Source organism: Abramis brama, assembly GCF_963993115.1.
Source record: "Abramis brama genome assembly, chromosome: 4".
NCBI lineage: Eukaryota > Metazoa > Chordata > Actinopteri > Cypriniformes > Leuciscidae > Abramis > Abramis brama.
In genome coordinates this window covers 2,442,044-2,586,222 of record NC_139966.1, presented here as the reverse complement: position 1 = coordinate 2,586,222, position 144,179 = coordinate 2,442,044, and the positions used below count along the sequence as shown (strand labels likewise).

At 38.8% G+C, this 144,179-nt stretch overlaps 4 protein-coding genes and 1 long non-coding RNA gene across 6 annotated transcripts; all 5 read left to right on the top strand.

The window, feature by feature from the left end:
* Nucleotides 1-26,676: 26,676 nt before the first annotated feature.
* On the top strand, nt 26,677-123,624 carry LOC311081541 (protein NLRC3-like). The gene is made up of 9 exons (XM_084112087.1): nt 26,677-27,109; nt 71,797-73,588; nt 76,895-77,068; nt 77,172-77,345; nt 77,448-77,621; nt 79,706-79,879; nt 98,094-98,258; nt 110,201-110,247; nt 122,499-123,624. The coding sequence occupies exons 2-9, from the start codon at nt 72,060-72,062 to the stop codon at nt 123,032-123,034; spliced, it is 2,973 nt and encodes a 990-aa protein (XP_083968213.1). The 5' UTR covers nt 26,677-27,109; nt 71,797-72,059; the 3' UTR covers nt 123,035-123,624.
* Nucleotides 49,006-51,642, top strand: LOC311081554 (piggyBac transposable element-derived protein 4-like). 2 transcript variants are annotated; one of them, XM_084112107.1, is made up of 3 exons: nt 49,006-49,583; nt 49,922-50,879; nt 50,988-51,536. In XM_084112107.1, the coding sequence occupies exons 1-3, from the start codon at nt 49,340-49,342 to the stop codon at nt 51,013-51,015; spliced, it is 1,230 nt and encodes a 409-aa protein (XP_083968233.1). In that variant the 5' UTR covers nt 49,006-49,339; the 3' UTR covers nt 51,016-51,536. The 2 variants fall into 2 exon arrangements, with proteins under 2 accessions (XP_083968233.1, XP_083968232.1); XM_084112106.1 differs by having other exon boundaries at nt 49,922-51,642.
* Nucleotides 62,626-67,933, top strand: LOC311081548 (piggyBac transposable element-derived protein 4-like). Its single transcript, XM_084112099.1, has 3 exons — nt 62,626-62,688; nt 62,973-63,041; nt 63,259-67,933. Exon 3 carries the CDS (start codon nt 63,344-63,346, stop codon nt 64,838-64,840), a length of 1,497 nt encoding a protein of 498 aa, XP_083968225.1. The 5' UTR covers nt 62,626-62,688; nt 62,973-63,041; nt 63,259-63,343; the 3' UTR covers nt 64,841-67,933.
* LOC311081565 (piggyBac transposable element-derived protein 4-like) lies at nt 82,080-86,582 on the top strand. Its single transcript, XM_084112120.1, has 4 exons — nt 82,080-82,142; nt 82,344-82,409; nt 83,995-84,084; nt 84,276-86,582. The coding sequence occupies exon 4, from the start codon at nt 84,388-84,390 to the stop codon at nt 85,072-85,074; it is 687 nt and encodes a 228-aa protein (XP_083968246.1). The 5' UTR covers nt 82,080-82,142; nt 82,344-82,409; nt 83,995-84,084; nt 84,276-84,387; the 3' UTR covers nt 85,075-86,582.
* A 12,589-nt stretch (nt 123,625-136,213) lies between the features above and the next one.
* On the top strand, nt 136,214-137,995 carry LOC311081570. The gene is made up of 4 exons (XR_014605918.1): nt 136,214-136,594; nt 137,052-137,139; nt 137,612-137,656; nt 137,845-137,995. It is a non-coding gene; the product is annotated as an uncharacterized lncRNA (long non-coding RNA).
* Nucleotides 137,996-144,179: the final 6,184 nt, after the last annotated feature.

Here is a 144,179-nt window from a genome sequence, read left to right as displayed (position 1 = left end):
CGGAGCGAGCGGGAAAACCTGGAGCGGATTAGCGGAATCAGCGGAATGCTTTGAGCGGAGCGGTGGGGGTGGGGAAGAGGGGCACCTCAGTCGATGAGGGCAGAGGGGCAGTGGCTCTAGCCACCGGGCCACCCCCCTGTGCACGGCCCTGAACAGAAGTGTGTGTTGGTGAAAAAAATCACAGAAAGCTGATATTGCTGTACTGTGAAATCACTGTTTCGGTGTTCATTAGTGAGATTTCTCAAACAGTGTTTCTTAAAATGCCTTCTAATCTCTTAAAGGGTGCGTGAAATGCTCATTTTCACCCAATCTCCTGTTAATCTTGAGTACCTATAGAGTAGTATTGCATCCTTCATATCTCCAAAAAGTCTTTAGTTTTATTATATTTATAAAAGAAAGATAGGCTGTACCGAGTCTTTCCGGAAAAAAACGAGCGTCTGGAGGCGTGCCGTGTGGGCGGTGTGCTAAAGCTGTGCTAACCGAGCTAACAACACACAGAGACATTTGAAGCAGTTTTACTCACCGCCTGCGACCGCGAACCTTTTATCATTGTGACTGCTCGATCCTTAAGCATTAGACGATCTGCAAATCCGTCGATCTGGGCTTTGTTTATAAAACAATCATCGTTGAAACTCCATCCACTGGTCCCTTAGCGCTGGGTTTTTTAGGAATCTGTGCAGGGTTGTCTTGCCCTGGCAACCAAAAAAACAATTCTTTGGTGACATTGACTTCCAAAAGCTGAGCAGAGCGCTTTGATGAGGTAACGTACTGCTTTCGCTCTCTTCTCTCTCTGTCTGGTCTACGAGTGCGTGCGCGCCCGCGGAGAAGTGCCCTTAGGACCCATATATGGAAATTCCACCCCATCTTACGTGACACAGACCCATACTCGAAAAAAACTTTCCGAAACTTGTGACAAACCGGAAGGACAATTTTTGGCACAGAAATACTCCTTCAAACGTACAATTTAATTTTTGAAACTTTGTCCATGTTTAGCATGGGAATCCAACTCTTTAACAGTGTAAAAAAACTCAGTATGCATGAAATAGCATTTCACCCCCCCTTTAAAGCAGAAACTATCACTCAACAGCTTCACGTCCTTTACAGACAGTTAAATACTGCCACCTCCTGTCTATATGATGAACTCTTTAACAAGAGTCATTCAGTGAAACCAGCAGCACTTAAATTAACTGTAAGTGTTGAACACAAGGGAGTTGTAGAAATATAGAAGTACCTCTCAAATATCATTGCGAAAATAAAGCAACATAAATACATACAATCTGTTTGCTTTTGAATGCAAAATGTGTGATTGGAAATGTATAGCACAAAATGAAAGTTTTATGTAACAAAGTTCCGGGAGGAGCATGTTCAGGTAATCATCCAATCAGCACAAGAAGAAGCCAGTATAAATAAAGCCTTCCCTTACCTCCTGTCTCATGACAAATTTCTCAGCATTTGACTCCGCCCTTGTGCCGTCATGTCTGAGTTAGAGCTCTTCCCCTCTGACGATGATTCTCTCGTCACGGACGAGACTCTATCGCAATCCGCGGATCCAAAGATCGTTCCATCTCCAGCCTCCTCAAACCGTGGACGCCAGCTTTTTCAATCCGCTCCACGCACGCCAAGACGCCGAGGACTCCCCTCACCACCGCCGGCGAGGAATTCACCACCTTCCTCCGCGTCTTCACATTCTTCGGCCCACCCAAACATCCCTCCCATAGGGAAGTGGACCGTTAAAGGGCTAAGACAAGCCCTAATTAACTCCGATGTCAACTTTTCTCGCAGATTGAACAAAGCAGATTTATTTAATCTATATGTATCTTTACAATCTACTCACCCTTCTGTTTCAGCTCCCATTTCATCAGGTCGAACGAGCAAGGCCCGCCGGACCCCGATCCCTCGCCCCCCAGCATCTTCACCTTCCTCACAAACAGTGCCGGGCCCCGCCCATGCGCCACGTCGCCGCAGACCTTCTGCCAGCCTGGGCCGCGCCCCAGAGCCAGTAGCGGAAGGGCTTCAACCTCTTCCAGGTCAACTCTTCTCCTCAGCCCCTCCTACCGCGGCACCGTACGCTCCAGATCTCTGCAACACAGACTACATATCAGATCCTTAAAAGTTCCCTCTCCCTCCTAACGTTACCTCTTTCAATTTTCCCTCTTTTCAAGCACCAGGTGCTCACCCTAGCGTGAGGATGCCTCCGTTAGCCGGACAAGCGCCGACGCAATTTCTTCCCCTTCCTCACTACCCTCTGTTCTTTCCTCCACATGTACCGGGAGCTGACTTTTGCGTGAGGATGCCTCCGCAAACTGCTTTAGCACCGGCCCTCCCCCCTATCAACCCTCTCCTCGCTCGTTCTCCATTCTCTCTCTTTTCAGCTACTCCTCAACCAGCCCTTTCAAACGCCGTCGCCGCAGAACCTCCGCCAGTGACGAACAACATAAGAGCTCAAATTCTCGCAGGTGCGGACGTAGACTTGGGCTCTCTCCTGTCAATGTTCCCCATGTCAGAATCCAATCGCCAGGTGGACTGCGGCGACATGTTATTATTAAAAAATAATACTCAAGTTTCATCACGTACACTGTCGTTGGCCGAATTTTGTATCGCTTTCAACCGCTATACCGAAGTAATATGCTCTGCTTTTCCCTATAGACGGCGCGAGCTGAACGATTACCTTTCCATCATAGCGGAGCTCGAGCTGTCTTATGGAGGTAGTCATTTTTACACTTACCATAAGTTATTTTCTGCTAAATGCGCCGTCCGGATTTCCCAATGGAATCAGTGTCCTTATTGGGGAGCGTTGGACTCTGATCTCCATAACCGAGTTTTTCTAGGGTGCCGAAACATCTCTTGCGCAATTTGCAGATCCGTAAACCATGCCACCACGGCATGCCCGCAAATTAATCCCTCGATTCCTCCCGGCCCAGAGCAGAAACCTATCAAATCCACAGGTTATGTTCCGCGTCCTGCAAGAGAGGATCACTCTGCCGGTAAAGATTTTTCGAACAGAGCGCCATACGTCGCTTCCAACAGGCAAGTTTGCAATAATTTCAACGAGGGAAAATGCCTAAGACAACGCTGTCGCTATCTCTATGTCTGCAATTATTGCCTGCGTGGTATGTCCTGTACAAAAGGCTGTAAATAAAAGCGAAAAAAATTATCTCTCGACTCCTGTGAATGTTTCCCGTCTGGCTGAGGAATGATCCCATCACCCTGATGTCAATTTTACGAATTACCTGCTGACGAATTACCACCAAATGGTCTTGAACAAGGTTTTAAACCCGGCGTAGAATGTCAGCCCACGCAAAACATCATCTACGATAATCTTCAGTCCTCTCTAGCAGAGCCAGAAGTAGTAGACGAGCTATTAAAAAAGGAAATTAAATCAGGTTTCATGATCGGCCCCTTCGAGGCCCCCCCGTTCGACAATATTCGCATCAGCCCCATAGGCGAGGGTACTGGAAAATTTTCAGGGAAAAAGCACATGATAATAGATCTCTCAGCCCTTCACAAATCTCATATTCCAAGAATTAACAGTCTTATCCCCCTCGAAGAATATTCTCTTAATTACCACGACATCGAACAAGCCATAACTATGATTAAAATAGCTGGTTGCGGCGCATGGTTGGCAAAAGTTGCGGCGCACTTAATCGGCGTGAACTGGCGGAAAAAGTTTCATTTCGCGGTGCGTTTGACATTCGGTTGCAAAAGCAGCCCCAAAATCTTCGACACTCTATCAGAAGCCATATGTTGGATCCTTTCCAACAATTACGCAATTCCTTACCTTCTCCATCTGCTCGATGATTTTTTTAATCATTTCACCTCATGACGCCATCCCCGCGGCACAACTCCTCACGGTGCAAAAAGTTTTCGCCGAGCTAGGGATTCCATTAGCCCAGGAGGCCGCCCTTTCATCGCGCATCTCCTCGCCCTTTCGTCTTCCGTTCATGCGCTGGAAGACCGAATTACCCTTTCTTGCGAGTGCAAAAATGAGCTACAATTATGGATAACTTTCCTCAACCAGTGGAACGGCTTAACTTTTTTTTACGACGACTTCATTTCTCTCCCCCTCGATATCAAATTGTTCACGGACGCTGGTTCGCGTCTCCCTGGCCCCCCCAGCTACTAGACACTCCCCAGTTTTCAGCCTCCTCGGCCCTTTTTGAGCTCTACCCGATTGTCGTAGCAGCTTCCCTATGGGGGAAAGAGTGGTCATCCAAAAGTATTCAAGTCCATTGCGACAACGAAGCAACTGTACACTGCATTAACAAAGGTCGTTCTCGCTCACCTGCGTTAATGCCACTCCTCAGACGCCTCATCTGGATCTCCGCCTGCGATCAGTTCATAATTAATGCAAAACACGTCCCAGGTGCTCAAAACCAAATCGCTGACTCTCTCTCCCGTTTCTCTTTTCAGAAATTCAGGATGCTGGCACCAGAAGCGGACCCCATTCCAACCCCAGTACCTCATTATTCTCAACTAATCTTCCCATAAACCATCCGCTAAAATCTCTTCTGGACACGTCCATCGATTCCATCCTCCAAGCAGTTTCGCCCAGAACCCTTCAAACATATTACACCGCGTGGAAATCTTTTAAATAATTTCATCTCTCTCACAACCTGCCGTTTCCCGAATTCTCTCTTCTAACCGTTACTTCATTCATATCCCACCTCAATACAGTTAAAGGTCTCCAAGCCGGATCCATTAAAAGCTATTTAAGCGGTATTCAATTCTTTCACAAATTAGTTTACGGTAGGCCCGCCCCTGCCATAAATAACTCCCAAATGTCCCTTCTTATTAAAGGAATTCAAAGATCTCATCCCACTCGCCCGGATACCAGACAACCCATTACAATCGACATACTCACCAAATGCATTTCATCACTCCGTCTCGGATACCACTCCACCAACACCGCCCCCACATTAGAAGCAATGTTCATTCTAGCTTTCTTCGGTTTTCTCCGCTGCTCCGAATTGACCATCACATCCAATTTCAACTCAAAAATTCACCCTACAATTTCAGATTTACAGATATCTTTTTTCATCAAACAAAGTAAAACAGATCGAGCTAAAAAAGGTCACTTCGTTTATATTTTCAATCTGCCAACTCCCATTCAACCGTACCATTCCCTGCTAAATTTTCTGCAGTAGGGGAGAGCGGGGCACAACCTAACGCTTTTTGACTTTCTCAGTTTGTGTAAATCTACTTATGGTTCAGAGTATTTATTTTTTCCCACATTAATTTCCCACATGTCTAGTACAATTATGTGTTTTTGTTTTATTAATATAGTATATACTTTTTTCTTGATATACCCCGAAAGAATGGAAGTGAAATGTGACAACATGCCCCATAGGTGGGGTACATTGTAACATGACATATGGCAGCTTAAAATGTTATCTGATCTAATAAAAAAAATATACAAAACAAACTAAAATATTTTCTAAATAAAATACAATTAGAAAACTTTTTCATATAAAATAATGGCAATTTTTAATAATTAAATAGAAACTCATTTTTGAGTTTTGACTACGAACACATGAAAACACAGCTATACAACATAGTTCAAAACAAATAAATAATTAGTAATTTCTGGACATTGACTCTCAGTCTTTATTCACCTTTTTCTCACGTTTTCTCAATAAAATTAATAAAAGTATAGAATATAATAGCATATTTCTAATAGGGGCAAATTGTAACGCAGTGTTACAACATGCCCTCGCCTGCACATCTGGGATTTAAACCCTGCTAGTGTCTTCTGCTAGTTAGCGAAGCATTAAAGAACTATCTCAACTGTTAAATAACATCTTGGAGATTAAAATAATATCAGATTTGTCTTATTTTAAATAAACACAAAAAATAGAGATGAAAAATTAACTTAAGAAATTTACTTTTGCTATGGTTTAATAAATGTCTATGGATATCTTCCAAAAAAAATTATTTTGGCGGATTTTTTTTTATATATATAGTGTTGATATGGCAACTAGTAAATAAACAAAGTTCCGTCATCCAAGCATGTGCGGAAGTATTTAAAACAAGCGTGTTACAACTAACCCCGCGTTAGGTTGTGCCCCGCGCTCCCCTATAAACGTTCTACGCTCAAATCCCATCTTGATCCACTCTTCACAGACGACTCCAATCATCCAGCCACGAGATTCTGGTTTCAAAAACATCTCAAAGCAGTCCTCATCAAATCCGGCATCACGGCAAACAAATTTTCTAGCCATTCCTTTCGCGTCGGAGCAGCAACCACAGCCGCGCAAAAAGGTCTTTCCCAACAACAAATTCAAACCCTCGGTCGCTGGTCATCTGAAGCTTTCAAAACCTACATTAGATCCAGCCGCTTCCACATCAGAAACGCTCACCAAGCCCTAACTAATTAGATCATTCATTTCTATCACATGCGGCGCCACATCCTTCGTCATTTTCCGCACCAGTACCGGTACAAACCCACTTTCCGAGTTTATTTTTGCTCGACACATTTACACTCGTAAAAAAAAAAAATGTAAAATTTTTTTTTTTTTAAAAATCGATAATATAGCATTTTTTACAAACATCACAGGCTCCCCCGTTCGCACGCAGCGACGGCTCCCGGTTCATAGGCCGGGCTCAGCCCCCTTCCGAAACGCCGGTCGAGCCCTCCCGTTCGAATTGCAGTGAGAGCCTGCCTGTCTTAGTCATCGTCGGACGGCCGCGCTCGTGTCGCCGTGCGGGCTCCCCGTTTGTCGGTCGCAAGGGGTCTATTCCTGTGTCCCAGCCCCCTTCGAAGCGCCGGTCGAGCCCCCCGACCGAGTTTCAGCGGGCGCCCTCCGTTCGACTGCTGGCGGGGCTAACCCGTCCGATGCCGCGAGCATCCATTCTCCCGTCGGATGCTGTGAGAGCCCTCCCGGTCGAACGGCTTAACTCGTTCCTAAATCACGCTCGTACAAATCTCGCGTCGTACTAGAGCTGACAATTCAACTGCTGGCGGGGCTTACCCGTCCGATGCCACGAGCATCCATTCTCCCGTCGGATGCTGCGAGAGCCCTACCGGTCGAACGGTCAAACTCGTTTTGCAGATACCTTCTTGTGCCCTTCACTTTTTGGGGGGATTAATTCTACGCTCGCTGTCCTGCGTTCATCTGGCTTTTTTGGGGGGAGTACTCTGGGGTCGGGCCGAATTCTGAGCTCGGAGCCCTCCCCCCGGACAGCAAGCCCAATACGCATTATAATTTTATATCAGATTTCATTAACATGTGAACTCGTGAAATGAAGTTTTATGTAACAAAGTTCGGGAGGAGCATGTTCAGGTAATCATCCAATCAGCACAAGAAGAAGCCAGTATAAATAAAGCCTTCCCTTACCTCCTGTCTCATGACAAATTTCTCAGCATGCCCCCACCACCCCATCACCTCACATTTGGCTGGGTCTACTCATAGATACCTATGATCCATACATTCATAGGGGGGAGTACTCTGGGGTCGGGCCGAATTCCGGGCTCGGAGCCCTCCCCCCGGACAGCAAGCCAAATACGCATTATAATTTTATATCAGATTTCATTAACATGTGAACTCGTGAAAAAGCATAATCTGTGTTTTTACACATGTGCTGAAAACCTGTGCAGTTTAGAGGCATTTATCTGAACTTAAACTAAAACTGACACTTAAAAGATAAATCAACTACTTTGATAAAGAAAAAAAAAGCGTGTGAACTTTCTCAATGCCTAATAAACAATACTCTGCCATCTTAAAGGGATAGTTCACCCAAAAAAGGAAAAGTTGCTGTTTATTTACCCAGCCTCAGCTCATCCAAGATGTAGGAAGGGTTGCCAACTTCAGAAAAGGAAAATAAGGGACAATCGTGACACTTTGAACACTCAAATTATTTGTACTATACCACACAGTGTATGTCATTTCAGTGTCTGCATTTACTGTAAGTGTGTGTACAAAAGATTTGTTTTGCTAACCTATTTATGGACACTTTAATTCTAATAATAATTTTAATGTCATTAAAAAAAAGTCACATTACACACAAACCATCCTTAAAAACAGCATTTAGAAAGCTGAAATAGAAAGCTTTTGTATCATTTTTTTAAGTAAGTAATACTTTTATTACGAAAAGTGGCAGTAAAGACATTTATAACTTATAAAAAGATAAATCTGTTTTGAGCTTTCTATTCATCAAAGAATGGTGAAAAAAAAAAACATTGATTTTCAACATTGGTAATAACCAGAAATGTTTCTTGAGCAGCAAAACACATGAGCATATTATTCCCTCAGGTAGACTGCATGTTTTCTTGAGTGGCTGGATGTTGGACTCATGAACAATAAAGGGTTTAAACTGGCTGAGACTGACACGGTAATGAGACACAGGTGGATGCAGTCAGGGATGATGAGACCCAGCAGCGGCCTACAGAAAATATTGGATAAAAAATGTTTTTTGTCAACTTGTTTTCTTACAATTACAACTGATTTTGTATTTCTTTTTCAAACTGATTAATCACAGGCCTCATTGATCTGAGCTTATGCACCTCAGTTTTATTTGTAAATAAATTTGCAAATATTAATTAAAATCTGGGGGTAAAAATACACAGTTTATCACACTAATCTACGTTATTGTTTAATCAGGAAGTTTGAATTGAAATTCTTCTGTTTTGCTTGTGGTCAAAAATTGTTGACCACAAGAAAAGTTTTCAGGAGCATGTCCATCATGTTCACTTTACATATGTACATGTGTGAATGCAAACATACAGCCCTTGGTCCTGTGCATGTGTGGATACACATTCCGCTCTGTTATAAGTTGCTCCATAAACTCTTTATGGGACAAGTTACCATGTAGCTCTTTGTGCACAATGAAAGAGTTGGTGGAAGCAATGTCCAAGAAGTGTAGAAAGATCTTTCTGTAGCACTTCATGGTTTTGTGCTGTGTTGTGTAGTACTGTAACAGCTGATCAGACAGATCAACACCCCCCATGTGTTTGTTGTATGCAGTCACAGGTGCAGGACATGGAAATGTCTTTGTCCTCCATGTATCTTGTGTTTTCACCCCCCTCTGTGCAGTGTCTCCTGTATAAGCAGGATGGATGGTTTTTGTCATTTCACACAAGAATAGGTAGGCTACTTTTATATTATGATGATGTAAACACAATTAGGCGCCGTTCACATATCGCGCCTAAAACGCGTAGGAAACGCTAGGCGTGCCGCGTTCTCCTTTTTCCAAAACGCTAGGGCAGTTGCGCTCCGGAGGTGTCTGTCGTTGCTAAGCAACCATCAAGCTCCAAGCCTATGCGTCTCCATGCATTATTTCTCTTATTTGAGTCAAAATAATGAGGGCTTGACAAGTCATAAAGTTCAGGAAATCCTTGGACCGCAATGATGAGCTGCTCCTCCATTTTTCTGCTGAGGTTTCAAAGTAACAGAAAAGGTGAGGAAACTGATTGGTTGGTTCTTGTCACATGACCTACGGTGCGCTTGCGGCATTCTGAAAAGTTGAGATGTTTTTATCTTGATGCGGCGCGGACGCGCTTGGAAAAAACGAGCGTGTCGCACCGCGACCGTGTCGCTTCCATTATTCCTACATTTGAAATAACGAACTTGAGCGCGCAAAAGACGCGATATGTGAACAGGCCCTTAGGCTACATTTCATCTGTAAAATATTACGTCTATGCACTTTACTCAGTATAATTCTCGATCGCACTGAGAACTGAAGGACACCTGCGTGCCCCTCTGCGGTGCTGGAGAAGGAGAGCTTGATGAAAACTGTTAGCATACATTATTCACAGTAAACTGATGAGCAATTGATGGTTATGGACGCACAATGTATGTATCTGTTGATGGGCCATAGGACGGAGAAATATCTATTGATGGGCCGTAGACCGCGTCACCGCGAGTATCTGTTGATGGGCCATATAGACTGCACGCATTTAGTGACATGCAATGAACCTGTATTCACAAACATCTGTACATAAGGCAGTATTGACGCATAAGCACTGTCATAGGCTAACCAAATCCGAACATATAAAAATATAATGTATTTAAGTCAAGTCAAGTTTATTTATATAGCGCTTTTCACAATACAGATTGTATCAAAGCAGCTTCACAGAATTAAATTAAAATACATCAATGTTTGTTTCTAGTGGAAAACGTCCACGTTTGGTAATGCTGATCAATAGTATTGTTGATTGATTAATTAAATTAAATATCCTCAAATATCCCCAACTGAGCAAGCCAAAGGCAACAGTGGCAAGGAACCGAAAAACTCCATCAGGTGACCTAATGGAGAAAAAAAAACCTTGGGAGAACCCAGGCTCAGTCGGGGGCCAGTTCTCCTCTGGCGTTTATGAACTAGAGGCCGGATTTAACTGTAAGATTAAAAGTATTATATAAATGCCTGGCTGAAGAGATGCGTCTTTAATCTAGTTTTGAACTGGGAGAGCGAGTCTGAGCAACAAACAGTATCAGGAAGACTATTCCAGAGTTTTGGAGCTAAATGTGAAAATGCTCTCCCTCCTTTGGTGGATCTAGATATCCTAGGTATGATCAAAAGCCTTGAATTTAGTGATCTTAAAGAGCGCGATGGATTATAGGGCGATAGAAGATCGGTTAAATAGACTGGAGCTAAGCCGTTTAGGGCTTTATAAGTCAGTAGCAATACCTTGTAATTAATACAGAACTTTATAGGTAACCAATGCAGTGATGATAAAATTGGTGTTATATGATCATATTTTCTTGATCTAGTTAGAACTCTAGCGGCGGCATTTTGGACTAACTGTAGCTTGTTTATTGAGGATGCAGGACAACCGGCTAATAAAGCATTACAGTAATCTATTCTCGAGGTCATGAATGCATGAACTAACTTTTCTGCATCAGAAACTGATAGCATGTTACGTAGCTTAGCAATGTTTCTAAGGTGGAAAAAGGCAGTTCTTGTAACATATGAAATATGATTTTCAAAAGACAGGTTGCAGTCTAGTATAACACCCAGGTCTTTTACTGTAGAGGATAAAGTAACAGGACATCCTACAGATGGTGGACAACCAGAATGAGACTTTTACCTTACTTTGGGATGTGTATTTGCTGCCTTTTACCGCTGAGTGGCGCTGTAATCACAGACTTTGAAAAGTGTCAGTTTATTCTCTTTATGACGTAATCTGCCGCGGCAGTAATCTGAGCTGAGGTCACAGATAAATTCAAGATAAATATTGTGGTTAAACGAATTCAAATTCATTAAATTTAAACAAAGTAGACACACGTTAACATTGTGTGCCCAGTTTTTCTATAATTTAGAAAGGCTATGTCAATAGGTTACTTGTCATTTACTTCGTGTTATTTTAATGTGTTTGTAGATTTATTAACTGAAACATAACAGTGAACTAAATTAAAATAATTTACCGTAAAATTAAAGTCCACATGAAATCAAAACTGACCATATTTACTTTGTTTGCCTAAATTGATCGTTTTGTGGTGAACAATTCATCCATGCAAGTCAATCCACACAAAAAAATGTTTTGGCTTCGTAATCTTTAATCAAAATCTGAAAATGCCCCTCCCCTCTGCATTGGAGGACCTTCTCTGATGACGTAGGTTTGAGGAATTGGTTTGGGAAACGCTTAACCACTCCCCTCAAACCGTTAGTCTGTTATGAGCAGAGATGGAGAGGAGAAGCGCTAGAGTAAAACCCTGCCCTCTGTTCAATATTCCCTTTCACTGGGAAATACGTCACAACACTGGAGAAAAGTCGTTTGCAACTTCCGGTTCACGTGGACTTTAAAACATTTTCAGGACTTGCAGTTACTAACCGATGTTAGTCGGTTTAAGCATTCTTTGTTATATTCAGAATTAAATAGGCTTACATGTTGTTATTATTATCAATTGAATTCTTTAATAAATAATCAACCACAATGCCTATTACTGCCGCAGCTAAAATAAACCAGTCGAATTTCAAAGTCGTTCGCGAAATGACTAGGCTATACCGGGTGGCGCAAGTGACAGGGCAAAACAGCATCAACTGCGGCATTTTAAAAGGTAAGTTTCCTATCTGTTTATTTAACCCTCTGATGGTCTTTATTTATGTCTACACTCTAGGTTTTTGGGGTCTCTAGAGACCCCAGACAATAACATTTAATTTTGTAACAAGATAATAGTTATTTTTTTTTACAAATGTAATTTTATTCTGTTTGTTAATGTTTTTACTCAACATTTGTGCAGTTTTTGGAGAATTTATGATATTTTTTAAATTTCTATAAATAAATAAATAAATAAATATTTAAATAGCCTTTTTACAAAAAAACAGCATTTGATGTAAAATTCACTTTATAAAAGACCCAGATTTCTAACTTTCATTCATGGGGATAACATGGATAATTTTAAATGGTTTAATGTAACATTTTTGCCCATTTTTTGGAAAATGCAGTTTTAAAATAAAAAATAATAATTTCAACCACTAGATGGCTATAGAGCTCCAGTATATGCTATTTGCTATTAGACTACCTGAAAGATATCTTTTCACAAGTTGGATTCATATCTAAATATTATAAAATCACAATTATAACAAAAATAAAATATTTTTGTCAAAGTTTAGCATTTTTTTTTACCAAAAAAACCCAGTTTTTCAATAATGTTACATTATGATTAGAACCAAACCTGAACAAAATGTTACAAAGAGAAATGTTGGAGTCTTAAGATTTTATCATTTATTTCAATCATTTATTTTTAATCTAATTCTAGATTCTAGACACACACAATTGTGTGTGTGTGTGTGTGTGTGTCTGAGAGATAAAGAGAGAGAGAGAGTGTGTGAGTACACATTGTCGATGTGCCAGTGTCACCACACCACTTTATATTTGTAGTGGTTCTGCATTTTGGATGATTTTATTTGACAAATTATAGCCTTACAAATGTTCCTGTGTGTGTATGCGTGTATGTGTGTGTGTGTGTGTGTGTGTGTGTGTTTACATTTTCAATGTGTCAGTGTCACCAATTTATTTTTGTGGTGGTACTGCATTTTGGATAATTTTATTTGACAAATTATAGCCTTACAAATGTTCCTGTGTGTGTGTGTGTGTGTGTGCGTGCGCGTGTGTGTGTGTGAGAGAGAGAGTGTGTGAGTACACATTGTCGGTGTCAGTGTCACCACTTTATATTTGTGTTGGATCTGCATTTTGGATGATTTTATTTGACAAATTATAGCCTTACAAATGTGTGTGTGTGTGTGTGTGTGTGTGCACATTTTCAATGTGTCAGTGTCACCAATTTATTTTTGTGGTGGTACTGCATTTTGGATGATTTTATTTTACAAATGATAAGAGAACAGTTTTTATAGTCTCAAAAATGTATTCCTCTATATGTGTGTGTGTGTGTGTGTGTGTGTGTACACGCGTGTTGTGAGCAATATAATTTAGCATTGTGGATGTTTTTTGCATTGGTGGAAGTGTGCCACTTTATTTGTGCCATTTCTGTCGATGTGTTCTGCGTTGTTTCTGATTTTGATGATGAATTTTGTCTATTTTGATTGCGGGGTCTCCAGAGACCCCGAAGACCACGAGTGTCACAATTTTTGTCACGCTAACATAAAAACAGATATCATTCCACTTTATTTATTTTTTTGTAGATCTAGAAAGTGTTGAGAGCCGTAGAAGGTTTCATACCATTTGGACAAAGGGAACCTTTTTTTTAATTTGAGTAAAAGTCATTTGGGGTCCCAAAAGACCCCGTAAACCATCAGAGGGTAAAAAACATGGCGCAAGATCTTGTAAAAAAAACAAAAACTTTTTTCATTATTTGAACAAAAATGAGACTGATTGAATATGTAAAAATATAAACAAACAAAGCAGAGAATAAAACAAACTTTTAGGGAAAAAATATAGGCCTATTATGCTACAACAGAATTGGTTAACATTAACGAAAGCAAAATATGTAAAAATACATTTCAAACTAAATAAAACAAAACAAATTTGTGGCCGAGTGGTAGGCTATAACTTACGTTTCAATAATTCAGATGACACGGGTTAAAATCCCAAACAAACATGGGCTACTTTTTTATTATTAATGCAGAGAGATTTGATAGTTCTAAAATATTGCTACACCATATTGTTTTTTTCTCCTATAGCCTATATTAAATATTTTTTATTTACAAAATAAAATTACCATTCATTTCCATTTCACATTAGGGACAATATTTATCCAACAGAATGGCTGAATTAACATCTGCATAATAATAATAATAATAAGAATAAGAATAAGAATAAAAATAAATAAAAAAATAAACAGCACAAGGTCTTGTAAAAACACTTTTTTTTATTTTTTTCGACACATAATTTCGAGACAGTAAATTGCCAATGTTAAAAAAAAATAAAAATAAAAATAAAAAAGAATATAACAAACTTTTAAAGACAAGCACTGTGGTCAATGCATTAACAATAGCCTCTCGGAGATTCAAACGATCTGAGATCGAATCTCAGTGTAGCCGGCAGTGTTTATGTTTTTCCGTTCTTGATGCTTAAATATGCATCTGTTTATTAAAGTCAATCATCTTGTTTAATTATCAATTGTACATTACAACATAAATTTGCTACATTCCAGTTGAGCCGCTGCAAAGACGACACATCTGATGAAGGAAGACTGTCAGCCGATTGCACCAGAAAATGAAGATGATGAAGCTCGTCTTTAATCTGCTAAATTATTTTTTTTGTGTGTGTGAATCATTCACGAGATTGAGATGACTGACAGTGATACCCGGCCATAGCAACGGAAGACATTTTTCAAAACAGATCGAACAAATCAGAAAAATACTTTCAATACAGTATTGTATATGTCGCTGTGTGTCATCCACACAAATCACGAAAGAAAAAACTGTAACAAATAGCTTTTGTTCCTTCAAAGATACAACATGCCTTGCTGAATTCACCTTACAATAAAACGAGGTGGGTCGCGAATTAAAGAGCTCTGTATCTGCTAAATTGAAATTGTGTGTGGAAAATCTTTAAATACAATAAATAAAAGTACAATATATAATTTAATAAGATATAGGGCCTACGCTATGGACTTTTGGAGATTTTGAGATTAATCCTTAAAAGAATTTTGCCTTTGCCTGCTCATCAGGCTGGCTCCGACACTCTCCATATGAAAGACGGAACATTAACACCTCTGTCCTGCACCCCCACGATAAAGCAACTATTGCCTTCTCCAAACCCCCCACAGGCTAGCTGAGTTTGCAAAACAAAACAAAGAGTTTGCCACTCGTCGTGGTGTGCCAAAACACTTAATTATAAACTTCAATATTTCATTCAAAACAATCTCAAAACGCTTTGTGACATTTTGAAAAGCCGTGGATGCATTACTGCCACTGGAACCATGAACGCAACAGAATACTGGTTCTGATTTTATTGTTTGTCGTTTAAACGTCATATATATATATATAATTTTTTTTAACAGAACTGCTTTTGAAATTACGATTGGAATTATTATAGGCTACAGAAGTAAAGTCATTGTATAATATTTGTTCCTTAGTGTAAAATGGAAATGCATGGTGATTTTATTTTGTAAATAGGCTATAAGCAAAAAACTATGTTTTAGAACTAGACAAATCTCTCTGCATCAACAATAGACTATAAAATGCATTAATAGGCTAATATAAAAATATCAGTAGTCCAAGTTAGTTCGGGATTCGAACCCGTGTCATCTAAATGATCGTAACGTAAGTTCAACCACTTGGCCACGATTCACTCGTTGCGACATGGCCTAACGTTCCAGTGTGTGTTCGCTCACATGAGCGAGAAGCGCTCTTCATTCAAATGAACGCGGCGCCGCGTTTGTCGAACACTAATTCAACATGCCAGAATAAAACCTGGCTTTAGAACAATGCATAGCGCCACTCGTCGTGATGTGCCAAAAAATGTACAATAATTTAGTTTCATTTATTTCAGTGTTAATGTTTGAGTTAAAAAAATCCTCTACAAATTAAATTAACACAAAGTCGGCTATAAGAGTCCTTTATAGGCTACGTTAAAAAGCAAAGGGCTTACAGTCTTAACATTTAGGCTACTTTGCTTAAATTCGATACATTTATTTTCAGTAGGGCCTAATAAATTTGTAGGGATGTAATTTCAGTATGCTTTACCAACGCTATGTATTCAATTAAAGTTCCAAGAGGTCTGGTCTCTATATTTCCTTCCCAGCTGACACTAATGCTGCGTTCCAGGCAGGTTTTTGAGCACGTAAATCACGACTTCAAACCACGACTCACGACTTTGTAGCGTTCCAGGCAACCTGTAACCCGTGTTTTTCCAACCTTATACCCGTGAAAGTGCACTGGAACGGCAGTCAAACCCGTGACTTACCACCCGTGAACTCGTACTAGATCGATGTACTCCCAGTTACGAGTTGGAAAAACACGGGTTACAGGTTGCCTGGAACGCGGCATAATATGCAAGTGCACAGCAAAAATCACAACTTGTGCTTGCTGCGAACTCAAGTTATTTAAGGTGTCTCAACTGTACACAGTCTACCCTACAGTGTGAATTCGTTACAAGGTTTCATTTAATTAAATTAATGTGCAGCAATTTGTACAAATAGAGTCTATAGGCCTACTATACTGTTGTAGTCATTAAATAATCTCATTTAGTATCATATTTGTTAAAATATTATAATGTTATTTTTTTCCATCTATGTTGAATATGAAAAGTGAACAGCACGAGTAAGATAGGATGCATTATATCGAGAGATGGATATGGAGTGGGTCAGACATGATTTTGACCACTTCATTAAGTTTTGTTTAGTAGAAAACCTTTCTTTAAAGTGAATTTCGTTTTCTATAAATTGTATCTTAATTTTAATCAATTTTTCATCAACCAATTGCCTGGATTTAATAAGTAAGAGAAGCAAATATAACACACTAATCATGGAGGCGCCCGCGCGGTCACTTGCATTGCACGTCAGCTGGAGCGCATCTCATCCTCCTAACTTAACGAAACTGCAGCGTATGCCTCACACAGACATGATAAATACATCAAATACGCAAAGCTTGAAATGTCTTCAAACGAAATAATTTAAAACGAAAAGAAAAAGGCTACTCTCTGATTATGTCTTTATGTGCATTTCTCTCTAGGTGCGTTCACTACAAATATGGCGATCGTCAACTTCATCTTTGCAGTTGACACTGTCAGAAAACACTAGTTTATTGATAAAAATCAATGCACGCACACCAGATTTACAAATACACATCTTGCTTGTTGCACGCACACATATTATGTCGAAAAAACGAAATATTATGTTGAAATAACATTATTATTAATAATACATCTTTTAGAATATTTGATTAAATGCTGATTGTTGCGCTTGTTCAATTTAATAAAATTAAAACTTTAATTGTGATAATTAAAATAATTGAAAATTAAATATTTAGTGGCCAAGTTTTGCTAATTTATTATATAGGCTATTATATGCCTATTGCCTATATTAAGTAGGTCATATTAAGACAAGGCATATATTAAGTTATTTTAGCTGTTATGAGAAAAATAAATCTAACGAAATCTAAAATCTAAATCTAATAAATCTAAAAAAAAAATTCTAACGCCAATTCAACATGCCAGAATAAAACCTGATTTTTGAACAATGCGTAACGCCACTCGGCCTGGTGTGCCAAAACACTACATTTTAAACTTCAATGTTTAATTCAAAACAATCTCAAAACGCGTTGTGACATTTTTTTAAAGCAGTAGCCTAGCCTATATACATTAAGGGCATTGAAACCAGGATCTTAACTAAAACGCGTTCCGCGTAATCTCTCAAAAATTATGCCACACTACTCCATGTATTTTTTTTTTTAAGGACTGCTTTTGAAATCACTATAAATTACTATGCAATTGTATCGCTCACGAGAGCTCTTCATTTATCTAATTCCTCAATAGAATAGTAAAAATATTCAGCGTCATTGCTCCTAATATCGTCTCTATTTTTAACTTTTGATTCTATTTTTTCAGTTCTAAAATTGATTCTATCTTTGTTTCTATTCTGTTGTAGCCTAATAGGCCTATTTATATATATGAAAAATATGCCTATTAGGTTTAGGGTTTTATATTTAACCCACTTACATTTTAAAATACGGCAATTGCTGCCTATTTGCACAATGTCCCTTTGCGCCACCTGGCGGTCATTTCGGGAACGACTTTGAAATGTGGCTGGTTTATTTTCGCCGCGGCGGCTGGCGCGGCGGTAATAGGCATTCTGGTTGTCCACCATCTGTACTATGTTAAAGTTGTAGTGTGAGAGGTTTTGTGGGTGGTTTTTTGAACCGATGATTAGTACCTCTGTCTGGATTTAATAAAAGAAAATTGCGTGTCATCCAATCTTTTATATCTTTAACACACTCTGTCAATTTGGATAATTTAGCGTTTTCATCTGGCCCTGATGAAATATAGATTTGAGTGTCATCAGCATAACAATGGAAACTAATTGCATGTTTCCTTATATTATTTTCAAGTGGCAGCATATATATTGAGAATAACAGAGGGCCTAACACAGATCCCTGCGGCACTCCATTGTTTACTGGAGTTATAATCGATTTTTCTCCATTTAAATAGACAAAATGGTAGCGGTCAGATAAGTATGATCTGAACCAGCTTAATGCTTGTCCTTGAACACCAGTATAATTTTGTAGTCGATCTAAGAGTATTGTGTGATCTATAGTATCGAACGCAGCACTAAGATCAAGTAAAACTAGTATTGAGATACAGCCTTGGTCAGAAGCTAAGAGTAAATCATTTGTGATTTTAACAAGCGCAGTTTCAGTGCTGTGATGCGGTCTGAATCCAGACTGAAACTTTTCATAGATGTCATTTTCTTGCAAGAAAGAGCCCAGTTGGGCGGACACAACTTTTTCTAGTATTTTAGTATAGTCTAGTATAGTATAATAGTATATGTCTATTTTAGACATAAAAGGAAGATTTGAAATGGGTCTATAATTTGCTATATTATGTGGGTCTAATTGTGGTTTCTTAATGAGAGGTTTTATAACTGCCAATTTAAATAATAATAATTCGTTACATTTATATAGCGCTTTATCTGAGACCTCAAAGCGCTTTACATAGATGGGGGAATCTCCTCAACCACCACCGATGTGCAGCATCCACTTGGATGAAGCGACGGCAGCCATATTGCGCCAGAACGCCCACCACACACCAGCTTACTGGTGGAGAGGAGACAGTGATGAAGCCAATCAGTATACGGGGATGATTAGGAGGCCATGATGGACAGAGGCCAAGGAGAACATTTGGCCAGGATGCTGGGGTTACACCCCTACTCTTTTTCGAAGGACATCCTGGGATTTTTAATGACCACAGAGAGTCAGGACCTCGGTTTAACGTCTCATCCGAAGGACGGTGCTCTTTTGGCAGTATAGTGTCCCCGTCACTATACTGGGGCATTAGGACCCACACAGACCACAGGGTGAGCACCCCCTGCTGGCCTCACTAACACCTCTACCAGCAGCAACCTGGCTTTTCTCAGGAGGTCTCCCATCCAGGTACTAACCAGGCTCAGCCCTGCTTAGCTTCAGTGGGCAACCAGTCTTAGGCTACAGGGTGATATGGCTGCTGATTGGAATGTTCTTGGAACATGACCTAAAGATAAAGATGAGTTAATAATATTGAGGAGAGGCTCTTCCACTATAGGTAACACTTCTTTCAGTAGTTTAGTGGGTATAGGATCTAATAAACATGTTGTTGTTTTAGATGAAGTGATAAGTTTATTTAACTATTTTTGTTCTATAGTTGTAAAGCACTGTAATTGTTCTTGCGGGGTGATAATTGAGGCTTGAACGTTTACAATTGTGGTTCTGATGTTTTCTATTTTCTCAGTGAAGTAGTTCATGAAATCATTACTACTAAACTGTAACGGAATATTTTGTTCAGGTGACATCTGTTTATTTGTTAGTCTAGCCACGGTGTTAAATAAAAACCTAGGATTGTTTTGGTTGTTTTCTATTAGTTTGCGGAGATGCTCAGCCCTGGCTGCTTTTAGGGCCTTTTTATAACGTGACATACTGTCTTTCCATGCGATTCTAAAGACCTCTAAATTAGTTTGTTTCCATTTACGCTCTAAATTACGGGTTTCTCTCTTTAGAACATGCGTAGTATTGTTATACAATGGTGCTTTACTTTTCTCTCTAACCTTTTTTAATCTAATGGGTGCAACAATATCCAATTTTCCTGAGAGAATGGTGCTCATAGTGCTAGTTAATTCCTCTAGTTCATCTGTTTGTTTGGGTTCACTGAGCAGCTATTTAGACAGTATCACATATTTTACCGGAGGCTGAAATATATTTGCACTAAATCACATTATATAACTTATGCGTAATGTAGCTTGTTTGCGAATATCAGCTTAAGTATTTTAGCATTATAATCAGTGTCATAAGTTAATCAAAACTGAGTGAAATATATTTTCATATATTTTATTTCTGTTTGTGGGACAAGAGGAAGACTTCGGTGAAGAGTAGTCAGTTAGGGGACGTTTAGGCACTCCGTGGACGAATTGATGAAGAATAGGCAGTTAGGGGGACAAATAGGCTGTTCGTGGGATGAGAGGAAGACTCCGGTGAAGAGTAGTCAGTTAGGGGACGTTTAGGCACTCCGTGGACGAATTGATGAAGAATAGGCAGTTAGGGGGACGAATAGGCTGTTCGTGGGACAAGAGGAAGACTACGATGAAGAGTAGTAGGTTTGGGGACGTTTAGGCGCCCTGTGGACGAATTGATGAAGAATAGGCAGTTAGGGGGACAAATAGGCTGTTCGTGGGATGAGAGGAAGACTACGGTGAAGAGTAGTCAGTTAGGGGACGTTTAGGCACTCCGTGGACGAATTGATGAAGAATAGGCAGTTAGGAGGACGAATAGGCTGTTCGTGGGACGAGAGGATGACTACGATGAAGAGTAGTCAGATAGGGGGACATTTAGGCACTTCATAGGCCCCCCCTCAGCACAGCTCAAGCGCGCCCCCAGAGGTGTCCCCACAGGGCCTATTGCGCAATTTGGTGTCGTAAATGTTGTTAGGCAAAAACATCCAATTCGGCTGCTAAATAAGTGGGAATATGGATCAAACTGAGCTTACAATCCCTTGTACAGCCTATGTGTCATATGGCAACTTATTTGAACTGGCAAGTGTCAACGAAATGCCTACGAGTCCTACCTATATATACAGTGCTATGCATAAGTTTAGACACCCATGCTAAAGTTGACTAAAAAGAGGAATAAAAAATCATCTTTTGGAAATTGAACTTAATGCCTTAATTAAAAAAATTAGGAAAAATCCAACCTTTAAGGACACCAATTTTCTTTGTGAATGAATAATGTATCGTAAATAAATAAATGTTCTTCCTTAAAATACAGGGTGCATAAGTTTGGACACCCCTATGTTAAATTCCCATAGAGGCAGGCAGATTTTTATTTTTAAAGGCCAGTTACTTCATGGATCCAGGATACTATGCATCCTGATAAAGTTCCCTTGGCCTTTGGAATTAAAATAGTCCCACATCATCACATAGCCTTCACCATTACCTAGAGATTGGCATGGAGTAGTTTCCATAAGATCATCTCTCAATGCAAATCAAACCAGCTATTAGGCTAACTGAAATAAAACCATGCCAATCTCTAGGTATGGTGAAGGCTATGTGATGATGTGGGGCTATTTTAATTCCAAAGGCCAATTGAACTTGATCAGGATGCATAGTATCCTGGATCCATGAAGTAACTGGCCTTTAAAAATAAAAATCTGCCTGCCTCTATGGGAATTTAACATAGGGGTGTCCAAACTTATGCACCCTGTATTTTAAGGAAGAACATTTATTTATTTACGATACATTATTCATTCACAAAGAAAATTGGTGTCCTTAAAGGTTGGATTTTTCCTAATTTTTTTAATTAAGGCATTAAGTTCAATTTCCAAAAGATGATTTTTTATTCCTCTTTTTAGTCAACTTTAGCATGGGTGTCTAAACTTATGCATAGCACTGTATATATAGGTAGGACTCGTAGGCATTTCGTTGACACTTGCCAGTTCAAATAAGTTATTTTAAAAAAGTAATTTTAGCAGATTTAATTAACACAGCTTTCTGATGCCTCATACTGTATGTCTCTCAAATCAGACAGTATCTCATTTCTCTCTTCAGAAATACACACATTCATCTCAGAACCTTTATTTTAAATAATTTAGATCATGTGAGAGTATATTATTCATAATTCAGTCTGTCCACAGAAACATTCTGTGTCAAACCTCTGCTTGCACATCTGATCACCTCACTTTGAGCCGCGCGTCTGCCTGTTTTTGTGTGTCAGTGTTTGTGTGACTCTTGTGTGAGGAACCGCCGACTTTTTAAAGAGCTCATATTATGCCTTTATATGTTCAGCTTTATTTAATGTTTATTTAATGATTCGATGTTGTGGAAGTGTTGGCAAGCACTGAGCGACAACGAGAGAAGATCCAAGTGAAGTTTTATTGGTAGCATAATCTAAATTCGTAGTCCATTAAACATGCAGAAGATCAGCACACAGTAAATCAGTCCAATCAAACAAACAATTCCAGAGGGCAGGACAGGAACGGGAAAACCAGGACACGAGCAGTTTTCAAAAACCAGGAACACAGAAACAGGGAAAATGCTCAGAAATGCTGTGAACCAGCTGGAGTTATTCTCTATATCCGTGTTCACTGTTTCTGAACTCCCTTAAACCTCATTACATCCTCATTTAAATAATTCCCACCCAAGAAAGCGTGAGCAGAGTCCAAGAAATGCTCTTTCTCAGATCTAATCTAATGATATATATGTGATTTCATTCCCAGCTGATTATGTTCAGAGACATAACCAATTGGTGAACTTTGTGTATTTGCGCTCAGAAAACCATATATCAGAAGCTTAAATTGGCAAGGCTTTTTAAACAAAGGCAAAGAACAAACATATCATAATGACCTCGACAGAGATGATAATCAAAACCAAACAGATGATTTATTTATTGCTGGCAGAGTATCTGAGGCACGAGCTGTAAAGGCTCTGCCCACTTCTGGAAAAGGGGATGGGGAGCAGCAGCTCATTTGTATTTAAGGAGACACACACACAAAAACATCATGTCTTTGCTTCCACTCAAAAGTGGGCATTTACAGAATAGCATAATAGTTGAGCTGTGGGGTATTTCGAGCTGAAACTTCACAGAACCAGTCTATGGGACGCCTGAGACTCATATTATCTTGTGTTATTATATTATCTTGTAAAAAGGAACATTATAGGACTTCTTCAACAGAGGAGTTTGTATTAGTTCAATGAGAGTCCAGATCCGATCACAGCTTCATTTCATAATCCAAATAACATTTGAGTGCTCAGGTCCAAATGTTAGGAGTGAAACTACTTCAGATCTTTTTCTTTTTGTCCTGCAGCTCTCAATCGGTGAAGGACGATGGCGTCTGTTAAAGAGCTGCTTCTGAACTCACTGATGGAACTGAAAGAAGCTGAACTGAGTCGGTTTCAGTGGTGCTTACAGAATGATCATGAGCGTATAACAACGTCTGAAATGGAGAATGCAGATAGGTTGAAAACTGTGGATAAGATGGTGGAGTGTTTTCGGCCAGAAGAAGCTGTGAAGATCACGGTGGAGATCCTGAGGAAGATGAACCAGAATAATCTGGCTGAGCAGCTGGAGAACAAACACAAGCAAGGTATGTTTAATTCACTCTGACTGTAACGTAATTGACGGGCAATATGAAGACATCTGTCGCTGTTGGAGCTCAGTGTCTATTATCATTATCAATAAATTATCAAAATTATCAGTGTCTAATAAATTATTAACTGCATGTAATGTTGTCATTGTAAGAAAACCACAATACAATATAAGCTAAATAAAATCGTATTAGACAAAAAGTTTGATGCGCGTGCAATAAGTGCAGACGCACAGTGGGAGAACACAAAGCTTTTGACTGTTTATTATAATATAGCATAAACTGCCTCACAAGTATATTATCTCTTCAAATAAGTTGTTGAGAAGACATCGCTGCGCAAGAGGATTATGCTGTATGTAAGAAATGTGATTCTTTGTTGACTTGGAAGAATAAACAGTGAAAAGGAACTATATGGATTTCGAGTGTGAATACAAGACAAGAAGATACGCGTCAAAACTTGTGGAATAAATAAAAGACATTCTCATGTCCCGTACAACATGAGTGCAAAGCGTATCATTATTTGATGTGCTTGCTTTGTAAACACACTTACAGTGCTGTTGTTGTTCAGATTTAAAGATGTCTGCGTGTCCATGCAAAAAGACAAAGTGCAACAATAAGTTAGCCTAAAAATATATCAGTATCTAATGCTGAAGCAAACATCAGTCATGTAACAATAGATCTTGCGTGATGAATTTTGGTAAATGCACTTTAAAATAATGTTCATAATAATAAGATGACATGTCTTAAATTCAGGGTTCGTACGGTCATGAAAAACTTGGAAAGGTCATGGAATTAAAAAAAAAAAAAAGCAATTTCCAGGCCTGGAATATTGGTTAAACAAACTACAAATATGTAATGTTTATTCAGTCCATCTGACGGCAAAATTCCGTCAGATTTCATTTTGCAGCGTTGAGCATTTTAACCAATCATCTGCTTCTGTTGAATGTGATCGGCCAATCAGAGGCATTCAGATTGGTCATCGCTGAAACGAAGAGTTTTGTTCAGTGCACACTCTCCGTCTGAAACTCATGAATTCTCCCGTCATAAACAACAAAGTGCAGATTCGATGTAAGAGATTCATGTCGCAGTGTCGTCAGCTTCAGTGATTTGAGTGTTTGTGAGAGTGCTTAAACTAGCGCTAGATCGGTCACATTCTCTGCTCTCTTTCTGGATACAGTTAATGCTAATATCATTTATTCATCATGCTGATAACCCGTCCGCCATTCGGCCCATTGTTTTGCCCTTCAGGCCACCACACAGGTCACATGACTTAAAACTATGAATCGACTTAATGGGCGCTTAGTAGATGAAAGAAGAAAATACATTAAAAAAGTCGTTCTGAGTGACACGAAGAAAAGGAGAAATTTTGTGTCTGTGAACACAAATCAATAAACTATTTATTTCGTACTCACACACACACACAAATATAAGTAAACACTTTGCGACATTTTTCGCTCGCACCCGCGCCTCCCTCTCTCTCTCTCTCTCTCTCTCTCTCTCTCTCTCTCTCTCTCTCTCTCTCTCTCTCTCTCTCTCTCTCTCTCTCTCTCTCTCTCTCTCTCTCTCTCTCTCTCTCACACACACACTACATATTTCAGCATTGCAATCTTTACATCGCAGCCTGCTTCAGAGCTAAGGCAGGTGTCCATAAAGAACCCGCGTATCTAACAGTAGGTTTGCATTACATTAATTAATTTATACGCGAGTTTTATTTATTTTTATACCGTGTATTCTCCGTGTAAATTTATGCACCGAACCGTGACGCTCGTACCGTTTCGGTTCAGTACGAATACATGTACCGTTCCACCCCTAATGAATATACAAGGTTAACATGCGAAAATTTCATTTGCAAATGTAGACGACAGCAACCCCCCGAATTCTGGGTTGAGAAAACTGGCAAAACCAGTGAATCTTAAACTACACTGAATGCCTTGTGAATGAAAGGTGAGAAAAGGTTGACTTTCACAGCGTAAATATCAACGTTATAAAATTAAGTAAAATTACTCAACTTTTCTGATACTGGTGTTCCCATCATGCACTGGGCCTTGAATAATTAAAGAGGTTGATTTTTCACTGTTTTCCAGCTGTATTTCCACTGTTATATCATTGATTTTGTTGTTAGGATTAGTAAATTGCCATTTTGTGACATTTGGATATTTTCTATTCAAAATGACACATTCAAACACAAAAGGGGTCCATCAAATGTTATCATCATTGTGTATTGTCTACCAAGTATTGAGATCTCTGCGTTCACATCATGTGTAACTTCTGATATGTAGATATGGTGTCTCACACATTATCAACTGTATTAATTACTTAGATGTTTCTAAGTAAAGCATACACTTTAAACGTGTGGTTTAATCAAATGTTATATAGTCTGAGTGAAATGTATTGCAAAGGAAACTTCAACTAAATAGATATTGCTCAACCTTTTACTAGCCAAGTTAAAATTACTTATTTTCTTTGTTACTTTCACTTAATTTAGTTAAGTAGAGTTTGCTTAATTCCATAATATGTGAAATTTACTTAAAAAATATGCGTATGAAATTTACTTAAAAAATATTTGTGCAAAAACTTGCCAAAGAAAAATTAAGTAAATTTGACTTATAGTTTTTTTTCAGTGCAGGTTTCAGTATTTGCAACAAATACATAATATATTATGCAACAAATACATAAATAAGCTGTATAAAATTCTTCCAGTTGTGGTGAAGAATCAGGGTGGACACACTGGAATGTTAGCCTGACTTCGTCATATTCATATTCTAGTCAGAATGTGAGTCTGATACCACTCCATTGAGATTTGATTATGGGGCGTGTTTCAACCGAACCAGGAAGGAAAATGCCTCTGCACTCAATTGGATAGACCTACAACCAATCAGAGCAACAGAGTAAGTGACATGTTTTTCATTCATGTTTCTGATCGACAAATGCCTTGATCGCGGTTCTCTCTTCCTCTTTTAAAATGAATGCGCTGTCGATATCTTTGGATAGCACGCCAAATATGCATTTATTCTATCTGACTTATTTGTAAGTGTGAAATCTAAATTCTCCAGAGGCAGTCATCTTTTCTTTTACTGTCTATGCATCTTTGTTGTAAACGAATTCAACCCAAGCGCTCTTTGATGACGTGGATGATTACGTTACCATTGCTCATCTGTCCATCATCGATTAAAGCCCGCCCTGCTGGCAATTTGATTGGCTCGGCCTTCTGGGAGCCGAGCATAATAGAGCTGGTAAGTCCCGCCCCCTCCGCTAACCCCGCTGGACCTCTAGGTTGAAAAATCGTCAATGCAAGTGAATGGGAGAAAATAATTATTTTCTGGTCCCGTTTGAATTGTGCCATGAATGTGACATATGTTGTCTGTGAATTTTTTATAGGTTTATCACGCGCGTGAACTCGGCAATCGACTACTGTGGACTTCAGCCGAAAACAGGATGTAAACACAGGTATTTGCGCTGGCTTAAATAACATCATTTTTATACATATCTTTCACATCTACTGCAGTCAGATTAACTCGTGTTCACTCTGCAGGAATCACTCACATTTTCTGTGCACTTGTAATGACACATCAAGGATGTTAAGAGGCTAAAAGCAGGTTTAAAACTTGCCCCATTGAAGTCAACAGGGTGCAAATTTTAAAAATAGAATAACTCGGTGTAGGCAACACCGATTTTTGTCGTTGTTCTCTGTATTGACAGCACTCCAAATGTACAAAAAAATGAGCTCAATGTTAAAATTGACCGGAGTTCTCCTTTAATGAGTATAGTAAATTCTTCCTCTCATATAGCAACGAATGAATCAAATTTTTCCTCAGGTAGACTACAATGCACTGCCTGATGCGATACTGTAGTAGACGGTTGCATAGTTATAATTTTGTCCCTGATATTATCAATCTTATAAGTGAAGAAGTTCATAAAATCATTACTGCTGTGTTGCTTGGAAACTTCGGTGCTTGAAGCTTTATTTTTCGTTAGTTTAGCCACCGTTTCAAATAAATACCTAGGATTATGTTTATTTTCTTCTAATAGGGTTGAAAAATAAGCAGATCTAGCAGCTTTTAAAGCCTCTCTGTAAGCAATAGAGCTCTCCTTCCATGAAATGCGAAATACCTCTAGTTTTGTTTTCTTCCAGTTGCGCTCCATTTTTCTGGCTGCTCTCTTAAGGGCCCGAGTGTGCTCGTTGTACCACGGCGTTGGACTATTTTCTTTAATCTTCTTTAAGCGCAACAGAGCAACTGTGTCTAAAGTGCTGGAAAAGAGAGAGTTAAACGTTTCTGTTGACTCATTTAAAGTGATGTAATCGTTTGGTTTTAGCCAGGTTTCTGTCAAACACAGCACATCTAGGTTATTATCTGAAATCATATCATTAACAAAGAGTGCTTTTGAAGTAAGCGATCGAATATTCAGCAACCCAAGCATTAGCATTTGCTCATCTGTATTATAGCTGTTTTTTATTTGTTGAACATCAATTAAATTTTTCACCTTAGATGGGTTTAAACGTTTTTTGGATTTCCAAGTTCGGGGAACAGACACAGTCTCTATATGATGATAGCTAGGTGAAAGAGGCTCTATGGGATGGGATTTATCTGACCTTGGTGACGCGAGGCCGCTAGCAGACGGTCGGTTTAGCCAGTCTGTCTGCTTCCTGACCTGAGCCCCAGATTGTCATGTTTGAGCTATAAGACTATGAGCCATATTACTAGAGAGAAGAGCAGCACCATCCCAGGAGGGATGAATACCATCTCTTTTTAACAGGTCAGTTTTGCCCCAAAAACTTTTCCAATTGTCTATGAATTCTATATTATTAAGCAGACACCACTTAGACAGCCAACCGTTAAGCGAACACAATCTACTAACTATCTCATCACTCCTGCAAACAGGAAGGGGGCCAGAACAGATTACAGTCCTTGACATCGTACTTGCAAGTTCACACACCTCTTTAATTATTTAAATTGTAATAATTTTGGTGATCTCCGACTGGCGGAGTCGAACATCATTAGTGCCGACATGAATAATGATCTTAGAGAATTTACGATTAGCATAAGCCAGCACTTTTAAATTGCTTTGATGTCAGGCGCTCTGGCTCCCGGCAAACATGTGACTATGGTGGCTGGTGTCTCTATTTTCAAGTTCCGTGTGATCGAATCGCCAATAACTAGGGCACAATCATTCTCAGTGGGTGTTTCACTGAGCGGGGCAAATCGATTTGTTATGGTAATCGGAACGGAAGAGTGGTTTTTAGATCCGCGACTAGAGCGATCCCTCACTGTCACCCATTTGCCCGGCAGCGCAGGCTCTACTTCAGCTGTGACCGACTCATGTAAAGTGTTCACTATGCTAGGCGCATCCAAGGCAGTATTTAAATCTCTAGCACTCTTACTATACTCAATTAAGGTTTGGATGCGTGTTTCTAATTCTGAAATCTTTTCCATCAACCTAACTGTCTCCTTACATTTATCACATATAAATCCTATATTGCCGACAGAGAAGGCAATGCTAAACATGTGACATGAAGTGCAGGTAACAATAACAGGACAAGACATTACTCACCGTGTTTGTTGACTGATTCTTACTCACCTGGGGGCTGTTCCATAAACCAAGATTAGAGTATAAGCCAGGCTTATTTCGGTTAGTCAGGTTTATTTTTGGTAGATTCGGTTTCATAAAGCAAACTTAAAATAGTTCAAACTCAGTTACCCTGGCAACTTATGCTGGGAAACTAGCCTGGTAGCAGGCTAACTGTCAGGCTAAGCCTCAGTTGTTACACAGATCCTCTAACACTGACCAATAGGAACACAATGATATTACCACTGACACTCTCTCATACCATTATTGGACTTTATTAACCACTATTAGTCCAAAAATAAATACACAGTATACAGAAAATCAACTTAAATAAGGCTACAATTATAAATTAGACAATATAGACCTATATAATAGATAGATAGATAGGCCTAAATACAATATATATACTACAGGTTTTTTTACTGGCTGAATGTTTTGTGCCCAAGATTTAATTAGATTGTTTTAAAGATTTATGAATACATTTCTCTCTGGTTTTGTTTGGCAGCTGTAGTACATGTTTATGATTAGAAGAACATTAAAACACAATCTGAAAAAAGCTTTGTAAAGCAGAAGTTAAAATCACAAAATTAAAAATAAATAATTACAAAAGCAGAGTATAAATTTTAACTGGTAAGATGAATCTGAGCTTAGTAATTGACAGTATATATATATATATATATATATATATATATATATATATATATATATATATATATATATATATATATATATATATATAATAAATAATGTACTTTATTATGTCTTTCAATTTAAACACATTTAACACAATTATACAAATTGACAGTTCCTTTAAAGACATCATATTTTCCCCCAATAAATATTCCTTATTTTTCCTTCTACTTTTTTTCTTTTGTGATAATACCCACCAACACATAGCCTAAAAACACACATGATTAGAACAATAACCAAAAAGTACATAGACACTTTTACATATGATTTAAGGGGGAAAAGACAAAAAACAATAAATAAATAGTAATAAAAATTTAACATTAACATATTTATATCAAACTCTTATAATGACACATAATTCCTAATAGGTATTCAAGTAATATTATTTGAATATCAAATATTCAATATTAAATAAGTAAATAAATAAAATAACAAATAACTAGAAATAAAAGGGAGGGAGGGTTATATAAAAATGTAGTTAATGTAGGCTAATATATATTCCTTTATTTTATGGAATATTCTTTGATTTTAGAGTTGCACATATCTTTTCAAAATGTATACATTTGCTCTTAATTTAATGTTATCCTCTCCATAATGTACTTTAGAAACTAAATCTACTCATTTAAAACTGGGGATTCTTGCTTTCTCCAAAAAAATATTGCATTAAAAGCTGTAATTCTCAGCATTCTAAATAAGTATACATCATCTTTATTAAGTAGCATAGGTCCTATACCCAAAACTATATTTTGTATCTTTATATATTTAGTTTCTTAAAAAAAATCTTCCCTGAATTATAGGCTACTTCACTGAAGTACTTCTGTTCGCTAGAAGTTCACTGCAACTTATCCAACATCCTAAAGATAAATTATTATAATTAGAAGATATTTCTAGTGTTATAAAATATCGCATATTAATTTTCCAAGCAAAATGTATATTTTAGTCAGAATTATTGCGCTCCTATTTGGCGCGCATGCGTGCAGCAGCGCTCGTTCAGTATGAAAATTAGCAGCAAAATGGATACATTTGCATGACTTTCGAACATTTACAGATGGAGAATATAACTGTACAATGTCAGTTTTGAACTAAGGGGGGGAAAAAACATGTCACAAACGCATAAAACAGCACAAAATATATGCTGTTTGATGGTGGATCGATTTGATCCACGATCGACCTCTAGGGCTGTTTAAGAAACGCGTGCACACGCAATTATCTAGACTAGATAAACCTGGATCAAATTAGTGAGATTGCGTGAGTTTCAATGACCTTTTATGGAACCACTTTAGCCCCAACTCATTTGTTAGGCTCATTCAAGTCTGGTTTTGGAGTTTAATCCCCGCTTTTCTAAGCGGCTTTTATGGAACAGCCCCCTGAGCTTTTTATGAACTCAAAGGTGCGGACGCGCGAGAGAAAAATAAATAAATAAAAATAGCTGAGCGCACGGGTGGCGCGTTAACAGGCTAGCGAATTACTAGCGTGTTGTGCTAGTAGTACTAGTAACGGAAGCTAACGATGTCAGGTTAATCTGAGATGTTGGGTAAGATGTAGTAGTATAAACAACTAGAAATGATAGTAAATGATGGTTCAAAACAAAGAGATACAAGGCTAAGACGGAGCTTACAGCACCGAAGCAAACACTCATAGCAGGCAGCGAGGCAGACAGGAGCAATCCAAAGATGTCCAGATATCTCTATGCCTAGTAGACCTACACCAAACGTTCATTAAAAAGGGTCCTGCACAGGGCTGTACAGTGCAACATATATCTACGAAAAGATTGGTCTGTGCTATGAATAAGGGGCTGTATACACCTGACCACTTCATGGGTTTTCTGTGATGGGATAGCTATCTGATCGTAAAAAGACCAGGTGTAAATGCCCTTCAAAATGCATTCGAGACGGATTTGAATCCCATTGCTCAAACCACTTCAGGAGGAGATCTGAGACGCATTCCAGACGAAACTGGACAAGTGTAAATGCATCTAAATTTTACTCCCAAAAATGCTAAAAAAATAAACGTATGCAACACGCATCGCTGCAGATTAGCAGCTGAGCATCTATTCATCAAGCCAACGCGCAAACTATCGCAAATCACGGTGAAAGTAAGTCGCAGACGCTTAACACAATCATCATCATCATTAAAAGTGAAGAACCGAAATTATCTTCCAGGGCTGTTTCCGCTCTCTCTTATTGCGGTCTTTGATTTAGAAATGTTAGCTGATGATCAATAAAACGCAGCTCATATCTGTTGCTTTCGGTGACGTGCACTCCATTAAATCTGCATATAGCGCGGGAATTGAAGATCAGATTTAAATGTAAATGGAACCGTTTTGATAAATCAGATCTGAGAAAACGCATGAAGTGGCCAGGTGTAAACAGCCCCTAAATGTGCCACTGTAGCATGTGTACAATACAGTTTTGTAAACTCCGTGACTTGTGTTTGTTTTCAGACATTATAACAGGCGTTTTATACTTGTGCTTGTGCGATATCACGATTTTTGATTGTGGATGATTGAATGTCTCCACGATCTGCTTTTGAAGAAATATGGTAGTATTGTACAGCGCACATTCTATCAGCTGCAGTTCTGGCGCCTCAGTCCCAATACTGTAAAACTCAACGTACTTTCACATCACATGTTAATGCAGCGGTAGAGTTAGACTCACAGGACACTTCACTTATTCACAATCACAAAAGTTCATTATTTGCTCGTGCTTTAAAGCTTTACCAGGTAAACATTTCCTCTCCCCTATTTTCCTCCGGTGGTCCATTCCATAAATACCAAACGGTCCCTAACCATTAACTTAATAACTCAATATAAGCGCTACAGTAATGTTCAAACGCCTATGACAAGCATATAAAAACCATTCATATTTTATTTCTATTTGAGCTGTACATAAACAATACACAATCCAATATAAAATGTGGTTTATGAGCTCTGTCGCTTGCTGTCAATACGTGCCCGAGAGAGGTTAACACATCTGTTGAATATTATTGGCTTCAATACATGCTATAACTGAGAAAGAAACAGGACTGCCCCCTACTGGTAATGTATGTCATGTTCCAGAGAATTTCAATAATAAGGATCATTTCAATAAGTCAAGTCAGGTTACCTTTATTTATATTTTTTCCAACACAGATTGTTTTGTAAGGACCACCCATTGGCCCAACGACGGAATCCAACGGCCTGGCGAAGGTTTAAAGCGTGTATGTCTTTTCAGCGCTCCAGTGAAGTTCACTTAATTTATTGGAACTTAGTTTTAGTATTACTTTAGCTCTACGCTTAATCTGACTCCAATTTCAAATGATAATCAAATTTAGATCGTACTTCTGATTAGAAAATAATCATAAATATTGGTTATGAATTAATTTAGATCTATGATTATTGATGGGGCAGTGAACCCGAGGTTACCCCGTGAGTCAGTCCTAGAGCTCATTTGAATCCCCTGATCTGGATACTCACACAAATGTGCTCTCCGATTATATACATTTTTGTGTAGAGTCAGTTACCCACAAAAACATATAAATTATTTCCAAATAATAAGCCATGGGTATCAAAGAAACTTAAACAACTACTAAACAAGAAGGTAGCATATTATAATAATGATGTTTTAGCTAAAAGGGACACTCAAAGGGAAATTCAAATACAAATTAAGGTAGATAAGGCCCTATATAAACAAAAAATTGAAGCTAAAATGTCACAGGGAAATTCTAAACAGACATGGGAAGGTATTAGGACGATGATTAGTGTACAACATAAAAGTCAAGGAAAGTGTTGAAAACTTTTTCTTTGTCGAAGCAAGAAACCAGGAGACGTTTGGATCACGTTCAAGAAGTTATTCTTTATTGAGGACTTCACGTTGAAGTGGCTGCAGGTCTTCCAAAATCAGTCTGGCTAACATACTTCACATGGTTTCTTTATAGGTCTTTCAGTGGGCTTGTCCTTAAAGGTGCTAAACCTACACACAGCCTTAGAGGTAACCACTAAATCTAATCATCTAAAGACAATAGAGGCAATTGCCCCCAACTGACTTCCCCAAATGTTATAAACACAAATGGTCCTGAGAACTAAGACTATGTAACAGTCACACACAGTTCAGCTCTTAGTTGGAAGATCAAAGATGGTATAAACAACAAATGGTCACGAGACCTTAGAATAGGTAACATTCACACACAGTCCAACTCTTAGTTGGAAGATCAAAGATCAGTAAATTGATGCCATCATGTTCACCTTGAATGCCCAATACAGTGTAATTCACCTTAGTTTTTCATGTGATGTTATGTAAGGAAGTAAGATCAGCAGATCTTAAACATATTCTTAAATTTGGATTCTTCAGTCCCCCGTTTGAGAGTTCTTAAAAACTCTCACAAAATACAAATTTAAACACATAAAGTTAATTCTTGTAACTGGTGTAAGTTACAGGCACATCGCATATGTTCATTCTTGTAACTTGTGTAAGTTACAGGCACATATAACTTGCTCTGTGTTGTTCATCTGTAATTGCATGTTGACACAGAAACAAACATGCACTTAGGGTCCGTGAAATCTTACGGGTAATATTCTTTTATGGTTGGACCAGTTATTTTCTCGTGCGAGGTGTGAGTCATTTGTTGAATGAAACACTTGATACTGTGGACGCATACGTAGAACGCCAATAGGAGAAATAACAGCAAAATTGCTATTTCTTTAATCCACAGCCAGGGTTTACCAATCAAGTTTCCGAACCATGAAGAATTGTCTCCAGTCATCTGGTGTAATTTTGTTGAAAGATCAAGAATGTCTTGTTGGATTTTGTTCAAGTTCTCTGTTGGATCCATTAACCCGGTGCAGCACTCAGGGCCGATAATGGTGCAAGCTCCCCCTTGCGTTGCAAGAATGTAATCCAAGGCTACTCTGTTCTGTAAGATCATTATCTTGTGCGAAGCGAGAGTGTTCGTGATGTTGCCCAGGGCCAAAACCGTATCATTGGCCAATTTCTGTACAGAATCCGACAGGCTTCTGACTTGATCGAGAGCCTGCATAACACCATACGATGGGATTAAGGCTCCAAGAGTTCTTGACCACCACGTTTGAACACAAGTGAGTCCTGGAATGCAGCCATCTTTGTTGGTAGAAGGAGCTGAATCATGTAACTGTGGAGAGCTTGGAGTGGAGTGTGTGTTTTCTCTGACAGCTGGCAGAACATAAACCAGGGTGCACCTGCCATTGAATTGGCTGGGTAGGATGCTGTAGACAGAAGTTCCACATAACCAAAAAGTGCCAGTTGGTGGAGGAATCATACACCACTGATTTATTGCAAAAAGTTTCGGTAGGGATGGGTTCCTGGAGAGACACTCGATTAAGTCATTTTCCTGTTTCTTCTCTGTAGTAGTAACGTACACATGGGATTCACCTGTTCCTCTTTCAATCACAAAACTGCAACGTTCACGAGGAATTTCACCCAGTGGAGTCGATGCTGGAGCATAATTTTCCATGCACCAGTGGAACATCATTGGCAGGAGTAGATCTGTCATGATGGGAGTAGCTGAAGTTAGGTTGCAGGATGGTAGTCCAGGAATGCAACACTGAGAAGCTGGAGGAATGGTTACGTTGTGACATGTATCTTTGTTGAATACTCCACTGGTATGATGATCGAATAAGGTACATGTGTCACATTTGGAGATAGGGTGCGCTACCCATGGGATTCCTGCTCCTACTGAAGGTGCGTGTGGCATGCAAACATTCTTTCCAGCAAACAAAGCGTTTCTTGACATATTCATCAGCTCTAGGAATATGTTGTCTCTGGAGTCCGCACTTTGTGTGATGTCCATGATGGTTAGTAGTAGTACGACAATCTTGATCATGTTGGTGACTGGGATGACTGAAGGTTCCGTATGTATATCTCTGCGTTGTGTATTTTTATTTTTAGTTCGTTCAGCAGTGGGTCAAATTGTCTTTGGGATGTTGTCGCTTCATACGCAGATAAAGAGGTTGTTGCATATGGATCTCTGGACAGCCATCAAGTGATATCTGCACAGAGTAAGAAAGAGAAAAAAAAACAAAAGAGAAAAAAAACAAAACAAAACAGAGCAGTATTTCTTCAAACACTAGGGTTGTAGCAGTATTTGTCATAAAGACTGCAAACATTAGGGTTTTATCCTCTGTTCAATCTTAGTCTGCTATTGTTGTTCCGTCTTTCCCTGTTTCTTATTTTAGGCGACACCTAAAGACCAGTGAGGTAAGGATGGACTAAAAAAAAATGGGGAAGGCCTATGAGGTTGTCTTCACCCTGGATTGGCCCCCGACGCCTGTTGCGTTCAGTTCTTTCCAGGGCCCTCACTGAACCGTGTGTCCTATCCTATCCCTGTTGGTGGAGGAACAACTTTACAGTGTGAAACATGAGTCCAGGTTTTCCTTCCCTGACACAATACTGCAGCTGCTGTAATCAACATAACTTGATGTGGTCTTTGCCACTTAGGCTCTAATGGTTTGTTTTTGAATGACTTTATCATGACCCATTGACCTCGGACGATTGTGTGTCCACCTTCTGGTGGAGTCTGCCAACAAGACCCAACTCTCGCTTTGGCACTCTGTACTGCCTTTGTGAGGTTTTCACAGTAAGCGATCAGGGCATCTGAGGCAATGTGTACATCAGCATTTCTAAGATCAATCACACCTGGCATTTGCATTGGGCGTCCAGTAATAATCTCATGAGGACTCAGTCCTACTGTTCTGTTAGGTGATGCTCTCATACTGCACAGTACTGCTGGCAGCGCTTCAACCCATGGTACTCCTTCCTGATGCATTTTGCTTAACCTGATTTTGATTGTTCTGTTTGATCGTTCAACCTGTCCTGATGCTTGTGGCCTGTAGGGACAGTGCAGATTCCACTTAACCTTCAACATTCTGGACACCTCCTTGACAACCTGTCCTGTGAAGTGCGTACCCTGATCTGAGTCAATGCAATCTGGTAATCCCCATCTGGGAATGAAATCAGTGACAAGACATTTAGCGGTATGTGCAGCTGTAGCACGCCCTGTTGGATAAGCTTCTAGCCATCTTGAGAATTTGTCTATTACTACCAAAACGTCAGTTTTTCCCTTACAACGAGGCAACGATATCTAATCAACTTGCAAATGACGGAATGGTCCTGGTGGAGCTGGGGTATGTGCTGCTGGTGTAATGGCTACTGGTACATCATTATTTTTCTGACATGTAACACACCTCTTGGCTGTTTCGGTGGCTACATTTCTGAATTTTGGATTCCACCATTGATTTGAGAACCTGTGATTCATCGTTGCTGGACCACTGTGACCCAAATTGTGTATTTGTTGAGCCAAATATGGCAGCAGTGATTCGGGAGCAACATACTTCTCCCCTTTGGTCCAGCAGCCAGATGAATCAACGGTGGCTCCTTTGTCTAACCATGTCCATGCTTCATATAGAGGAACATCTTTGTACAAATCAATGATAGATTCAGGTGGCAGAATTGTCTTCTGTGCTGTACTACCTGAACACACTTGTACAGTTACATAGGAACAAGCCTGTTTAGCTGCTACATCTGCAAGAGCATTACCTTTAGCTTCTGTAGTGTTAGTTGTGATATGTGCTTTCACTTTGATCACCGCTAATTTCTTTGGAAGTTTCATGGCAAACATAAGATCTTTCACTAATTCAGCATGCTTAATGGGGGATCCAGCAGAAGTTAGAAACTGTCTGGTTTGCCAAATGACACCAAAATCATGAATAACCCCAAAAGCATACCTGGAATCTGTGTAGATATTTGCAACTGATCCTGAAAAATGATCTGGAAGACGACCTGAAGCTACCACCTCAGTGGTGGACGTTACTGCATAACCTGCTCGTCTGTTCCCTTCAATTACTTGAGCTGAACCATCAACAAACAACTCAAATTCTGCATTTTCTATGGGAGTTTCTGCTATTTCACTTGTCGCTGCGTATGTAAGCGTAACACAATCATGAGTCATTTCGCCTTCATCCTCTAACACAACTTTAGTCATTGCAGACATCATACATGATGAGGGGTTCGTGACTGGTGCACGCTGTAAAACAATGTTCGGGGCTGTGAGAGTAGTTAACCAATTTCCCCAACGAGAGGAAGTGACAGAAGTGATTTTTGCTTGATTCATTAGTGCGGACACTGCGTGAGGGCATTTTACATTTACCGTCTGACCTAACACCATTACTGATGAAGCCTGAAGCGCTAGATGAACTGCCTGTACTGCTCTGAGGCATGGTCCCATACCTTGAGCTACTATGTCAAGTTTACCAGAATAGTAATGAATTGGACGTAAACTGCCCCCATGATCTTGCATTAGACATGCAGTCATAAAGCCCAAGTGTTCATGGACATAAAGCACAAAGGGTCTATCAGCTTGGGCAATTCCTAATGCTGGTGCTTGACATAGTGCTCTCTTCAAATCATTGAATGCTTTGAGGTGAAGTTCTTCCAAACAAACAATATCTGAATCTTTACCATGGCCTTTCAACAAGTCATAGAGAGGCTGAGCAATCGAGGCATATTCTTCAATCCACGGTCTACAGTAACCTGCTGTTCCTAAAAATGAGCGTAGTGTTTTAATGGTAGTAGGCGGAGGTATGGCTTTGACTGAAGCCGCTCGATCCTGTGTAATGGATCTATTTCCTGCACCAATTGTTTGACCCAGAAATGTGACTTTCTTTTTAGCAATTTGAGTTTTGTGAAAGCTGCATTTGTGTCCTTTTTTATGCAAATAGTCCAACAATGATGCCAATTCAGTTTGATGTACCTCGTGATCTGTTGAGGCAATCAAAATATCATCGACATATTGGATCATAGTGGACTGTTTTACTGGACATTCTGGGTCACACAAATCACGTCTGACAGCCTGATGGTATACGGTCGGGGAGTTTTGAAATCCCTGGGCCAATCGGGTCCACTGATATTGTTCATGGTCAACTGTGAAAGCTAACCATGGCTGGCTGTCAGAGTGCAATGGTACAGAAAAGAATCCATTAGACATATCAATTACTGAAAAAATCTTACAATCTAATGGTAAGCCATTACAAATTGTAGATGGATCTGCCACTAGCGGGGTGATTTTATCAATGTTTTTATTGGCTACTCTGTAGTCTATGGTAAGCCCAAGTTAGTTAACCTGTCCCATTGGATTTCTTGATTGGCCATATGGGTGAGTTACAGGGACTGTTGGTTTTAACTAGCACTCCTTGCGTCAGCAGCTTTTCTACAATAGGTTTGATTCCCTGTATGGCTTCCTTACTGATCGGATACTGTTTGGTAACCGGGGGTGGAGTCCCTGTCAGTTTGACTGGTTCTACACCTGTCAATAAACCACAATCATCCTTGTCATTAGCCCAAATTGGATGATTCAGTAAGAAAGCATACTCTGGAGGGATTGCATTGTTGGTAGAAACGTGTGCTGAGGAAATTTTAATGCTAGCAGATTCTGAGGACATGTCTAAAGTTAGATGTACTTGTCTCAGGAGATCCATGCCTAAAATTGCACCTGTATTCAATGGAGCACATAGCAATTTTGTCGTCAGAGTTTTCGGGCCAAATTGTACCTCTATGGGCGGGGTTTCATACAAAACAGAATCTTCACCTATTACGCCAGTTAAAGAAAGTTTGGTTTTCTTGTACGGGATGTCTAAACCTTTAGCCAATTTTGTAGGAATTATTGTAATCTCTGCACCTGTATCAAGCAAAAAATCAATCTCTTTTTCTTTTATGCTACCTTTCACAAAAATTCTTTTGTCATTATGATGGATTACAGGGGAAAGGTAGCTACTCACAGCCCCAACAATTAGTTTTTTTCCTGTTCTTTTTGTGCTCTTAGAAGAGCCTGAGCGAGCTGCCCTAAAGTTTCAGTGGACATTGGCGGAACTACATCAGGATTGTAGGCAGGCTGAGAAGGAGCAGAATTATGCATTCTATTTCTTTTATTATCTTGCAACTTCTTCCTACATTCTTTCTCCCAATGCCCTGATTTTCCACAGTAGTGGCATGTGCTTTCTTTTTTAGTCCATCTATTGTCTTGTTTTGTTGGGTTAAACGTAGCTGCTGCTATTCTCACTTGGGTTTTAACATCAGCATCCCTTTCCCATGTAGCTAACCTGTCTAGGTTACTTCTGAGAGTTCCGTTAGCCCACGTAACATGTAGGAATGGCAAGGCTGATCTGTATTCAGCTATAAGACCATCTGCCCAAATACGGATTAGAGCTCCTCTATCATCTAGTACACTTTCAGAATCCTCCACTATTCCACTGTACGTGGCAGCTGCCTGAGAAAATCTTTCAGTGTATTCACTTATAGTCTCTCCTTTCTTTTGTGCACATCTAGTAACTTTCGACCAATCTATTTTTGGTCCTAAGAGATTCTTTAGGATTTTCAAAACACCTTCTCTCAAATCGCCTTTACTGGCATGTTGTAGTTCAGACGTAACAGCAGACTAAAAACTGTTGAATTCAGATTCAGTTAGAATTTGTGACATCAGCTGTGTAACTTCTGGCAACGACATGTCGTAAAGACGCATTTTACTGATCAATGCTCTTCTAAATTCAGAAAAATCTGTGCGTGCTGAGGGTAAACTCTGGGATAATCTCTCGATATCTTTAGGTCCTAGCGCTTTGGCAACAGCTTGTATTTGGACAACAGAAGAGTTGGCAGGAACATTTTCAGTTCCCTCAATTCCCTGAGATCTTCTCCTTGCCCCACAGACCTTCACTGAATCTACAGGCTTATCAATTACTGATGGGATGGCTACATCTGTTTCAAAGAAAGCTTTTAAGTCAGGATAAATGTTATCCGGCTGACTAAATTCTCCCTCATCAGTTTTTTCTGCGTCTTTGTTGCAGTGTAATTTCTTAGTCAAAGAAGATATTCTAGCACGGAGCTCATTGTTCTGTTTCTCTAGCTCTGAGTTGCGTTTAGACTGTTCTGTAGCTATTGCTAAAACGAATTCTCGGTGGCAACAAATAATGGCTTTAACCTTGTTCTTGCGAACACTTGCTCCTAGTACCTTTTTACAATCTTCCATTGACCATGCTTTGTCTGGATGAATCTCATATTTCTTTGTCAAATCCAATCTGACGGACTTCGTCACTATAGAGTCCATTTGCTCTCCCAACAATGTTTTAAATTCGCTTTCTGACCACAATGGAGCCGCACGGCCACCTTTTTTAGTAGTGGGGATCAGTCTGGCATTTTTCCTAAACATTTTTTTTTGTGAGTTTTCTTTGTTACCACACAATCAAAAACACTAAAACTTCTCTCTAGTGTCTACACAGAGGGTACACTTGTTAACACATCAGCTATTGTTAACCTTCCTTGCCCAAAGCAAAGGATTTCACAAATTATCTTCCCTGCCTACACTAGCACTTTACGCTAAAAAGAACAGAGGATCAACAGAAATAACTAGCACGTAAAGCTAATTCTTCTCTGCCTGAAGCAAAGGATAAACCAAAATATTAGCACATATGCTAACCGTCCCTGATAAAGCAGAGGATAAATCTTCACTAACTTTACAGATGTAACCGCACTGGGTTGTACATTAATATTACTATTAGCTCAAATGATCTATAGGGAATTTTAATAATTAATCATGAATATGATTAATATTTTGCATTTTACAGTTACATTAATTTATTCGAAGTTGAAAATAGATTGATTTGTATATATGAATAATCAATCACAACGAATTATAATTCATCATTCATATATCAAAAATCCTATTTCAGATCGATTATGAGATAACCCTTAATGGAAAATTAATTTAATTATCGAACAGTTGTCTGTCCTGCAAACGACCATAAGATTAACTTACTAACCTTCTCAATAAAGTTATCACTTCTTATAATTTCAGAAAGGAATAGCTTCTGGCCATGAAACCATTCTTTTTGTCCTTATAAAATTTAGGTTACTAAACCATAATCAAATTGTAAAGCCTGTAGCTAGATCAAACATTTCAGGGACTAGTAATGTGAGAATTATAGACAGGATCAATCAAGTATATATGGAATTTAATAATTGGACTAATACATCGAACTAAGGAATATATCAAACTACACAATACACACGGATTATATGTCTATGTACATACAATACAGTTAAACAATACAAGATAACGAATAACAGTGAGAGAGAGAATAAAATGATCAGAATTGGAGAAAGATAGAATGACATAAAAGGATGAGAGAGCGGATGAGAGAGAGAGAGAAGGATGGGAGATGAGGTCGGAAGTGAAAGCAAGAAATGAAGGTTTGGACTTTTTATCAGTGTCCCGTGTACGCCTCCATTGCGTGGAGGACGAATCAGCTCAGAGCATTTTAAAAGGGAGAAGTTCCGCTGTCCAGTGGACGACGCCCACTGGAATGAGTCATGAGGAGATTTAACTTGAGAAGATTTGCTCAAGAAATATGAAATGTATAAAACAATGCACATTACTGCATTCTGCTATTGGAATTCCACTCCGTTAGCTGAAGAGGATTACAGAGATATCAGAAATAGAATATAGACATTGTAGTAATGCAAAGATACATTATTATGCATTAGTATAGGCATTTGCAGTTCGATTAATGTTACAATAGGATATATATACATGCTTTCCTATGGTTTATAAACATAGTACATCGAAAAGTGACGTTATGGGTAAAAGTCCCTTGTGTGGTGGGTTTCTGCATGTGTTTGTGTGCGTGATTGTGTGTGTGTTAATGTGTTGCGCCCCGTTATCAATGAGATCGGGTTACAGGATGCGGTTCTACTGGGAGAACATTCTTCAGAGAAAAATACAGAGCCAACACTCGAAGATCATAACTATACGATCAAAACAACATTAATCACACATACATACAGGATGTTCAGATACCAGTCTGAGTTACATACATTAAAAGGATATTAAGTTAAACACAACGGATGTTTGTGTGTATATGTATGTATGTGTGTGTATCTGTGAGGTCGGTATCTGTTGCATCTCGTGGTGCATACCACGTGAGGGGTTGGGGCCTATTTGAGAATGTGTTACTCGGCAAAAACAAAGGTAGTTCTGTGGGCAGACTAACTTGACAGCCTGAGGCGTCATATAATTTTGCTGAGAGAAGCAAGATAGTCCTAGTTGTCCCAAAACAACTGAATGGGGTAAGTCTTGCAATTTTCCTTCAGTACACAAAGAACAAACGTTAGACACAGTAAGGGAATTGTGGTCGCAGCACGTGATAGTATGAGAAACAAACAGGGGCCTGTTCGTTGATTTCATTAGGTCGGGTAAAACATTAACCAGGGCCTGCTTGTAGAGACTTGTGTCAGAAAGCTAGTCAATTAGGGCTTTCTGAATATGAACGTGTAGTGTTCATATTTAGTCAGCATGAGAAGAACAATCATGATTCGCTACTTCAGAACATCTGACCGGACAGACGGTCAGTGTCGTTACACAGAGGATAAACCTTCTCTAGCAATGCAGAGGATAATGCAATTTCATCTCTTAAAAAAAACTTTTTTTAGAGGATAAACCAAAATATTAGCACTAATGCTAAAATCTTCCCTTTGAAGCAGAGAATAAACCTTCACTAACTTTATAGAGGATAAACTTAGTTAACCAAACCCTGCAGCTGTCTGTTAACTACTTCTCTGAATGGCGCAGAGGGTATCAAACTTGTACTGGTCTTTAAAGGTTCTTTTGAATAGAGTAGCACTCACCAACCCTTGGTTGTAAAAGAAGATTCAGACTGGAAATCTTTGTTCAGCTGGAAGTTTCGCTCTGCATTCCAAAAGATGCAGTCTGGAAAGCAGATCTTTGTTTGAGCTTGAAGTTTTCAATCTGGAGGAAGCTGGAAAGATTCAGTCTGGCAGTCTTTGTTTAGCTAGAGGTTTCGCTCTGGATTCCAAAAGATGCAGTCTGGAAAGCAGATCTTTTGTTGAGCTTGCTGTTTCAATCTGGATTCAGGTGAAGAAGCTGGAACTCTATCCGGGTCACAGGCACCAAATTGTTGAAAACTTTTTCTTCGTTGAAGCAAGAGACCAGGAGACGTTGGGGATCACGTTCAAACAAAGTTATTCTTTATTGAGGACTTCGCGTTGACGCGGCTGCAGTTCTTCCCAAATCAGTCTGGCTAACATACTTCACATGGTTTCTTTATAGGTCTTTCAGTGGGCTGTCCTTAAAGGTGCTAAACATACACACAATAGAGGCAATTGCCCCCAACTGACTTCCCCAAATGTTATAAACACAAATGGTCCCGAGAACTAAGACTATGTAACAGTCACACACAGTTCAGCTCTTAGTTGGAAGATCAAAGATGGTATAAACAACAAATGGTCACGAGACCTTAGAATAGGTAACATTCACACACAGTCCAACTCTTAGTTGGAAGATCAAAGATCAGTAAATTGATGCCATCATGTTCACCTTGAATGCCCAATACAGTGTAATTCACCTTAGTTTTTCATGTGATGTTATGTAAGGAAGTAAGATCAGCAGATCTTAAACATACTTTTGAAGAATCCAAATTTAAGAATATAACACAAATATGACAATCACAGATGGCAAAAGTGGGGATCTTGAGCTAGCGAATAGGTTAAATAGTGAGTAGGGCTGGGCGATATATCGCATGACATTGTTATGCGCATCTCGTCAGTAAAGCCGGTTCCTTGATTAGTAGTAAATCGCCATCACCTGCTTTCAGATGAAGCGGCATTTACTACACAGAGCCGTAGTTCACTGCAAAGCTGAGCCATATCGCATTAATTATCACGGACGTATCGCCTGCATTAATAAATTTTTTTAATCTATGTTAGCTCCTTGTGTTGTGATAACACAACTGAATGAGAAAGAATCTATGTGAAAAAGTAATGTCCGACCAAATCAATGGAATTGCTTCCCTGTAACTTAAACCGGTTAAGTTTAGTGAACATGCTTTATTTCAGGGGTCGGCAAGTAACTTTGGCCGCGGGCCAATATTTTTTTTAGCCAGTAGATGGCGGGCCAGCTACACAGAGTAGGCCTATGGATACAAATTAAATACTCTTATATAGGCCTATAATCGCAGAATATGATGGGTCCGTCACCGTCCGTGGATCATTCGTTCAATCGTTTTTTTCAAATTAAAACCAAAAATAAAAAGATGAAAAACGACTTGTTTTTCCATTATTTATTTCCTGAACTAAAATGAAAAAAAAAACGAATAACGACGGATTTTCTGATTGTGCTCAGATCAAAAATAGAAAAAAATTAATTACTGGATTAGACAAATTTTAATTTTAATTTTAATTTTGAATTTAACACCTTAGGCATATATCAAGGAAATCATTTTAAACAGATCAAGTAGCCTACTATTGTGGTAACAGAACAGATTACAGCCATTTTAATAAAGGTGTGAATCATGCCTCATTCGCTTACAGTCCGACTTTTGAACTTTATTCCTTTTTTTATTATTATTTATTCGGGACACACACATACACACCTAAGGTTTAAGGAGGTCTGTCAATATAAATATTAGGCTATGTTATTGTAGGCCTACTGTCAGCAGAGAAAAAAATGCCACAGAAAAAAATTATCAAATATAAATAACATATAAATTAAATAGGACAAAGCCTATCACTCAAATTTCTAAGCAACATAAACGAAAATCATATTGCCCTACTGACAAATGAAGTAAGCTATTTTCTGCTGAACTATTTCAAACATCCTTGCAAAAAAAGAATGTTGTTGACTGACAATGGTTTACCAAACAGCTCCTCAGAGCTAGGTGTAGCCTACAGGTAGTCAGAATTAAGTGCGGATACGCTGTCAAAAGATGTCGGGAGTGGGCTATTGTCAGTCAGACCGCCCGCTCCTTCCAAAGTACACCAGAATTCTGACCGCTACCGTCTTTTGACGTGTGAATGCACACAAAGTGGTCGAGCGTATAACTAGACGCGGCAGGCGCGAATTTGACGCGCTATTCGCGTCCGGTGTGAACGCACAGTTATACTTTAAAATGTAATCCCGCGCCGCCTGATTCCCTATGTGCGTTTCACACAGTATGCGGTGGTGAAATCGCCGCGCGACTACGTTTTTTCTCAAGTATTTTGTGCAGCATTTAGGACTTCCAAAATAATCCGGCGGGCCAGAAAATATTGCTGGCAGGCCAGTTTTGGCCCGCGGGCCGCCAGTTGTCGTTCCCTGCTTTAGTTTATTTAAAACTGCACTGATAAATAAAGTGTGATGGATGTACATGATTTCTCAATTGAACTTCTAGACTATAGCTAGCTATTAACCCTCTGGGGACCAAAAACGCGCCCGCACGTTTTGCTCGTTTTTTTTTTTAGCAATGAAAAATAAACACTAAATGCTCTGTTAATTTTGATCTTTCATTTTCTTGTAATACATCAATCGATCCTGTTCAGTTTCTATTTTTTTTCTGTATACTCACAATAAAAATAAAGTGTTTTGCTTTTTGACAAATAAAGAAAAATTAACATGATGCGATTTCTGCCTTCTCTCTGTCAGTAAACTCCCATTTGAAACGCGTTCGAAAATGATCTATAACTCCGCGAAAATTCAGTCAAACAGGCAAACAGACCCACGGGCATAAAGCTTGAGATCGCATCTTTTAAATGAAGTAATTTATATAAAAAACAAATATTCTCAGCTTCTGTAATCTGTATAAAAAGAGAGCGACTCCAGTCGAGCTCATTACGAGATCATTCAAAAGTAATGTGACGACTCCCCGGAGAGCGCGTGCTATTCAAACGCAAATTCTGAGAACCATTTCAGAGCTGTGAAACGCCCACATCAGCTGTAAACAAAGCGCCGCGAGTGAGGCATAATATAGCCTACCTTATGGAGAAAAGTTTCCTCAGAACAGTGCTGATATGAGGAGCAATATCTCCTGATATGAGGAGCAGATCCCGCGGAGGAGTGAGGTAGGCTGTTTTCTTTTCTCAATGTTGATGTGGAATAACGTTATGGAATAACGTTAGTGTAGGCCTATGTAAACCGCAAAAAGATGAATCGCATTTCTACAATATGACTCGCCTTTCTGTGAGATGAATGAAGGGTACATATTTGTAAAGACTGTTTAGCCTAAATAGGAATCGCGCGTCTGTGTGTGAAAGAATAAACTGCTTTGCTATAGCCTACTGAGATGAGTAAAAATCGACTGGAATATGTTGAATCATATTATGTCTAAATACATCTTTTGTCCTTGCATTGTGGCTCAGTCAGTGTCACACCTGAATGAATGGCTCATTAGTCAGAGTCATTATGCAGAGTGGGTGGGACATTGTAATCTAAGGTGTAAACTGCTCCTCCTTCACGCCCCCCCTCGCATATTGGCTTTCCAAGCAAAACCTGTTTTACACCATTTAAATCAATGTATTTTTTTTTTTGTGAACGATAAAGCAAGACTATTTTCACATCATTTTGAAGCTAGAACTCAAAGGGACAACATCCATTAGTCAAAAGTCTTGTGGACACATATTTAATATGTGTTTTGTGGTCTTAATTCAGCAACTTTCATTTTTATTTTTTCCAATAACCACGCATAAACATTATTCTCTTAAAAATACAAACATCTACATACACATTGCTCGCATATTATAGTAGCCCTGTTTGTGCTATATAGAGTGAATTTACACCTTAGCCATTAACATGTTTATAAATAACTGAAAAAAGCACAAATGTCAAGGCATGTCAGAACATCTCAAGGACCCCAAAAACAGCTTGGTCCCCAGAGGGTTAACTAATAAGAGCACTTATTAACATCTTAAAGGCTAAGATTGATATGCTCCTTCAGCCACAGTAGTAGAACTTATTTGAATCAGTCCACAGCCTGACCAAATGCTCCACTCTTCTCCACAATGGTAACCCACTGTAATTAAAATGGTTCTAATAATTCCAATGTAATTGAACACTAAACACAATTACACACTATCAAGTCTTCCTCCTTTCTCATTTTCCCAAAAACACATAAAATAACACTTAATCTCAACATTTATTCTCTCTTATACCATGGTCTGGGTGAATACTCAATTCTGATTGGCTGCAGGGTGTCCATTAAAAAGTGATAGAGGACACCTAGTAAAAGAGATCTGGTGAAACTGACTGTTTACTGTTCGAAATTAATAAATAAATGCGCTGGCTACATCAGCTGTGAGTAACCATAGTAACAGGCAGTCAAAGTATCTATACGGACTATAAATCGAGCGGACTATAAATATCTCTGGTTGCTAAATAAACCATCAGGCGTAACCAGGGAAACCAAGTTATTGTTTGTAAAAACTTTAGATTTCGATTGTAAAACTAATTAAAATATAAACTAATGTTTTAAAAATGTGTTATTTGGCAAGTGACCATGGTATAAGCGGGTTAATGCCCTTTGAGGTGTCCATTGTCAGGTATATATGGACTTCGGCGGAGGCAATAGATGGACCTCCGCTACGCGTTGGACGGTTCACGCCTCACCGTCGTCCATTAATACCTGACAATGGACACCGCGTCGGGCATTAACCCTTACTTAATTCAGCTATATGCAAAGCATGCTGGGAACTTAGCACCGCCCAGTTTCAGTTAATGCAACACAAATCATTCATGTAATCCAACACAAACGGATTAAGTAAACTTAAATTTTACATATATTTAAGCAGATTGAACACAACCAAATTAAGTTTGGACAAAATGTACAGCAATTGTGTTGTAAGCTCATTTTAATGAAGCAATTTGAACAAGCAAATTGAAGAAAGACTTTGCCTTTAGATTAACTTTATATTTCCTTACAATTTTAACATTGTTGCATATTGTATGCTCACATCTTGAATGTTCCAAAAATCACGTGAAAATCCTATTTGCTGCCTTTTCCTCAGCTTGTAATAACATAATGCCATCTGTGTTAGTTGAAAGATTAGCCATAGAGTTTAATCTAGATAGAGCAGTGGTTCCCAATTCCAGTCCTCGTGACCCACTGCTCTGCACATTTTGTATGTCTCTCTTATCTGACACACTCAGTTCAGTTCATGGAGTCTCTCCTAATGAGCTGATGATCTGGTTCAGGTGTGTTAAATAAGGGAGACATACAAAATGTGCAGAGCAGTGGGTCACGAGGACTGGAATTGGGAACCACTGAGATAGAGGACTGATTCTGTGGTTGCGGGACTATTTAACACTAGAAGTCCCAGAGATTTGTAACCCTCCTTTAGCCAAGTGGATGCTAACTGGCTAGTCTTTTGGCTATCATTAGCATCAATTCATGTGTAAATGTGGTCATTACCTGAGCAATCTGCAGGGGGGTTGGGGGGTGTGTGTGAATGGTTGCTGGTGGCTTGTTTGTATGTGTGGGGGAGGGAGGGCTGTTAAAAGCAGAGAACTTGATTGACCATGTCTCACATTGGCATGTAAGGTCTTGCCCAGGTGTAAACAGGTATGAATTAGCACATCTAATTGCATGCAGCTTGCTCTCAAATGAGAGGTAATTCCTTTTGTGCTGAGGTGGATAAAATCTCACTGCACATAGCCTACTACTTCAGTGCCCTCAAGAATTCTGTGGTGTACGAACCTCCTCTCCAAGAAAAGAAAATGCAGAGAAGACTCACCACTCGGCAGGCCTTGGAAATTATCCTGAGTGAAGTAAACCCTTGTGACTCAGATGGAGAAGACATAGAACTACAGCCGGATTCGGACTCAGAGCTGTCTGATCTGTCTTCAGGTTAAGTTTCATTTCATATTATTTCCTATTTCATTTCAAACCAGTAAGTGGAAAACACCAAAAAAGCAGAGTGGAGTGACATAAATATTTACTCTGCCTTTTTTGTATTGTCCACTTTTTTGTTTGTACTACTTAGCAGACATTCACTGCCATCTGAAGTGCAAAACATTATTACTTGTTTCTTTGCTTTAGTTGTATCTTTTTATTTAGGAAGATATTTCAGACATGATTTCGATACAGAGAAGGAGATACTGGAATTATTATTAGTATCTATGCATGCATTTGTGATATCATTTGACTTTTCCATTGCTCACAATTTGAATTTGTTCACACTGCAGATGAGGAGACTGCTCCTCAACCAAAAAAGAGAGCCCGTTTGGGGACTGACCTGACAGAGACAGCGAAAGATGGCACAGTGTGGCGTGAAGAACAGGTGGGGATGCGTCTCCCTTTCACCCCAATCAAAGCGTACGCTGCAGATGGAGAGCCAACGGCTAAGGCCAGGAAAAGTATCTCGAGTCGCCTTCAGAGCTTCCTGTGTTTCATCACTCTTGACATGCTTCATAGCATTCAAGAATGGACTATTCAACATGCACAGGAAACGGAGCATGTTCATTGGTTCATGGCCCTCCCTGAACTAATGGCATTTATTGCAATTGTCATCTTGCGGGGGCTTACCAAGGTTCCATCACTACGTGACTGCTGGTCAGCAAACCTGGGAAACCCACATATCATTGGAACAATGCCGCGAAACCGCTTCCAAGACATCATGCGACACCTACGCTTTGATGACAGGTCCACCCGGAGGGATCGAGCAAAGACTGATAAGTTTGCTGCAATTTCCAGTGTGTGGGGATCATTTGTCACCAATTGCATCACGTCCTACAACCCTGGTCTACATATCACCGTTGATGAACAGCTTTTCCCATCAAAGACTCGCTGCTGTTTCCTGCAGTATATTGCAACTAAACCTGACAAGTTTGGGATCAAGTTTTGGGTGGCTTGCGACCTAAAATCCAAGTACATTTGTAATGTCCTCCCATATCTTGGCAAGGACCCTAGTCGTCCCAGTGGAGAGAGACTGTCTGAAAATGTAGTGATGAGGCTGATGGAACCATTCCTAGACAAGGGCAGAAATGTTACCACGGACAATTTCTTCACATCGCTGTCACTTGCGCATAAACTTCTTAGCCGGAAAACCACCATCCTCGGCACAGTCAACAAGATTCGCCGGGAAATCCCTCAATCCGCTAGACACACAGATCGCAATGAATTCACCACTCAGATATGTTGCAGGTCTTTTGTGGTTCTATGTTTGTGTTTCTAATTTTTAGAATCAACACCGCCAAGTGTGTCATTGTGTGTAAAAGTGCTATGAAAATAACAATTTATCTTATTTATTAGGTGTTTTCAACCACTGCTGCTACGCTGACGGCATATGCGCCCAAACGGAAGAAGACCGTCTACATTCTTAGCAGCATGCACAGCGTGATTCAGACTGATAATACCACCAAAAGGAAGCCAAACACTGTCACCCTTTACAACACCACAAAGTGCGGCGTGGATGTGATGGACCAGATGGTGCGGGAGTGCACTGTCCGAACAGGGACACGGCGCTGGCCAGTTGCCGTGTTCTATAACATGATTGACATGGCAGCACTGAATGCACATGTGCTGTATCAAGCATGCACCGGAAGGCAGGAAAGACGGGTGGACTTCCTGGTGGAGCTTGCAAGAGAGTTGGCTAACTCTCATATGTGTGCGAAGAAGGCAAGAAAAGAACAATTGCTTCGGACACAACCCTCCACACCTAGCCCTGGAAAAAGAGCCATGTGTCAAGTCAAACACCAATGCAAGAACAATCATGCCACTGTGCGATGTGTTCACTGCTACAGATACACATGTGGTAAATGCAGACGGGAGATACCATGGCAGTGCCAGGATTGTGAGTGATTGCTGGAATGTACTCACTCACTTTTTAATAATATTTGTAAATATGTGTACAAATGGTTGGTTTCTATTTTATTTTGTACTGTTTTTATCAATAAATCTCAGCAACAAAGGAAAAAACAAACATGTGTGTTGATTTCTCCCTAAGATGGCAAAGTGAAACACAAGTTTCCTTGAAGTGGCTCAGCATGGCCCCACATTATTTACATAACAAAAGCAACCGTTCACAGGTGATTAAGGATATTAGCCTAAAGCCTTCCAGCCCATCGGCTGTCCTGCGGGTTTTATAGGTAGAAAAGCCAAATGGCTGCTCTCTGGGACTTCTAGTGTTAAGATACGGAGTACAGCAAGTGAGTGTGGGTGAATCACTGTCGGAGAAACAAATTACTAATGTTGGATCCTTTCACCCCTACTGTTTATATTGTACACAAACAACTGTATAAGTGCCTATTCAGGGAGATATCTAATCAAATTTGCAGATGATACTGCATTAGTTAGTCTCCTTCAGGGGGAGGAGGACAGTCATGGACCTGTTTTAAATGAATTTATTTCTTGGTGTGACATGCCAAACCTTAAGTTAAAGGGGGGGTGAAATGCTCATTTTCACTCAATCTCCTGTTAATCTTGAGTACCTATAGAGTAGTATTGCATCCTTCATATCTCCAAAAAGTCTTTAGTTTTATTATATTTATAAAAGAAAGATAGGCTGTACCGAGTCTTTCTGGAAAAAACCGAGCGGCTGAAGGCGGGCCGTGCGGGCGGAGCTAAAGCTGTGCTAACGCGCCGAGCTAACAACACACAGAGACATTTGTTCAACAGTTTTACTCACCGCCTGCGGTTCCAACGCACGACCGCGAACCTTTATAATTGTGACTGCTCGATCCTTAAGCATTAGACGATCTGCAAATCCGTCGATCTGGGCTTTGTTTATAAAACAATCATCGTCGAATTGCAGGGAACAAACAGTCTTGCGCAACCTCTGTTGATGCTCAGAAAAAACAAACTCCATCCACTGTTCTCTTAACGCTGGGTTCTTTAGGAATCTGTGCAGGGATGTCTTGCCCTGGCAACCAAAAACCCACTTCTTTGGTGACATTGACTTCCCTAAAGCCGAGCATAGCGCTTTGATGGGCGTACTGCTTTCGCTCTCTTCTCTCTCTGGTCTACGGTTGCGCGCGCGCGCCCGCGTACTTCCGGAGAAGTGCCCTTAGGACCCATATAAGGAAATTCCGCTACATCTGACGTCACACATGCCCATACTCGAAAAAAACTTTCCGAAACTTGTGACAAACCGGAAGGAGCATTTTTGGAACAGAAATACTCCTTCAAACGTACAATTTAATTTTTGAAACTTTGTCCATGTTTAGCATGGGAATCCAACTCTTTAACAGTGTAAAAAACTCAGTATGCATGAAATAGCATTTCACCCCCCCCTTTAAATATTTCAAAAACAAAGGAGATGTGTATTGATTTTAGGAAGGAGTCTTCAGTGAGTGTGACGAGTGTTAAAGGGTAACTAAACCCTAAACCAACTTTTTTTATTTAATGATCTGTAAGAATGAGGCTTTATTAGTGCTGTTCATTGATTCGAGTAACTTTTTTGACATTTGGGTATAAAGTGTTTTAATTTTACAATATATGGTGTAAAAACGTCTGAGTGCTGCCCTCTTAAGTTTGAACGGTGGCTACTGCAGTTGAATTTTCCTATTGGATGTTTGTTGGCAAGTGACGTAAAAGGTGGCAGGTGACGTAAGCAGGTTCCAGCTCTACCACGCCCCTGGTGCGAGCTCACCACGCCCTTGGTATGAGCTAGCGTAGATTTATCTGTGTACAGTGGTCAGGAGGGTACGTACTAGGTTGCTGGTTGCAACAGCACTGCTGGACTGCATAACTTTCCAGCAGACTTGGAAAATAGGCACCAGTGTTTGCATGCACTTGGCCTGGAAGACCGTGAGTGTGAAACCTGCATTTTCGCGGGATTGCTTCTCCAACGCAATAGAGGTGGAAATGGGCTTCTCCACACAAAAAGCGACGCAGTGACAAACGCTGCTCCTCCTGCATGGACTCCACCACCGCAGCGGCGTCTTGATGTGAGTGATCATATATATTTTAATCACAATTTATGGTTAGGCTAAAGTTAATCCTCTGGGGTCGACAAACGCGTCGGCGCATTTTGCTGGATTTTTTCACATAGCGGCAAAATATGAATATGCCTATATAGAGAGCGCGCGCTATTGATATCAACTTGATAAAACTCATCAGATGCATGTACTTTACGTCGTCTTGCGACCCTGTGAGCAAACTCCATTTTAGAGTCTGACAGCAGGTCTCAGGTGCACGCCCCCCCCGCTCACGGTTCGTCCCCTCTATCTCCGCTGGGGTCTGCCCACTTTTCTAGCATTTTTCAAATATTGACAGTGGGTGGAGTCAGGCTCTGACCAGGGGTTTAGTTACCCTTTAACCCTCTGAGGTCGACAAACGCGCCGGCTTGCTTTGCTGGATGCTGGAGCAAGCAAACCCCCGACAGATGTAGTAATAGGTCAGGAGAAGTACCCTCTTGGAAGTGGCTTGAGCTACCAGGTAAAGCAGATGTAAAACTGTTAAAGATAATGACTGTTACGACCAGCTCAAGCCATAACATAAAAGGGGGATCAAACAGAAATGTTCATTCAAAAATAAGATTTATTGAGTTAAACATATCACAAACAGTAACAATAATAATAATAATAATAAACAAAAGTCTAGGGTTAAGGGAAAACAACATATTGACAACATGTGTAAGCAAAACACAATGAGCCACTCATGAGGAGAGTATCCCCATGGAGTGCCTCCTCTAAACAAGACACAGCACTCTTTTATACACAACTGATTATCAATTAGGATGAGGAAGACCAATCAGGAACTCCCACGTCCAGGACCAATGGGATCAGGAGACTCAGGGACGTCACACCTCCCAATCCAAAAGGAGGTTCTCTAAAGAACCGACAAAAGAAAACAGAAATAACAAAAATAGAACTGATGCAAAATAATCATTTAAATGTGAATATCCAACATTTAATACTCATCTCAATAAATCTCACTCCATTTCGCTCCCGGAATCCTGGGCCCTAGGATATCAGAGAGAGATAAAGGAGAAAGAAAAGAGAGAGAAGAAAAGTACCAGACACTACTGGGACAGTCTACATACGCGAGAGAGCATCCGCAATTATGTTATCCTTGCCACGTATGTGCTTAATCTGTAAGTGGAAAGGTTGAAGAATAAGGCTCCATCTCATTATTCTCTGATTCTTACCGCGCATGCGATCTAAGAAAGTCAACGGGTTGTGGTCGGTGTATACTGTAATCGGACCACATACAGAGCTCAAATAGACCTCAAAATGTTGAACGGCTAAAATAAGGGCTAACGCTTCTTTTTCCACTGTAGAGTACACTTGTTGGTGACGATTGAACTTTTTTGAAAAGTAACTGACTGGATGTTCGATTGCGTTAGAATCCTCCTGTAGAAGAACAGCACCAGCACCATAAGCGCTTGCATCAACAGCAAGTAGAAAAGGGTTTTCAAAATTAGGAGTAGCCAACACCGGAGCATTTGCCAATAAGGATTTGGCGTTCTCAAAGGAACACTGACATTGCTCTGACCACTGAAATGGTCTCTTAGGGCTTAACAAATCAGTCAGAGGGGCAACTACACTTGCAAAATTATGACAAAACCCCCTGTAGTAACCCACCATCCCAAGGAATCGTCGTAACTCACGACGGGTAGTTGGTTTGGGAAAACTACAGATTTAATTCACTTTAGCGTGAATCGGCTTCACACAACCCCTGCCCACTACCTTTCCTAAGTACGTCACAGTAGCCTTTCCGAATTCGCACTTGGCAAGGTTGACAGTCAAGTTGGCTTTAGCTAGACGCACAAAAAGCTCTCTAATTTGATCAAGGTGTTCCGACCAAGAAGAACTGTATAAAACAACATCGTCTAGATAAGCTTCACAACCGGTCATCCCAGACAACATTCGATTTATTAACCGCTGAAATGTAGCGGGAGCGTTTCGAACGCCAAAAGGCATGACTGTGTACTGCAGAAACCTATCAGGTGTTACAAAAGCAGATAGTTCTTTAGCACGGGATGTTAATGGCACTTGCCAATAACCTTTCAGGAGGTCGAATTTACTCACAAATTGTGCAGAGCCAACACGGTCAACGCAGTCATCAATTCTTGGTAGAGGGTAACAGTCTGGTTTTGTCAAAAAATTGAGCTTCCTGTAATCAGTACAAAAACGATATGAACTATCAGGTTTACTCACTAAAATACATGGGGAGCTCCAAGAGCTAAAACTGGGTTCCGCCAAGTTATGATCAAGCAAATAATCCACCTCTCTCTGAAGTAACTTCCTTTTGATAGGGTTGACACGGTATGCATGTTGTTTCACTGGCTGAGCCGTGCCCACATCAATATCATGCTCAACGACAGAAGTTCGAGTCGGAATATCAGAAAAGAGAGAGTGAAACGAGCTTACCACCTCAATTATATCAGCCTTCTCTGACTCAGACAGATGAGACAAGTGGTGAGCCAAGTTAACAAGAATCTCAGAATTATTCAACCGGCCTTCTACTTCTCCTCGAGAGGGACCTTTCACCACTTCTAGATGGTCTTCCGCCTCTATAGATGTTTCCGAAACACTTGTGTCTGCGGTCTCAGTAGCTGTCACAACATCAACAAAAAGAGAAGGAACAGGAGTCACATAAGATTTTAGTAAATTAACATGACACACCTGTATTTTCTTTCGACGATCGGGTGTATTTAATAAATAGTTGTTATTTGGAAAACTCTTCGCGATCGTATACGGTCCAGCAAACCTAGCCTGAAAAGGAGTAGTCAGCACAGGTAACAATGCCAGCACTTGGTCACCTACTTGAAACTGTCTGGATTTGACTTTACGATCGAACAACCTCTGCATCTTTCCCTGAGATTTGGCTAACTTCCGTAGAGCAATAGCTCTCGCTTCATACAGTCGGTAACGGAAACTACTTACATAGTCTAAGACATTCTCAGGAGAATCAAAATTCGTCCACTCATCTGCTAAGACAGCAATAGGGCCCCTAACAGTGTGTCCAAACACCAACTCATTAGGGCTAAAACCTATGCTCTCCTGCACCACCTCACGAATGGCGAGTAACATCCATGGTAGACCTTCCTCCAAGTCACAGTCAAGCTCAACGCAATACGACCTCAAAAGTGACTTAACCCTCTGAGGTCGGCAAACGCGCGGGCGCGTTTTGCCGGATTTTCTCCACATTGTAGCACTATAAACTTAAATTACTCCATCATTTATGGTCATACAGAAAAAAGAAATATAAAAAAAGAATCTGTGATATTTCTCCTTTTGTATGTGTCCACTTACAATCAAATCAAAACATTGTGCTTTTGTAAAATAAAGAAAATAAACAGGGTGTGCGTTCTGCCTCTCTGTCGCGGTGAACTTTTTTTTCTTGAGCACGTCTATAAACTGAAACAAAACTCAGCGAATACTTGTCACACATTTATGAGCCATATACCTTTATAAACATTTAAGTGTGTACTTTTAAATAATCGGATTCAAAACGAAAACAAATATTCTCTGTTTACGTAATTTGTATAAAACCAACAAGATGTCCAGCTTCTCAAACGCTTGCTCATTACAGTTAATTTGGCCACGCCTACTCGCGCAAAAGATATTCACATGCAAATCTCCACATGGAACGCGAACGCGCTCGTTACCTCAACAACAAAACACTTCACTTCACTTTTCGTCGAGTTTGAAAGACGTGCCTGAGCTTACATTGGATTTAGGCTACCTCAGAAGAAGAAGAACGCGATCTGAAGACAAGAAAGATAAGGTAAGAAATTCTTACATAGCCTAGTTTGTTATTGTTGCATAAATGTCACGTTGCAGTTGAACTGTTGCTAGATATATGGGGAATATTATTGTGCAAGGTTGCTCAGAATGATAGGGGCCTGATAGCTCCTAATAGGGCCGTTAGGGGAGGTTCTTTGTCTTTCTCAGGTGAGAAAAGCTTACATATTAATGAGCTCTCGCATAAGGCTTTTTCACACAAAACACGTTGTAAAAATTTTAAATCAATATATTGTCTTATCTGAATGAGCAGTCAGGGTGATTTTCACATAGTTTTGCAGCAAATATTCTAGGCTACGTCATACAATTTTCAAAAGTCTTGTGAAGAAATAATCAGTATGGGTTTCATGGCCTTATTTCAGTGAGAATTTTTTTTTGTATTTTCAAAAACCACGCATAAATGTCATTATCTCAAAACTACAAACTTTTACATACATGCTGTTGATATATTATTGTAGCAGAGTTTGTGCTGAATACAGTGTAATTAGACTTTAGCCATGAAAATGTCACAAGTAACAGATATAACCAGAAATGTCAGAGCATGTCAGAACACCTCCAGGGCCCAGAAAACAGCTCAGACCTCAGAGGGTTAAGAGTCTGATGGAACCTCTCCAAACATCCTTGACTCTGCGGGTGATAAGCACTTGAGATATTATGCTTAACTTTAAGTTGTCGTATGACCTTAGAAAAGTTTCGGGACATGAAATTTGAACCCTGGTCAGACTGAATAGTTTCCGGAATGCCAAAAATTGACATGAAGCTTGTTAAAGCTTTTAATATAGCTTTGGAAGTAATGGATCTCAGAGGATAAGCTGCAGGGTAACGTGTAGTCTGACACACTACGGTAAGTAAATATGCATGTCCAGCCTTAGATCGCGGTAAAGGACCAACGCAATCAATAATCAAGTGTGCAAAAGGTGTTGTAACTGCAGCAATAGGTTGTAAAGGAGCTAATGGAACCTTTTGATTTGGCTTCCCTGTCATTTGACAAGTATGACATGCACGTATATAATTAATCACATCTCGCTTACACCTAGGCCAATAAAATTTTCGTAAAAGTCTATCATAGGTCTTTCGTACCCCCATATGTCCAGTCATGCCCTGATGTGATAGTTTTAAGAGGTCTTGACGGAAATCAAGTGGAACCACAATTTGGATCCTAGGATCGAGTGAAAAGTCAAAGCTCATAGGTTGTTGTCTATAAAGCAAACCATCTTGAAAAAAATAGAAGGGAGATGAAGTCTTGTCTTCTTGTTCACGAGCTAAAGAGAACAATTCTCGAAGAGTATCATCTGCCCGCTGTGCTTTGATAAGATCATCTCGAGTCACACTAAAGAGCGGAGATAAAGAACAAGATGTGTTAACAGGGTCATCACAGATAAATGGACATTCTGACAGAGGATCAGACTTATGGTCATCAACAGCATGTGGATCATGAATCACATCTGTGCACACAGTACTTAATTCTGGCTGAGAGGAATTTTCAGATACGATAAAAGTATCAAAGAGAATATTTTCAGTTTCATCTGGCAGATTTTTCTTAGCCATCGCTCGAGTTATTGCACATGCAGGGTATAAATTAGGACAGTCAGAAGATCCATCTAATTTATCAACAGCAGAAGCTACTATAGGTGGAACCCCAGTGTCTGACTTTTCCCAAACATTTCCCCCGGCTAAATCATTGCCAAGGATGAAAGTGACACCTGAGACAGGAAGCATAGCACGAACTCCAACTATCACCTCACCTGACACAAGTTTAGAATCAAGATATATGCGGTGTAGTGGAACTTCCATAAACGCCATCTCAAGTCCTCTAACCAGTACATGTGTTCCTGTATCAGTACGTTCAGACAAGGGCAAAAGTCCTTCCAACAAAAAGGATTGCCCCGCCCCAGTATCTCGTAGGATGCGTACAGGTACAGTCTCATCCGAATTGGGCAAAGCCACGGTCCCTTCGGTGATAAATGGTGCAAAATCAACACTATGTTTAACACTCTCCATCTCAGTGATATCTACTTGTTCAATCTGTTTGTTAACTCGAGCAGGAGTATGATTCACATTCGATGTAGAAATTAAACCCACAGGTTTAACACATTTCTCTTTCTTTTTGAGAGCCATACAGTCTGAGATTTTATGTCCTGGCTTCTTACAATAAAAACAGACCATCACACCTTTCATACGTGTAACGGAAGTATTATCAGGAAAATTTGACACCGCATTCTGGTGTGAAACCATCTTTTTAGGTTTAACAGAAACGCTCAACTTAGATCTACTTGAATCATTAAAATGATTAACAGCAATTTGATGAGTAAGAACAAATTCATCTGCCATAAGAGCAGCATCTGACATTTTACTGACTTTATGCTCATTGAGATACATAGCAACAGCATTTGGAACACAGTTTTTGAATTCCTCTAAAAGAATCAATTCTCTAAGCTGTTCTTTGGTGGTCACTTTTACTGAAGTACACCAGCGGTCAAACAAATTTTCCTTCTCTCTGGCAAACTCAAGATATGAACAGTTTTCAACCCTAAAATGACTTCTAAATTTCTGGCGATATGCTTCAGGTGCCAGTTCATAAGCATGCAAAATAGCAGTCTTAACGATTTCATAATCACCACTTTGTTCCATAGTCAGCGCTGAATAAACTTCCTGAGCTCTTCCTACTAAAACACATTGCAACAGTAAGGTCCAAAATTCTTTTGGCCATCTCAAAGACTCAGCAACGCGCTCAAAATGTTGGAAATACTTCTCTACTTCTTTCTCTAAAAACAGTGGCACAAGTCTAATGTTTTTGTAAACATCAAAAACAGGTGCAGTAAACAAGGTTTCAACAGACGATGCGCGACGTGGTGTTTGGGCGTGCAATTCTAACTCCAATTTCCTCAACTGAAAATCTCTTTCCTCCCTTTCAGATTGCAACTCCAGTTTACGTAACTCAAGTTTCTGTTGTAACTCTAATTTTCTCATTTCTAAATCACGTTCTTTCAGTGCACAAGCATCACGCTCAGCACGTAGTTTTTCCGTATCAACACTTAACTGTTTCTCTTGCAAAGACATCTCACTAAACTTCACATTTCGATCGGCAGCATAAAGAGGAGAGGTTAAAGACTCTTCAGGATCAATATCTTGAGCTCTTACCTCTAAAACGCCCCGCTCAAAAAGTGCATTTTTCACAACTTTCAACAGCGTTTCTTTAACCCTCTGGGGACCAAAAACGCGCCCGCGCGTTTTGCTCGTTTTTTTTTTTTAGCAATGAAAATAAACACTAAATGCTCTGTTAATTTTGATCTTTCATTTTCGTGTAATACATCAATCGATCCTGTTCAGTTTCTATTTTTTTTCTGTATATTCACAATAAAAATAAAGTGTTTTGCTTTTTGACAAATAAAGAAACTTTAACATGATGCGATTTCTGCCTTCTCTCTGTCAGTAAACTCCCGTTTGAAACGCGTTCGAAAATGATCTATAACTCCGCGAAAATTCAGTCAAACAGGCAAACAGACCCACGGGCATAAAGCTTGAGATCGCAGCTTTTAAATGAAGTAATTTATATAAAAAACAAATATTATCAGCTTCTGTAATCTGTATAAAAAGAGAGCGATTCCAGTCGAGCTCATTACGAGCTTATTGACTTTAATTCGTTCACGCCTACTCACGGAGCGCGCTATTCATAAGATAATGTGTTAAGCCGTCTATGCAAAACAGGTAAACGCCCCCAAGCAAATGCATTAAAAGCTTCAAGTTTCATCATTCAGTCACCTGCGCGTTGGGAAGATGACACGGTACACCGGTGCGGAAGCCCTTCAGTTCGTCCTGGATACTAGCGACGAAGAGTCCACATTTTCATCAGAAGAGGAGCGCGACTACTCTGATGACGACCGTTTGTATTTTGAAGAGCGTCTTGATCCAGCCGTGGATAGAATTTCGGATGAGTAAGTATTTATTCTTACTTGCATTAGTTGACAAGCTATTCAAAACATGAGCTTACATATTATACTGGGTGGACTTGCCATCCAGAGTATTGACATTTGATATCTACCTATATTCAACACGATCTAATGAAAGTGCATATCTATACCATGAATTTAATATCTCGTACCATTTCAACGTCAAAAATGTTTTGTTTTGTTTTTTTTGTGTACATATGCTACACCCCTTGGTTAGGAAATTTGTATTTGTATGTGTAGCCTAAATGATATGTTTAGATCATTATGTATGAAAGATAGAATTTAGAAAGTAGGCCTAGTAGGTGTTTAGATTATATTTTGACTATATAAATGCTGCCTCATTATCATTAACGATGCATGCTCGCAAATATCAGTTGTAAATGTGTGTAAATGTGCTGAAATGTGTAAATATACCCAGTTAATGAAGTGCACAAATGTGTTAGGCTAATGTTTGCGGTGTGCCTCTCCGGTAATGGCCCATTGACACGCATATAGGCTTATGGCACGCGTCTAAAATTATTTACATCAGTTATTCATTATAGACTAATTCTACTATAGTTATATTTATGTAATAAAATTCTTCAACTTTTTTAAAAGGAATGTAGCGTCATCACTACGTCCGCCTGCAACTCGGAGTGCGCTTAGCAACACAGTCAGAAATCAGAAAGAGTAAGTACATATTTACCCACTATTTTACAGATGTTAGTTACATTTTGTTTATACTTAGTGTTAATAATATGAGCCTGTATGACTTTATTATTTATTTTTGGAGATTGGTTGATGTTACATATGTTTTATGTTATCAGCATTGCTAAATGTCCATCAGTTATGCATGTGCTGGAATGGTACTCTGTAAAATATATGATAATAACAGTTTTTAACTTTTTTTAAAAGGAATGTAGCTTGTTCACTCTCGCCTTCCACTGCAACTCGCAGGACACGCAGCAACGGAAATCAAAAAGAGTAGGTACATATTTATCTACTATTTTACAGATGTTAGTTACATTTTTGTTTATATACTTAGTGATGATACAAATGTAGCCTATATGTGCCTGTGTGGCTTTGCAAAAAATGTGGTGTTATGCATGCACAATATAACAATTATTGATTGGTAATGTTAATATAAAAGAGCTTATATTGTGTTGCTTTATCAGCATTGCTAAATGTCCATCAGTTATGCATGTGCTGGAATGGTACTCTGTAAAATATATGATAATAACAGTTTTTAACTTTTTTTAAAAGGAATGTAGCTTGTTCACTCTCGCCTTCCACTGCAACTCGCAGGACAGGCAGCAACGGAAATCAAAAAGAGTAAGTACATATTTACCTACTATTTTACAGATGTTAGTTACATTTTTGTTTATATACAGTACTTAGTGATGATACAAATGTAGCCTATATGTGCCTGTGTGGCTTTGCAAAAAATGTGTTGTTATGCATGCACAATATAACAATTATTGATTGGTAATGTTAATATAAAAGAGCTTATATTGTGTTGCTTTATCAGCATTGCTAAATGTCCATCAGTTATGCATGTGCTGGAATAGTACTCTGTAAAATATATGATAATAACAGTTTTTAACTTTTTTTAAAAGGAATGTAGCTTGTTCACTCTCGCCTTCCACTGCAACTCGCAGGACACGCAGCAACGGAAATCAAAAAGAGTAAGTACATATTTATCTACTATTTTTTTACCTACTACTGTGGCTTTGCAAAAAATGTGTTATGCATGCACAATATTACAATTATTGATTGGTAATGTTAATATAAAAGAGCTTATATATTTTTTGTTTTATCAACATGCTGATTGCCCTGCCCTGACATGCTGATAGTACTTTGATCAACCTTTATTAACCTTTATTAATATTATTATTTTTATAGGAATGTGGCAAAGAGGGCCAAGACAAACATTCAGACGAGCAACAAGGAGTCCACTCTGTCATGGAAAACAGAGACTGACATTGATATGGTTCCACAGACTCTGAGATTCCTGCCTGCCCGGGAACTTGGACCACAGCTGAGTTCTGCTGACACACACACTCCCCAGACTCTCTTCAAAATGTTTTTTTCTGAGAATGCAGTTTCAACTCTGTGCCACAACACCAATGCTCAGGCTGCTGGTGCAATTGCAAAGGGGCGCAAATTTAAATGGACTGATGTCAGCATCAGTGAGATGTACCGCTACATTGGGCTGGTGTTTTACATGGCCATGGTGAAGGTCAGCTCCATCAAGGACTACTGGCGGCAAGACAGTCTTTTCTCTTTGCCTTTTCCTGCCACAATCATGGCAAGAGAGAGATACCGCACCATTTCATGGAATGTGCACATGAGTCACCCAGATGCAGATAAGGAGAATGACAGAAAGAGGGGCACACCTGAACATGACCGTCTTTTCAGAGTCAAACCTCTCATGGAAACTATCCGTCATGCTTGTAAATCCATCTATCATCCTAGAAGAAACTTAGCTGTGGATGAAAGAATGGTGGCATGCAAAGCACACACAGGTATGACACAGTACATGAAAGCTAAGCCAACCAGATGGGGTTTCAAGTTGTTTGTTCTTGCAGACTCCTCAAATGGATACACTTTGGACTTTTCTGTGTACACAGGAAAGAACAACTTTCCCACAGGCCATGGACTGTCATATGATGCTGTAACATCTCTTTTAGACTGTAAAGTTTTAGGCTCTGGGTACCATGTGTACATGGACAATTTTTACACAAGCCCAAAGCTCCTAAAAGACTTGTTTGCAATGAAGTTTGGTGCATGTGGGACTTACAGGGACAACAGGAAGGACTGCCCACGTGATACAACTAATTCACTCTCAAAAAAATCTGCCAGGGGATCCATCAGGTGGATTCGGGATGGACCTCTTGTATTTGTGAAGTGGATGGACACACGTGAGGTATCTGTCTGTTCCACCATTCAATCTGCTTATACTGGTGAGACTGTGCAGAGGAGGGTGAAAACACAAGATACATGGAGGACAATGACATTTCCATGTCCTGCACCTGTGACTGCCTACAACAAACACATGGGTGGTGTTGACCTGTCCGATCAACTCTTACAGTACTACACTGCACAACACAAAACAATGAAGTGGTACAGAAAGATCTTTCTACACTTCTTGGACATTGCTGCCACCAATGCTTTCCTTATCCACAAAGAGCTATCTGGTAACATGACCCATAAACAGTTCATGGAACAGCTTATTGCAGAGCTCTGTGGTGTGTCACAGAAAGTAGCACCAACACAAACCAGTAGTGACCATGTGCCGGTTCCAGGAGTGGAGCTGATCTCAGATGCAAAGAACATTTGCACAGTTGGACGCAAGATCTGTGTGCTTTGCAAAGGACAGCTTGGTAAAAGGCAGGACACACCTTGGAAATGCCAGGCATGTAATGTTCACTTGTGTCTTCAGTTGAACAGGAACTGTTTTCAGAAATGGCACCAAGACATGTAACTGTATTCTCAAAACAATCGGATTGCTTTGATTTCACTACTTATATCCACCTTTCCAAACTTCCGCTACTAGCCTTAGCCCGCTAGCATAGCAGGCGTGGTCTGCGAGGATAGCGAACTGCCTTTACTTTTGTTTATTTATCGCTCACAATTGCTTTGTTTATAGCCGACTGATTATTTATTTTGGTCACATTTGATTTGCTTAGAGCTCGCATCAACGGAGCATAAGCATTTACTGTGAGATACCTTTTGTTTTTACAAAATTACAATAAAACAGATTGAAAAACAAAACATTTGAATCTCCTCATTCTTTAAGGCTGCCTCACTTGATGGCCCATTAGCACTTGGGGGAGCGTCTATGTCACACCCCTGGTCTGAATCTCATTAATATTGATGACCCATTACCACTCCCACGCATAAACCTCTTCTGACAAAAAAACTGTTTTACAATGTTTAAATCAATGTTGTGTTTTATGTGAAAGATTAGGCAGGATGATTTTCAGATCATTTTGAAGCTAGAACTCAAAGGGACAACATCAATTAATCAAAAGTCTTGTGGACACATATTTAATATGTGTTTTGTGGTCTTAATTCAGCAACTTTCATTTTAATTTTTTCCAAAAACCACGCATAAACATTATTCTCTTAAAAATACAAACATCTACATACACGTTGCTCGCATATTATGGTAGGCCTGTTTGTGCTATATAGAGTGAATTTACACCTTTGCCATTAACATGTTTATAAATAACTGAAAAAAGCACAAATGTCAGAGCATGTCAGAACATCTCAACGACCCCAAAAACAGCTTGGTCCCCAGAGGGTTAAGCTTCTTATCATTACTCGTTACCTCCACATCAAAGCGCTCGGCAATCTGCAACAACTCGTCCTTCGTACATCTCTCCAATAGAATTTCCGAAGGAAATGAGAAGAAATCCTCAATTACCGACGACATATCTGTTAAAAGATGCAGCAGAGAAACACAATAGCAAAACAAAAACAACACGCGTGAGACGCCGCGCTAAACTAGAGCATTAGAACTACAAATCCCATCAGCCACTTCGCCCGGAATTGTCACACATACACGCTCTAGCTTCAACCCGCACCTTGGTTATGAGATAAATAAAGACTTACCGAAAGTCATCGCTCAAATTATCCTCATACTCAGCAGGCTTCAAATACGCAGAGATACAGAAAAACAACAAAGTGTTACCTTAAATGAAAAATGAGAGACTCCAGATCCTAACTATAAACAACACTAACTAAACCTAACTAATCTTCAAAGGTGTACCGGACTCGGGGTGGTATTTAAACGCTAAACTCATGGACAATTGGCGTTTTATACCAAAAGCCTGAAGCGTACCCCAACAGAGATTTAAAACCTCCGCCCAGAATAACCTTCAAAAATAAGAAAGGCAAAATAACAAAAAAAATAACAAACAGTGTCTCGATGGAAGGATTTTAACCCAGCTGAGAACACTCTAAATACCTGAAGTCTACTCATTCCAAAAAGGTAAACACACTAAGGACATTAATGTATTTACTTACACATGCAGCAAATCCCGGACGAGCCCCCAATTTTATGTTACGACCAGCTCAAGCCATAACATAAAAGGGGGATCAAACAGAAATGTTCATTCAAAAATAAGATTTATTGAGTTAAACATATCACAAACAGTAACAATAATAATAATAATAATAAACAAAAGTCTAGGGTTAAGGGAAAACAACATATTGACAACATGTGTAAGCAAAACACAATGAGCCACTCATGAGGAGAGTATCCCCATGGAGTGCCTCCTCTAAACAAGACACAGCACTCTTTTATACACAACTGATTATCAATTAGGATGAGGAAGACCAATCAGGAACTCCCACGTCCAGGACCAATGGGATCAGGAGACTCAGGGACGTCACAATGACTCATTTCTTATCATTGGCAGGGAGACATTTTATTACAGTCACATAGCCAACATACATTTGATTTCATTCACAATAACAACACAGTAATTGATTTATCAACCATGTCAGTTAAAACATAAAAACATTGAAATTCAGGAGCTTATCTTAGCTGTGTGTACAGACAGATCAGTGAGCTGGATCCTATGCTTTTATAATGTTCGGCTGGAAATTGGACAGCATACAGACCACAAACCATACCTGATTTATGTTTCCAAGCCTGACATTAGGGATCCATCCAGAAACCATTTTAAATTTCTTCACTTTGGCTATGGCTCTTTCTACATGTACTCAGTGTTTGGCTATTTTCTTTGTCATCTCAACGTCTGTAGCTGGCATCTGACTATTTGATTTGGCAAAGGGGGGAATGTTCAAAATAAGCCCAAGCTCCTTTACATCCTTCTCAATAAGAAAGATGACCACCATGAGCCCGTCACCTGCCTTATCCACCATGAGCCCGTCACCTGCCTTAAGGTAGCCACACTGAAGCAGACCTTTCAGTAAATCTTTGATTCCACATTGTCTAAATATCTCTTGGTCTGAGATTGATCCCATGTAAAGTATGGATACAAAGATAATGGCGCCATGAGGATCACAGGCAATAAGGCATTTAAGTGTGTTGGCAGATATGTAGTTTGAGTAAGTCTGACTTTGAAGTAACAGTGATGTTGGTTTTTCTGTATCTTAATCTCTGTATCATCAAGAACTGCAAAGGTTGTTGGGAACTCTGCTCTGTAGTTGTCAGGCATGTGTTCTGTTATGCTGTCCCTGTGTGGCCAAATAGACATGTTGCCTAGTCTACCATACATGAAATCAATCCATGAATTGAATAAAGTACTAACAGTTCATTCTGGAACTTGAAATTTGAAGGCCAGCTTTTTCAGATCAAAGTTTTGCCTCAGCTTCATAAGCACGAGTAGGATGCTTGATAATTTTAATCTCTTCCCTCAGCAAGGCATTTTCTTTTTCTTTATCGGCAAGTTGCCTCTAATCGATTTACTTCCTCTTCCTCTTGGTCCTCTGTGCGATCCTGGTGTGGATCCTCTGTGTGAATCTGGTCTGCTGTGTGAATCTTGTTTTCTGTGTAAAAACATAACAATGAAATTATTAAAAGGCCTAGTTAAAAAAAAAAAAAACAGGAAACATAATGTAAATAATAAATGTTTTTTCCCCCTTCATTGCATACAGCTCCCACTATTGGACAACACTTCACAAGCATCCTCCCAATCAAACTCCACTGACTTCCCAGCATTCCCTTTGCCACCACAGCCAGGCTCTTTCTGTACTGTCCTTAATGAAGTGCAGATGGAAAGGTTCAATACCATGGTAGTCTCAAAACCTGAGGCAGAGGCACTTGAGAAAAACACCAGACAGCAGAGTAGCAACACTATCTGGCATCATGTCCACTCTTTTCGCCTAACCTCATCCTCCTTCAAGAGAATATTCTCTAGAAGAGCCGACTTTGAACAACTTGCCACCATCATGCAGAGGAAGAAGAAGAACATTATGACAAAAGCCATGAAGAGAGGCCCGGAGCTTGAGACAGCCGCTGCAGCCCAGTATGCTGTCATCACTGGTAATGAAGTTCAAGTGTGTGGGTTTGTCATCAACCCTAACACCCCCTATTTTGGTACATCCCCTGACAGAAGGGTTAACCCTCTAGGCGCCACGGTCGAGTTTACTCGACAAGATGCGGCACTGAATAAAACGGCCGATTTTGTCAAATAGGGTGTCAAATTTCGTTCGACCTCCCCTCCACTAGTTGGCAGACATGTCATACTTCATCCCTGACACAAAAAAACGTCATGCTTCTATACAAAATCTTCGAGCTAGAGCGCATTGAATCAGTGCGAACAAAAGCGGAGCTAGTGTGCGAGTGAGCCATTTTATCAGAGCAATATTGTCAACGTCAGCGAGTATTTGCATTCGATTATTATTATTATTATCTAATGGCATCAATAAAGCTTACCCGCAATGAAGTGTTGGGTCTTCTATTCGCGGACCCTAATTCTGAAGGGGAATAACGTTATCTGCCTTCAGAAAATGACGGTGATTCTGAAAGTGAAAGTATAGCCCTACACCAAGCACAAACGGTGAATCCTTTGCCCAATATATATGCTCCTTTGCCCAATGTCAGTGGTGGGAACAATGTTTCCCGGGGTCGGAGTGTTCATCGCGAAGTTAGCAGGCGTGTTAGTGTTGTGGGGAACGAGGCGGGAGATTTTTACCGCGCTAGCCATGGTGACCGTGTGCGTCTCCGCAATCGCGGCAACAGTATTGTGGTGGAGGCTTTGTCTAATGCCACTGGGTATGTTAGACGAGGTCAAAGTATTCATAGGACAGTTAGGGGGCAACGTGGAGGCAGGGAGGGGAGTCACAATGACAGTAGTCCGAGCTGTGCACACTCGGCGCGCGCGCGAGGCAGATCTGGCCGCGCCCGCGCTGCTGCTCGTATCAGGAGCAGAGGCGGTGTGACACGGGGCAGAGGGGCTATATTATGCATAGTCTATCGCAAGACCACACCATGAAACACTACAAGAAATGTCACCTGGATGGATAGGGAGTCATTATCTCTACAGCAAAAGCCCTGCAACATAAATTCTTTCTTTTTTTTCTGCCATTTATTAGTAATGATTTACACTGTTGATTTACTATCTATTTCCCTGACCATTTAGTAGTGTACAATATGTGTTCTTTTTTGTGTGTTCATGTCCTTGTGATGTGTACGTCTTTGTCAACTAAAAAAACAACAACCAAAAAAAACAACAAAAACCACAAAAAGAAAAAGAAAATACTAACATTGTCTCTCGTCTTGTCTCGTCATCTCACTCATGATCTGTGGCTTGCTGTGGCGAGTGAGCTTTTGAACTAAACAGGTCTTGTCTACTTGTGTTTGTGTGTCATATGAATAATATGTGCCCCATATACATGTAATCAGAGTGCCAACTGTATGTAGTAAATGGAAAATCTCTACAGCAAAAGGCCAACGGCTACATGCATTCAGTTTGTTTCTACCATTTATTAGTAATGATTTACACAGTTTGTTCACTACTTACTATTTACCTGAGCTTTCAGTATTGTGCAATATAGCATACAGAAGGTAAGGGACATTTTTGGGGGAAAGAAGTGCTGCATTTTATCATTTAAAAATGTGACTTTTCATGAAAATTCTATAATCCAAGATGGCCGCCACTATATGACGTCATAATATGCAAATTAGATGGGAAAATGTAATCCCTACATAAACTTTGGGTCATCCTTAATATTTCTCTAATTTACAGAAAGTCTCTATCTTTTATCACTTTTAAGATATAGCCTTTTGAAATTAAGATGTCAAAATCGAACGTTTTAGGAAAAAACCTCTGGCGCCTAAAGGGTTAAGAGTGGTGAGAATGAGACCTATGGACTTCTAGAAATTAAATGTCCAATGAAAATCAGTTACACCGATTGCCAGTACCTTAAACAGGTTAGTAATGACACCTACAGGCTCAATTGTACACACGAATATTACTTCCAAATCATGGGACAGTTGGGGATAACTGGGATGCCATGGTGTGACCTTTTTGTGTTATGTGAAAGTGACTATCACCTGGAGCGAATTTGGTTTGATCCTGAGATGTGGAGGAAAATAAAAGATAAACTTGACTGGTACTTTTTTGAGTACTTTCTCCCTACAATGTGCAGTGAGAGTCCGCAACAGTCACATGAACTGTAGCCTACCTGTTTCAATGACCATGGACAACTCCTCTGATGTGGTATCCTGCACTGATGAGCCTGATCCTGTGGAAATGCCTCTGTAAATACATATGTGAAATCGATTAAAGTGTTTGATATTATTCTGATACTGTGGAAGTGCCTCTGTAAATACATATGTGAAATCAATTAAAGTGTTTGATATTATTCTGATACTGTGGAAATGCCTCTGTAAATACATATGTGAAATCGATTAAAGTGTTTGATATTATTCTGATACTGTGTTATGGCTGTAATATTCTTTCTGGAATTTAATTATTTTATTATAACTCTTACCTTTTAGTCGGCAGTCTTCGACCTTTGACTGCACTTCCATCACCATGAATAGCAGGGACTGGATTTGGGAATTCGGGACTTGGTTCCCCATTGACAAAATGCTGAAATAGTAATGTAAAATATTGTTGGACTGTGGCAACACGGTGGCGGTAACGTTAGTCATCTTCAAAACTACCACAACAGCGTGTCTGTAACATTAACGTTAGGTGTTTGTATCTTGAATAATAAAGTTAGTTAACATCCAGCCGCTAGTCAAAACATACAATCCTGACTTACGTGATAACTAAACTATCGCTAAGCTTGCTTGCTAGCACCTTGATTCTTCATTAATTAGGGTAGAGAACCGAAATCATAACCTAAAACATCATAAAACTGTCTAACTAGTATAACTTCACAGTAAGGTTAAAAGCAAAATTTACCTTAGAGCACACAAAAGTGTGCTTGTTGATCCTTGAGGGGTTTAGCTGACTGTGAGGACGTCCACACAGTTTAATCCAAAGACGACACTTGTCAGGATTTGACTTCGGTTTTGGGAAGGGAAAAAAACTGACACCCCCCTCCAACCTCTCTGGGAAGCGCGTATCTGTGTTTCAAATGCCCCAGGCACAACGTTTAACCATATTTTTGATAAAACTACAACGGTAATAGCCTGCCAGGACCAAAAATATTAGACGCCTGTGTTAAAGTCAATGGAGCGCTGTGAAAAAGTGTCGGACCTCTGTGGGAGCTCGTTCTTGGCTGTGCTGTGATTGGTCAATCTACATTCTAGGGTGTGGCTTAGCCAAAGGTGAATTTCAGGACAAAGTGTGATTAATTTGAATACAGCAGAAGTGCAGCTGTATCATTATTTTTGTAATGGGAACTGCAGACCAGGTTACAAATTACAAATAGGTTTTTAGACTTTAAGACTTGATCACTGACAAAAACATGATCACTTAGTCTTTGCTGTCTTTCCCCTCTTTTTTAAAGGTTCAACTGCAGATGACAGGCAAGCTGCTCTTGATTACACAGAGGCCAGCCGCAGATTGAAGAACAAATTAAAACGGGACTATGGGCAGATATTGGTTGGTAATTCACAGACGGGTCATCTGGAAAACCTGAACAGTATCTACACTGATTTATATGTGGTGGAGAATGAGACTGGAGGAAGAGTGAACGAGCACGAGGTGAGACAGATTGAATCAAATCACAACCGACCGACTGCCAATGAGAAGCCAATCAAGTGTAATGACATGATTAAAAGAAACACAAAGGTACTGACGATGGGGATCGCAGGAGTGGGAAAAACTGTCTCTGTCAATAAATTCATCCTTGACTGGGTTGAAGGAAAAGAAAATCAGGAAATAACCTTCATTTTTCCTCTGCCGTTCCGTGAGCTAAACCTGATTACAGAGAACTGCAGTCTCATGGAACTGCTTCACGAACACTTCTTTAGTCCTGATAAACTGCCCTCTCTTCCTGAAGGTGACAGTAAGGTCTTGTTCATTTTTGATGGACTGGATGAATGTCGCTTCCCTTTGAGCTTTACAGAGGGTGGCAGATTTACAGATGTTCACAAAAAAACAACAGTGAGTAAGATAGTTACAAGCCTCATCAAGGCACATCTGGTTTCCTCTGCTCTCATCTGGATCACATCCAGACCAGCAGCAGCCAGTCTGATTCCCCGAAGATACATTAATCAGATGACAGAGGTGCGAGGATTTAACGATGAGCAGAAAGAGCAATACTTCAAAAATAACAGCAGTCCTGAGGTTGCTGGGAACATCATCAGTCACATCAAGAAATCCAGGAGTCTGTACATCATGTGCCACATCCCCGTCTTCTGCTGGATCTCTCTTATTGTTCTTCAGCCTCTACTGGCTCAAGAGAGAAGTAACAAAACTCCCACAACTCTCACAGGGATGTACATAAGCTTCTTAATTTCTCAGAAGCAACAGATGAAAGAAAAATACAACCGTGATAATCCTGAACCTAAAGACAATGCAATGTCTTTTGATCAGATTATTCTGAAGCTTGGAAAACTGGCCTTTCAACAGCTGGAGAAAGGAAACCTGATTTTCTACAAAGAAGATCTTGAAAAATGTGGACTAGATGTCAGTGAAGGGTCAGTGTACTCTGGGTTATGCACTCGAATGTTTCAGGAGGAAAGGGCTTTTTCAGACACACACGTTTACAGCTTTGTACATCTCAGTGTACAGGAATGCCTTGCTGCTCTCCATGTGTTTTTTGTTAACAAAGACAAGAAAGCAAACCCATTTTTCCCATTCTGGAAAAAAATGACACACAAACTCTCCAAAAAAACCCTGTTTCAGCTTCATAAGGCTGCAGTTGACAAGGCTTTAGAAAGCAAGAACGGACACCTGGACCTTTTCCTCCGGTTCCTCCTGGGTCTCTTACTGGAGTCCAATCAGACTGACCTGAAGGAACTACTGCCAGGACTGGAACTCAAAATAGAGAACGTTAAAGACACTGCTGACTATATCAAAAAGAAAATAGAGAAGGAGGAATCAGTAGAAAGGATCATCAATCTCTTCCACTGTCTGAGTGAACTGAAAGATGACTTTGTGGAGGAAATCCAGAAGACTCTGAGCTCAGGAAATCTATCAGCACAGAATCTCTCCTCTGCTCAGTGGTCTGGTCTGGTGTTTGTGCTCCTGATGTCAGAAGAGACTCAAGAGACGTTTGAACTGCAGAAATACAGAAGATCTGATGAAGCTGTGATGAGACTGCTGCCAGTGATCAAAAACACCAGAAGAGCACTGTGAGAGTCTCCTTTACATTCATTTATATACACTGTTAGTCATTTTAATTGGGCTTAATCTTACACAGGTAATTTGCTGGCCAAGACTCTTCAGAAAAAAAAAAGAATAAATATAAATGTATCAATGTGTGTGATGATATTAAATACCAAAGTACCTCCATTATCAGGCAAGTTGGGTCAGGCATCAGGCAAAACTCAGCAACCTGAGTTTTAACCCATTTTATTATTCCTAATTTTATCATAAATTAAATAAACTAAAAATACTGATTTTATAAAGATATTTTTTTTTAACTTTGGATTTTTATCTTTACTAGGGATGTACCGATACCACTTTTCCCAGAACAATTTCGATTCCAATACTTTCTGGTACTTGCCAATACCGAGTACCGATACCTATATTTTCACTGCATTTGTCATTTTTGTATGTATTGGGTAGAGAAACCAAAATAACATAAATCATATTAGTTGGCTTAACTAGTTTAACAAATATATATTTCCTTCAGTTATTTTCATGCTTAAAGGGGTCATGACATGGTTTTTTCTTTTCTTTTATTATGTTCCCTTAGGTGCAATTATAGTATTACTATAGTTTTTTGGACCTAAAACGTTTAAAATTGAGTGATTTATGACCTTTTCCCACCCTGTTTCTCATGCTCTGATTCAAACAGTCTGTTTTGGGGGTGTTTCCCCTTTAAGAGTTCAGTGTTAACACCCATTGTTATGATTGGATAACGTCAGTGCCTATGCATCAATTGTTAACGCCCCCTTGTCAAAACCTATTTCAAAACGTGCGGATTTTGCAGAGCTGTGTTTACCGTTACCATAGTACCGGGTGATGCGTGCGAGGCGATGGCGATTGCAATGATGTTTGAGTCAGAATCAGAGGAAATGAACCATCAACACAACTAAGAATACATCAGCCCGTCCACATAGAAAGTGTGAAACTATTTTGTCAGTTTGACAGCCTACATCTTTTAATAGCCTACGGGGCATGAACATGACGGTCATGAAAACAATAAGTAGGCTAAACTAAGTAAAAACACGGTGATTATTCATAATGAATTAAACTTCAATTAACGTTTTAAAAAAGTTTTAAGTTTTAAATAGCCTACATTACTTACAGTTTGCGTCGTCGTTGTTGAGCCCAGAATAGTCCACACGGCCTTATCTTGTACAAAAGTTTTCTGGCAAAGCCAGCATCAAACTGCGATTGTTCTCAACTGTCACTCATCCTTGAAATGTGGAGAACACACACTTAAATTAACACTGCCGTGACTGGGACGTCCGCAAAAAATAAACTGCATCCATCTTCCCCTGACGTCTGGATCTTTCAGCAGCGTATATTATTCAAACATGTTGTTTGTCCACAGCCAGGAACAGCACATCTGCGTGACATCGCAATCTTCTTGTAAACAGACCCACTCGCTGCACGTCGACTGAACACATGTGAAGCGTGTGACAGATGCGATGATGAAAAGAGGTAGTTATCTTGCGCTTGAAGCGTAGTTGTCTACGCTGGAGGCGGTCATATGCAAACGACTGCTACGTCACTTCGTACCGTGAAGTCACTTCAAACCATGAATCCAGAACGAGCTGTATTTAGAGCTTGATTAAATGAATGATTTGTTTATAATGGGGAGGACGTCTTAAGCTATGAAACTTGCAGGACGTTTTAATGGTACAAAGACCTCTTATATACCAAAAGAACAAGGCAAATTTGGTTTCTCATGTCATGACCCCTTTAAGAATGCTAAAATGTATTGTATGTACATTTATTAAATGTATTGTACTTGGCCGTCTGTGCCACTGCGCATTTTTCTCTTATCAGCCCGCGCACCATAGCTATATGCGTTAATATATTATGTTAAATATTCCACTAATTAGATATATTTACTAGTGATGCACCGAAATGAAAATTCTGGGCCGAGACCGAAACCGAAAATTTAGGATGCACTTGGCCGAAAACCGAAACTGAAGCCGAAAATGGCTTCTTTTATAAAACTTATAATTATAATTAATAACTTATAATATATATAAATTGCTTTAATGGATCTGAAATAAAAAAATCACAAAATAATAAAATTTTTATTAACAGTTACATAACAAAACATAAAATATTTTTAACAATAAATATAAATAATAATACCAAATAATATTATTCTTTAGTAAGTTTTATGTTCCATCAAATAAAATAGTTTTTCAAAAGTTGTGCAAAAAAAAAAAAAATCTAAAATTTTGGAGATTTTTGCAGAACAAATGTTACATATTGCAACTTTGGTGTCCTCTCGTATAGGGCTGTCACTTTTGAGAAGTTTTATGTTCCATCAAATAAAATAGTTTTTTAAAAGTTGTGCAAAAAAAAAAATCCAAAATTTTGGAGATTTTTGCAGAACAAATGTTACATATTGCAACTTTGGTGTCCTCTCGTATAGGGCTGTCACTTTTGTGAAAAATCCTGTTCAATTTTTGAGACATAAGTGTTCATTGAATCGTTAGTAAATTGCCTATATTTGGCGTTGATCCGTTTTCAACACCAAATATAGGCAAATCCACGGACAACTAAACAGGCATTAGGACGGACGTAAAGAGGGCACTTGAGACGCGCACAAGTCAGGAATGTGGACTGCCATAACATCAATGAAAAACATTACTGAAGGCTACATATTATGCAGAAATAGGCTGTGTGTGTGTGTGTGTGTGTGTCAGAACCTGCAGTTGCTGTGTGACGTGCGTTCGCTGCGGGCGTATCGTGACGAGCTGGACGCGCTCCGAGAGAAGGCCGTTAAAATCGATTCCCTATTTTCGTTTTCGAAACTTGTGTTGGTTGGTCCGATCGATAGTGCATTAAGTGACAGCCCTCTGACATGCTTAATCTTTGATAGGCAGACGCGTGATAACAGCTCGACCGTGAGTGAAACCTAAGCGCTTGCGCACGGATGGGAGGCGCGGGTGACATTCATTTTCGGTTTACATTTTCGGCTGTTTTTTTTTATTTCGGCCCGAAACCGATAATGCCATTTTCGGCCGAACATTTTCGGCGGCCGAAATTTCGGTGCACCCCTAATATTTACTTAATAGACAGCCTTCTTTTTTATTCCCATTATACTCTCTGTTGTCATTGTTTCTTTGTCTGCACACCTGTCGTGGAGTACACGAGTGCAGTATCAGGCCCGATAACGATACTGTTATCGGTATAAGTGCATCCCTATTGCTTACATCACTTTAGCCAAAGGTTTTTCCAAATTATTTTAAACACTACCTAAGAAGCATTACTGTTGCATTATTGTTGTTTTCTTCTCTTCACAGGCTAAACAGCTGTAATCTCACTGATCAGTCCTGTGAGAGTTTGTCTTCAGTTCTTCAATCCTCAAACTCCTTTCTGAGAGAGCTGGACCTGAGTAACAATGACCTGCAGGATTCAGGAGTGAAGCTTCTTTCTGATGGACTGAAGAGTCCAAACTGTCACCTGGAGATACTGAGGTTTGAGTTAAAATACTTTATTTTATAGCAACGAGTTAATTATTAAATATCCCACTGCTAAGATTTATTCTGTATGTAATTACATTGTGTTTTTCTTCTTCAGATTTCCCACATGTAATCTCACTGCTCAGTGTTGTGAGAGTTTGTCTTCAGCTCTTCAATCCTCAAACACCGCACTGAGAGAGCTGGACCTGAGTAACAACGATCTGCAGGATTCAGGAGTGAAGCTTCTTTCTGATGGACTGAAGAGTCCAAACTGTCACCTGGAGATACTGAGGTTTGAGTTAAAATACTTTATTTTATAGCAACGAGTTAATTATTAAATATCCCACTGCTGAGATTTATTCTGTATGCAATTACATTGTGTTTTCTTCTTCAGATTTCCCACATGTAATCTCACTGCTCAGTGTTGTGAGAGTTTGTCTTCAGCTCTTCAATCCTCAAACACCGCACTGAGAGAGCTGGACCTGAGTAACAATGATCTGCAGGATTCAGGAGTGAAGCTTCTTTCTGATGGACTGAAGAGTCCAAACTGTCACCTGGAGATACTAAGGTTTGAGTTAAAATACTTTATTTTATAGCAACGAGTTAATTATTAACCCTCTGAGGTCTGAGCTGTTTTCTGGGCCCTGGAGGTGTTCTGACATGCTCTGACATTTCTGGTTATTTCTGTTACTTGTGACATTTTCATGGCTAAAGTCTAATTACACTGTATTCAGCACAAACTCTGCTACAATAATATATCAACAGCATGTATGTAAAAGTTTGTAGTTTTGAGATAATGACACTTATGCGTGGTTTGTGAAAATACAAAAAAAAATTCTCACTGAAATAAGGCCATGAAACCCATACTGATTATTTCTTCACAAGACTTTTGAAAATTGTATCACGTAGCCTAGAATATTTGCTCTAAAACTATGTGAAAATCACCCTGATTGCTCATTCAGATAAGACAATATATTGATTTAAAAATTTTACGACGTGTTTTGTGTGAAAAAGCCTTATGCGAGAGCTCATTAATATGTAAGCTTTTCTCACCTGAGAAAGACAAAGACCCTCCCCTAATGGCCCTATTAGGAGCTATCAGGCCCTGCCATTCTGGGCAACCTTGCACAATACTGTAAATGAGGAGATTTAAAAAAAGAATGGCTTTTAAATTGTTTGGATTTATTTACAACACAACATAGTCCAAAGATACACACAGCAAATGCCAAAAAAGCACTTATTGAAAACAATGATCCAAAGACAGAGACCTTTGTGCCATTCCTAAAAACATTGTACATACCTTTCATTTCCAAGGTGTTTGATTTTCACTTTACCATGTTCATGTTCACTGAAGTCCTCAGTGGCATCTGGGCCCTGAAAAAAAAAAGTGAACATACTGACATCAAGAGAAAGGCCTGCACGATTTTGGGAATAAATTTTAGATTTTTCTGGTTAAAATTGCTTTTTAAAATTCACAGAATACACACACACACACACACAAATGTTTCCAACAATATATAATATAATGAACAGTGAACACCAGGTTTGTTGTGCCTTGTAGGCATAAGCTATGCGCAGTGCTGGATAAAATATGATACATTCAAACGTGATCACGATCCAAAATATGATACATTCAAACGCGATCGCGCTGCAAAATATGATACATTCAAACGCGATCGCGCTGCAAAATATGATACATTCAAACGCGATCACGATCCAAAATATGATACATTCAAACGCGATCACGATCCAAAATATGATACATTCAAACGCGATCGCGCTCAAATATAAAACATTATGGTTACCATATACATATCTACGTTTGAGCAGATATCCACAAACACAGTAACAGTAAACACGGGTCTAAATATTATAATATTCACCATATATCTAGCAACAGTTCAACTGCAATGTGAAATTTATGCAACAATAGCAAACTAATATGTAAGTATATCATTTCTTACCTTATCTTTCTTGTCTTCAAATCGGGTTCTTCTTCTTCTGATGTAAATCCAATGTAAGCTCAGGCACGTCTTTCAAACTCGACGAAAAGTGAAGTGAAGTGTTTTGTTGTTGAGGTAATGAGCGCGATCGCGTTCCATGTGGAGATTTGCATGTGAATATCTTTTGCGCGAGTAGGCGTGGTAAATTAAAAAATAATTAGGAAGCGTTTGAGAAGCTGGACATCTTGTTGGTTTTATACAAATTACTTAAACAGAGAATATTTGTTTTCGTTTTGAATCCGATCATTTAAAAGTACACACTTAAATGTTTATAAAGGTGTATGGCTCATAAATGTGTGACAAGTATTCGCTGAGTTTTGTTTCAGTTTATAGACGTGCTCAAGAAAAAAAAGTTCACCGCGACGGAGAGGCAGAACGCACACCCTGTCTATTTTCTTTATTTTACAAAAGCACAATGTTTTGATTTGATTGTAAGTGGACACATACAAAAGTAGAAATATCACAGATTCTTTTTTTATATTTCTTTTTTCTGTATGACCATAAATGACGAAGAAATTTAAGTTTATAGTGCTACAATGTGGAGAAAATCCAGCAAAACGCGCCCGCGCGTTTGTCGACCTCAGAGGGTTAAATATCCCACTGCTAAGATTTATTCTGTATGCAATTACATTGTGTTTTTCTTCTTCAGATTTCCCACATGTAACCTCACTGCTCAGTGTTGTGAGAGTTTGTCTTCAGCTCTACAATCCTCAAACTGTGTCCTGAGAGAGTTGGACCTGAGTAACAATGACCTGCAGGATTCTGGAGTGAAGCTTCTTTCTGATGGACTGAAGAGTCCAAACTGTCAGCTGAAGATACTGAGGTAAATGTTTGTAAAATAATTAATGAAATACTATCACAATAAATGATTTTGTCACAGAATGTGACATCTGCTCTCAGTGGAATGCAAGAACAAGAGACAAAAACAACATTTGCAGGAATGGGATTTTTTTTATATATTTATACAGATGTCCATATTTTCAGAGTTGAGAAGTATGACCCATGTGGACTGCATAAGTCTGAGAAAAATGTTGTTGGGGGTGGAGGGACGGCAGTGGACTGTATGAAGATTGAAGTACTAAAACTGTAAAATGTTGCTTTTTCAAATACATCCATTTCATGCATGGTTTGCTTCCGATAGCACTGAAGGCTAGTAGCACCATCTAGTGGCTGTGTACGGGACACCATGAACATCTCAGCCAGGGTTCAAAATTAACACCACATGCCAAATGGCGATTTTATGAAACAATGATACTCACGAGTTGGCTAGCAATCTCTTTCTCAAGTCTAGCAAGCAAGCAAGCAAATTTATTTATATAGCACAATTCATACATTGACACAATTCAATGTGCTTTACAAAAAATAAATAATAACATTTATAATAATACAAGATACAAAAGAATACATATAAAAATTAAAAATGGGATAAAAACAGTGTGATTAACCCTCTGAGGTCGACGAACGCGCCCGCGCGTTTTGCTGGATTTTTTCACATAGCAGCAACATAAACTTAAAAAAATCTGTCATTTATGGTCATATAAATAAAATAAATACATGATTATAAACTATAGAGGGTCTTCTTTTTTTGTGTACACTCACATTAACATCAAAACCTTGTTTTTATTTTTAAATAAATAAACTAAACAGGGTGCGCTTTCAGCTCACTCTGTCTCCGCAAAAATCTTTCTGAAACAAGTCTGGAAAATGAACTGAAACTCAGCTAATACTTATCACACAACCATGAAACATGCGTCTAAAGAAAGCTTTAAATTTCTACTTTTAAATAAAACAATTCACATTCAAAACAAATATTCTACTGCAATGTAATCTGTATGAAACTAAAGAGAAGTACAGTTTCTCCCGTCTCATCTAATTAACTGTAATGAGTTCACACCCACTCGCAGAGCGCGCTATTCATAAGATAATGTGCTGAGGTGATCTATGCAAAATAAGGTAACGCCCCCTGAAATGCCTTAAAACCAGCAAGTTTCATTCATTCACTTTTCTGCGCCGTTGGAAGATGACACGGTTCACTGGTGAAGAAGCCCTTCAGCTAGTCCTGGATAGTGATGACGAGTTAACTTTTTCCTCAGAAGAAGAGCGGGACTCTGACGACAAACGTTTGTTTTTTGAAGAGCGACTTGATCCAGCCGTGGATAATATTTCGGATGAGTAAGTCTTTTTAAATTTACTTGCATAAGTTGACAAGCTATTTTATATAAACGTAGACTACATATTTTACTGGTTGGACCATTTCGATACTTGTCATTCAGAGTAATTTATATTTAAATGGTCTAGGCTATGCTGTATAAAGTAGGAGAGAGTTTTATGCAGTCTGTTTTCTTTCGTTTTTAGTAGTTTTGTTCAAAATAACACATTTCAAGCTTTCTATATATTTCTCTGGTATTTTAGGCAAAGCTTATGAGTTTGGGTTCATTTATGAGACGAGCTCCAGTTCACATGCCGACATGGAGCTCTATTGCCTGCTATTTTTAATTCTTATGTATTAAATACAGGCAATTTGTTGATGAAACAACGATTAAAATTAAGATACAATTAATACAAAACGAAATTCACTTTAAAGAAAGGTTTTATACAAAAATAAACCTAATGAAATCAAAATCTTGTCTGCCCACTCCCTTTGTCTCCCGATTGCGCATGATCTTAGATCATGGCCTGTATGAAAGTTAGAATTTTGAAATTAATTTAGAAAATATTATGTATGTTTAGATTATATTTTGACTAGTGTTTATGCTGCCTCATTATCATCAACGAAAAGTGCTTGCAAATATCTATTGCAAATGTGTGTATGTGCTGAAATGTGTAAATATGCCCAGCTGATGAATTGCAAATGTGTTAATGTTTGCCTTGTGCTATCTCCGTAATGGCCCATTGACACGTAATATACGCCTACAGCACGTGTCTACAATTATTCGCATCAGTTATTCATATAGACTAATGGTAATATACTTTGAAATATTTATGTTATAATAGTTTTCAACTTTTAAAAAAAAAAGGAATGTAGCTGCATCACCTTCATCTGCAACTCGGAGGGCGCGCAGCAACACAGTCGAACATCAGAAAGAGTAAGTACATATTTACCCATGTTCGTTCAATTTTTTTTACAATATGAGCCTGTATGACTTTATTTTTGGAGGTTGGTTGATAATGTTACATATTTTTTCTTTGTGTTATCTTATCAGCATGCTAATGTCTATCAGTTGTGCATGTGCTGGAATAGTACTCTAAAATATATGATAATAATAGTTTTCAACTTTTTTTGAAAGGAATGATGTAGGTTCTGCAACTCGCACTAAGAGGACACGCAGCAACATAGACAGAAATCAGAAAGAGTAAGTACATATGTGACCCGATCTGGCGAAATGAGTCGGAAGTCGCAACGTTCCATTTTAAGATATGGGCCGATTATGTGAAAAAAAAATGAAATAATAGATTTGAAAAAAAAAATTTTTTTTTGCTAAATTTCAAAGAACAGACAGGTATTTAAATGACTAATAAAGTTTACAAAGTTTTACTAAATTCGCTGAAAATGAATATTGCTTTTCTCAACTCCTCTCCTCACCTCTGAGCATTTCCCGGGAATCCCCTCAAACGTCTCTGCTCTCCAAATATGGTGTTTCACGTTGTATAGAACCAATCAAAAAGCTTAGAAATGTACACAAACGCTGATCATTTGTCAATGGGAAGCCCCGTTTCGACTGACCGGCACGCGATTGGTCCAGCCATCCTCCTGTCAGACTCGTAGCGCTATGTGTAAACAAGCTAGCAGATCTCCTCAGAAAGATTAAATATTATTAATTTGAGAAATGTCGCTGTCAAAAGAGAGCAAAGTCGCCAAAATGTCGCCAAAAGCGTTGAACTCACTAGAGGCTTCTAACCTAAGCTCTGCTGCTGGTCATCAAGAGTGGCTAAGGCTAGTCAGTGATTTTTTTGGATCTGGAGACGTGTCATCCTCTGATGACAGCGACAGCAGTGACAGCCCTGTGGTATTTATCGTGTATGGATGTGAGTGAGTGCAATTATTCTGTGAGTGTATTTATCTGCAAGGAGAATCCATTACAATGTGTTTGATTTATTTTAACCCAATATTTAACTGTTGGTATCTCCGTTATGAATGTGTTACACTGTTATTGTCAACTAGCCTACACAAAGATATTGCATAGGCTAACATTATTTTGTTCTCTGTTTCCTTGTCTCTCTGCCTCTCTCACTTCTCTCTCTCTCTCTCTCTCTCTCTCTCTCTCTCTCTCTCTCTCTCTCTCTCTCTCTCTCACACACACACACACACACACACACACACACAGAGACACACACACACACACACACAGAGAGAGAGAGAGACACACACACACCCTCTCAAGGAAAACGGTAGCACCTCTGTTCAATCTTTCTGATTTTAGTAAATGTTTGTAAAAGTGCCTTTTAAATTATTTATTAAAATAAAAACTTTAAAATAATTTGAGCTTCAGTCTGGTTTAATAGCATATATTAATGTCTTTGGTCAAATTAAGCTGTACAATAAATAGTTTATCCCTTTAAATGCAATGGATTTTGAAAGATATCAACAAAAAACGGGCAAAAAACTTTAAAAGCGATTTTCTCAGGTTTTCAATTGGAAAAAGAGGACAGACGACCATAATTCAAATGTGTAAATCTTTACAACCATTCAAGGTATGACTTTGACTTGGATATCATTTGAAAGCTTATGGTCTCCTCTTTCCATTAATACCAAAATCTCAATTTTGAAATTTGGGTCACTGTGACTCATTTTGCTGGATCAGGTCACGTATTTACCCACTATTTTACAGATGTTAGACCTGATGTTGTTTTATCAACATGCTGACTGTCCATCAGTTATGCATGTGTACTTAGTACTTTGTTCAACCTTTATTAATATTAATAGTATTATTTTTATAGGAATGTGGTAGCATCACCCTCAGCCTCACCTGCAACTCGCACTGGGAGGGCACGCGACAGGTGTCGTTCAGTTTTGAGAACAACTGAAAAGTAAGTACACTTATTCCCTTTCTTTCAGATATTAGTATAATTCTTTTTATATATTCTGGTTTTACATAGTCCATACAAACATTATGTGTCTGTATAGCTTTGCATCTGGCCAATGTTACTTTTAATGACTGAAATGCAGTTGTTATATTTTGTGTAATAAACATGCTCACAGTTGTTTGTTTGTTTTACAGCTATAAAGGTGATGGTGATCATCAGACACCTGTTGCAAAGAGGGCCAAGACAAACATTCAGACAAGCAGCAAGCAGTCTACTCTGTCATGGCAAACAGAGACTGACATTGATATGGTTCCACAGACTCTGAGATTCCTGCCTGCACGGAAACCTGGCCCACAGCTGAGTCCTGCTGACGCACACACTCCTCTGAGTCTCTTCAAAATGTTTTTTTCTGAGAATGCAGTGTCAACTCTGTGCCACAACACCAATGCTCAAGCTGCTGGTGCAATTGCTAAAGGCCGCAAATATAAATGGACTGGTGTCAGCATCAGTGAGATGTACCGCTACATTGGGCTGCTTTTTTACATGGCTATGGTGAAGATCAGCTCCATCAGCGACTACTGGCGGCAAGACAGTCTTTTCTCTTTGCCTTTTCCTGCCACAATCATGTCCCGGGACAGATACCGCACCATTTCATGGAATGTGCACATGAGTCACCCAGATGCAGATAAGGAGAATGACAGAAAGAGGGGCACACCTGAACATGACCGGCTTTTCAGGGTCAAACCTCTCATGGACAGTATTCGTCATGCTTGTAAAGCCATCTATCATCCTAAAATAAACTTAGCTGTCGATGAGAGAATGGTGGCATGCAAAGCACACACAGGTATGACACAGTACATGAAAGCCAAACCAACCAGATGGGGTTTCAAGTTGTTCTTGCAGACTCATCAAATGGATACACTTTGGACTTTTCTGTGTACACAGGAAAGAACAACTTTCCCACAGGCCATGGACTGTCACATGATGCTGTAACATCTCTTTTGGACAGTAAAGTTTTAGGCTCTGGGTATCATGTGTACATGGACAATTTCTACACAAGCCCAAAGCTCCTCAAAGACCTGTTTGCAATGAAGTTTGGTGCATGTGGGACTTACAGGGACAACAGGAAGGATTGCCCACGTGATGCAACTAATTCACTCTCCAAAAAATCTGCCAGAGGATCCATCAGGTGGATTCGGGATGGCCCTCTTGTATTTGTTAAGTGGATGGACACACGAGAGGTATCTGTCTGTTCCACCATTCAATCTGCTTATACTGATGAGACTGTGCAGAGGAGGGTGAAAACACAAGATACATGGAGGACAAAGACATTTCCATGTCCTACACCTGTGACTGCATACAACAAACACATGGGGGGTGTGGACCTGTCCGATCAGCTCTTACAGTACTACACTGCACAACACAAAACAATGAAGTGGTACAGAAAGATCTTTCTACACTTCTTGGACATTGCTGCCACCAATGCTTTCCTTATCCACAAAGAGCTATGTGGTAACATGACCCATAAACAGTTCATGGAACAGCTTATTGCAGAGCTCTGTGGTGTGTCACAGAAAGTAGCACCAAAACAAACCAGTAGTGACCATGTGCCGGTTTCAGGAGCTGAGCTGAGCTCAGATGCAAAGAACATTTGCACAGTTGGTCGCAAGAGCTGTGTGCTTTGCAAAGGACAGCTTGGTAAAAGGCAGGACACACCTTGGAAATGCCAGGCATGTAATGTTCACTTGTGTCTTCAGCTGAACAGGAACTGTTTTCAAAAATGGCACCAAGACATGCAACTATATTCTATCTGCCTTTATTTTAGTTTATTTTGCTCATTTTGCATTATTTTGCTTTATTTTGCTTAGAGCCCGCCATCAACGGGGCATAGGCATTTACTGTGAGATACCTGCAAATTTAGAACATTTAGTTCCTCCACATAGAGGAATTACAATAAAACAGATTGAAAAACAAAACCTTTGAATCTCCTCTTCTTTGTTCAGGCACTTGATGGCCCATTAGCCACTGGGGGAGTGTATGTCACACCCCTGGTCTGAATCTCATTAATATTGATGGGCCTATACCCCTCCCATGCATAAACCTCTTCTGACAAAAAAACTGTTTTACAAGGTTTAAATCAATGTATTGTTTTATGAGAACGATTAGGCAGGATGATTTTCACATCATTGTGAAGAAAATACTCTAGGCGACAATATCCATTAGTCAAAAGTCTTGTGGACACATATTTACTATATGTTTTGTGGTGTTATTTCAGCAACTTTCATTTAAATTTTTTCAAATAACCACGCATAAACATTATTCTCTTAAAAACACAAAGATTTACAAGCATGTTGATCAGATATGATGGTAGCCCTGTTTGTGCTTTATAGAGTGAATTTACACCTTTGCCATTAACATGTTTATAAATAACTGAAAAAACAACAAATGTCAGAGCATGTCAGAACACCTCCAGGGCCCAGAAAACCCCTCAGACTCCAGAGGGTTAAGTATAAGTTCTCAGTCATAAGCATGTGGAAAAATAAATGTTTTTAACCTAGATTTAAAAATCGATTTATAAACTAAAAGCACCAATTTGAAATCTATTCTGTAACTGACTGGAAGCCAATGCAAAGTTTTAAGAACCGGAGTAATGTGCCCTGTTCTCTTAGTCCTGGTTAACATTCTAGCAGCAGCATTCTGAATAAGCTGCAGCTGTTTTAAATGTAAGATCTGAATCTATCACAACCAATTCTAATCAATTCTAGCAATAAATGTTTGAGACAATTGGATATGGCTTAGTATGAATTTTGAAGGTTGTGATGTAATTATATAAACATGGCCGGATTTACTTCATACTGTGACATAGGCAAAATCAAATTGGGGCCCTCCACACCGCATGACCAAAACCGCTACTTTGAAAGGAAATGGGGGAAAAACACTTTAAAAAAACAATTGTCAATGTGATATTGTGGCTTTATATGTGATCATATACTTGCATGTGTCACTATAAACTTTACCAAAATCAATCTCAAATGAAGTTGGGAAGTTTTTGTCCAGTGAATGTTGTGTTTTTTCATCATTAGAATGGCTGCATCTGAGGCAGTCAGTCCGTCACATTTTCATCAGCTTAAAGGTTATGAAGATTATTGTAGCTATGTGGCCGCTGATTTTTTTCCGTTTTTCACGATAGAGATGGGACGGAGTTAAGAGGTTTAACTGACAGTTTAAGGAGACAATGGAGTTATGAAAATTGGTCACAAGCTCTTTTTAATACCTCTTATTGGTTAAATAGCGGTAACCCACAGACAGACTAAAGGTATACAAATTGTAATGATTTATGTTAAAAAGGATAAAATTTAAATTGTTTTAACTTATAAAGTAATTGTCTTATATAGTTTTGGCATTAGAGTGAAATTATAATAATAAAAAATATATATTTCTCCCCATTGTATTTGGGGAGATTCTTGCATTCGCATGAATGTGAAAGCAACACAGACTTGGGTGCGCGCTTGTTCAGGAAGTTTTAGCTGATGACGATGTATTTAGTTCAATAAAACACATGTAGGGGCTGATAGTGTTGATGATTTACCTTGGATACGGGCGAGAGTGAGCCTGCAGTGTATTCGCACATAGGCAATCAGAGCAACAAATTAATGGCAATCCACTAGGGATGGGCATTTTTCTAAAAAATGTATTCGAATATTTGTGCTCATAAAAAAAAAATTAAATATTAATTTATTTAAATGTAGTTTAACAAGAAAGACAATATTTTTTAATCTTTACGCCACCCTTTCTGAAAAAGTTTATGATTAGCAAATATACACACAACAAGTTTACATCAGGCATGTGCAGAGGTAGGGCTCAACCTGCCCTTTTTGCCCTTACACTCCGAAGTGCCCTTTTTTTGGTGGCGGTGTTTTTTTTGTTGTTGTTTTTTTGTTTTCAATAGATCAATGCTATTGATATCACCCTTTACATCTGTCTGTCTGTTGTACAAATATTTAGCCAATGAAAGTTCTTAAAAAGAGCTTGTGTAAACTTGGTCAATCCTCAAACTGACCTGATAACTCCGCCCCCTCTGTCTTGACTGAATGAACTGAAGCTCCGCAGCAGCCGCACAGCAGACAGTAGCTGAACGAAGTTTTGCAAGGGTAAACAAAGATGTTGTTGTTTAAATAAGTACTAAACACTATGTCTATATAGGCTCATATTTTATTTATTTGATGTCTGACTGAGACGTATGGGACCTGAGAGAGAGGTCTAGCATTTGCCATCTAGTCATACATAGCCTACACTTAAATAGCATGTGCATTAGCATTTCATCTTTTATAAAATGAGATTTTGGCCAAATGTATAACAACAGGAAAAACAGAGAGCCCATTTAGCTACAACAAAATAGTTTGTAACCTGTTGATGAAAATGTAATGTGATGTCGCCGGCGCCGTTTTAATGACAGACAAAATGCACATTTGCACACATTCGCTGGTCAAAAACCCCGTAACTGCATTTGAGTTAGACTTTTATAAAATGTTAACAATATGTTGATAAGTTATAGGCCTACAACAACATAACATTTGTTTTCACCATGGGAAAATCATAAGCACAAGTGCGCCCCCGCGCTGTTTTGTACTGGAACTTACACAAAGCGACTGAGTGAGCATCGTCACCTAGGTAACATACATTCCTAAGAAATTTCTTCTTTGCTTAATGATGGCTGATTATTAACATTTAATCATGTTATGATAATAACATTCAATTATTAATTTATGGCTTTAATGTGCACATATTCGCTATCTAATTTTTGAATCTATAGTATTCTATACTCTCCGCTTGTCTTCACATGTATAAATATGGTAAAACTTTTTTTAGGGCTTTAGGGCTAAATAAGCCCTAAAACCCTGTATATATATATTACCTATATTATTTGTATGGTTGTTAGTAATAGTGAATACATCTAAAGCTTTTGAGACTATTATTTTGTGTTATAGAATTTGTCATGAAAATGTGACCATTTCTTCTTTTTATGTAGGCTTACTAAATAATCTTAATATAAAGAAGGAAGGGAGGGAGGGGGGGGGGTACCCTTTTTCAGTTTCAACACATGCCCATCTAAAGGTCTGTTCACAGCCCTGGCTTACATTATATCTTGAGATTTTCTTTTAGCGGAAAACATTAAACAATGTGTGTAAACAAAAAATATACAGAATTAAAGCTGAAGCAGAGTGAATGGAAAAAAAAAACTATAATAAAGCAGACAGTGCCATTATTGTAGAGAATGTACATATACACTCGAATCAGCATATTATTAGTATTATTTTTTTATTCTTTCACATTTTCATGTTAAGGAATAAAAAAGAATATTCTGTACATATGCATGGATGAAAGTAGGCTCCTCAGTCTGATAAATATAAAGCCAGGCACAGACAAAATGTGCTCGCTGACAGACGTTGCAGGGACACAGATAATGTGTGCTTTGCGAAGTTTCTTACAGCGCTTTGTGTTTTCTGTTCTTAAACCTGTCTCCCGCAACGAAACTTAAAGGAAGCATATGTCTCGATCATTTTGCTATCAGGTAAGTTCTCTTCTCTGTACAGCTGTAGTAATGAATGTAGTGAGGCAAAGCTGTCTTTACTCATTCGACTGGTGCTTAGATTTCATGTGATTTCATGGTGGTGATATTTATGATTACTCAGTTTCACCCTACATTGTTTCTGCATGACATGTTGATGTAAGAACTGATTTTCCAGCTAAGACGAAAGCTTAGATAAAACTCACCCTGCTATAAAGCAATAAAACACACCCTGGACAGAAGATCGCAAAGAAAGAGCACAGGACATTGTCCTGTCCAAACTTTTCTCCTTCCTTATCTCTGCATCCCCCTCCACCCTTCCTCTCCCCCTGAGTCAAGTCACTAAAAGTTCACTTAGAATGTCTATATATCACATATGATGTATCTTGTGAATCTATTGTTTTTCCTTTTCATGTTTGGTATCATTTTAAATGTCTCGATTGGTAAAATGCGATTGGTAAAATGGTCTTAATTTCATTGCAGTCATTGGTATTATGAGAAAGATTGAGAATTTAGGAGAATCCTGTTCTCCTCTTTGGGTGAAGTCTCTTTAAGATATCTGATAATTCTCCCCTCTCCCCCGAAACCAGGTGCTACCCCCTGGGGTACATGAATTGACCCAAAACAACTCTAAAAATATATTTGTACAAGCCTTTTGTTCTGGTCTGGGTATTTAAGGGTAGGTGACAGCAGTCTTTGGGAACCTGTAACCAGGAACAACCCCCATACAGTGCTGTGTCAGTGTTTTCTCAAGTCTTACACTTGGAACACTCACACACCACTGTGTGTCTCTGTCAGGAATGCATTGCTTACTTTTAGAGTCATCTTTGAGTAATTGATGTCATGTATTTATTATTTCTGAATTGGCTTTTAATCACTTGTGTAATTGGCATAATACATTTTACCTGACAAAAAATGTTACATCTTGATTTATTCTGAACTATTCTGAAATCATTCTTCCTAGTAGATCAAAGTGTAGTCTGGTGTTTCCGCAAATCTCTGTCCAGGATAGATCAGACCGAAGGCACTATGAATGGAGCATGGGGCACATCATTAAGGAGACCTTTCGATTTCTGACTATCACTGACTTAGCACACTCACAACTATTAAAAAAATTACACCTTTTGTTATGAGTAAGCATAGAGCGAACGCTTAAGGGTAAAATAGTTGCACTGCACCCTCTGACTATTTCAGAACTGGCTACGTTTGTGATCATGAGCGCACATTTGTGATGGGGTTCATAATGAATGAATAATGAATGAAGCGATACCGGGTCCATAATGAACCCACTGACCAAGATCAGACTGGCGAGGCTGTGTCCGTGAGATCCACGTAAACCCAGGGCGTGTGACTCTGTGTGGCGTCGGGTCCCTTAATGAATTAATAATTGAAAATATAGGATACCCAGAATAAATCAAAGATCTAAATTAAATCATAATCAATATTTATGATTACTTTCTAATAAGAAACACAATCTAAATTTGATTATCATTTGAAATTGGAGTCAGATTAAGAGTAGAGCTAAAGTAATATTGAAACTAAATTCTAATAAATTAAGTGAACTTCACTGGAGCACTGAAAAGACAGTATATATATATATATATATATATATATATATATATATATATATATATAGTTTCCCCCTCTAAATTTGATGTAATGGATTTCGAATTTTTGAGAGACCCCTGTAATTATAAGAATGGTTTGGAGAGACCCCTGTAATTATAAGAATGGTTTGGAGAGACCCCTGTAATTATAAGAATGGTTTGTATATATATATATATATATATATATATATATATATATATATATATATATATATATATACAAACTCAAATAAACATAAAATCACATTTACCATAAAGCAATAATGAATACACAAAAATAAATAAATAAATAAATATATATATATATATATATATACAGTGGGGAGAACAAGTATTTGATCCACTGCCGATTTTGCCGGTTTTCCCACTTACAAAGCATGTAGAAGTCTGTCATTTTTATCATAAGTACTCTTCAACTGTGAGTGATGGAATCTAAAACAAAAATCCAGAAAATCACATTGTATGATTTTTAAGTAATTAATTTGCATTTTATTGCATGACATAAGTATTTGATACATCAGAAAAGCAGAACTCAATATTTGGTACAGAAACCTTTGTTTGCAATTACAGAGATCATATGTTTCCTGTAGTTCTTGACCAGGTTTGTACACACTGCAGCAGGGATTTTGGCCCACTCCTCCATACAGACCCTCTCCAGATCCTTCAGGTTTCGGGGCTGTCGATGGGCAATACAGACTTTCAGCTCCCTCCAAAGATTTTCTATTGGGTTCAGGTCTGGAGACTGGCTAGGCCACTCCAGGACCTTGAGATGCTTCTTATGGAGCCACTCCTTAGTTGCCCTGGCTGTGTGTTTCGGGTCGTTGTCATGCTGGCCACCCAGCCACGACCCATCTTCAATGCTCTTACTGAGGGAAGGAGGTTGTTGTCCAAGATCTCGCGATACATGGCCCTATCCATCCTCCCCTCAATACAGTGCAGTCGTCCTGTCCCCTTTGCAGAAAAGCATCCCCAAAGAATGATGTTTCCACCTCCATGCTTCACGGTTGGGATGGTGTTCTTGGGGTTGTACTCATCCTTCTTCTTCCTCCAAACACGGCGAGTGGAGTTTAGACCAAAAAGCTCTATTTTTGTCTCATCAGACCACATGACCTTCTCCCATTCCTCCTCTGGATCATCCAGATGGTCATTGGCAAACTTCAGACGGGCCTGGACATGCGCTGGCTTGAGCAGGGGGACCTTGCTTGCACTGCAGGAATTTAATCTATGACGGCGTAGTGTGTTACTAATGGTTTTCTTTGAGACTGTGGTCCCAGCTCTCTTCAGGTCATTGACCAGGTCCTGCCGTGTAGTTTTAGGTTGATCCCTCACCTTCCTCATGATCATTGATGCCCCACGAGGTGAGATTTTGCATGATACCCCAGACAGAGGGAGTCATCTTGAACTTCTTCCATTTTATTTTAATAATTGCGCCAACAGTTGTTGCCTTCTCACCAAGCTGCTTGCCTATTGTCCTGTAGCCCATCCAAGCCTTGTGCAGGTCTACAATTTTATCCCTGATGTCCTTACACAGCTCTCTGGTCTTGGCCATTGTGGAGAGGTTGGAGTCTATTTGATTGAGTGTGTGGACAGGTGTCTTTTATACAGGTAACGAGTTCAAACAGGTGCAGTTAATACAGGTAATGAGTGGAGAACAGGAGGGCTTCTTAAAGAAAAACTAACAGGTCTGTGAGAGCCGTAATTCTTACTGGTTGATAGGTGATCAAATACTTATGTCATGCCATAAAATGCAAATTAATTATTTAAAAATCATACAATATGATTTTCTGACGTCACTTTCAATGCGTCTCTCACAGTTGAAGTGTACCTATGATAAAAATTACAGACCTCTACATGCTTTGTAAGTAGGAAAACCTATATATATATATATATATATATATATATATATATATATATATATATATATATATGATGACTTCAGATGCAAAAGCCTCTAAGTGCCATCTGAAATGTCCTTCTAGAATGATCATTTTTATCTAGCTTGTATGTTTATGTTCAGTTATTTCACTTTAATGGCAATGAAAATGACCTATTAATTGTCATTAAAGTGAAATTACTCAACTTAAATATACAAGCTAGAAAAAAATGCTCATTTTAGAAGAAAATTTCAGATGGCACTCGAGGCTTTTGCGTCTGAAGTCTTCATATATATATGTATATACTTTAAACAAACTACTCCAACACCTATTGTCCCAAAAACTACATTTCCTGAAATTCCCAACTGAATTTATAAAGGACACCAAGAAAGACCCATTTTATTTAACAAAATTAAATAAAACATCAAACCCATATCTTGGTTGTGGTTTCATTTACTCACTAACGTGCACTCTGGAAATAAATGATTATTGGCTTGTCGCTCTTTGAGGTTCAATGCGTGCTAAAGAGGCAACGTTGCACCTCCAGTTCCAATGTTTGGGTAAATAATATTTAAAGAAACAAAATAATTACATAGAAATGTATAAATAGACACCAAAAACATTAATCCCTTAGAGCAAACAAAATATAAATTTCTCATACAAAAATAAAATAAACCATTCAAATGAAATGTTTATTCAGTGTGGCCTTAGCCATCACAGTGATTAAATACAATCAACTTGTTAACAAGTTTATTCATGTTTGTGATGACATAACTTAAACGCAAATGCACCAGGGTTCGATAGAATCAAATTGAGTGTGGAACCAGATCCACACTGCGGGGGGCACTGGGATCAATCGTGCTCGCAATCGTGAGGAAAAGCCTTCACACGCGAGCAGCTCATGATCCTGTTTTCAGTGTTTCAGAGTCAGGATTATCATGGAGAGGAGTTAATGAAAATCTGTTTCCATATCCCTCACGCTTCCTAATCTGCCACCAAACATTCACCATGTTCCTTAGAATAACACTGCCTCTAATTAGGCCTGTAATTTTAGAAGGCGATTGTCATGGCCAGATCGTTCCCGACCGTAACATAAAGAGGATTACACATACAAGCAAGCGTTTGCATTGCAAGATTATTTATTAATGAAAAAATGATCTGTTACAGAAATATAACACAATGTCTAGGGATTTAAATAAAAAAAGAGAAAATAATAGTCCAATGGGTCAATAAATGTGGGTAAATAAAAGACAAACTAAATGAGAACAAATTCAAGCAAACGACTTCTCTGGAGAACTATGTTCCACCCATAAATTATCCAATTAACAGTGACGTCACAGTCGAATGAAATACTGCCACCATCAGGTAGAGAATAAAAAGACAGGGTCGTAAAAGTGACCTATATAACAAGTTATATAGCGGAATCCCATTCAATATCGCTGGCTCTCACCCAATCCATATGGAATCCGGATCGTTTATGAACCATTCCAAAAGAAATCTAGACTGACCAGTCAACAGATACGTTGAAAAGCACAGAGCTGCCAGGTTGCCTGCTTTGACAGGGTAACACAACACACTATACTGCAGCCTGGGTCTTTTCACTGACCATATGAATGAAAATATTGAGCTATTTAAATTTGCTCTGATAGGAAGCATTTGAAATATATAGAGAAGGCGCGGAAGAATATTAATTTAAATTTAAATTTAATTAAACGATAAAGGCAGGCTGCACCATGTCTGCTGGTTATGTTTCACTGATTGTAAAAGGGGGAGAAAATTTAAACTATATAGCTCTGATAATCGACGAGAAATCTTTAAACCCAAATAGGAGAACAATGTTGTGGACCAATGGAACGGTTGCAATATATTAGGGTCTGTTCTATACGCACTATTAAGAGGCATAACTTCACTTTTTGAAAAGTTTATCTTATATCTGGGAAAACAAACTATACTCACTAATCAGTCTTATCTGCTTAGGAATGGATTGCTTGGGGGATTCCAGATACAACAAGAAATCCTCAGCATTAAAAGTAATGTAATTGTTTGGTTTTAGCCAGGTTTCTGTCAAACACAGCACATCTAGATTATAGTATGTAATCATATCATTAACAATGAGTGCTTTTAAAGTAAGGAATATAATATTCAGCAACCCAAGCTTTATCATTTGCTCATTTGTATTATATCTGTTTTTTATTTGTTGAACATCAATTACATTTTTACTCTTAGATGGGTTTGGAAGTTTTTTGTATGTCCTAATTCGAGGAACAGACACAGTCTCTATATGATGATATCTAGGTGAAAGAGGCTCTATGTGATGGGATTTATCTGACATTGGTGACGTGAGACAGCTAGCAGACGGTCGGTTTAGCCAGTCTGTCTGCTTCCTGACCTGAGGCCCAGATTGTCATGTTTGAGCTCTAAGACTATGTGCCATATTACTAGAGAGAAGAGCAGCACCATCCCAGGAGGGATGAATACCATCTCTTTTCAACAGGTCAGGTCTGCCCCAAAAACTTTTCCAATTGTCTATGAATTCTATATTATTTTGCGGACACCACTTAGACAACTAGCCATTGAGTGAGGACAGTCTACTAACTATCTCATCACTCCTGCGAACAGGAAGGGGGACAGAGCAAATTACAGTGCATGACATAGTACTTACGAGTTTACACACCTCTTTAACATCAATTTTGGTGATCTCCGACTGGCGGAGTCGAACATCATTCGTGCCGACGTGAATAATAATCTTAGACAATTTACGATTAGCATTAGCCAGCACTTTTAAATTTACTTTGATGTCAGGTGCTCTGGCTCCCAGCAAACATGTGATTATGGTGGCTGGTGTCTCTATTTTCACGTTCGTGTAATAGAATCGCCAATAACTAGGGCACATTCAACAGGATTCTCAGTGGGTGTTTCACTGAGTTGGGAAAGTTGTAATCGGAACGGAAGAACAGTGTTTTTTCCTGCGACTACAGTGCCTCACCGTCACCCAGCTGCCCTGCTGCACGGGCTCTACTTCAGCCGGAACCGAACAATGTAAAGAGTTCACTAAGCTAGTCGCATCCAAAGCAGTATCTAAAGCCCTTGCACTCTTACAATTAACCTCGATTAAAGCTTGGATGCGTGTCTCTAGTTCTGAAATCTTCCCCGTCAGCTTCATCTCCCTGCATTTATTACATGTAAATCCTATGCTGACAGAGAAGGATATGCTAAACATGTTGCATGAGGTGCAAGTAACAATAAGAGAAGATGACATGACTTACCATGTTCGCTGACTGATCCTACTCACCTAAGTTGTTTAATACACTCGTAAAAGGCGCGAGTGCGTGAGAGAAAAATAAATAAATAAGAGCGCACGGATGGTACGCTAACAGGCTAGCGAATTACTAGTGTGTTGTGCTAGCAATAACGCTTTAGATTGAAGCTAGCGATGTCAGGTTAATGTGTGATGTTGAGTAAGTTATATTTAGCAGTATAAACAACCAGGGATGATAGTAAATAATGATTCAAAACAGAAAGATATACAAAGCTTTCAGACGCAAACCAACACAACAGCAGCAGAAGCAACGAGGCAGACAGGAGCAATCGATTTTAGCAATTGCATTTTCCAAGACAAGTTAACTTGAGAGCTCTGTCCTGAGATCCAGGCGGATATTTTTTAAAGCATGTTAATTATTTTTTTGTAATATTATTAAATTGTAAAACTGGAATGAATTTTTTTATGTGGTCAGCATTTGATCCATGCGTGGTCGGCACGAGGGGACCCGATGACATATGTCAATTTGAACTAATCCCTCTTGAAACAACTGAATTGTAAGTTCTCAGGCAATCAGGACTGAAAAAAGTCAGCCGGGTTGCTACTCTCGCAGCCCTCTGTGGGACCGATGATCTGCACATTGTACCGCCAGTTCCTATTCTCAACATCGTCAATTTTCTCCACAGCGGATTCCAGCTTGTTCTCTTAACTCTGTAAACCTTGCACCATGTGAAGTCATAGCAACCTCCATGCCTGAGTATCTGCAATCCATTTCGTCAAATCGCATGTCCAACCACACCAGTTTCGAGGAACAGACGTCGAGCCTCTGCACAACTCAATCTATTTTCCTGTCGAGTGAAGTTTCAACCTCTTTAAGGACTTCCATTGTAATCTTTTCGAGCAGGTTGTCAATCTCGGCCTTTGCTAACAATCCGGGAGGCTGGTCCGCCATGTTAGTTTGACCGCTCTGAGAAGAGCCCACCTTGTTCAGTTTAGGAGCTTTTGCAGAGAAGATGAGCTTTTTCTGAGTACTAGGCATAGTCTTTTCCATCAAATGTATACCATAAAGCCGAAGATGTCACAATTCTAATACTAAAAATAAAAACGTGCTGTGGGAGAAAGAAACATTACTGTTTAGTAAATGCTATCAATCATGCTCAGTGCTACTGCTGAGTCTACTGCTAAGCTGAAAACTGCTGCAACCTGAATATATATACAAAACTAAAAAGTCGAAGCATGTTTCCAGTACGTTCAATACGTTTCAACTGTTTTGATTAATACATTTTAAACATTTTCTTTTCCCCCTGAAAACCTTGGCAAATGTTTGGTTATGTTTTTTTAACTTTGTATCAACTTATTTAAAAATTGAATAAGCTGTTCCTGTAAAGATATTCCACCTTTAAAATAATATATATTGGTTTATTTAAAGTCGGAGTGACTGTCAGCCACGTCCAAAAGTGAGTAACTTTAGTAAATTGTGGATAAGTGCTATTTCAAGACACAAACTGTTTAGATTGATTCAGTCCAATTTGGTGAAGTGGTTCGACCAGTTCACAAAAAAAAGGTTCAAAAGAAAGATTTGTTACTTGTGTTGTATTGTCATTAGCTCCTTGCAGTTTCACACAGTTACAAATAATACCTAATGAATGGCTGAAGTGGGTATAAATGTGCAAGTCATGAGGACTGTTGCTGTGTTTTTATAGATTGTCTGGCTGTATGGTGACAGAGGAAGGCTGTGGTTATGTGTCTTCAGCTAAACCCTCACACCTGAGAGAGCTGGATCTGAGCTACAATCACCCAGGAGATTCAGGAGTCAAGGAGCTCTCTGAAAAACTGGAGGATCCAAACTGCACACTGGAAAAACTCAAGTATGTGAAGCAGGAATAGTTTTAATTAAAACACTCCAAAAACAGCATCACCATCTTCACTTATTACAAACTAATTTGACTTCATTTCTTTCATACATTTACAAAAGTTCCAATTGATAATTAACAGAGGTTTAGATCTAGTTATACTATTGAATGCTTCATTCTGATTGATTGATGAATTTGTGTAATTATTATCCAGTAAACCCACACCTAAAGTAGTTCCAGTCATGTCTTGACCACATTACAGTTCCATATAACTTTGTCAATAATTTCAGTAATGTCAGCCTTCACCTTACAGCTTACAAAAAAAAACAAAGACACTGACCAAACAAATAAATATATAAAACAAATAGATAAAAATTGCAAACTATTTCCATGATTTTCCCACAACATAACATTTTATTATCTATGGAAAGTACACTCTTTTCTCACAGGATCTGCTCAGCTTCACACAAAGGACGCTTAATTTTTTTCTAAACACAATGGTAACTTTCATCTAGGCTGTACACAACACAACTTGTACATGGACTTTACAGGGTTAATCTATTCACCATAGGTGCATGTATCCAGGTGTGTGTGGGTGTGGCACTACAATAGAAAGAGAATAAAGATATAAACTAGAAAAATGCATTTCCGGAGGAACTGCAAAGTGTGCTTGCTCGGATGCAGTGCACTAACGTTAGCAGGTAGTGGATAGATGCGAGATGCAAGAAAAAATGTGAGAATGTGAGAAAAAAGATGTCAAACTGTCTTTTATTTTCGAATTTAATTCCTCAATCAGTGCTGGACCGGCATTTTCTGTTTTCCGCTGAGCCCTGGCCGTAGACAGATCATATGTTTCATGCTGTCAATGCAGTGGTCTGCGTTGCGCTGATCTTATTCACACTATCGAGTGTAGGTGCAGAAAGAAGAAATTATCCGCTTCCAAATTATGTAATTTTAATCACGAAATTGAAACATTTAAAAACAATTTGCTCTTTATGGTGTGCGAGTGATAGAGCGCGGCAGCAACGAACCATAAGCTTGCAGCGTAACAACATTGAATGCTCGGCCGAACAGCTGATCATAGCTGTACAGGGCGTCTTATTATTGTTTCATCTCCATAAATATATCTAGTAGTAAAGCTAATGCAAGGGCTAGAAATCTATTAATCTTTTGCTGATACTTCCTTAGCTGTGTCTGAAACCGCTCACTCGTTCACTCATTCACTAATCCCTACATAGTGAATGGCAGTTGAGTGCACTACATCAGCAAAGAATTCGGATGCTGACATAATTATCACGCGCCAGAGAGCTCGGACAATTTGTCATAAACATTACCTACCCATCTTTAATATTTCCTTTTTTTGGCTGTATGAATTGTATGTAACAATTGTATGTATGAATTTTTCACGTTTATTGCGTTATTTGATAAAAAAAAAGATAATAAAAACACTTGCTTGTCATATTTATTTACTTTTTACATTTATATGTGAAAATAAAAGAGAACAAAACACTACACAACACATTTGTTTATTCAAATATAGATATAACGGTATATATAAATAAATAACCAGGCGTCTGGTCTTATAAATGATTGTTTTCTAACTCGCGTGCACCGTTGCCATGGTGACATTTTTGTTTATTTTTCATTCGCGCTCTATCGCCTTATCGTGTTGGATTGTGGGAAATAGTGTCTCAGCAAGTGTACATCGTATGTACACTCGAATTCAGAGAGGATTGTGGGTAAAAGTAGTGAAGAATGTAGGGAATGATGTCGTTCACTCAGAATTCGGACACCACTACAAAATGTCCGACACCCTAAATAGTGCACTATATAGTGGATAGGGAGCGATTTCAGACACAGCTCTTGTCATCATGGAGAGCGCAGTTCATGGTTATATAGCAACGACAGACGCCACAGGAGAACAAGCGCTTGTGGAAAGGAGACAGCGGCGCGCTCGCGCTTTCCACTTGTTTTTACACATCTAAGGTGTGTTCCATTCGACAGGGTCCATACGCAGTGTTCACTGCTCCCCTACTCCCTGAGCACGGTATATCAGTTGAAGTGGACTTCACTGACAATAACCGCTCATTTGAAACGCCCTGCAAATGTCATCAAAGAAAGTCAACGACGGAGTCGCGCAGATTATGATATAACATAAATATATATAGGACTACATTCATATTTTAATTTTTATTATTATATTATATATTTACAATTATATTGCACTATTTTACAACTACCTAAAATAAAATCACTTTACTTCACAAACTAGCTAAGCTGGCTGCATTCACTGAGGTAAATTATAATCATCAAAAATAGTATATGTAATATTCACAACAATAACCGTTAAAAATACATTTGTCTGCAAATACACAGTCATTTGTATAACAATGGCGAAATGTATGAATACTTACACACATACGTAAACTCCTCCATCGTTAGTTATGACCGTTCTGACTGGTGATGACGTGGTGCGCGAAATGACAGTTGGGTGATCATCGCTCTCCACTTCCTGTGAAGTGATGTATCGATGTTCCCTTATTCCCTATGCCGTGCGCAGTGCCCTTCGAACTGAACATGTTCGCTCCCTTCGGATTAGAATCTAACTTAAGATGGCGGAAAACCCTGTGAAGTCCACTTCGCAGTCCACAACGCACCTCTAGAGCAACGTTGTTGATTGTTTGAGCATGTGACTGCGCGTTTCTCCTTGTTTTCTATTGTTATGCTCAGCATATTTCCCGTGTGCACAAACACAGCCACAGACAATGAATTGTTTGTTCGGTTAGCGAAGAAGAGCATGATGTATTTTGTATAATAATTTTTGTATAATAAGTTTTTTTTGTTTTTTTTTGTTATTAACTGCTTTGAGAACTGGAAATGCACAATTCATGCATACAAATCTGTATATATTAATAAATGAAGATGATTAAATTAGACCAATGCAAAAAACGAAATTCATGCCTGCATTTATTAAGACAAACCTAGTAAAAACGAATCCAGTATATACACTGACTTGGCAGCTCTGTGAAATGTAATACAACAGTGCCACCTACTGTCTAAATGCATTAACATTAAAAGTGTGAGGTGAAACCTAGACATAGGTAAATGGGTTTGTCTATTAGCCTGAAATAAAATAAAAAATAAAAAAATCAGATCTTGTGCTTCCTCACATTGGAGTCCCGAGTTCATGTACAAAGTTTGGTTTCGATACGTGACAGAGTTCCTGAGATATGGACGACTTCCTGTTTGGCGACTACGCCGCTGATTTTGTTTGGCTGTGACGGCAAACACTTCCGAAAATCAAAAATCCTTCTAGTAACTTTTGTGAGGCTTGGTCCAAGGATCATGGGCGTCTAGTTTCGTCTGTTCAATCCACTATGGCGGACAAACGACATGGACTCGTGATGTCATCTTCGCGAGCAACTTACACCGGTACTGACCGTACGTTTTAAAGTTGGAACGGTGTCTCTGTCTCAAAGGGCCTAGGCGCAGGAGCTGGCCAAAATGTTTCTCCCGGGAATAATAAGAAGAAGAAGAAGAAGAAGAAGAAAACTTAAGAAGAACAATAAGTGTGCTGCTTTCAGCAAGCACACTTAATAATAAGAAAACTTAAGAAGAACAATAAGTGTGCTGCTTTCAGCAAGCACACTTAATTAACTCACATGTATCAAGTAGTATCCAAATACATTATTTACATTATAAACTACTCAGGTTAAATGTTACAAAATAATTAAAATATGAAATATTATACCACCACTTAGTGGTGAGAACTGGTACATACATCATTCAAAACCAGAACTGCTCATGAGGTAATTTACATAAACTGCACATAAGCATAAACATATTGTATATAAAATTTAAATAAAAAGACATTCAGTTACTATTATGTGTAACAGACACATGCAAAAATACAGTATTGGATTTAGGGGTGACCCCAAATAGTCGAAGATTCGATGCTTCGATTGGAGGAGCCTGATTCGACTACCGATCTCACAGTCGAATCTTCGCTGAGGTTTTATGAAACGAGGATCATGCCACTTTGGCTATATGAGGGCGCTCAATGTCTGATTTCACATAGAACTACCGGTTTTCTGTCAAATACGTTAATATTCAGCCTATTATGATAATGCTGTATATAAAAATGTGCAACGAAATAAGTTTTTAATAAATATTTTTTAACGTGCGTGAATAAATCCAAACACCCCGTGTCCGCGTGACAGATTTAAGTTTCACTTTCAATCCGTAGAGGAGCGTCTTGACGGCAAGGATTTAAATCTTTAAAATAACAATGTCTGGGATAAGAAAATATAAAGTGTGGATGTACACCGTCAGAAAGGATATTCTCCAAGGCTGTATTTAGCATCAGGAAAACCATGATCGCACTTCTGCCGGCCAACGTTAACAAGTTTCACGTTTTATTAGAATGTATTTTATCCGCGCGCACAATTTGAAAAGACTCCAACGGACACAGACAGAGTGAAAGATTGGATTTGTTCTCTCGATCAGGTAGGGTACAAGTGATTTCAAAACTTTTTAGCAGGTTCTAATTAGATTTTTGGATGCTGTCAGTGTGAACATTTTTAGCTAAAAAGACTGCCACTCCAGTTTAGCATTTTGTTTCTGCAGTTAAAAAGACAAAGTTGAAAATTCTGGCTACTATCGTTATTTTAATAGTTTCTTTATTTTAATTTTATTTATTGATCTGTCAGGGTTATCTAATCTAACCTATTTGTGGCTTGTGTTTTGAATATATGTTCCCCTGCACTTTAGGCATTTTGCAGACATTTGCTCATCTTGTGACTTGATTCTGATTTATTTCGTTTTGTATTTTTATTTATTAGAAAGGTATATTCTGTTCTAATTTAATTTAGTAAATGAATTGTTTTTTTTTTTTATGTTTTTTTTATCGATGTTGTGGTGTATAGAGCCTGCTCGAACAGATAATTTAGCCGATTTAATTTGATTTGTAGCCTATGTGAAATGCAAATCCTGTCTGTGGCCTTTCTGGAGTTATTTATGTTATTTCTTAGTTTTATTGATCCAAAATGTTTTTATACATTTTCTTCTATATCTGTGTGATTTTCTGTACATCGCTGCTTTAAAATGTTAAAGCCCCACCCCCCAGCCCCCAGCCCCCAGCCAGTCATTATATCTGGAAAAATGACATGATTAAGACTAGGCTTGGGCGGTATTCAAATTTTGATACCGTCAAACCTCCTCCCTATTTTACCGGGGTATACGGTATTACCGTGACTAATTAAAAATTATGACATAATGGGCTCAGACGGCGTCACCAAACTGTTGGCTTGTGCCTACACCGTTCAGAAACTGAATGCCAGATCAAAAAAAAAAAAAAAAAAAAAAATCAAGCCCAACCCGTGCACGTTGTGTCTGAGTCCGGCCGACGGCATTAACTGTTATTATGAGCCCGAGCCCACCATTATTCAACATAATATCTGTGTGCGTGCAACCAGCAAGATGTGCCTTTGTAATCCGGTGACGCGTGTCCATTGATTTTTATTAATAAAACTTTTCTGCAAAGATGGAAGTTGACGATCTCCATCTCTGTAGTGAACGCGCCTATAGAGAGAAATGCACATCATTACACAATCAGAGAGTGGCCTTTTTCTTTTCGTTTTGAATTGTTTCGTTTAAAGAAATTGACGATCGGCATCTCCATAGTGAACGCTATAGAGAGAAATGCACATCATGGATTACAGAGAGTAGGCTAGTCTATTTATTTTCGTTTTGAATAGTTTCGTTTAATGAAATTGATGATCGCATCTCCGTATGAACGCGCCTAGAGAAAAATGCACATCATGGATTACTTAGCCTAATCAGTGAGTAGCCTATTTCTTTCGTTTTTAATTGTTTCGTTTAAAGAAATTTCAAGCTTTATTTATATATATTTGTCATGTCTGTGAGGCATAGCCTACACTGAGTTTCGGTTAATTTATGAGATTTCAATGCAAGTGACCGCGGCATGCCCATCATGTCATGATTATCCAGGCAATTGGTTGATGAAAAATTTATTAAAATTAAGATAAAATATATACAAAACGAAATTCGTTTTAAAGAGGCCTTTTACAAAACGAAATTTATTGAAGTGGTCAAATCGTCTGACTCCCGATGCATCCCATCTTATTTGTGCTGTTCACTTCTCATAATCAACAAAGATGGAAAAAATAACATTATAATATTTGAACAAATACGAAACTTAATGCGCTTATTTAATGAACTCGAGAACAAAATGCATCCTGGCAGCAGTGAGTGGGCGGTTGTTTCGGAGATGTGACATTAGGTTAGAGGTGTTTACATCTCTCGTATTTACCGCCTCTCCCTTCTCATTCGGTTGGAACCAGAAATATTGCCAAACTGCAACCACACATAAGCATTTTTTAGGCAATAAATAAATTATATATATTATAGGCTATATAAGTGCCGGTAATGACAGTATTGAAACTGATACCGGCGCTATTTTAAGATCCCGCGGTATCCGATATTACCATAATACCGCCCAACCCTAATTAAGACTATTGAAGAGGGTGGCATGAATTTTTGTGATGAATGGTGTACTAAAACTAAAATGGTTGAATTCCATTGTGTGTCATAACGACTCTTTTTGGTTTAGCATCCCGAATGCAATTTTCCAAAAAAATGGGGGGAATTGATTTTATATTGCGGTCTGACTATGATTTAAACAGACTACCTGTAAAATTATCTGATTTCCATCAGCAGGCTCTTTTGTACTAGAACCTAATGTTTAAACACAACTTTACACCACATAATACACCTCTGTGGAACAACAGGAAGGTTATATTCTGAGTAATATAGAATCTTTGTTTTTAGGAACTTGGATGGAAAAAGGAATATGGGCGTTAATAATTTTGGTAATTTGTTGAATTACAGAGATTTTTGTGTTAAATTCTATTTCCAGTGCCCAATTAGAGAGTATAATAAAGTGTTAACCCTCTGGGGTCTAAGGTGTTTTTGGGGTCCTTGAGATGTTTTGACATGCCCTGACATTTGTGCTTTTTCAGTTGCTTATAAACATATTAATGGCAAAGGTGTAATTACACTATATTTAACACAAACAGGGCTACCTTAATATGTGAGCAACATGTATGTACATGTTTGCATTTTTGAGAGAATAATGTTTATGCATGGTTATTGAAAAAACAAAAAAAAAGTTTGTAAAATAAGGCCACAAAACATACTAAATATGTGTCCACAAGACTTTTGACTAATGGATGTTGTTGCCTAGAGTTTTTGCTTCAAAATGATCTGAAAATCTAGCCTGGCAAGCCAGACCTACATCAAGATGTTAGGTCTGGTAACTCACCATTGGCACGGCTCAATCCGAGATTGTCTTTCAAATTCCCTCTGTACGCAATAGGATAGCGCTACAACCAACCAGAGCGTTTGCCCACCAGCGGAGCTAGTTGATAGATTAAACTTTTGCCATATCTGGTTGGCAAAACTACAAACACATCTTCCTTTTTTAAGAATGACTTAAGTGGCGTTCTTTGTTCTTTTTTCAAAGAAAAGCTTAACCTGTTAAGCTGCAACCCCACTTTTGAAAAATCCCCAGAAATGACATACCCAAACTGGAACAGATACAGTTCATGAACCCTTTGTACTAAAAGCACAAGTATGATCTCGTTTGAAAGCTGACACCTGGCAGTTTATTGTAAATGTAGAATTAATTATTGTCATAATGACAAATTTTTTTATAAATAGCTTCAAAGTTTTGTAAAGTTATTAGAAATTAATTTTTATGAAACATCCTCATGAAAATAAAATTGAAGTTGGCACTGGAGCAATCTAGAAATGCACTACAGCTAAAGCCACATGTCTAAACATTTTATGTTTAAAATCTGAAGATAATAAGTCCAAAACTCTGTATTTAGTTAAATGTTTTTCAAGACCATGTCAAATGACTTTATTTTGATTTGACGCTAAAATGCTACTGATGTTTATTGTCATCTTCTAACCATCTATCCAGTATATTGTCTTTATTGTTTTGTGGTGCAAACGATCCCCATTCAGTCTCAGTCTCCCCCTGCACACATTCACACCTCTCCAGCCTGGTTATGGCTCTAAATATGCATTTCTTTTGTCTGCATTATAGTTACTAACGACTGGCTATTCACAGGCTATTCATAGGGTTTCAGTCCCTAATTTCTTTTCTCAAAGTTCACCTCACATTTTAAACTGTATCAAATGCATTTCTTGAATAAAGAAACATTTCAGTAAGCATTCAAAAAATAATAAAAGTATAACTTCTAGGTGGCAGGTGCACCTAGGGCTAGCTAGCATGTGCACCTAGGGCTAGCTAGCATGTTAGCTTAGCACACCATCAATACACAACAATTTATGAGATTAAAACCCATGTTTGTGTTCCAAACTTACTTTATAACGCAAGACGAGTATTTTAAATAATCTTCTGTGATCTAATTTGGCTTCAGATAAAAAAAATCAGACAGAAAATATACTATTGGATAGTGTTCTGCACAATGATCTAGTCTATATAGATTAGCATTACATTATAAATATAATCTATTATTATGAAAATACCTGGCATGGCTTGAAAAACACAGGTAACTCAAATATCATTGCAATCATGTTTATTGTCTTCAAAACATCTTTATCTGCATGCTACAGCGCGATCTCTGTAGCTTTGTGTGTATCAGTGACGTCCTGGAATGTCACATGATCATGGCTCTTCTTCATGTTCTATATATGGACTATTATTGTGCATATAGCGCCCTCAGGCTATTGGTATGAATTGAAAACACAGTATCAGAGTACCAAACGCTCATAAAGATTACATCGACGCATTTGGGTATAAATTCAATAAATATTATTCCTGTCTATAGAAATATGATGTAAATCTATGAGAATCTATCAATATTTCTCCAAATCAGCACGTTTTTGAGCTAAAGCCCTGAAGGACGTTGTTTTGTGTATCGCTGTCATGACGACAGCACGGAGTTTTTTATGAATGAAAGCGGCTGACGCGCATAATTCATATTAAAGGTATCGACTAATTTTTTCATTTCATAACTCCTGACACAAATTAAGACATAACTGTCACTATGAGTTTCTCAGAATACATTAGTGGTCAAATACTGAAACTTGAGTATTATATCTTTTTAATTATGTATAGTTTGTCAAGGTGTAACATTAAATCTGATAGTAATTTTGAATTAAATAAATAAATAACGCTTCAGTGCGCGGGCGCACTGGCAACGGTTAACAGGTTAACTCCAAGTCCTCCAGAGTCGCGGCCAAATCCTTGCCTGTTCGCCAGCAGCAGCCGCCATTCTTTGTTGTCAAGTAGCAGGGAATTCACGCAGAACCATCACAAATTTGCCGTCATTATGTTAAGCCCACCCACCGACTCTATACACGATTTGTCCTGACTAGAGTTTGTTTTTTCCAGCTCGAAAGTCAACGGAGAGTTGCTAGACTACACTGGCTGCAAAATAAATTTTGCTTCCGCTAGGGTGCGTCTAGATTTCTAGGCTACTGTAAATCATCCTGCCTAATCATTCACATAAAACAATACATTGATTTAAACTTTGTAAGACACTTTTTGTTTGGAAAGGCAATATGCGAGTGGGCGTGAATGATCATGAATAATGATGTGATTCACACCTGAGAAGACAATGACCTGCATAATGAGTAAGGTGGTAAGTTGAATGGGTGTGACAGAATTTGTAACGGTGTCGTAAAGCAGTTTCAGACTCTACTCTCTCTCGAAGCTCTGTCTCAAGAAGCTTCAGATGTTTGTGTCTTGGATCCAATGTTTCTGCAATTAGAGGTAGAGCCACTTTCTCAGCATCCTCAGCAACAGTGACTATGCGCCGTTTCAGAGATTCTGCCACTGCTGCCTTGAATTTGGAAACTCTTGGAGACTCACTGGTCTGTGTGTTTAGGTGTATTGTGATGAGGCTATGTGTGATCGGATAGACCATCGAAACGCAAACATGCGTATCACTACACATGGCTGTTGTGGCGCACTTCAGAGACTGGAGAACAGGTCTCAGTTCTTCTATAATCTGCCAGTGCTCATCTTTCAAACCTTCGCATCTGCAAGTTTTGTAGTATTGCGATCTGACAGAACAGCGCACACAGTCCATCTCTGTTCCGAAAGCTGTTCGAACATATCGCACACAGAATCCCACTGCGTACGACAGTACTGGATAAGTTTGTGTTCGGGTACGTTCTGCTGTTGTTGTTTCTGGCAAAGTGCCGCTGTAGCCACGGTGCTGTGGTGAAAATGTGCCACCAATTGGCTACTGGCAGCTATCACGCTTTTAACAGAAGCAACACTGAAGCCTTTGTTGATGGCTAGCTGCAGGGTGTGTGCGAAGCAGAGGACTGGTTCCCAAAGTCCTCGATTCGCCAGAACCATGTTACTAGCATTATCATGAACACATGCAATTACTTTCTCCTAGTTCTGTAGCATCTTTTAGGTAGTTGGCTATGTTCACAGCAGTGTGTCGTTCGTCGAAACTGCGCATCTCTAACACTGCACTATGTATTTCCCATTCAGCAATGTAATGACAAGTTAGTGTTATATAGGATTCAGTGGTCAGCGAGGCCCATGTGTCTGTAGTGATAGCCATCCTCGCTGTCTTTGACAGTCTGTCTTTCAGTGAAGAAGCAGTCTTTTTATGTAGAGCTTCTATTCTTCTCGTGACTGTCTTGCGCGATGGGATGTTATACTGGGGCTCAACGTAATTCATCAAATCTTTAAACCCTTCTCCTTCGACAGAATGAATGGGCAGCAAATCTTTCGCTATCATTTAGGTGATTAGTTGTGTCATCTTTTCATCTCTGTCTGTGTTCCATTTATTTCTGATGGTAAAAGATGCTATGCTTGTCTGAGTTGCGTCTTTGGTAGTATCGGAAGACATTTTATGTACAAATACTAGATGATAACGCATTGTACTTGTGGTAGATTTGTGTGACAGCTTGGCACTCCATATTTTGCACTGAACTGTTTTTTCATCTATTTTGTCGAAGTGAAGCCAGACATCACTACGCGACTTTGAAGCCATTTTTGAAGCGTTTTTTCGCTTTGGACTTTGGACCACGCTCTGGCAACGCCAATCAGAGCTCAAGGTGCCATGCAAAATGCTGCTATAAACCAAAAATATGTCTTTTTTAAAACTTTTTATGATCAATCGTCTCTGAAACGTTCGAGAACTCGAGTGATCGAGTACTGTGCCCATCCCTAGGATAGATGCACTTTTATGATGTACAGATACACTTTTATGATAGATAGATGCACTTTTATGATGGACAGATGCACTTTTATGATGGACAGATGCACTTTTATGATAGATAGATGCACTTTTATGATGGACAGATGCACTTTTATGATGGACAGATGCATGATGGACAGATGCACTTTTATGATGGATAGATGCACTTTTATGATGGATAGATGCACTGTTATGATGTATAGATGCACTTTTATAATGTATAGATGCACTTATGATGATAGATGCACTTTTATGATGGATAGATGCACTTTTATGATGGATAGATGCACTTTTATGATGGATAGATGCACTTATGATGGATAGATGCACTTTTATGATGGATAGATGCACTTTTATCATGGAGAGATGCACTTTTATGATGGATAGATGCACTTTTATCATGGAGAGATGCACTTTTATGGACTTCAAAACAGAAACAGCTATTCACTGCCATTATAAAGCTTGGAAGAGCCAGGACATTTTTTAATATAACTCTGATTGTGTTTGTCTGAAAGAAGAATGTCATATACACCTAGGATGAGTTGAGGGAGAGTAAATCATGGCTAATTTTAATTTTAAAGTGACCTATCCCTTTAATCTTTCACAAAGAGAATATACAGTTTGTATAGTATTAAAACCATTACGTCTATGATTAATTGTGTCACTTTGTGTGTTTTCTAGTGTGGATCATGGAGGAGAGATCAGGATAACAACAGGACCACGAAAATGTACGTCTACACATCACACACACTCACACGCACGCAAGCATGCACACACACACACACACACACACACACACACACACACACACACACACACACACACACACACACATACACTCTCACAAACACACACTATCTCCCTCTCTCACACACACACTCAAACACACACCCACACACACACTTATGCACACTCACACACTCTTACACACACGCACACTCACTCATACACACACACTCGCACATGCTCATGCTCATGCTCACACACACACGCACACGCTCACACTCACACTCACACACACACACACACACACACACACAAACACACAGACTGACACTCAAATGGACACTCTCTCATCAAAAGATTTCCATTCACTGACACACACACACACACACACACACACACACACACACACACACACACACACACAGATACAATTTTGAATGTTGAAATTACTGTACCAGATTTGAAGTTCTGACATACAAATGCTAAAAGCTAATTTTCATTTTCGGGTGAACTATCCCTTTAAGCACAATTATTCATATCCACTTCAGTATCACTAAATGTATTTAACCCACACAGACAAACTGGCTTTCTCAACAAGTCTATGGGAATTATAGATGTGGTAGATGTGCTCATTTCGCCAACACTATAGACACTAAAACATTCAGTCACCCACATTCCAGACCAAAATATAACATCAAAGAATTTATAAATTGTCTATGGACCCATGTTATTTATGTGCTGATATGCCCTTGTGGCCTCAAACAAAACGTAACCTCAAGCTGAGAATCGCAGAACATAAGGCTGCGATCAGAAACAATAACCTTGACTATGCCATTGCTAAATATTATATAGAGAAGAATCATGGTTCTGCTGCCTCCCTCAGGTTTATTGGTATTGAGAGAGTATTGCCAAACCCTAGGGGTGGTAACATAATTAAACAGCTCTTGAGAAGAGAAGCTTTTTGGATAAATGAACTGTCTACGGTGGAACCCTATGGTATGAACGAATCACAGGATTTTAGCTGTTTTCTATAAATATGGGTTATAGGTAGTGTTGCTTTCGTCAACAAAAATTATGACTAAATATCGTCGTCAACGAACCTTTATCAGCTGACGAAAACGAGACGAGACGCAACGTAAATGCTGGTCATGTGACGATGACTATAATTAAATGTAAAATGCAATATTGTTGACGAATAAAAACGAGACTAAATGTGTTTTACAAAATAAAAACTATGCTAAAATGTCTCTTCATTTTCATTGACCAAAACGAGACGAGACGAAATGTTATAACGTTACGACGAATGAGAGACTTGTGCGCACTGAAAAAAATATTTGTTGAATTTAATCAATTTTATTATCGTAAGTGGTTGCACTCAATGCATTTGTTTAAATGTAGGTAAAATCAATTACCGTATTTTCCGGACTATAAGTCGCTCCAGAGTATAAGTCGCATCAGTCAAAAAATGCGTCATGAAGAGGAAAAAAACATATATAAGTCGCACTAGACTATAACTCGCATTTATTTAGAAATTTATTTCACAAAATCCAAGACCAAGAACAGACATTTAATCTGGAAAGGCAAGTTTTTCAACTACACAGTAGCACACAGAACAACAGGCTGAGTAGGTGTCCGGTATGTTAATGCAACACATTAACAGTTATTCAGCTACACAATAGCATAAAGAACATATACCTGGGAGGCTGAATAGGCTAAATTAACATAAGCTAGCGAGTCCAACAAGCAAGTTACCAGTAAACAAGTTCACCAAGCTCCCGCGATCTCATTCCATCATTTTCTTCATCCTTGGTGTCGCTTCTGAACAACTCCGCCAACTAGAGCGCCCTCTCGCGGCTGTAGACGGTAATGTTTTCTCTTGGTAATGTTTCATCTCAGTCTGAATTAATTTTCATATATAAGTCGCACCTGATTATAAGTCGCAGGACCAGCCAAACTATGAAAAAAAGTGTGACTTATAGTCCGGAAAATACGGTAAGTTGAACTTAATCAATTTTATTTAGTTACATTAGTATAAAAAATATTAGTAGTTCCACCCCTATTTAATTATGTTAGTTCTACTTAACACATTTAGTTGAATTTAATCAATTTTATTTAGTTTCATTAGTATAAAACATTTTATAATTCCACTCCTATTTAACTGTTACTTCTACTTAAATTATTGATTTCTTATTTGTTTATTTTGAGTGTTCAAAATGATCCAGCTTAATCTACTAGTTAAACATACAGCAGTATTTAATTGACAGTATGAGAGGTTGTTAAACGTCTTTCAAATACACACAGAAATGACTTTTTTTATCTTATCTTTAATAGCCGCCATAAAAAAAATAGCAAACATTTAATTAACCCTCTGGAGTCTGAGCGGTTTTCTGGGCCCTGGAGGTGTTCTGACATGCTCTGACATTTGTGCTTTTTTCAGTTATTTATAAACATGTTAATGGCAAAGGTGTAAATTCACTCTATATAGCACAAACAGGGCAACCAAAATATGTGATCACCATGCATGTATATTTTTGAATTTTTAAGAGAATAATGTTTATGCGTGGTTATAAAAAAAAAAAAAAATGAAAGTTGCTGAAATAAGACCACAAAACTCATAATAAATATGTGTCAATAAGACTTTTGACTAATGGATGTTGTCGCTTCGAGTTCTGGCTTCAAAATTATGTGAAAATAGTCTTGCTTTATCGTTCACATAAAACAATACATTGATTTAAATTGATGTAAAACAGGTTTTGCTTGGAAAGCCAATATGCGAGGGGGGCGTGAATGAGGAGTGGTTTACACCTGAGAATACAATGTCCCACCCACTCTGCATAATTAGCCATTCATTCAGGTGTGACACTGACTGAGCCACAATGCAAGGACAAAAGATATATTTAGAAGAAGACTTATATTGACCATTTAAGATTTTGCTTACATCTATCTTGTAAATATCTTTTGCTATTTTATTAAAAAGGTTACAATTACAACAATAATTACAATTTCAACAATATTTCAAGTGTACTCTTTCTTTGTAAAAAAAAAATGATTATAGGCCTACATTTTATCTATGTATTCATTAGTTTGAATATAGCCAACATTGGAACAGCTAACATCTTAGTTGATGACTTTATTTTTGACAAAAATAGTATTTTATATAGAAATTGCTAAACAAAAGCTTATTTGATGTGGCAGTATATTCTACAGTAAAAACTGTACCCAAATCTAGTCAACAAAATGTTGTCTTTCATATTTCGCCTGACTGTAACGTTGTTTTTATGAAATATTAGGGCATATAAATGTTAATTTGCAGTTTAATATGTTGCTTATACAAATAGCCTACATTTTATTTCAACATATTTCAGTCGATTTTTACTCATCTCAGTATAGCAATACAGTTTGCTAAAATATCATCATTCATTCACACACGCGATTTAAATTTAAACTGTCTTTTTGCGAGCTGTGGTAAACAGCGTGCATCTCTGCCGTTCATTCATTCATAAACAGAAACCCGATTCACGTGAGAAGGAAAAAAACTTACTACAGTATTCCTCAGCTCGCTCCTCGATATACCCGCACTTCTGAGGTACATTTTCCATTATTATTATTCCTCACAGCGCTGCGAGACGGTGTAAACAAGTAATGATCTGAATAAACTTGTGTTTTCTCGAGCTGATATGGGGGCGTTCACAGGTTTGCGTGGATTGCCTCAATCATTTGCGTTTGAATAGCGCGTACTCTCCGTGGGCGTGTCACATTACATTTGAATGAGCTGTAATGAGCTCGACTGGAATATCAACATTGCCCTTATGTGGCAATGGGCCGCAGAACATTTGTTTGTGAATCCTTAAAACAAGTGCTTAAACTCCATTATTGTTAAAAACAGTATTGTTAAAAACAGAAGTGCTGACTTAAACAACATTGCACGTAAAAATAGAAAAAAAAAAAAAGAAAAAAAAATAGTAACAGGCAACAGTACATTTGTTTGTGAATCATTAAAAAATGAATGCTAAAACAGCTAAAAACAAAGTGTTTACATTTCATGCAACAAATTGCAATTTGAATGGTAGTTTCAATGGTAGTTTTTGAATGTTACTTTTGAACTATAAATATAGAGGTCTTGAAAGGAAATAAAGTGCAAGATACAGGCCGTGACATCTGAACAAATTTCAAGATAAACCTGAACATTCATGCCTGCTGCAAAATTACAGCATTAAGGGCAGGCCCGTTTGAAGGAATTTGGGGGCCCCAAGCAAAATGGACATGGAGGCCCCCCCAATACCCCCCCCCCCCCCCCCCCACCGCAGCTTAGCCATAGTTCACCCACACTTTATATAAATAAAAAATGTTTACAGTGCAAATACTGCAGTTGCATATACTGTGCATAAAATTTTGAACATTTTCAACAATTGAACATTTGCAGTAACCTTGAAGTAACTGTTCAAGATCCATTGATAACTTAAAAATAATTTCTTATTTTTATCACATTAAGATAAGCTATGAAACAAGTAATAAAAACTCAGTGAGTGTTTTAGCGCAATTTTCTGACGTCATGGGATCACAACACTAAGAGATAGTAAATCTTTTCCTGGATTTTTTTTTTTGTGCGTTCCCGAGATTAGACCTTCCTTAACATAATGCCGAAAACCCGAAGTCTCTAGGTGGTCTGGTTGAGGAGTAGATAGAAGTGCAAGATTGGTGCGCACAGACAGAACAGATATCATGAGTTAACAATCGCAATTTTGTCCGGTGGAAAATTGCGCTAGAAAGTTGCACTAACTGTTCGTTACAAGCAGCATTTGCCGTCAGGCAGATAGCTAACATAAACATATTTTTGCTAGCATACCTGCTGCAAAAGTACACCATTTGTACAAGACAAGTAGAGCTATTTTATCCAGTGTAAATTATCACTTATCACTATATTTTTTTACCTTTAACTTCTTTCTTTTCTGTCTTCCTGAAGCATAATTCGCTTCATGATAACTGCCGAGGAGGTTTTGTATTTTGCCGGCAGCAGAGATCGCGTGGTTGGCTGGTCAGCGACTACTGAGGGGGGGCCCCCTTGAGGGGGATCCCGATAACAGTGTCATTGCACTTTACTGCATTGACTATCAAAGGGGCGCTCACACAGTTTGTCGTTGCATTTTATTCTTAACCAGTCGTTGTCTTGGGGCCCCAGGCCAGCTCGGGGCCCCAAGCAATTGCTTTGTTTGCCTGCCTTGTCGCGACGGGCCTGATTAAGGGGTCGCACACTGGACGAGAAGCGCAGCGCCTATATATTAAATTTTATATAAATAATATAATATTTAAAGCACACATTGTGATGTATGCAGCAGCACTACCTACCACCTGGATGCTCTCCCCTCTTTTCTTAATTGTTTCTCTATCACCCTATTAAATTCTTCCACTTCACTGAAATAGTAAATGGAGAACATAATCACTGCTAGGTTAACAGAAATACTGTTAACGCTTAAAAAAGGATAAGCATTAAAAAAGGATACATTGGACATTGTATAAAAAACAATATTTTTTTGTATAAAAAACAATTCTATTTTAGACATAAAAATGTATTTTAAATAGACATAAATTAGGCCTAAGCCTAGCACTTAACCAATTTATTTATTTATCTTTATTGTCATACTATTGCCTACCCTGAGCTGTGTCCTTGAAAGCACTTCATATAGAGTACACATGACAGTGAAAACATTACGATTGAACTGAATAAAAATGGAAACACAATGAGTAATTAATAAGCTTTCAGAACGAACATGCTATAGTTTATTGTGCTGTCAAGAAGTCAACACAGGCTTATCATGCAACAGTTCCGTTAAATTAATGTGCTAATAATTCATTTTACAGCATTAGAGGCTAATATATGATGGCTATGCATTCAAGACTATTTAGCCGTTGGCTACGTTAACTTTCCAATGAAATGCATCACAATTGTTTTTAACCCTCTGGAGTCTGAGCGGTTTTCTGGGCCCTGGAGGTGTTCTGACATGCTCTGACATTTGTGCTTTTTTCAGTTATTTATAAACATGTTAATGGCAAAGGTGTAAATTCACTCTATATAGCACAAACAGGGCTACCAAAATATGTGATCACCATGCATGTATATTTTTGAATTTTTAAGAGAATAATGTTTATGCGTGGTTATTGAAAAAAATAAAAATGAGAGTTGCTGAAATAAGACCACAAAACTCATAATAAATATGTGTCAATAAGACTTTTGACTAATGGATGTTGTCGCTTCGAGTTCTGGCTTCAAAATTATATGAAAATAGTCTTGCTTTACATAAAACAATACATTGATTTAAATTGATGTAAAACAGGTTTTGCTTGGAAAGCCAATATGCGAGGGGGGCGTGAACGAGGAGTGGTTTACACCTTAGAATACAATGTCCCACCCACTCTGCATAATTAGCCATTCATTCAGGTGTGACACTGACTGAGCCACAATGCAAGGACAAAAGATATATTTAGAAGAAGACTTATATTTGTCACATCCACCGTCTGTCTTCCTCATCTGTCTCTGCACTACACTCCCCAGAATCCTCCTTGGCGCACACCTGCACTCACTCTCCTCACTCTCCCCTGAGTAATTATCATCATCACCTGTACCTCGTCATCTCACCCCTTTATATTCAGCACTCACCCTTCAGTCATCGTCTGGTCTCGTCTATACAAGACTCACAGACTCCTTTCCTTCTCCTACCTGCATACTTACCGTCGATCCCGATCTTCTTCAGCCTGTCTTCAGTCCATCTTCAGAGAATCTTCATCATCTGTATCTGCAAGAGAAAGAGAGACTTTGTTATCATTCAGTTAAGCTATCATCTGATATTCAACTTACTGTTTACTCACCTGTTACGCTGTACCGATCCATTCTGCAAATTAAAGCATTTAAACTTACCATCTTGCCTGCTTCGTCTATACGAAACCTGACAGAAGACCAGACCAAGATGCAGAATCCTTCGGATTCCAGGTTGAGTCAGCTTTCATTATTCTACGCAGCCCCGTTCATCATCCGGTTGGTTCCAGCCGAGCCAGCATACCAGTTCGGGTCCGGAACGCCACCATCTCCAGCCATCTTCACCACGCCACCCATCATCTTCCGGAAGTCAGCCGAGCCTGCACTTCACGCCAGTCCAGCCGAGCCCGCACTTCACGCCAGAGCTGCCGAGATCAAGGCAGTATGCATCGTGCCTGCCGCCCCTGAGACTGTGAGCGTCATGCCTGCCGCGCCTGTGACTGACAGCGTCGTGCCCGCCAAGCCTATGTCCGAGGTTGATGACTTCAGCGATCTTCCTCCTCTCATCGGCCCTGACGAACCAGAGCCGTTCGCCTGCCCGCCAGAGTCTGTGAGCGTCGTTCTCCCCGAGCCAGAGCCAGAGTTTTCAAAGCCCTCTTCATCGCTGGTCCCGTCCAGCACAAAGCCCTCATCGCTGGTCCCGTCCAGCTCAAAGCCCTCATCGCTGGTCCTGCCCAGCACAAGGCCCTCTTCATCGCTGGTCCCGTCCAGCGCAAAGCCCTCATCGCTGGTCCCGTCCAGCGCAAAGCCCTCATCGCTGGTTCCGTCCAGCTCAAAGCCCTCTTCACCGCTGGTTACGCCCAGCTCAAAGCCCTCTTCACCGCTGGTTACGCCCAGCTCAAAGCCCTCTTCACCGCTGGTTACGCCCAGCTCAAAGCCCTCTTCACCGCTGGTTACGCCCAGCTCAAAGCCCTCTTCATCGCTGGCCTTGTCCAGCTCAGAGCCCTCTTCATCGCTGGTCCTGTCCAGCTCAGAACCCTCTTCACCACTGGTTCCATCCAGCTCAGAGCCCTCTTCACCGCTGGTCCCGCCCAGCACAGAGCCCTCTTCACCGCTGGTCCCATCCAGCACAGAGCCTTCTTCACCGCTGGTCCCGTCCAGCACAGAGCCCTCATCGCTGCCCAGCACAGAGCCCTCTTCGCCGCTGGTCCTGCCCAGCTCAGAGCCCTCTTCGCCGCTGGTCCTGCCCAGCTCAGAGACTTTTTCGCCCCTGGTCTTGTCCTGCCCAGAGCCGCCTTCGCCCCCTGTCTCATCCGGCCTTGAACCAGAGCCTGATAATTTCCCCAAGAAAATTTGGGGGGGGGCTATAAGTCCTCTGGGGGGACCGTGGAGGCCTCACCGACACGGTTCCCAATGCCGTCCTGGCCACCCGAAGGGTCTTCTCCGCCCTGGCCACCCGAAGGGTCTTCTCCGCCATGGCCGCCCGAAGGGTCTTCTCCGCCATGGCCGCCCGAAGGGTCTTCACCGCTGTGGCCGCCCGAAGGGTCTTCACCGCCATGGCCGCCCAAAGGGTCTTCTTCGCCATGGCCACCTCCTCAGCCTGCTTCACCATGGCCACCTCCTCAGCCTGCTTCACCATGGCCACCTCCTCAGCCTTCTTCACCATGGTCACCTCCTCAGCCTGCTTCACCATGGCCGCCCGAAGGGAAGTCTCCGCCATGGTCCCCTGACCAGTCTGTTCCGCCATGGCCGTCTGGACCATCCTGGAGTCTGTTCATCTACACCCGGTCCACCTCCCCATCACGGACTCCAAGATGCCCACCCCCCCTCCCGTGTTCTGCTGCTTTCGGCGCGGGTCGCGCCTTGCGGGAGGGGGGAGTAATGTCACATCCACCGTCTGTCTTCCTCATCTGTCTCTGCACTACACTCCCCAGAATCCTCCTTGGCGCACACCTGCACTCACTCTCCTCACTCTCCCCTGAGTAATTATCATCATCACCTGTACCTCGTCATCTCACCCCTTTATATTCAGCACTTCAGTCATCGTCTGGTCTCGTCTATACAAGACTCACAGACTCCCTTCCTTCTCCTACCTGCATACTTACCGTCGATCCCAATCTTCTTCAGCCTGTCTTCAGTCCATCTTCAGAGAATCTTCATCATCTGCATCTGCAAGAGAAAGAGAGATTTTGTTATCATTCAGTTAAGCTATCATCTGATATTCAACTTACTGTTTACTCACCTGTTACGCTGTACCGATCCATTCTGCAAATTAAAGCATTTAAACTTACCATCTTGCCTGCTTCGTCTATACGAAACCTGACAATATTGACCATTTAAGATTTTGCTTACATCTATCTTGTAAATATGTTTTGCTATTTTATTAAAAAGGTTATAATTACAACAATAATTACAATTTAAACAATATTTCAAGTGTACTCTTTCTTTGTAAAAAAAAAAAGATTATAGGCCTACATTTTATCTATGTATTCATAGTTTGAATATAGCCAACATTGGAACAGCTAACATCTTAGTTGATGACTTTATTTTGACAAAAATAGTATTTTATATAGAAATTGCTAAACAAAAGCTTATTTGATGTGGCAGTATATTCTACAGTAAAAACTGTACACAAATCTAGTCAACAAAATGTTGTCTTTCATATTTCGCCTGACTGTAACGTTGTTTTTATGAAATATTAGGGCATATAAATGTTAATTTGCAGTTTAATATGTTGCTTATACAAATAGCCTACATTTTATTTCAACATATTTCAGTCGATTTTTACTCATCTCAGTATAGCAATACAGTTTGCTAAAACAACATCATTTATTCACACACGCGATTTAAATTTAAACTGTCTTTTTGCGAACTGTGGTAAACAGCGCGCATCTCTGCCGTTCATTCATTCATAAACAGAAACCCGATTCACGTGAGAAGGAAAAAAACTTACTACAGTATTCCTCAGCTCGCTCCTCGATATAGGCTACCCGCACTTCTGAGGTACATTTTCCATTATTATTATTCCTCACAGTGCTGCGAGACGGTGTAAACAAGTAATGATCTGAATAAACTTGTGTTTTCTCGAGCTGATATGGGGGCGTTCACAGGTTTGCGCCGTGGATTGCCTCAATCATTTGCGTTTGAATAGCGCGCGCTCTCCGTGGGCGTGTCACATTACATTTGAATGAGCTGTAATGAGCTCGACTGGAATCGCTCTCTTTTAATACAGATTTCACAAGATGAGAATATTTGTTTTTTATATAAATTACTTCATTTAAAAGAAGAGAATTCAAGCTTCATGCCTGTGTGTCTGTATGCCTGTTTGACTGAGTATTCGCTGAATTATTGTTCATTTTCGGACACGTTTCAGAATGGACTACACTGACAGAGACAAGGCAGAACTCGCTTCGTGTTTATTTTTCTTTATTTGGCAAAAAGCACAACACTTTGTTTTTATTGTGAGTATACACAAAAATAATACACATTTAACAGAATCGATTGATGTATGAAACTCCTATGGAAAATCAAAGTCAACAGAGTATTTATGAGTTTCTTTTACACTGATAAAAAAAAAGCGAGCTGGTATCGCCGGCGATACCGCCGACCTCAGGGGGTTAACGTTAAACAAATAAAAATTTATTCGCATTTGATACTCACACTGATTGTCATCCATCTTCGCTGGTCCTCTAATTCGGTAGGTGGCGTTGTCACTAAAAACCTAGGGTCCTAGAAATGCGGTCCTAGAACTGGGGTCCTGAAAATGCAGCCTCCGGTTTTGCAGGCAGATGCTACTCGCTAAAGACGCCCAGGGAGCTCAGAAAAGGTTGAAGCAATTTTTAAATAGGAGCTATCTTTACAAACAAACAGCATATTTGAAGTTTATAAAGCAACATTTTTACCTAAATATCTTAAAAGTACATTCCGTGACATAAAATTCTGAATATGTGTAAAATTATTTGCGCATGCGACGTAACGTTGGGCCTATGTGACGGTTGGTCAATGTGAAAATTGTCTGTGGAAGACGTGTTCTGAACCTGAGCAATTTATATTCTTTGTACAGTCAATAAACGGTTTATTGTAATAAATAGTGATACTGTAAAGTATGGACTAGTGGTTCGTTTTAGGATGGGAGCACTACAGAAAGATTCCGGCCAGAGAATCCTTTATCAGCTTTATTTTCAATATCAGGATGCCAATATACAAGTTCGTATAATGTGTATGTAGGGCTGGGTACCGAGTTCGATACTTTTTAGGTACCGACCGAATTGCCTCGATACTATCGAGTATCGAAAAATGACGTGTTTTTCGGTACCAGATTTCGATACCTAAGGGGTTAACTCGTCAACGTCAGTGCTCAAACAAATACATATGAAATGCACAACAACACGCCTAAATTACACGCATTTTTCATACACGCAAACTCTACACACACGAGACGCGCGGAACTCCGCACATACTCATATGAGACGCGCGCGCGCGCACACAAAGTGTCCACGCACATTCTCATATGAGACGCGAGCACGCACACACACACACAAACTCGCGCACATACTCAATTAGACGCGAGCACACACACTCACAATACCCTAAAGATGTGGATAAGTCGATCAAAACTGTGGCTACATTTCTCCAGGCGCGATGCAGTTGCGGTAAAATAATTGCTGCAAAGACGGTACCACTACAGATATGATGAAGCCCTTGACAGTGCACGGCCACGGAGTAAACATAAGAGCAGAAAGTTGCTCCGTCTTCGACTGGTAAATGAAGAGATACCTTGTTGATCACTCTGACAGTGTTTATATTGCAATAATAACCTACTGAATGTACACTGCCGTTCAAAAATGTGTTGGTCAGAATTTTTTTTTCAGTAAGGATGCATTAAAGTGATCAAAAATGACCTTAAAACGTGTAATGTTACAAAAGATTTCTGTTTCAAATAAATGCTGTACTTTTGAATGTTTTATTCATCAAAGAATCATGAAAAAATGTATCATAGTTTCCAAAGCGGTTTTCATATTTCTGAAGGATCATGTGACACTGAAGTAATGATTTTGAAAATTCAGCTTTGACAACACAGGAATAAATTACATTTTGAAATATATTCAAATAAGATTTTAAATTGTAATACTATTCCACAATATTACAAGTTTTGCTGTATTTTTGATCAAACAAATTCAGCTTTGGTGAGCATGAGCTCTTTATAAAAAAATATTTTGTTCCTTATGTATATGTATAAGGAATATTTTGTTCCTTTGTGCACTGACAAAGGAGCATGAGTCTAACTGAAAAAATAAAACCAAAGTTTTCTGAGGTAATGTGTTATGTAATCTTGTTCAAATGGATTTCATAAAATTGGTATCGAAAAAAGTATCGTTCAGGAACCGGTATCGAAATCAAGGTATCGGTATCGGCATTGGTATCGAAATTTTTTGAACGATACCCAGCCCTACGAGATAGAGAGTTTCTGTAATTCACTGATGTGTGTTTTCTCTCCATCAGATCCTCATCGCCTCACTCTGGATCTGAACACAATGAATACACACCTCCGACTGTCTGGGGGGAACAGAGCGATTACTGGCACTCCCACATTCCAGCCGTATCCTGATCATCCAGACAGATTTGATCATTATCCTCAGGTGTTGTGTAGAGAGAGTGTGTGTGGACGCTGTTACTGGGAGATTGAGTGGAGTGGTGGATATGTGTGTTTATCAGTGTCATATAAGAGCATCAGCAGGAAGGGAGAGAGTAAAGAGTGTGTGTTTGGATATAATGATCAATCCTGGAGTTTGCACTGCTCTTCCTCCAGTTACTCATTCTGGCACAATAACATATGGACTAAAGTCCCTGTAGAGCCCATCATCATCAGAACAGGAGTGTATAGAGTAGGAGTGTGTGTGGATCACAGTGCAGGAACTCTGTCCTTCTACAGCGTCTCTGACACACTGAGCCTCATACACACAGTCCAGACCACATTCACACACACACTCTATCCTGGGTTTATGGTTCATGCTGGATCATCAGTGAGACTGTGTTGATGAGTGAGAATAGCCTGATGAGAGACTCTACCCATAATGCTTTGAGCTCATGATAAATCAGTGACAGTGAGATGATGTTCTAGAGTCTCTTATTGTCTCTTCATCACATTAATAACAGCTGAACTTCTGTCAGTGAAATAAAGAGAAACACACAATGACACACAGAGAAGAGAGAGGAAATATGAGACACAATGAGACTCACTGAAACATGTCTGGATGATATGAGCAAAACTAGACTTTCAGCTCTAAACTCAGTTTAACACATTCAGAGATGATTCATCTCAACTTCTCCATCTGTTCAGAACATGATTCCTCTGCTTTGGGGTGTGTGTGTGTGTGTGTGTGTGTGTGTGTGTGTGTGTGTGTGTTATTAAACATGATTCCTCTGCTTTGGGTTATGTGTGTGTGTTATTAAAGACGCTTCTGCTGTAATATAGTGTGTACTGTACTAAACCTGTTAGTGGGGGTTCTGGACTGATCTTTATCTGTTTATTATTATCTTTGTTTTATTTTTGATGTGTGATTGTTTATGTATTTTACTTTTCTGATTGTTTGTCTCTGTTGCTGTGAAAATTCAATAAATAAATCATAAAACAGAGAATGTTGTTTTATGTAACAGACAGAAGGTTCTTCTTTTCAGAGATGTTTAGACCCAGCTAACAGGGAACGTTCCCAGAACTTTCACTAACGTTCTTTAAAAGTTGTGTAAATGTTAGTTCAAAACAATATTAAAATAATGTTTTCGGAACGTTCATACAACGTTATTAACGTTCTTGTAACGTTGAGAAAAAAATGTTCTTAGAACAACGTTCTTGGAACGTCTTTATGGCGTTATTTGTGATTGATGAACGTTCTCATAATGTTGATAGAAAACTAGGCCTTAATCTAGAATAGCTCATCGTGTCTGAAGAAATGGCTTTCTGTAACAGATTAAGTACGCATTAGTTACACCTGGACTATGGAGTCCTGAACTAAAATAAACCAGATTAATTTAAAACCAACTGTGCTAATCTGAATTAGCATGATAGAGGTTGCCTATAAAACATGGACTGAACCAAGAAAAGCTTAAAATTGCATGGAACTGAGAAGCAAATCCAAGGAAACACTGGCATCAGAAAAAGACTGCAATCAAAAACATTTTACTAAACAAGAGACAATTATTTTAAGCAAGCTAAATAAACTGCACACACCAGCTATGGAATAAAAGAGAATAAATGCTGGAAGTCTGTTTGTAATACACACACACACACACACACACACACACACACACACACACACACACACACACACACACACACTACCGTTCAAAAGTTTGGGGTCTGTAAGATTTTTGATGTTTTTAAAGGTCCCATATTATGCCCAGGGTTCGTACACTTTTTCCAAGGTCAAATTCAAGCATTTTCAAGCACTTTCCAGGTCCATTTTAAAGCTTTTTCCAGCACCTTACACTACCGTAAATTACATACCAATACATAGTTAGAATTATTATTTAGTGTTTTTATCACATCAAAAGAGATAAACAGCCAAATGTTTCATAATAGCAGAGGGCTGCACGATATTGAAGAAAAATTAGATATGCGATAACTCATTAAATAATGCGATATTCAATATGCGATACGATAATGCTTAAAGTGTGTCAAATTAACTTAAATTATCTTTAAAATGATATAACCTACACATACGTGTTTCACATTCTTTTTGTGATAAGAAAATATCCCTACAACTTCAAGACAGTGAACATCAGTGTTTTACTGTAGCATAAGAAGTGTTATTTTAACATCACTGGGGTTTAGGGGTTCAGGTTATCCTACATTAGGTTTATTTAACAACAGAAACTGATTAATCAAATGTAAAAATAAACACTGCTTAGTTTTCACTGCATGAATTAAATATACTGATTCTTATTAAAGCTACAAAAGTTAGCCTATTCAGCCAAAAGCAGTGAGTGATTTTCTTTGTCTTTTGTTCATGACCCCAGTTATTGCAAGCCGTTGCGATATGCAATTATGCATATTGTAATATATACATTTGCAATATTTCGATATATTGTGCAGCCCTAATATTTAAGCCAATCACAAGTTTTATTCTTCAAAATGTATCACTAAGTATATAGCTATATGAATAATATACTTTTCATTATATTAATGTCCAAATATTGCTTACCAGATAATGTGATTTATAGGCTGTAAAACTGAATTAATTTCAAATATGAAGACTTAATATTTGAACAGAAATATTTGACAGGCCTTCCCGTTTTGGGACACATTCTTGATATAGACAAGGTTTGAACAATATCTGAGTGCACAGGCACCTGCCTGATAAATGTATTTCATTGCCAAGATGTCTTGGGCCAAGACACAACGTTAGCTAATACGTTTACTGGAATAGAGCAGTGTAAATATTGCATAGGGCCATCCTAACCCTTACAGTAACAGTATACTTCTTATGACACTGACTGATTTCAGTTCAGCAATCAACGACTGTTGTTATGCACTGGGCTAACGTTTGCAGGTTAATTTGCACGTTACAGTTCTGTAATTTTGGCAATGTTCACTGCATATTCCACAAATGAACGTGACATAACGGACATGCAATACTTACATTACATTATCACACCAAGTACTCTCAGTCACTAATGGTATGGGGTGAGATTTCGGTCACAATTCTGCGCGCGCAAGATCACATTTTGAGCGTGCAAAAGGGCATTTCGCACGCGCGTGAACTGAGTTTTGCTGAGAAATGTTCGTCTCGCAGATAAGAAAATATTGCGAGCGAACGAAAATCAATTTTGCATTTAAAATAAGTATTTGGATGTGCGCGGACGTTCTCTTTCGCGTGTGCAAAGTTTCACTTTCTTGCTCCTTTCATACCAGCCGTGAGCGCTCTCTAAGCGCAGACAGCTCGCTTGCTCAACACAACCCAGTGTTACAATATGCCATAATTCCAGCCAATCAGAGATGAGACTGCTAAATTCTGATTGGCTGGCTTGAAAACCAATCACAAGACTCCCTGCATCACCGACTGCGGAAGAGAACTAGTGCAGTTGAGTTTATTATTTATGAAAAATATTCAAAAAATTCACTGTAATTCACTGTATTGTTGGCAAATTCAGTTCACACATCACTGCTGTCCTGATGGTTATACTACAAGACTTATTCTGTATAAATATCGTTTTGCGTATTTTTTACGATTATTATTTATGAAAAATATTCAAAAACTTCACTGTAATTCACTGTATTGTTGGCAAATTCAGTTCACACATCACTGCTGTCCTGATGGTTATACAACAACGCTTATTTTGGGAAAAATATAGATTTTAAATTGTATATACTATTGTATATGTAGAAGTTTTATGATTTTTATGAAAAATATTCAATAACTTCACTGTAATTTACTGTATTGTTGCCAAATTCAGTTCACACATCACTGCTGTCCTGAAGGTTATATAACAACACTTATTTTGGTAAAATATATATTTTAAATTGTATATACAATTGTACTGTAAATGTATAATTTTTATGATTTTTATGAAAAATATTCAATAACTTTACTGTAATTCACTGTATTGTTGCCAAATTCAGTTCACACATCACTGCTGTCCTGATGGTTATACTACAACACTTATTTTGGAAAAAAAATTTTTTTAAGTTGTATATACAATTGTAAATTTATGATTTTTGAAGTTGAAGTTATTGAATATGTTTCATAAAAATCATAAAAATTCTACATTTACAATTGTATATACAATTTAAAATATATATTTTGCCTAAATAAGTGTTGTAGTATAACCATCAGGACAGCAGTGATATGTGAACTGAATTTGGCAACAATACAGTAAATTAGAATATTTTTCATAAAAATCATAAAAAAATCATAAATGTACAATTGTATATGCAACTTAAAATATATTTTCCCCAAAATAAGTGTTGTAGTATAACCATCAGGACAGCAGTGATGTGTGAACTGAATTTGGCAACAATACAGTGAATTACAGTTATGTTATTGAATATTTTTCATAAAAATCATAAAAATTATACATTTACAATTGTATATATAATTTAAAATATATATTTTTCCCAAAATAAGTGTTGTAGTATAACCATCAGGACAGCAGTGATGTGTGAACTGAATTTGCCAACAATACAGTGAATTACAGTGAAGTTTTTGAATATTTTTCATAAATAATAAACTCAACTGCACTAGTTCTCTTCCGCAGTGATGCAGGGAGTCTTGTGATTGGTTTTCAAGCCAGCCAATCAGAATTTAGCAGTCTTATCTCTGATTGGCTGGAATTATGGCATATTGTAACACTGGGTTGTGTTGAGCAAGCGAGCTGTCTGCGCTTAGAGAGCGCTCACGGCTGGTATGAAAGGAGCAAGAAAGTGAAACTTTGCACACGCGAAAGAGAACGTCCGCGCACATCCAAATACTTATTTTAAATGCAAAATTGATTTTCGTTCGCTCGCAATATTTTCTTATCTGCGAGACGAACATTTCTCCGCAAAACTCAGTTCACGCGCGTGCAAAATGCCCTTTTGCACGCTCAAAATGTGATCTTGCGCGCGCAGAATTGTGACCGAAATCTCACCCCATATAATGGCCCTTTAGGACGCGGACCGCGCTGCGCTATGAAATTAAACCGATATATTTCAATGGCTTGCGCCGTGCGACTCGGACCAAAGCGGAGGAGCTCAGCGCGCTCGCGTGCACGCCGCGGTCAAAGTTTAAAATAGTTCAACTGTTGCCGCTGCGTGGCCAATAAAAACGGTGCATCCAAACAACCGCGGAAATCAAAATGAAAACTCCGCCTACTTTTGCTCTGGCCAGCGTAATGCAAATCAATCTGTATCTGATTCTGAAGGGCTACATTTTTTTCTCCATTTAATAAAGAACTATTTCGTCAGAAAGATATTTCTTGTGAAAGAAATACAGTTACAAATTCAAGCATTTTCAAGCATTTTATCCAAAATTCAAGCACTTTTCAAACCTTGAAAACACAACATCAAAATTTAAGCACTTTCAAGGATTTCAAGCACCCGTACGAACCCTGTATGCCCTTTTCACAAGATGTAAAATAATCTCTGATGTCCCCAGAGTGTGTATGTGAAGTTTCAGCTCAAAATACCCCACAGATCATTTTTTACAGCATGTTTAAATTGCCATTTTTTGGGGCTCAGAAAAACGCGCTGTTTTAGTGTGTGCCCTTTAAATGCAAATGAGCTGCTGCTGCACGACACAGGGGGCGGAGCTTCACGAGCTCGCGCTCAGTCTCTCAGGACAATTTCATCTCACGGAATGATGATAATATCAGAAACTCTCAGTAACGGTGTTCATTTCGAGTCGGACAATAATGCCTACAGAGTCAGAGTGCTGTATAGAGATGAAACAGGTATAGTTTAGTAGTTTAATTACGGTTATTATAACGTATTTGTCATCTGCTTGTATGTATCCATTATTTATTAATAGCCTACAAGTCTGCTGTCTGAATGATGATCAAACATATACTGATGAGTTTAATAAAGTTTATTGTACATCACACAAAAGATGAAGCGTCAGTTTTACTTCAGAAAATCACCGTAAGAGCTGAGTAAACACAGTAAGTTATAAGAAGTGCGCAAGTACATAAACGAATTTCGGTAGAGTTGAGGGAGCATTCCTGTGGGCGGAGGTTAGTCAAAAAACGGTTTTAGTGACGTCATTAAAGAAGGAAGTAGAGGGATGTAGTCCAAACGGGCCGTTCGCTGTAGTCGACTTCTGTTAAATAAAATATCTCGCTTGGCATTGAACTTTGAGCTTTATCATTTTACAGATATTATTTATGCTCTAACAACAACATTACACACTAACTAAAGTTTGAAACATGGGATCACGAAGAACGGGACCTTTAAGAGGGAGGAGAGTTCAGCTGCCTGACAGCTGGTGGATGAAGCTGTTCTTCAGTCTATACATCAATATATCAAAGAAGCTGACAATAGATAATGCTGCGTCTGTACAGAATTGGTTACCTTGATTCTGACATAAACCACAGACCTGTTCAATTCAAGGCTTTAATGTCACGTGGTGTGACCTAGGCTAATTCAGGACGATGATGTTATGGTGGGCATCCGTCCGACAGAGCTCGAGTGGCCTATCATCACCAAGCCCTGGGAAAACACGACACACTCCTCCTCTGGTCCACAGGAACACACAGATTTACAATCCCCTGGCTTTCTGCAATAAAAAAATGAATTAAAATAAATTTTAACAATCCTGTGTCACAACACCTATGGCCAATACAGCTAGCTAGTGAACTATTTAAAGCTGACTAAAGTTTTCTACAGCTTAACCTCTTATCTGCCAACCTCTCTTCTTCCGCAGACATGAAACTGCATTATCCAAACTTCTGGTTGTAATTCAAGAATGCGTTGGAATAAAGACCCTTGGCAGATTATTGTGTTCATTAGGGGGCTGCACAATATATCGGAATTATCGAAATATCGCAAATGTATATATCGTTATATGCATATCCCAACGGCTCACAATAACTGGGGTCATGAACAAAAGACAAAGAGAAAATCACTCACTGCTCTTGGCTGAATAACTTTTGTAGCTTTAATAAGAATCAGCAGTGTTGGGGGTAACGAGTTACAAAGTAAAGGATTACAGTAACGATATTACTTTTTTGGGTAACGAAATAAAGTAACGCATTACACTAAAAATATCGGTAACTACACTACTTTACTAGACTATAGGAACGCTATAGGGACTACCGGGAGATTCCCAGTGGGCTGACGTGCCTTTCGGGCCGACATCTCATACTTTTTTTCTTTTTCTGTTTTTTTTTTGTCTTAACGGACCATAAAACTCGTACATCGGCGGCCCATTCGTTTTGCTTAACTGGCGGCGCTGGGTTAAGTAAGTGCTTGCCGGTGTAATGCATTAGTTAAAAAAGTCTGCATCAGTTTTTTTTTTTTCTGATAGGAACAGGAAACACTGATTGACACTGGGCTGGTCCAATCACATCTTTAAACACCTCCCCCTTTGGGCTTCGAGCGAGCGTGCAGTGTGTCAGTGTGTATCTGTCAAAATAGTCTGAGAGATGGAGAAGAAACGCAAGGAATGTGCAGAGAAATAGCGTGAAAAATAGACACAGGCCCTTCAAGCAGACGCTGTAAAATGTGTCAAAATGTTTTCTGCAGCTGCATGATCTCTATCCAGATCCTCCTCACTATCCTCATCATCAGCCACTGGAGCTGATGATGAGGATAGTGAGGAGGATCAGGACAGAGATGAGAAAGTGTAGAGCCTGCGGTAAGCAGAACTAACAGTTACTTTCAAAACACTTAAGCCATGTCGTGAGTGTAGGAACCCATTACCCAGTAACGCATTATTTCCACATCTGCATAGTTGACCATTACCGTAATTTACTATAAATTTAATGAGACGCATTTGTAAACCATGTTTTCCGCCAAAATAAAAGATCATGTGCTTATATCTCTTTCAAGTATAGTAATTAGTACAAAACTAATTATGAAAGTTTCCTTTATTTTTCAGTGCATTTGTTTTACAATATTTGTCTATTAGTGTGCTATTATTATTATGGCCAAAATGCCAGGGCCGATTTTTTTTTTTGTCCCAGTCCAGCCCTGATTATGTGTCTACCAATGCAGACATTTGTCCTTTATCCAGTTGTTTGTGGATTTTACAGTGAGGCATATTTCTTTGTGCAGACATGGATATTGTTCTTTCATATGGTTTTACATGCCATTTTGTATAGGCTACATTTATAAACACTATGCGGACAGGCTAAGTGATGATAGGGCTATGATGTTTGTCCGTATCTACAGGGTAAATTAAGAAATGGGAAAGTAAAGTAATAAGTAGTGAAGTTACTTTTCAAATGCAGTAACTAGTAAAGTAATCTCATTACAATTTACAGAAGTAACTAGTAACTATTTACTTTTTTTGAGTAACTACCACAACACTGAGAATCAGTATATATTTAATTCATACAGTGAATTTTTACATTTGCTTATTCAGTTTCTGTTGTTAAATAAACCCCTAAACCCCACTGATGTTAAAATAACACTTCTTATGCTTCACTAAAACACTCAAGTCAAGTCAAATTATTTCTATAGCACATTTAAAAACAACAGAGTTGTGCCAAAGTGCTGTACAGAACTACAATGTGCAAAAAAAGCATCGAAATAGACAAGGCAAAATACAGTTATAGACACATTACACCCGATACAAAACATTTAATAGATCATATAAAATCAATCAAAAGCGACTTAATTAAAAGCCAGAGAGAATAAATAAGTTTTAAGAGCTGATTTAAAACTGGATAATGACGGAGCAGACCTCACAGCGAAGGGCAAACTGGTCCAGAGTTTAGGTGCCGCAGCAGAGAAGGCCGACCACCCTTGGTTTTACAGCAAAAGCGTGGGACAGTTAGAAGAAGCTAAGACCTAAGAGTTCTTTGGGGAGGGTACAGAGTCAGAAGGTCACATATGTATTTTGGTGTGACACCGGATAGTGCCTTGTATACAAAAACTGCAATTTTAAAATTGATTCTGAACTTAACCGGAAGCCAATGTAAAATTTCTAGGATCATTTGTACCGGTCAGAAGCAGAGATGGGGACTCGAGTCATATGACTTGACTCGAGTCAGACTTACAGTAAGTCGCAAATTTTAGGACTTGAGACTTGCTTGACAAATATTAATAAAAGACTTGACTTGACTTGATATTCATGACTTGAGACTTGACTCGGACTTGAGGTAAATGACTCGAAATAACTTGTTTTTTTAAATTAAATATCTGTATTTGAACGCACCGCAACAATCACGTGACGCAGCAGGCAAGCAGAGAGCACTGACGAACGACGTAAGAGCAGTGAGTGACTGAACATGGAAGGCGCCACGCCAAAAACAGTTAAGTTCGGCTACAAGGACTATGTGCAAGAAGATGGTGACAAGAAGAGACGAACAGCTGTATGCAAGACCTGCAACACGAAGATTTGGGATACAGCAACCACCACGTAGAACTTCATTCAACACTTCAAATCCCACAGACAAATGTAAGTGACGAAGTCAGTCATAGTTTTCAGCTGTTGCTAACGTCTTGGCTAGTAAAAGGTTACTTTACTAGTTGTGTGATAGACTTGACATTTTGTACAAGGCAGTCGAATATTATTGGGTGGAAAACACAAAAGTCCTTTATTTCATCATGATGGCTTTAATATTTTAACAACAGGTTACAAGCACACATAACGTACTCGTTGCGACTAACGTTGCTCTGCAGCTGGGTTAGGCCAAGCAGCTAGGAAAGAGAAAATTAAAGAAGTATCTCACCCAGTATTATATACACTTTTGATGTGTGGATCTTGATTTGTGTATGTTCATTCGTGATTTTGTTGATTGTTAATTTTGATATTTATTTATTTATTTGTTCGATTTATTTCTATATTGGGTGAGATACGTTTTCTTTGTATTATTTGAATTTTCTCTCCTGCTTGTCCTGTACAGTGACCAGGTGATTGTTATACGAGTATTTAATTGCTACTCAGTCAAGAGAATGATCCGACATGTCGTGTAGTGCAGGCTGTTGCTCTGATCTTACTCCACGATGCCTTATTTGCTAATGTGCTCTGTCTATGCCGAACACGTTTTCCCATCATCCTGTTGGTTGGGCTGGGGTTTCCCACATCTCACGTTAAATTCACACGTAATTTAATATGGTTTTTATTTTTGCTATAGATTATACCTAAAACTTCATATTCCACACTTTAGTTAATTATATTAGAATATTATACTATATCCATCATATTAAACCAAACGTCTCCGTCTAGAAATGCATTGATGAAAGTGGATCGGTACACTTTACAATGAGGTTCATTAGTTTACATTAGTTAATATATTAACTAAAAGGGAGAAGTGAAGTCCACACACTGCATGCTACTCAAGATAAATTTATTAAAAGCACAATGTTTCGACCCTCAGGTCTTCATCAGGTGCGATGCAACTAACATGAACTAACCATGAGCAATACATATGTTACTGTATTTGTTAATCTGTGTAAACGTTAGTTGATCAAAAATAATAGAAAATGCAGTAGAAGTGCAGTTCATTTTTAGTTCTTGCTAATCATAGTTAACTAACGTTAGATCATGGACCTTAATATACAGTGTTACCATTGAATCTAAATGAATGTATTACTAATCATATGTGATATGTAATATGATGGACACATCTACAAAAGTATTAATTAGTAAATAATTTTTAAATTGTACTACTTGGCTTTTTATATATCGTATGAACTGGTGATTAATATGCCAGAGGACAAAATAACAAAGATAGTTCAACAGGGATAAAACACACAATTACCCTTTTAATAAGGACCTCCATACCACATCCAGAAACATATTTACACACAGGGTAATATGCAATGCAGTCAACATCCCACAAACACAAGCTATATGTAATTGACAAAAATGGCCAACTAGTTTACAATGGCTTGTACCAAAACACAATACTTATAAATGCTGTTAAAAAATGTGTCACAAAACTACAATATTATCAGAATCTTTTATCCAACCGTAGAGCCGAACAACTTAGTACCAGCAGGGAACTCTAGCCCGAAAAAAAAAAAAAAAAGGAACAACAAGAGCAAGAGAAACGAGAGGTAAAAACCCAAAAGAAAAAGAAAACGACACCAATACCACGATGGCCCCTGAGAAATGCCAGATCTGGAGGCAGTCTAGCAGAACCAGCCGGACTACCGACTCCCAAACTCAAGTTAGAGACAAGGACCTTTGGTATCTTTGAGAGGCAAGAACACTCCCGGAATAAATACGAGAATTGGTCCCTTACCCCTAAAACACCAATCCTCTTCCTGGGAGCATCAAACCTCTCAAAATTACCTAAACTGGAAAATGAAAAAATCCAGATGATAATAAGACAAAACTAAGACAGTAGCAACCCCGGAGGTCCAAATCGTAATCATCAACTTTGGACTGAACAACCGTGAGCAGGGTAACGTCACAACCTTGAATAAAATAGTGGAGAGAGTATCAGGAGCAGCCAAACTGCCTTTGCTCAGCGAGACAGACCCTGGCGTGTCAATGTGATGACACCAAAATGTTCACCTTTGAGGTTCAGGCAACAGCACCCACACAGAGGAATAACACTGAAGACCTGCCTGGAATCTCTTGGCTAAACTCAGACATCGTTGGGAAGTGGTGTTCTCTCAAACATGATGACGATATTCATCCTGGCATTATTCAAGAGCTGACTGAAACGCATGTCGAAGTCTAATGTATGCACCGGACTGGAGTCAACCGCTCTTTCTGACCAACACGGGATGATGATGTCCTATGGTGTTTGCATGATGACATCCTCAGGATGATTCCTCCTCCAACTTTTGTGAGCTCACGTCGAGATCATGTGGAGATCGCCAGAGACATCCGGTCCAAGACCTCAGAAATGTGAACTGTCGGAAATCAGAAGAAACACGAATGGACAGAAGAAACTGGAGGATGAAATAGACTATAAGTAGGATGAGTTGGAAGTTTTGTGAATGAGACTAATGTAGTATTAACAGCATTGTTTAAAGTTTTTGTTTGTTTTCTCCATTGTTTCAAGAGAGTTCATTAATTACTTGTTGCTGTCACTTGTCAAAATAAAAAGGTTTTATTTTAAAGAAAGGTTTCTCTTTTTCTCCTAACCCAACCTGTCAACCGTGTTACTTTATCTGTCAACCGTGTTACTTTATCTGTCAACTGTGTTACGTGTGATTTTTGTGTCATAAATCTTTAATTGTAGGCAAAAATTTTATTAAAAATGATAAAAAATCTCTGCAACGGCATCTCCCATAATCACTATTTTTTATTTTATTAACTGCATTTTAACAGTTAACACTTAGAGTAGCTACTAATAAGTTGTTAATAAAGTTTTGAGTTTCTGATTCTCCATTACATCAGAGAAAGCTGCACTTGTTCTGAGTAGCCTATGGCTATGTGTATCCAGCAAGAAGTGTCAATATCTCTTTCATGTTTCAGAACATGCTGTTTATTCAATATTAATTTGAAATGTTATTAAATATGAATATAAACGGTTATTCAGTTAATACAGAAATGAGTTTCTGATGTGCTGCATAATTCTGATATTAAATCAAATAAGCTGTACAAAGCTGAAACTACGGCATCTCCAGCAGCCAATTCTCTCTCCGGCTGTGGCTGCTACCGAACTCAAAGTAAGTGTGATGATGATACCACTTTATGATTAATTATTACAGTTATGTTTCTGCGCAGTGGAAATTAAATCTTTTTGTTTTTATAAAAATGTAGGCTACTGAACATCATGTAGGATTACATCAATATGTTAAAAATTATAATTTCTTGAAATGTAAGAAAATTATAATTGTAGCATAAGTTCTTATCTAAAAGATGTTTTACATTATGAGAACTGTAGCTAATGAATTAAAAACACACCAAAAGCATGGCCATATATTGTGTAGCATACCCCCCGAACAAAGATGAGACTTTCACTGATGGTTTTATGATGTTTAATCCTTTATAAACTTTACTCCGTTCACCATATCACCAACGTAAGAGCTGAAATGTATACAAATGATATAACTGATCAGCTAACATTACTCACATTCATAAGGTCTTACATTTGTGCAAAAACGAACATATTTACAGACAAAATGCTCAACTGATTTACATTAACACACCTTTTGCCTCTTCGGAGGGGCTGCCAGCACCCATAAGAAATTTTACCATGATGTACTATAGTACATACCATGGTATACCATAGTAGTACCATGGTAGTACCATGGTACCTTACATATAACCATGGTACATACTATATAGTACTTCAGATATTATCATGGTACCATGGTACATTGCATGGTACTGTAGATGTTACTATGGTACATACCATAGTACCTCAGATATAACCATGGTACATACTTTATAGTACTTCAGATATTATCATGGTACCATACTAGTATGTACCATAGTAACATCTACTGTACTGTACTGTACTGTACTGTATATACTGTACAGTATGTTACTATGGTACATAGTATGGTACCTCAGATTTACCATGGTACATGCCCTAGTACCTCAGATATAACCATGGTACCTCAAATATTGCATGGTACTTTGCATGGTCGCATGGTACAGACATCTTTTTACTTTAAGCCCGGGGTAAGAGGATTAACACTTTAGGCTTATACTTTAGCAAAAATAAAAATAACTAATGAATAATAACTAAGCCAAATATTTTTATTTTATTTTAATTATTATTGTGAGTGACTGCAGTAGTGTGGGCATAGGCCATTTGGTCTATGAACGAGTCATAGATCTCCAAAATCAGTTTTAAATTCATAATTTAATATTAATGAGATTTTTATTTAAGTAATGTTCTAATTCTAGATGTTTGTAAATGCTGCATGATTTTGACGTGGTTTAATCAATGGCCGTGCGCGTGAACTTTGAACTTTCATGTCGCTTTCAAATACTGGAACGGCCGCGGCTCAGAGTTGCCATGGAAACGGCGCTGGACCACTGCGACTGGTAAGCAGGAAAACTCCCTCTCTCGCTGTTGTTTTCACTACTTTCAGGTGATATTAGTCTCTAAAATCACAAGAATAATACACACAACTGTTCTTGACACTTCTCGTACTTGTACAGTAATTGATACGCTTCTGTTGAATATTTACTTTTATAGACATGGTTTTGTCTTCGGAAAAAGTCCGTTAGCGTCTCAACCGTTTTCAGAAGAGGTAACGTTAAACTAACGTTTAGTTAACGTTAACTCGGTTGAGCTTTTGTTTATGAAAGTTTGGGCTTTTAATCACCTCTTATGTGTATATGTTTTCCTTGGAAGTGAGCTAATTTATTTTACACAAAGTAACTTTAAACATAACGTATGTAATCGGTGACGTCACTTACATTTAGTGAGAAAATTGGTTGAAACTACGTTAGCTCAGTGGTAAACAAATATTGATAAAAAAATGTTCTGTGATTTCAGCAGCAACAAAATAACCCATAACAGAGGGAAAGCTCCACGACTTCAACATTTCTGAAGAAAGCTGCTGCTGGAGAAGTAGGAAATACTGGTAGGAAATCCAAAACTAAAGAATTAATTATTGATTTTAGGAAACAGAGCCCCCCTCTTTCCCTCACTATCATTGATGGCCAACCTATTGAGATAGTACAAGAATACAAGTACCTCGGCACAATAATTGATAGTAAGCTATGTTTTGAATCACACACTGTATACTATTTATGTAATTGTCAGAGCGTTTAATTTATAATCAGTCCTCTTCTATCATGCCAACAAAGACATCGACAGCGTGGCAGCATTTTTTTTAAATAGTAAACGGGGAAAAAGTCAAATGCAAATTTATATTTGATATGATATTGTGCAGGTGCACGTGATGCAGCGCTGTCAGAAATTTCAGGACTTCTGTCGACCAAGATTTTCTTTTGTTGATTACAGCCCTACTGTTTTGTCTGTCTGTCTTCTTGTTGGTTTCTTGTGAGTAGGCTAACATACATTCTTCTGTGCTTTTTAAATGCTGTATGCAGTCTTCCAGAACACAGCTGCCTGTGGATGACCGTTCTGTCTGTCTGGTAAGTTATATTCACTAATAACAGAAGTATACTATAAAGTGGGACCAGGGAACTTCTGCAAATAGAAATCTAAGATAAATAGGAAGATAACAAAATTATTTTAGTTGTCCCCTTTGAACCCCAACACGACTATTTCATAACAAGCTTTTGGTAATATGACCCAATGTGATACCAATTTATGTTCTTAGGATATTCCACAGGCAATCAGGGACCGCTGCAACAAGGTCACAGCAGCCAAATATACAAACGATCTGATGCATGGCCTGTACACCACTGCATTCATGGCATCTCACAGTGTGACTGGGCTTGGGTCATCATGCAAGGGGGAGACACGACCATCACTCCACACTGAAGATGTTTAAAAGATTGTTAGTAAGTATTTGTTCTTCAGTGACAGTCAGTAATGTACCGTCCGTAAAGAGTGACAAATGCCTGCCGCACTGTGTAGTGTTGTATCATTTCACAACATTAGAAAACATTGAGTGAGCCATACAGACTTAAGAAATTAAGGTAACCAGGTATTTTGCAAAGCAGGCGTGGGTATGTGTTGCCCTTACTGTTACTCTTTCACTCTCAATAGTTTGTCATTGTATCTGTAATATCTGTGTATGTATATGTACCTATTTGTACTTAATGTCTATGTATCTATCTGTAACGTGTCTGTTCTCCTTTCCTTTCCTTCCCTTCTTTTCTCTCTTTAGGTGAAGTTAAATCTGTCTTCCCAGAAAAGTCGGATGCTGAAATTAAGGGATTCATTCGCCAGAAGTTGTCAAATGCGGCCAAGATCATAAAAAGACAATCATGCTAAATCTATGGAAAAAATAAAATAAAATGGGAAAAACATTTTTTAGTTTACTGTCTTTTTATTTGCCTGAGCTAAATATTTAAATTCATGTACATTTGACAGTTGTAGACATGGTACAAATACCATGGTACATACCATGGTACACGTCCCATTGTACTATTAAAAATACCATGGTTTATGTACCATGGTGCCATCAATATACCATGGTACATGTACCATGGTACACATCCCATTGTACTATTAAAAATACCATGGTTTATGTACCATGGTGCCATCAATATACCATGGTACATGTACCATGGTACTGTCAAAAATACCGGGGTACTAGTACCATGGTACTACCATGGTACAAATACCATGGTAAAATTTCTTATGGGCATGAAAATCAATGTTTATCAGGTCTCCGTGTCGAAGTACCATATTTGGAATGACAAGCTGCTATATGCTATAAACTGCGCTAGCTTGGGAGCGCGCATTCAAAAAAAAAAAAAAAAAGTGCGCAGCTCAAAACCGGAAGTCAACCACCTCAACACAAAATTTCAAAATAAAAGACAGTCGCCTTTTCTGTAACAAACTTATGGTTATTTACATATTGTTATAATTGTAATAGTTACAAAATAAATCTTTAATAGTTGTAATTGTATTTGTTATTCCTCAAATTAAATCGTCTTTACAAACACACGAATGAGCCAGATTCAACTAATCAATTACTATTATTATTAATATTATAAATATATACAATATTAGTACTAGTAGTAGTACTAGTAGACACATATTTATTAAAAACATATTGTTCAGCAGTACTGTAGGCCTACTAATGAACAACATATGTTTTTAATAAATATGTCTATAATTAATAAAAAATATATGCTATTAATAATTTAATCTGCCACAAACATACATTTCATGTCGGCCTATTATGAATAATCAGAATACATGCAACCTCTGATTTTTTATCATGTTAAAATCATAACATCCGTTCCCTTTGTATGTAAATATCAACACTGGTTGTTGGAAATTGTAACTACATAGTTATCAGATGCGTTTGTCAGAAGATGACAAGCGGAAACACTTTTATTGGCACATTTTGTGTGTTGATCATGAAACCTATAGCCTATACCTGCCACCAAACTCCAACACTAGAGGGCACCAACTATACTGTAGAAGTTCGTTATCGTTAACAGTTCGCTTACTAAACTTGGGTTTGATCAGGAAAATGTTTGTTTTTAGTGTGAGGACTATTTTAATTCATTCATATATCTTTTTTGTAATTACTTGTTGACCATTCACTTGAATATATCCATTGATAGGGATGGCCCGATACCGATACTGGCATCGGGGATCGGGCCGATACTGTCCTCATATACTCATGCTCGTACTCATAAAAATTCGCTGATACCACGCACCGATACCACGTACATTTTGCGAAACGAAACTGGCCGCCGCGAGTGCTTTGTCGAGGTGAACTGAGGCATAGACGCGCGAGCTGGTCGAGCACATCCCTTAGTTTAAACAGACGAGACATCAGTGGAAAGTTTGTTCAGTCGGATGTCAATGGCAACGAAATTAAACGAGGCATGTAGCTTTAGCTTATTATTAACGTTAACTGACGAGAGAGAGAGACAGAGAGAGAGACAGAGAGCGAGAGAGCGAGCGCACTTATGTTGAATGCTCTTTGTATTGAAGGCTGTAGAATGCACTGATTGCTATTACGGTTCTAAATCACCTTAGAGTATTAATACACAATTAATGTCCAGTAACTAGTAGAGAAGTAAAGAAACCAGAGTCAAAGATCAAATTCACTCACTGTATTGATTGATACATTTTCTCACAATGTCAACAAAAAGGTAAATGTCACAATAAAACAGCGTAGGCCTACGTAAAATAAACAAACAATAAAAACAACGTGGTTATATTCAAAAGATACAATTATATTAAGAGAGGGCAACTAAGTGGTGGAAATAAGTAAGTGTACTCAGTTTCAAGAAGTCCCAAGTATTCCAGAGGAAGTCCACTTAACGGAAGAAGGGTGCAGAAACGTCGCTCCTCAGACGCGATGCCGTCTGGTCCTGATAGGGTTAATATGATGATGCTCAAAGAGGCCTGTAGCTTCGTGTGCTGTGATGTTCAGTGTGTGTTTGTGTGATGGGTTTGCTGGACAAATGTAGATAAACGTGTGTGGTTCTATAATAAAACAAACAAACTCAATTAGTTTCTGTTACAACCATGGCCGTAGCCAGCTATGAGGTCACCGAGGTCCGGACCTCGGTCATTTTTTTATATTCAAAAATAAAATTTCAAGCTCTCTGAATGATTAATTAGCCGTTTAAACCGCGTCATGTGTGTTTGCAATTCATGTCGCTGCGAGAAGCTAGAACAGTGCCCGGGCTTGAGAGCGTGCTGTGAGTGAGGGCGCGGGTGCAGCCTCCGTGTTGCCAGATCCACCTATTATACGTCTTTTTGGACTCGTTTTTCCCATTTATTGTGACACTTTAGGACGTTAATAAAGTGGGAAGTTGAATGTCAGGGCTAGTGATATATTAATTTTCTTTTCCAAAACACAAGCTTTGAACTTATTTCGGATTATTATTTTGTTTTTTTTTATGTTTTTCGTGGCATTAATAAAAAAGAAGCAGCTTAGACAAATTGTAATTGCTGACAGGAAGATACCACATTCGGTAAGACAAACGCAATGATCATCGTGATTATCTGTAAGAAATGTACAACACTATAAAAACAATAGCATAATACAGATCTGTATCATTATTCTAACGTTATTTGTAACTTGTTACGAAATAAAGTCTCTCACCTAAAAAAACGTACTTTCCTGTCCCGCCAGTCTCGTTGCGCGTCCTCTTCAATTACACGCGCAAATGCGGCAGGGCGCTTTATGTCACTTTATTATAAATAAAGCGCAAAAGAAACTACAAGCATGATGCAACAACATCGTAGTTGATGTCAATTTGTAAGTCATATTTATATTATAATGCGTTATATTTTGCCAACGAACTAAAATCGAAACCGTGATATGGTTTTGTGCTTTATAAAACAGCACAAGACTTTAATTAAGTATCCTATATAGGCATTATGTTTGTGCTGCGTGATTTAAAGAAAAGTGTGCACTTTGCTCATGCGATCAAAGGGTTTATTTCTTGCAAGTGAAGACATTAGGACAAAAGTATTGTAATTTTCCTATAGTGTAATGTAAAATATACTTTTGAAATATTCATTTTCATTTATTAGGCTATATGGATTTTATATAGGAATAATTATATAAATCATTATTATATTATTATACTAATTTGGCATACTAAAACACCAGTGATAATGTAGACTGAAACTATATCATAACTAAAAAATATGTTTGAGCCCCCTTCAATGTCCAGGTACAAGTCAATGTTTTTTCTTTGTGCACAGTTCATGGGTTGAAGCTCTTAATTTTGAGCTCTGAAAGAGCACCAGATTGATGCATTTAACCTTAAAATGTACAAAATTTTCTTGCGGGGGAGCATGCCCCCGAACCCCCCTAGAGGGACAGAGGTCCACTCATCATAGTTTTACAAAATCCTATGGGAAAGAACGATCATTTATGAACTTTACTCCAGCATAGTACAACAAAGATCCTTTTAAGTCAGTAAACTAAAACTGTTAATGCAAAATTAAAATGTCCTTGAACAAACTATACATTTGGCCTGCCTAAGGGGGGGCCTACAAGACATTGTGCCCGGGGGCCTCTGAATTCTTAATCCGGCCCTGCACCTCACCCCGGACCTCACTAATTTTCAAACCCTGGTTACGGCCTTGGTTACAACTTACAATATAAATGCTGCGTCATTATCGCTACTTCACGTGATTGAACATGAGAGACATCACAAACTTGTTATACAGGTATAATATAGCAGCTGTTCTTTTATAACTGAATAAATATCTTATTGATGCATTAAACAGAATATAAAACAATGATTATTAGACAAAATAAATGTAAGATAAGCACTTACAGTCTGCAATGACGCACGCGAGTATTCACCACAGAAATCCAACAACCTCAGAAGCGATCACACAACATCAGCCGCCCATCACATATGAAATACCAAACTGTTCACCAGCTATATTATCGATCTATAACTTTATGGCTCTCTGATGCACCTTAACTCGTCTCATTTGCTCACAATAACAACTCGTCGCGCACCACATCTCTTCTTCCTTTCCTCTATTGCCGCGTGTGTGAGATCTCGCGTCATTCTCACAGAACTCGCGAGCCTTCCGATTTAAACTCCGCCTACTCAGCAGATGCAACACTTCAAAAGAACAACTATACTATACTATAATAAGAACATAAACATAACAGGACCATGGCCTTTTGCACACTCTTGATTGCTGATCGTTCACTCAGCACATGTTATTTGGATGAAAACTAAATCGTATATGTAAGTAAAGTAAAACATGAACTGTTACCTGACTGAAGTATAACGAGTGGTTCCCTACATTATTACAGGACGTGTGCAGGTCAAGAAGTTTAATGAATGCAAACATCCGAAGCGCGCGCGCCGCAAACCAGCGTCTCAGCGCGTGAACACGGAATTAAATTGTCTTTCACGTCTTATGCTTGTACGGACGAATTCACACACAACTATGTAATAACGCTTGGTGAGTATCCTATAGTAAACAAAGTCGGTTATATCTCGAATGAACGTAGCATGTTCAAATGCGGTCCGTGTGATCGGTCTTAAAGGGGCAGCAGTCTAATAAACCTGCTTCTGTGTTTTAATGTTAATCACACAAAGGACAAATAAATACTCACTGCTCTGGACTAAATAGGCTACCCTTTTCAACTTTACAAAAATATCTATCTATATGTAATTTATACAGTAATGAATATGCTTTTTTCACATTTGATTACTTTATTCAAATTTCTGTACCTGTTAGATCTACCCTAAAACTCTAAAACACTGTTTATTTCATTTGTAGCCTTTGTTCAATTGTATATATTTGTCCTATTTGTAATTTGATTGTTTGTTTTTATTTTGTTACTGACTGCTTACTTGTTTTAAATTCACATTAATTAGGCTGGTATTTTTTGTAGTAGTATCAAAATTGGATTAAATAATTTATATTTCACTGGTTTTGACAAACATTTGAACCGCTGACCCGATCCTCAGCACTGAGCCCTGCTGAAGCTGCTCTAAACATGTGCTGTGATATTAAATGACAGATCAAATATGATAGAGCAATAGAATGAACAGTGACAGTAGGCTTACAGAAGCTCATACAATGCATTTTAGCAGGCTTAATTAAGCATGAAAATAACTGAAAGAAATATATATATATCTGATGAACAAATTAAGCCAACTAATATGATTTATAATCTTTTGGTTTATCTACTAATACATTTAAAAACTACAAATGCAGTGAAAATTCAGGTATCGGTTATGGTATCGGTATCGGCGAGTACCAAAAATTACAGTATCGGTATCGGACTCATTCTGCAAAAAGTGGTATCGGAACATCCCTATCCATTGATATGCTGTTTTCAACCAAGACGAATATCGACGATGGAAGGTGAGAAAGGGGAAAATAGTTTATTTAATTGTAATATTTTTTATTTAATTTAATTATTAAGTGTGAATTAAATTTCAAAAGAATTGAAACAGTAAGAAAATTGTACACAATGTGAATATGATCTCGCTGATGTAGCACAATATAGTAATCTAACTTAGT

Coding starts and splice junctions, on each gene's coding strand:
- LOC311081554 (XM_084112106.1), top strand. CDS start 49,340: ATGAGAGGTAATTCCTTTTGTGCTGAGGTGGATAAAATCTCACTGCAC. Junction 49,584..49,921: donor GCTGTCTGATCTGTCTTCAG/GTTAAGTTTCAT, acceptor TTCACACTGCAG/ATGAGGAGACTGCTCCTCAA.
- LOC311081548 (XM_084112099.1), top strand. CDS start 63,344: ATGGTTCCACAGACTCTGAGATTCCTGCCTGCCCGGGAACTTGGACCA.
- LOC311081541 (XM_084112087.1), top strand. CDS start 72,060: ATGATTAAAAGAAACACAAAGGTACTGACGATGGGGATCGCAGGAGTG. Junction 73,589..76,894: donor AAAAACACCAGAAGAGCACT/GTGAGAGTCTCC, acceptor TTCTCTTCACAG/GCTAAACAGCTGTAATCTCA. Junction 110,248..122,498: donor AACAACAGGACCACGAAAAT/GTACGTCTACAC, acceptor TCTCTCCATCAG/ATCCTCATCGCCTCACTCTG.
- LOC311081565 (XM_084112120.1), top strand. CDS start 84,388: ATGGTTCCACAGACTCTGAGATTCCTGCCTGCACGGAAACCTGGCCCA.